The sequence below is a fragment of the Bos grunniens genome, chromosome 15, assembly GCF_055505025.1.
Source record: "Bos grunniens cultivar Pamir isolate PY7600 chromosome 15, Bosgru_T2T1.0, whole genome shotgun sequence".
NCBI classification, from domain to species: domain Eukaryota; kingdom Metazoa; phylum Chordata; class Mammalia; order Artiodactyla; family Bovidae; genus Bos; species Bos grunniens.
Genome location: NC_141179.1, coordinates 65,923,762 through 66,042,782, shown reverse-complemented (window position 1 = coordinate 66,042,782; position 119,021 = coordinate 65,923,762). Strand labels below are relative to the sequence as shown.

General features: G+C 39.1%; 2 protein-coding genes across 19 annotated transcripts; one reads left to right on the top strand and one right to left on the bottom strand.

Annotated features, from left to right (window-relative positions):
- Positions 1 to 10,442: 10,442 nt before the first annotated feature.
- On the bottom strand, positions 10,443 to 86,194 carry PDHX (pyruvate dehydrogenase complex component X). 13 transcript variants are annotated; one of them, XR_015141634.1, is made up of 13 exons: positions 85,923 to 86,190; positions 62,923 to 63,003; positions 47,637 to 47,737; positions 36,748 to 36,947; positions 35,099 to 35,197; positions 26,968 to 27,142; positions 25,254 to 25,401; positions 20,763 to 20,821; positions 19,268 to 19,426; positions 18,117 to 18,165; positions 16,172 to 16,266; positions 14,321 to 14,385; positions 10,443 to 11,508 (listed from the first exon to the last, which is right to left on the bottom strand). XR_015141634.1 is itself a non-coding variant. In XM_086338628.1 (12 exons), the coding sequence occupies exons 3-12, from the start codon at positions 62,981 to 62,983 to the stop codon at positions 11,250 to 11,252; spliced, it is 1,326 nt and encodes a 441-aa protein (XP_086194754.1). In that variant the 5' UTR covers positions 62,984 to 63,003; positions 70,243 to 70,343; positions 85,620 to 85,807; the 3' UTR covers positions 10,443 to 11,249. The 13 variants fall into 13 exon arrangements, 3 of the variants coding, with proteins under 3 accessions (XP_086194754.1, XP_086194755.1, XP_086194753.1); XR_015141630.1 differs by lacking the exon at positions 85,923 to 86,190 and adding an exon at positions 85,620 to 85,807; XR_015141626.1 differs by lacking the exon at positions 85,923 to 86,190 and adding an exon at positions 85,620 to 85,807 and having other exon boundaries at positions 10,711 to 11,508; positions 16,172 to 16,343; positions 18,117 to 18,407.
- APIP (APAF1 interacting protein) lies at positions 86,049 to 111,713 on the top strand. 6 transcript variants are annotated; one of them, XM_086338635.1, is made up of 7 exons: positions 86,049 to 86,188; positions 97,942 to 98,042; positions 101,764 to 103,671; positions 106,089 to 106,206; positions 107,871 to 108,003; positions 110,689 to 110,856; positions 111,410 to 111,713. In XM_086338635.1, exons 4-7 carry the CDS (start codon positions 106,098 to 106,100, stop codon positions 111,507 to 111,509), a joined length of 510 nt encoding a protein of 169 aa, XP_086194761.1. In that variant the 5' UTR covers positions 86,049 to 86,188; positions 97,942 to 98,042; positions 101,764 to 103,671; positions 106,089 to 106,097; the 3' UTR covers positions 111,510 to 111,713. The 6 variants fall into 6 exon arrangements, with proteins under 6 accessions (XP_086194761.1, XP_086194759.1, XP_086194762.1 ...); XM_086338633.1 differs by having other exon boundaries at positions 107,868 to 108,003; XM_086338632.1 differs by having other exon boundaries at positions 86,055 to 86,188; positions 103,623 to 103,671.
- The last annotated feature ends 7,308 nt before the right edge of the window (positions 111,714 to 119,021 follow it).

Sequence of the window (119,021 nt, the reverse complement as noted above, 5' to 3'; positions counted from 1 at the left end):
TCCTGCATTGGCAGGTGGACTTTTTTTTTTAACACCAAGCCACTAGTAAATTATATCAAAACCATAGCTAATATGCAAAGTTCATTATGCCCTAATCACTTACTACATTTAACTGTTCCCTATGTTCTTGAGGTTTTTACATCGGTTGTCTATACACTGGTGGGAAATGCAATAAAATGGCACAGAGCCATGCATTTCTTCCCAACTCCACTGTCAGTGACAACACATTGGTAGCTTGAGATTAGAACATTTTATTGTGGAGATCAGCAAATGCTAAAAAACTGGAAATTGATATATTGCTATCTCTAGACTTAAGAAAGTGATGGAAAAATGCAAATAATGCAGATTAAACTTAAAAATATGTCATGCTTGTAGCTGGTACATTGTGAATAGCACAAAATTTGACGAAATGCTAATAAGTATTTAAAAATTATCTGATTTTGGAAAACATGTTACTCTCTTTATTGACAAATTCCAAAATATGACATCTTTGTTGTTTTAACTATCACCTTAACTCGTTTGTTTTTTTTTGGCCATGCCACGCAGCGTGTGAGATCACACATACCCCCTGCAGTGGAAGCATGGACTTTTAACCACTGGACCAGAAGGGAAGTCCTTCACCTTACTCTTTCATGCTAAGAAAAACATCAACCAACATTCATGTTGGGAACCACTTATTCATCAACTGCATTCAACCAAAGCATTCACTGAGAATCACTGAGCTATATGAAATTCACAATAAAGAGTACTGTATGTTCTGTATGTCAACTGTATACTTTTATTGAATTCTTACTGTATTTATACATGTACTGTATTTGAAGCACAAGCTGGAATCAAGATTGCCAGGAGATATATCAACAACCTCAGATATGCAGATGACACCACCCTTATGGCAGAAAGCAAAGAAGAACTAAAGAGCCTCTTGATGAAAGCGAAAGAGGAGAGTGAAAAAGCTGTCTTAAAGCTCAACATTCAAAAAATGAAGATCATAGCATCCGGTCCCATCACTTCATGGCAAATAGATGGGGAAACAATGCAAACAGCGACAGACTTCATTTTCGTGAGCTCCAAAATCACTACAGATGGTGACTGCAGCCATGAAATTAAAGACACTTGCTCCTTGGAATAAAAGCTATGACCCACCTAGACAGCACATTAAAAAGCAAAGACATTACTTTGCCAACAAAGGTCCATTTAGTCAAAGCTATGGTTTTTCCAGTAGTCATGTATGGATGTGAGAGCTGGACCATAAAGAAAGCTGAGCAATGAAGAATTGATGCTTTTGAACTGTGGTGTTGGAGAAGACTCTTGAGATTCTCTTGGACTGCAAGGAGATCAAACCAGTCAATCCTAAAGGAAATCAGTCCTGAATGTTCATTGGAAGGACTGATGCTGAAACTCCAATACTTTGGCCACCTGATGTGAAAAACTGACTCATTAGAAAAGACCCTTATGCTGGGAAAGATTGAAGGCAGGAGAAAATAACAGAGAATGAGATGGTTGGATAGCATCACTACTCGATGGGCATGAATTTGAGCAAGCTCCAGGAGTTGGTGATGGATAGGGAGGCCTGGCATGCTGCATTCCATGCTGCATTTGCAAAGAGTCAGACACGACTGAGCAACTTAACTGAACTGCATTTGTATTTAATGACATTGTATATTCTATTAAATCTGCAAATTGTTTATATTGTCTTTTATGTATCAGTAAAATTTTTAATAGACTCACTTTTGATTATATATGTATATACATATTTTCCATAGAGCTGGCTGTTCAAACATTCACCAGCGCACTGTGGCCTAAGCCAAGAACAAAAACAGGTTGAACGGCTTCTGCGCCTTCTATCCTATAGGTCCACGCCCATATCTCAGCCCTTCAGTTTACCATTCCCCAGTCAAGAAGTACACAGTGAACTGGACAAGAACATAAGTCAAAAGGAAAAGAGATTTTCCCGAAGATGCGAAGCAAGTAAGTGAATCTGCCTAATTCGGCCCCTCCTAAGGAGGCTGTCTTCCAAGTAGGGACAGCTTTAGGCTGACCTGACCACACCTGCCATGTGGAAAAATAAGGGAGAATTCTAACTGATGGCAGGCAGTCTGGACACCATGGCCTAACGAATGTTCTTCCCTTTGAATCCACATTAATGTCTCCTTGGGAGCAGAGGACAGGTGGGTAGAGGTGTCGAAGTAGTAAACCAGGAGTTTGATCTTTTTGTCAAATTTGGAACATATTTGGTACACAAGGGTCAGTGAGCATCTCCAGCTTTCACCAAGCAAAGTGTACACAAACATCATGACTTCTTATACATTTTGTCACTGCTTCATGGGAAATAGATGGGGAAACAGTGGAAACAGTGTCAGACTTTATTTTTCTGGGCTCCAAAATCACTGCAGATGGTGACTGCTGCCATGAAATTAAAAGATGCTTACTCCTTGGAAGGAAAGTTATGACCAACCTAGACAGCATATTCAAAAGCAGAGACATTACTTTGCCAACAAAGGTCCGTCTAGTCAAGGCTATGGTTTTTCCTGTGGTCATGTATGGATGTGAGAGTTGGACTGTGAAGAAGGCTGAGTGCTGAAGAATTGATGCTTTTGAACTGTGGTGTTGGAGAAGCCTCTTGAGAGTCCCTTGGACTGCAAGGAGATCCAACCAGTCCATTCTGAAGGAGATCAGCCCTGGGATTTCTTTAGAAGGAATGATGCTGAAGCTGAAACTCCAGTACTTTGGCCACCTCATGCAGAGAGTTGACTCATTGGAAAAGACTCTGATGCTGGGAGGGTTTGGGGGCAGGAGGAGAAGGGGATGACAGAGGATGAGATGGCTGGATGGCATCACTGACTCGATGGACGTGGGTCTCAGTGAACTCCGGGAGTTGGTGTTGGACAGGGAGGCCTGGCGTGCTGCGATTCACGGGGTCGCGAAGAGTCAGACACGACTGAGCGAGTGATCTGATCTGATCTGATCTGATGGTTTAAACATATCTTTCTAAAGGTGAAATAAAATGCAATTATCAAACCAAGCTGGTGCTAGTGGTAAAGAACCCGCCTGCTAATGCAGGAGACGTAAGAGATGTGGGGTTCCATCCCTGGGTCGGGAAGATCCCCTGGAGTAGGGAGTGCCAAGATCCGGTATTCTTGCTTGGAGAATCCCCATGAACAGAGGATTGTAACTGGAGGGTTACAGTCCATGGGGTCACAAAGAGTCGTACACGACTAAAGCGACTTAGCATGCAGCACTCATGCATCAAAAATATGTATAGAAATTTTAAAAATTCTGTTGCTTGGTAATCTTGTTTTGAAACTTCAGGCCAATGCCAATAGCTAACACTCACCACTAAGGAGTTTCCTTCAGTGCTGGGGGAAACTGCAATGAAATTTAAAGTTTTAACAAAATGTGTCCCTAATCAAATCAGATTTCTGACTGTCCATGCTGCTTGTGTGTCCTAGTCCATGAATCTATTCAATACACGAGTACTTTTCCATTTGTCACAATCTTATTCCCCCCTCTAATTTGTTAATTTTTCTTTAAATACAAAGAAGCAAAAGTCCACCAAATATCTATTCTTTTTATCTGAGTTCCAGGTGGCAGAAACTTCTGCTCAAGAGTCATCCAATTAAAGTGTAATTTTTCAATTATGAAAAAAACACAACTGATGCAGATAAGGGGTCTTCAGGTAAACTGCTTTTGAATGTCTTGCAATATTGAAAATATAAAAAGCACAACAAGATCTTTCTGACCTCCTAATAAAAGATGAGTCAATGCTACCATCACAAAAATGTTCACATATTTACCCACCATAAAAGGGAAACTGGCCTCAGAATATCTTAGAGAAAACACAATATTATAGGCTAGTCCTGACAAATGGTAATGCTTTTACTTAATCGGTATGTTCTTGAAACCTAGGTACAGAACTGCTCCAACAATATTCCCCAGGTCCTTAAAATAGGAATGTGTTTGGTAGGTAAAGGTCAGACTGACACAGAGGGATGGCAAGGGATGACGAGTGGGAGAAACTCAATCAGCCTGACACCCTACAAGATACGAGCCTTGTGTTATATTTTACAAATTAATAACTGCATTGGTGATGGTAAAGATGAAGGTGGAGAGGCAATACACTTCAAGGAAAAACACATTCAAGATACGCTTGCAAAACAAGCTGGGGAAAATCAAGGAGCTATTTCTATGTACCAAGCTCTCCACAGAAAGAAGAGCTTGTCCTTTCAACCACAAAGACATTTATTAAGTTAAAAAAATTATTAGACATTTCTTTTCCCATAGCTTGCTATCTCATAGCAAAACTAAAGAACTTTTTGGTCCTCAGCTAATGACTTGCCCCCTAATTAAGAACCCGAGCTGTTTTTCTGGTGGACCCTTAATTATTAATCCATCTACCACCTACCACCACTCCTGACTCAGAAGGTTAAAGGAATATATCATTCATTACTGTTAAAATCCAGAGGACAGTAAGATTGCTGTGGCTTTAGCTACAGATTTATTTTTGTAATATTCTTATTTCTATAGTCCTGTGGCAGGTGGTACCGCGAAGTCCGTTTTCACTACGCTAACAGGCATTTTCCCGACTCGTAAGTCTTTATAATGTGCTAACCTCCAGGATTTACTGCTAAATTGATATTTTTTGACAGAGGAATCTCTTATGAGGCTCTAAGACCAAGCTGCCTGTCTTGAATCCGGTCACTGAAGTTACTCAACATGTCTTTAGTGAAATGCTGATAATATGAATACTGACTTTACGAGACTGTGATGAAACTTGAGTTAACAGTATTTACATTTAAAAACTGAGAACAATGACTGAAACACAATAAGCTAGCTATTACAATAGCTCAGGGTGAGCATATGTATAGTTTGAAGAAAAGGTCTGTATCTTAATGGGAATGAAATTAAGTAGGTTAATTAGAAAATTATATTGACGTATCTACCTAGAAAATGGGCTTCCCCTGTGGCTCCGCTGGTAAAGAATCTGCCTGCAATGCGGGAGAGCTGGGTTCGATCCCTGAGTTGGGAAGATCCCCTGGAGAAGGGAACGGCTACGCGCTCCAGTATTCTGGCCTGGAGAATCCCATGGACTGCATTGTCCATGGAGTCACAGAGAGTCGGACACTACTGAGAGACTTTCAGTTCACTTCACTTCGCCTAGAAAATAAGAGTCCTGTAGAGAATTTCTTAAATGATATTTTTAAAACATTTATTTTTACCAGTTTTTCCATTTTTAAGGCTTTTTAGGAAGCCATTCCTCCTAATACTTTCCAAAGTTGTGATGACTCACGCCGGAAACAAGAAAATACACAAAAGACCTGTACACACTGAATACTAAGTTTCCAGTTTTGCCCCATTCATAGGCTCATATACTCTCAGCTGAAAGGAATAATGACTCCAAGTTTTCTCTAAAAAAATGACTAAAATTGAAAAATTTTTTAAGAGCTTGCTCTCAAAAGCAGCTACATTTATAAATCTTAGCATCCATTTCCATTCCAAAGTTGCACGAAAGCATAGTATAAAGAGAATACCTTGGAACTCTTATTTTGATTAGTATTTAATTAACAGTTGAGATAAAGTATATTCTTGCTAATTCATCAATAATAGATAATAATTTAATTTTGGTGTCAAAATGAAATACCCACAAATAGTATGTTATTTATTAAGTAATGAAACCTAGTTAACTGTGAGAGCTGTGTAACATGGGAAGAGCTACATGGTGCTGGAAGATGAAGAGAGTTGGCCTCAACTTTGCTAACATTCATTTTGAATTAATACATTGAAAGAACAAACTCACTTGATATTTACCATTAGAAATACCAAACTGTAAAACTTGATTTTTACCTGCTCCTATAGTTTTGCTGTCTGCTGGAGAACAACTATTGCAAATGTCAAGTGGAATCTGAACACGGAACTATCCCGGCTGCAGTAGCACGACCCGGAAGGTTACACACTGCAGCGTGGGCAGCGTGAGCTTGGGCACTGCAAAGACCTAGGTTCAGATCCCAGCCGTGGCACTTCTGAGCTGAGTGCCACTCATGTAATCCCTGAGTTTGTTTCCCTAGTCTGCCTTGTAATGATGGTCGTAAAGTAGCATATACCAACCTCATAAAACTGAGAAGATTAAAGAAGATAAATAACCATAAATGTGATTCATTTTCCCTCTTATCTCTTCACTTTACAGGTAAAAGGATACTGAGGCACAGAAATGAGGTTTTTTTACCAACAGCACAGTAATTTACAGATAAAGTTGAAACGAGGCTTAAAATATTCTTGATTTAAAGATGCAAATGTGGGAAAAGATATACTAAAGACCAGTAGCTCTGCCGAGAAGGATGGTAATTTATTAAGTACCACCTTCCCTGGTGTCTCAAACGGTAAAGAATCCGCCTGCAATGCGGGAGACCTGGGTTGGATCCCTGGGTTGGGAAGATCCCTTGGAGAAGGAAATGGCACCCCACTGCAGTATTCTTGCCTGGAGAATCCCCATGGACAGAGGAGCCTGGCGGGCTGCAGTCCATGGGGTCAGAGAGAGTCCAAAACGACTGAGTGACTAAGCATACACACACACCTTATAGCTAAAATGCCAGTAGAAGTGTAGAACAAGTGTAATTCATGTGATTAAAAATTTAACATATTTATATAATACTTCATGCTTTATAAAGTGCTATGACTAATACAACTTAATCTGACCACAATAGCCTTGTCTTTTAAAGACCCATTTTTTTTTATTTATAGGAGTAATAATTTCATAAACTAAGAAATCTCAGAAAAAATAAATTACTCTAAGTGTGAATAAAGAAAAATCAGGAATAAGCAATGATTTTGCTAATAGTTTCTCAACTTTTAATAAAAGCCCAAGTTTCTCTTAACTGTATATACCACACACATGTTAAATTAGAGGTTTAAAAAGTAGCTGTTAACACTTTGCTAGGAAGGAAAAGGCTGCTTGGATTGGTTGCAAAAAATATAGGTAAGGAACTTCCCTGGTTTCCAGTGGCTAAAACTCCAAGCTCCCAGTTCAGGGTTCAAACCCTGGCCAGGGAACTAGATCCCACCTGCCGCAATTCAGAGTTTGCGTGCTGCGACTACAGATACTGCCTGCTGCAGTGAAGATCGAAGATCCCATGGCCGCACCTAACACTGACACTGACAAATAAATTAAAAAAAAACCAACTGGTAAGTGATAAAATGTCAAAGTAAATTGTATGTGATCAAAGAAGTAAAAGACTGCTACTAACAGAAGCTAATGGTTTTTCAAAATACATCTTTATACCTTAAATTTCAATTAAACAGTATCTTCAATATTACAAGTAGCCAAACCCCACTTTCCTTAAAACCCAGCAGTCCCCTTCTCTTGAAATCAATACAGATGCTAGAAAACAAATTTTAAAAATCCATCAAAGTATTTTAAATGATTTTAATAGAAGATTGTTGCATTTCCCATTTATAAAGTCAAAATGTCTCCTGATATATAGCATTTGCTGTAAGTAACTTACCAGAATCTTAACCATTTGTACACTGGTGATGAGGGCCATGAAAGATTCTGTTTTGGACTGGGAAACTGCATCATTGTTACTGCATTACCTGATAGCACACACCTACCCCACATATTCATAATGCTGTTATTGTTTAGTCACTAAATCATGTCCAACTTTGTGACCCCATGGACTGCAGCACATAGGCTTCCCTGTCTCCTAGAGCTTGCTCAAACTTATGTCCATTGAGTCAGTGATGCCATCCAACTATCTCATCCTCTGTCAACCCCTTCTCCTCTTGCCCTCAATTCTTCCTAGCATCAGGGTCTTTTCCAATGAGTTGGCTCTTGCATCAGGTAGCGAAAGTATTGGAGCTTTAGCATCAGCTCTTAAAATGAATATTCAGGGTTGATTTCCTTTAGGAAATATTCATAACATCCCACCGCAAATGAACATGTCAAATATTCTTAAGTTTTCCGTTCGTTAAAGCCCCTGACCTGGCAGAGACTCTTATCAATGGATCTTATATATTGTGGCCAAATTAACTTGAAAGCGACTATACACTGTTATTTCCTTTTCCAAAAGTCAACAAGTCAACAAGTTTCCACGTCACATTTAAAATAATGGTTAATTCTTACCTGCAACACACTTCATTCTTTTATTTCATCACTTCACTTGACCATGATGCAATGTGTAATGAGGATAAATTTTCCTTGAAAACTAAGAATTGTTATTTTTATTTTTCTCCCATACTCTCAGTACAATATATTAACTCACAGCACCACCTATCTTTGAATAAAGGTTAGGAAACTAGGTTTACTTTTAGCATAATGCCCAAATATCTAGCCTTTACAATTTAGTGTGAAATTAAGTCCAAAATGCCAAAAGGAAAAAAAAAAAAAAAAAATCTGAAAGCAGAAGTTCCATTTGACATGTACACTCAAACCAGTACATATCAATTTCTTAGCAATGTTTCAAGAGTCTGGCCAGCAGCATACTAAAGCTTTTAATCTGCCAGAAAATAGTCAGTGAGCAAACCATGCCTGAAAATGTTAAGTACAAGTTGCAGTCAGGGAGAAGCAGGGCCATTTTGACTTATCAATTCTAATATTCACTGATATTTTCATGCCCAAGTGTTACCTGGAATATGTGTTGCCTTTCCTTTAGCAGTCTTCTCAACATTTTGGTCATTTCCCTTATTTAAATTAGAAAGGATAAAAAAAAATAGGTATAAAGTTTCATTTTCATATCCTGTCAGTACTATAAATAAATATAAATTTAAAATGTGGAAGATAGCCTGCTCATATAGCACATAGTTCATTCTCTGTAACCATCCCAATCAAAGACACCATGCTGCTGCTGCTGCTAAGTTGCTTCAGTCGTGTTCGACTCTGTGTGACCCCATAGACGGCAGCCCACCAGGCTCCCCTGTCCCTGGGATTCTCCAGGCAAGAACACTGGAGTGGGTTGCCATTTCCTTCTCCAATGCATGAAAGTGAAAAATGAAAGTGAAGTCACTCAGTCGTGTCCAACTCTTAGCGACCCTATGGACTGCAGCCTACCAGGCTCCTCTGTCCATGGGATTTTCCAGGCAAGAGTACTGGAGTCGGGTGCCATCGCCTTCTCTGCAAGGACACCATACCTCTTTCTCAAATCAGTGTTACTTCTCTGACCCTTCCATACACCTAGGCAGTATAGATATATTAGGGAAACACTGTTAGTCAGAATGAATGAGCATCTATATCAACGGCTGAGAACTCAAGCCATGAGAAGCAACTGATTATAGGAAAAGCTTGGCTGTGATGTCCATGAAGAATTAAAATGTCTTGAATTAATGGAGCATCTCTCCTGTGGAAGGCAGGACAGCTCTGAAAGGCAGGCGGGGCCAAGTCTCATCACCCACTTCACCTACCAGGAAACAGATGTGACTGCAGATCAGTGTAGTGACTACCGATCAGACGTGCCTACAGAAGAGTGTTAGTCCACTGCAAAGCAAAAACTCCAGGCCAAGGGTGACTTACGGCTGCTTTGTGCTCTATTCCTTAGATATAAAAATTAGAAGAAAAAAATGTTTTTTCAGTTAAAATGAACTGAAAATAATGTGACTTATGAAAGTTATTTTGAAAATGGCATTTGGTTACAATTTTTAGTATAACTGTTAACATGACAAAAGTTTTGAAGACTATTTTTAAAGAACGGCTGAGTAACTGGATTAAGCATCTTAGCAATTGATACACTGGGGCTCTAATTATTTTAGAAAGCTCTTTTGTTATAGCGTAAGTAGTTCATCACGTCATAGTATACAACTTATACCACAAGTAACTGGTAGTCACTGGTAAATTAAATCCATCCAATTCCAGTTATAGTTAGTCTGTCAACTGTAGCAGAGTTGTTAAAATAAGTTCTTCTAACCTTTACAAGAAGTAGTCAAACTTTCATATTACCAATGGAATAAAAAAGATAGTTCTCACCTGCTTGATAGGTCTTCTCTTCTACTCTTTCTGAAGTTTTACATTCCACATCCATTATTTTCCTAATGTCATATTACAGGTGACCCCGGAACAACATGAGTTTGAACTGTGCACGTCCACTTAACACATGGAATTTTTTCATTAAGTACCTACTATAACCCAAGCCCCATTTGGTTGAATTCCCGGATGCAGAACCAGGGATACGAGGATTGACTGTAAACTTAAACACAGATTTTCAACTACATGGGCCACCACTACCTACCTTGAGTTGTTCAAGGGTTAACTGTAATTTTAAATTCCTTCTCTCCTTCTGTAGGATCTCATTGAAGCTGTTCCAGGGAAATTACTAATCTATTTCAAGGTACTAAACTTCTGTGCCCTAATGTTTAAAATACAATAGAAATGTTTATATTTTCTTATAGCTTATTGCACAATATAAACTTGATTAAAATGTATTAACAACACATTGTGTTCAAATCAACACTAAATTAAGATGTTTGGCAGGAAATTGCATGATTTATTTTAATATATTCCAACTCAGTATGAAGGTAAGCGAGCAGTTTATTTCTGAAGTTTTAGATATTTTAACTATAATTCATTATCAAAACAAATATTTTGGTCTCTTTTTCCTTCTTTAATTTTTTAAAAAATTCTTCTTTAAGTTCACAGTGTCATGGAAGTGTAAAATAAGACTGATAAAAACCGCTTTAAAACATATGGCTTTATATACATAAAAAATTCAATAATGTTGCCACAACCCCTAATGCAGTGTGATTCTTATTTATTTACTAGTATCCAGAATAAACTTCTGTACATATTAAATTGTTCAAGTATATCTAGAGCAGTGCTTGTAAAAGTGAGGTCCCACTGCTACAATAACGGGTATCTCTTTGAAGACCACTTCTAATTCCAATACAATTAAGGGAGAGTTCTAAAATTTTTTGATTTTACAGTTTATCATACATCCTCGAATATCCTAAAATGCTCCACTGAGCCAAACATCTAATTTAATTTACATCTAGTTTAACATCCCTTTAGTACAGCACCAGTGGTTAAACTAAAAATGCATCTGACTAACCAAATGTTTTCATTCTTCTATTAGTTACAGTTTATTATTTACTTCCACAAGATCAAACCCAAATGAAAATGAAGACAACTCAGGTCAAACTCTTTCACCTTAAATAAAGGTGAAACATTTCACCCACTTCATACTTAAATACCTAATTGTTCTCCTATAGTGTATGTTTCTCAGTAACAGCAATACAATTAACTAAGCCAAAGACCAACTTCTTATCTTTGAGGATCAGGCAAGTCGGAGAGGATTCTCCAGGTTTGCTTTAAAACTTTCCAGAAACCTGGTGGCCAGTTCATCGTCTACCACCCGGCTGTCACTGGACATGGTGACCGTTATGAGCTGACGTTGCTGCAGCTGGGCATTCCCCTCTTCATCCTGAGTGAGCTTCAGCACAGGTCGGAATCTCCCTACCGCCAAAATGCAGGCCTGAGGAGGGTTGATCACGGCAGTAAATTCATCGATGCCAAACATCCCCAAGTTGGAAATACTAGGGGAAAATAAAAAGCTCTGTAGGTGGTATGTCTTTAACCAAAGAACCCTTTCCCTGAGTCATACATTTTTACTTTACTGAAAAACTGTGCCCAGTTACTCAAAGACCAAAGACAAAGAATACCATTTACTATAGAATCAAAAAGAAACCAAGTAACAACACACAAATACTCTATCTAATATATAAACATATATTCAGCATTGAACTGTAAACCCCAGGCAGAGAAATATAGCAAGAAAAAGAAACAGAAAAAAAAAAGAACTAGAAGAGTATAAGGGTTAGAAAAAAGAAATAAAACTTTGTTTGAACATGAACTGACTGTGTACAAAGAAAATTTAAGCATCTACAGATAAACAAGTAACATAAGCGAATTTAGCTAAACTACTAGATAAGTCAATGTAAAAATTTGTATCTATATACAAGTTGCTTTCATTAGAAAAAATTAAAATAATACCATTTATAATAGTATAAAAAAATCTAAATCTAATAAAACATATTATCTGATCCCTAAACAAAAAATTACAAAATACAGCTGAAAGAAATCAAAGAACTAAGTAAACACTGGTTTATACCATGTTCATTCACTAGAAGACTCAATGCTATAAGGATGTCAATTCTCCTTAACCTTAAATCGATCAAACAATTCAATGCAATCCCAACAAAAATCCCAGCAAGATCACTGCATGTGTGTATGCAAAAAGACAAGCTGATTTAAAATTTTATTTGGAAATCCAAAGCCAGGAAAGACAAGCTTGATGGTGAACAAAACTGGAAGACTCTCACTGTCACAGATCAGAAATTACGGTTAGCTTGTATTAGCAAGCAAAGGACAAACAGACCAACTGAAAAGGAGAGAGAGATCAGAAAAGAACCAAACATGGTTACCTTCTCAATGCTACGGAGTAGTAATGGTTTCAATAACTGACATTTAGTCAATTAATTATCCACATGGGGAAAAAAGAGAACTTTGACCTTTACCTCCATATCACAGACAAAATCTGATTTCAGACAGATAGTAATCTATACGTGAGAAATTATAAAGCTCACATAGAAAAATGAAACTTCATGACTCTGGGCTAGACAATAATTCCTAGCAGGAAAAAAAAAAAAAAAAGAATACTAACAACAAAGAAAAATACTGATAAATAGGATTTTATTAACTCAGAACTTCTGTTCATTAAAAAACACCATCAGGAAAGTTTCAAAGGCAAGGTACAAAGTGGGAAAAGTATTTGAAATAATATATATCCTAAAAAGTCTGTGTATCAGGAAAAAGAAACTCCTATAAAACATTTTAAAAAACGGACACAAACTTTAGCAGGCATTTTACCTGATAAGGGACTTCCCTGGTGGCTCAGACGGTAAAGCGTCTGTCTACAATGTGGGAGACCCGGGTTCGATCCCGGGGTCAGGAAGATCCCCTGGAGAAGGAAATGGCAATCCACTCCAGTACTATGGCCTGGAAAATCCCATGGACAGAGGAGCCTGATAGGCTACAGTCCATGGGGTCGCAAAGAGTCGGACACGACTGAGCGACTTCACTTTCACTTACCTGATAAGTAACCAGATACCCAAATGGCTGACAGATAAATGAAGACAGTATTCAACATCATTAATTTTCATTTCCCTTGGGCTTCCCAGGTAGTATCAGTGGTAAAGAACTTGCCTGCCAAAGCAGGAGATGTATGAGACACAGGTTTGATCCCTGGGTCGGGAAGATCCCCTGGAGGAGGGCATGGCAACCCACTCCAGTTTTCTTGCCTGGAGAATGCCTTGGACAGAGGAGCCTGGTGAGCTACAACCCCAAGACTCACTAAAACCTAATAATACCAAGACTTAACAGACTATGAAGCAACAGAAATTCTCAGACACTGTTGATGGAAGCAAAAAATGGTGGAACCATTTTGAAAAGCTATCTGGCAGAATCTATTAAAGATATAAACCCAGCAATTCTACTTTCAGGTTTATACAAAAAAAAAATACATACATATAGTCACCATAAGGCACTGACAAGAATGTTCATGGCATCAGCATTTGTAAGAGCACTAATTGTGAACAACACAAATGCCCACCAATAGTGAAATGGACACTAGCATATTTATACAGAATACTACAAAATGCTACAGTGCAATAGTAAATGACTCTCACACAACATAGCTCATCTCACAGACACTAATGCTGAATGAAAGAAGTCAGACACTGAAGAGTATGTATTTATATAAAGATCAAAGTTGGCAAAACAAAAACGTTGGTAATAACTTTCAGAACTGTGGTTACCCTCTAGGGGGTCAGAATTAGGAGGGATAAAGGGAGGCTTATGACATGGAGGTAATGTTCATAATCTTGCTTTGGTCGGTTACACAGATTTCTTCACTTTGTAAAACATTCCAGCTACATTCAGTATACTTTACTGTATGTAAGTTACACTTAAACAAGAATAGAGCTGATGATAACTCAAGAGTCAGTGTTAATATTTTACCCCAAGGGACCTAACCCCAAGGAACCTTAAAATAAATCACAAGTAGAAAAAAAATAGTTGAGGTTTATAAACCTACTTACTATATGTCAGAACCCAAATGTCATTCTATGAACATCTGAATGGGCTAACCAGCTAACCCTAATGGCTTTCTACTAGCTTTGATATGAAAGCCTAACTAGTCTGAAGAACATTTGCACATATTCTCATGTCTAAAGTAAGATATTTAGCTTAAATTTTAAAAAAAATTTCAGAAAATAAAACAGGTTGACAAGTACGTTATGAATCTTATGTCTGTTTCATGCTACCAATAATTAAGAGTTTAAATTTTACCTAAAAGATCCTCCTTGATATTCTTCAGGTAACAATTTTCCATCTCTGGCTTTCTTTGATAGAGCCTGAGAAAAATATAAACAGAGTGTGATAACCAACACTACATTATATAGCTGATTTTGTCACTTTAAATATTTTTATAGGGTACACTCTCATCTTTGATAGGCCTTGACTTTATAAGAGAGTATACATACATGTACATATACATTTTAAAATTATATATATAATTTTCTCTAACACACTTAAAAATGAGTAAGTTAGAGCACAGTTAATCCAAGCTATAAATCTGTGAATCAAAACTCTAGAAAAACCATTTCCCTTTAAAAACTGTTCAAATATTGGAAATTATCTTATATACTATGCAGAATGTTTCAGTGTTCTTTATATATACAATGCAATTTTCTGCTTTGCCTATAAACTTTTTTTCTTGCAAGACAAAGTATGAGAAGAGCCCTTTTTGTTAATCGAGTACCTTTTAAATAAATTATTCAATGGCAACAATCTCACAACCAGCACATCAATTTTCATCTTTCAGCATTTGCTTCTCTTACCCATAACAGATTAATTTCAAATAGTTGTTAAAAAAACCAAAATTTTATATTTACTTCACAATATTATGAGCAGCTTCAGTGTTGTCACTCTTTATAACTGATTTTTTTAATGTCTGTTTAACATTCTAAAGATTGCATCTGCCACAATTCAGTCATTTTCCTAGTGGTGTACTTTGGTTAATTTGTTTCTTTTGAATTATTTCACATGATTTCTCAGAAGTGGAATTACAAAGCCCTAGAAAATGGACTTTTTGTTGTTGTTTTTGATCCTATAGCTAACGCATTTCCTGAATGAGCTAGTCTACGCTGCTACAAGGGATGTAAAAATGTAGTCATTTCATATCACGCTAAAGCTAATGTCTAAAAACTTAAAGAGGGAAAGACAGATAATACTCTGAAAGCGAAAAGCAGTTGAATTTTTCTCTACTTGTACTTGCAATTAACCATACTTCTCTTAATTTTTATTTTTCAATGTTTCAAAAGCAAGGGGACAGAGATTGAATCATTACATATGAATAATAAAGAATTATTTTAGAGAGTAGGGATAAATGAAGCTATTGTCATTGGGTAGATGATACAAATCTAGGACTTATTCAATATGATGTATTATATAGATAATAAAGATACATTTACAATTACCACTGGTAGCTATTTAATTTTAAATCATAGATAATTCAATTTTTGAAAAATAAAACATTCTTTAAAAATCTAAAAATGATCTCAACACATCATTGTGACTTACTGCCAAATGCGTCAATTACAGATTTATATTATTAGTATACAGTTACTTAAAAAACTATATAGATCCGGAATGAAAAATTAAGAGATGAATTTAGACCTGTACTTGGAATATCACAAACAGAACAATCAACAAATGCATTTTTTTCCTGCCTTAAACAATATAACTTCACATGATCTGAACAACAAGCACATATCATATGAACTTTAAAAGCTTTTCTCTAAAGGCAGATGATCACAACACATCCTGCTAAGTTACCAGGCTAAAAGAAATAAAAAACATTTATTATTAAAAAAAAAAACCAACAGACTGCAAGCATACATAATACACTTTTAAAAAATCTCTATAAACCCAAAACATATCAGTAGGATATTCACGTCAATGAACTCAAGAGAGCATAGAGTAAGGATAGATTTTGATAAGTATCACTGCTTCTAAAAGTAACTAATCCTCATTGGTATCTCCTGGTAACGTGAACTTAAAAATCAAAGCACGTGTTCCTTGAACCATCCAGTTGACAGGACGTAGTACAAGCTAACTAGCAACTATTTCTAAAATTACCTCGTGCGTGCATGCTAATTCGCTTCAGTCATGTCCGATTCTTTGTGACCCTATGGATCGTAGACCACCAGGCTCCTCTGTCCATGCGGATTCTCCTGGCAAGAATACTGGAGTGGGTTGCCATGCCCTCCTTCAGGGGATCTTCCCAACTCAGGGACTGAGCCCGTGTCTCCTGCATTGCAGGTGGATTCTTTACTGCTAAGCCACCAGGGAAGCCCAAAATATATCACATGCCTTACTAATTCATTCAAAAAATTTACTGGCTACTAATGAGGTAAACTTTGCTTCAGTCTCTTAAAACTACTGTAATTAACGAAGAATAGCATAGAATTTGAAGCTTGTTACTGTATTACTTTATTTAGGAAATATAAACCTGAACTTTGCTGAGGCATGCCTTTAGTCCCACACACTGACAACCTTGTGATTCTTAAGCGTCAAGAAGTACTCAGAGCAGGCGTTCTTAACTTGGAGCCCATGGATAGATAGTCACAATCTAACAAATTCCTTGAAAAACTATTTCTAACCTTCCTTTAAATAAATTCAACTATTTGAATATAGTTTAATTTAAATAAATTCAACTAGTTGAATATATAAATTCAACTATTCAACTGAGCAACTATTATCTTCTAAGCACCATCCAGAATTAGATATATGGTAATGAACAAGACAGTCAACATCAGAGTGTCAGGAACATAGAGGGGTCGACAAATAAATAAACAAGGTGAATTCAAAGACTTATAAACCATATGAAGACAATAAATAGGGTAATTGTTTATTCAGGAACTACTTTAGCTATGGAAGCCACAGAAGGCCTAAGAAAGTGGCATTTGAACTGAGAAACGCCTGGGTTTAAACAAACAACTTCTAGTGCTTTCTAGATGCAACACTGTGGCAAATTTCTTAAAAGTGCTAAATCTCAGTTTCTTCAATTTGAAGTTAAGGTTCCAACTATGATATAAAGCTATTAAGATTGAGTGAAGTGCTTAGCCTACTGTCTGGTACATTATAAGATAAGATAAAGAAGTGAAAGTCGCTCAGTCGTGTCCAACTCTTAGAGACCCCACAGACTATACAGTCCATGGAATTCTCCAGGCCAGAATACTGGAGTGGGTAGCCTATCCCTTCTCCAGGGGATATTCCCAACCCAGGAATCAAACCAGGGTCTCCTGCACTGCAGGTGGATTCTTTACCAACAGAGCTATGAGGGAAGCCCTGCTGCTGCTGCTGTTAAGTCGCTTCAGTCGTGTCCGACTCTGCGCGACCCCACAGACGGCAGCCCTAAGTGGAATGTTAATCACCAATCTTGAAGCGGGAGAGAGGCAGGCAGAATGGGAAGCTTAGACAAGTAGCCAGAGCGAACAGACCCAGGAGCTGCTGGGAGTTACAGGAAATGCTCAAAGACCACCAGAGGCCCTGGGACATTCCCAAGGGCTGGGAGGGCCCTTCCCACTGCTGGCAGGTGGGTGACACTGCTTCCTCACCACCTCAACTTAGTTTCTTTTAGGATGCAAGGAACAGTGAATGCTAACATAGCTGCTTTAAGAATCATATTATAGGACTAAAATGGATAAACTGGTTAGAATCAAAGAAATCTCCCTGCAACAGTTAATTTTTAACTCTATAGTTAAAGGAAATTCTAACGCTACTGTTTAATCTAATCACATATCAATGTCATAAAAACACTAAAATTACATGCATTTTTCACTGCTGCTGAAAACTGTTCATGAAAAAAAGGTGTGCAGTATCTAAGTAATCCAACCTTTATTACTTTAACTTTTGAATACCACCCTTCAATTTTAAAAAAGTTCCTTTTTTATATATAAAAACACTCTGCAAACCTTTCCAAAGAGGAGGGAAGAAAGATCTACGTATACAAATTTCACTAAGGTCACTTTAATTATATTTAACTCTAAGATCCAAGACTATGCATTTTAAATTAAATTACCTTCCATTCACTGGAGCTTCACTGGTAGCTCAACTGGTCAAGAATCCACCTGCAATGCAGGAGACCCTCGTTCAAGTTCTGGGTTGGGAAGATCTTCTAGAGAAGGGATAGGCTACCCACTTCAGTATTCTTGGGCTTCCCTGGTGGCTCAGCTGGTAAAGAATCTGTCTGCAGTGCAGGAGAACTGGGTTCCATCCTTGGGTTGGGAAGATCCTCTGGATAAGGGAAAGGCTACCCACTCTGGCCTGTATTCTGGCCTGGAGAATTCCACGGACTGTATAGTCCATGGGGCTGCAAAGAGTTGGACATGACTGAGCAACTTACACTTTCCATTCATTTATTTATCTGGGGTAAGTAGGTCTACATATTTATACAGCTCCATAAAGAAGTCTTATATTCTACTTTTTAATCCCCCTTATAACTTGTTTTACACACACACACAGACACACACACACACACATATATACGTATCTCAGGTCATTGATAAATGGAAAAAGAATCACTTATCTAAATGAATCTGAAATTTTCAAAGGTAATACTTCAAGACCTGGGATACTTCTGCCAAAAATTACCCTTGGATATTAATTGAGGCTGTCAAAGCTGACCTATTGTGTATGTTCCTTGCCTATTCAATGCAGTAATTTTGGTGAGAGCTGATTCTTCCGTATTAGAGCCCAGGGGAAAACACAAAAATTTTGCTTCTGGAATACTAAGTACTTTCAGTGGTCTCAACCCTAGAGAAGAAATGAATAAACTTTTAACAATAACGTCCTATGAAAAGTGAGCACTTTAATAAAAATATAGTTTCAGCTTTAACTTTAAAATCTATCTAAAATATTATATTTAGGGTCAAATTATGGACTCTGGGAAATAAAGCAGTCATCTGTAGCTTGAATGCAGCTAGCCCTAAATATGCATGTTATTTCTGAAAGTTTGAATGCAAAATAATCTTAGAATGGGTTGTATCTGGATCAAAACTTAAAAATATGTATACATAATTGATAATCATTTCAAAATACCAAAAATCTCTCTCTTTCTCTCTCTCTCTCTCTCACACACACATCTATCTCACAGTGTGACTGGATCATGTCAAGTCTTTCCCAGAAAGTAAATTCTAACATTTTGCAAGTATAGTATTGCTTAAGACCTACCTTTACAGAATCAGCAATCTCCTGTAGACCCTTAGCAGCAGCATCTTTTATGACTGGTGTAATTAGACCTCTATCTGTTGCCACAGCCACTGAAATGTCAATAGAGGGCAGTTGCTTTGCACCCTCTCCGTCCCAGCTTGCATTAACATTAGGCATTTGCTAGAAAGTACAAGTAGAAAAAAACATGTTATTAAAGAAGGAGCTTTAGACTAAGGTTATTAGAGAAAAATAATTAATGTCATGCATTTTTGAAAGTGAATATAGCTAGAATAAAGGAAAGAAAAATTTGATTTGAAAAAAGTGGTTTGTACCTCTATATTAAATAACTTTTATGTTTGGGAAGAATAAACACACTATCTTTTTTGAAGCAAGCTTAAGGAAATTCTGATGATACATACATGTTTTGATCTCTTTATATCATGGTTAAGAAAAAGGTTTTTTTTCTTAAATCTAATTGCTAGGGAATATTTAATGTTTGTGAGCCTTCCTGCCTCATATGATGACTGACATGACTTTGAGGAGAAGAGAAGAGAAGAGGGTAGAGTGGTATTGACATTCAACCACATTATTCCTGTGCCATAAGGGAACCTGACTTCTTAGGGTAGCCCTGGGAGATATTAGCAGACCCTTAATAAATGACTTCCCTATTTAAGAGAGATTTCCTAGGTTTCATTAACATATGCTATATACTATATATGGGGCTTCGCTGGTGGCTCAGTGGTAAAGAATCTGCTTGCTAATGCAGGAGACATGGGTTTGATCCCTGGGTTGGGAAGATGCCCTGGAGAAGGAAATGGTAATGTGGCAACCCACTCCAGAATTCTTGCCTGGGAAATCCCATGGACAGAGGAGTCTGACAGGCTACAGTCCATTGGGTCGCAAAGAGCCAGACATGACTTAACAACTAAAACAGCAACATATACTACATATGAGCATGTATATATTTAATATACATACAACTACACTGAGAATGAAAAAAACGGAAGAAATTACCAAATGCCTGGAAACAGTGTGTATTGATAATGTTGTCAACTATCACAAGAGGAAATGATGCTGAAAAATGGAAATCAACAACTAATTTCTTTTCAAAAAATTCATTGCTTTCTGCCAAGTTAGATCCAGGCCTCCTAAGCATGTCATTTAAGCACAGCAATCCACAATTTGATTCCACCCAATCTCTCTAATTTTACTCCTGACCACTCTCTTAAGATGAATTTTCACTTAGGTTTCTCACAGTTATGCTACACTGATTTCCATTTCATCACTGTTCAACTACTCATTTCACTTCTCCGTCTTTCAAGGCTCAACTCTTTTATTCAATGATGCCACTATGTCCAAATAATAAAGCCCCAACCTCCAGAGGATTTTAAATTCTTCATAGATAATAATGAAATGAAAGAAGAAAATAAAACAAACCCTCACAAATGAAGAATATCTGGCCCCCAAAATTAGAGACTACTTTAGAAGCCAAAATTACCTGGGCTTTACTACTTACTTTAAGTGTAACAGCTGCTGCCTTGATGATAAAATCGTTTACTGATACTTTAATGTCATCTGAAAGAAAAATAAGCATATGATGGTTAATATTCAAAATAAAACTTTAAAATGAACAATTATGATTTCAAACTTAAACTATGAACTTTACTGACAAACAATGGTAAAAAAATATATACAGGTCTTTGTTTGCTTAGTCATAAGATTTCCTTGAGTAGAAAAATTTGCGTTATATGAGGTCTTAGATAAATAATATCAACCATGAATGTAAATGTTTACTCCTAGTCCTGATTACAATTCTTTTAAATTGCTCAGATATCATACACAAGTACTTGAAAGATACATGACAACCATAATCAGAAAAAAAAAGAATCAAGTCCTGTGTCTCTAAAAAGACAAACGGTCTGTCCACAGCATGTACAGTCAGGAAGTTTACAAGACGATTCATTTTCTTCCAAATCCTTTTCAAGTCCGTATCCTGTGTACTCGTTATAATACACTGATTATATTAGAACAATCACCTAAAAAACCAAGCATATATATACATACACATATATACACACACAAACATGTGGGCGGGGGGCGGGATTTTCAGAAATTTCTTTTTACTAACAAGGCATGCAATGAAAAAATTTTAAATTACTACATTAAATAAGAGCTGGTTTTTAACTTAACCAAACAGGATATAGTAAATGCCAAAGATGAAGCAATGTTGCCATGGATCCTAATGCAATGAATGATACAAGGTCTCTCACTAGTTTTATGGAGAATTCAATTAAATCAATGTTCTTCCCGTATACATAATGGTTAAAGCTGGGGTCCCCTCCCTTCCCAAAGGGCTGATCATAACAAAAGCATTGGGTTTATACCTCTGCTTTACCAGTGCATGTGAAAGTGCTGGAAAATGGAAACTATATTTGATTCTTTATTGCATGGGCTTCTAGAAAAAAGACTTTAAGATCAATATCTAGTCATGGTATGTGGAGGATACACAAATTCAGTTACTATAGTCTGATGGAATTTTACAGGAACAACAGTTCATTCCAAAGGCATGCTAAGATTGCAGAAAGGGATTAAATGTATTACCATAAACCGAAACACTGCCAAACGGTCACAGTAACTGTCAGCTGCTTTTCTAATACACAGCTCTCATAATTCAGATTTCCAGAAATACAGACATCTTTGTTTAAAACTCCTTTAGGAGCAGAAAAGTAAATGGATTTCCAGTGCCGAGAGACGTTTATCAACTCATTGTGCTTACCTCTCATGTATCTCAGCATCCTTCTCACTTTACCTACTATTTATAGGTGTCCCCGGAGAAGGCAATGGCACCCCACTCCAGTACTCTGGCCTGGAAAATCCCATGGACGGAGGAGCCTGGTAGGCTGCAGTCCATGGGGTCATGAAGAGTCGGACACAACTGAGTGACTTCACTTTCACTTTTCCCTTTCATGCATTGGAGAAGGAAATGGCAATCCACTCCAGTATTCTTGCCTGGAGAATCCCAGGGACAGGGGAGCCTAGTGGGCTACTGTCTATGGGGTCGCAGAGTGGGACACAACTGAAGCGACTTAGCAGCAGCAGCAGCAGCATAGGTGTCCCGAGTGAAGACTTCCCAAATCACCTACCAGCTGATGATTTCCAAATCGAGGGCCCTAGTGGGCAGTCCTCACCTGATTTCCCACCCTCATCATACTACTATATTTGACTACTTTCTTCATCTTGAAACACATTCTCTTTCTGCTATCTGTGTTACAGACTCTCCTGGTTTTATTACACAATCTGCTCACTCTTTCAGTCAGATACCATTTATATGACAATGATTCCTTCAAATTCTATCTTAAATTCTTCTGTATCTGGAGTTTCAGTCTCAAACACACACTTTCTCACATGACATTTTCACTTATATTTCTGATAGGCATCCCAAATCTATGTGGAAAGAAGATGTTTTCCCCAAATTCCTTTCAAACATATAGAAAGGATACCATTGCTAACATTTTATTAAGAACAGAGTAGGCCCTAACTGTGGAAAATTCTTAAAGAGATGGGTATACCACACCACCTGACCTGCCTCTTGAGAAATCTGTATGCAGGTCAAGAAACAACAGTTAGAACTGGACATAGAACAACAGACTGGTTCCAAATTGGGAAAGGAGTATGTCAACGCTGTACACTGTCACCCAGCTTATTTAACTTATTTGCTGAGTACATCATGTGAAACGCCGGATGTTTGAAACAAAATGGAATCAAGATTGCCAGGAGAAATATCAATAACCTCAGATATGCAGATGACACCACCCTTAGGGCAGAAAGTGAAGAACTAAGAGCCTCTTGATGAAAGTGCAAGAGGAGAGTGAAAAAGTTGGCTTAAAACTCAACATTCAGAAAACGAAGATCATGGAATCTGGTCCCATCACTTCATGGCAAATAGATGGGGAAAAAATGGAAACAGTGAGAGACTTCATTTTTGGGGGGCTCCAAAATCACTGCAGATGGTGACTGCAGCCATGAAATTAAGACACTTGCTTCTTGGAAGAAAAGCTATGACCAACCTAAACAGTATATTAAAAAGCAGAGATATTACTTTGCCAATAAACGTCTGTCTAGTCAAAGCTATGGTTTTTCCAGTAATCATGTATGGATGTGAGAGTTGGACTATAAAGAAAGCTGAGCACCAAAGAATTGATGCTTTTGAACCGAGGTATTGGAGAAGACTCTTGAGAGTCCCTTGGACTGCAAGGAGATCGAACCAGTCCATTCTAAAAGAAATCAGTCCTGAATATTCATTGGAAGGACTGATGCTGAAGCTGAAACTCCAATACTCTGGCCACCTGATGTGAAGAACTGATGCATTGGAAAAGACCCTGATGCTGGGAAAGACTGAAGGCAGGAGAAGGGGAAGACAGAGGATGAGATGGTTGGATGGCATCACCGACTCAATGAACATGAGTTTGAGTAAACTCCAGGAGGTGGTGACGGACAGGGAAGCCTGACGTGTTGTGGTTCATGGGGTCCCAAAGAGTCGGATCCTACTGAGCAACTGAACTGAACTGAACTGAGTAGGACATACACTGTGAGGGAATATCAAATACTCTCATTTGCATACTGTTACAAAACAAAGTGTGAAACTTGCTTACAGAATGTTTTAGATTATAACCTCATATAAGAAAGAGGAGTAGAGATGCATGGATAATGTGGGCTCTTTGAAGACTCAACAGAAAATCCCTAATTAAAAGGACAAGCCAAATCTGGGCAATGCAGATGCTATATGAATCCATACCTCCACTGAAACAGTACAGCTTCCTGTCTCATGAGAGGAAGGAACTAGGAAAATTATTTCCACAATAACCTCTACGTCATACAAAACTAAGCAAGTTTGATTTGAGACTAAGGGGAGCTTCCAGGATTAACTTTCTGACTATTGATCACTCTGTCTAAAATAGCTTTCCATTTGGTTCCGTGGACTGTTAGAATCTGTCAGGTTTGAAAGTCTATACCTAAACTTATTTACCAGGCCTGCCTTCATTTAGGATGTAGAAAGCCATAAGAGAAAGCTGTGCCCATCTGAATAGGGTGAGAGGAAGAGCAAGATAAACTATAAAATCGCAACTTTCTTGAGCCCATTAGGGAACTGAGGTTATATCTAAGCTTTAGAATTATGTCTAATATTTATAATTAGAGCTCAAAGGAGAAAAAAATACGAAGCAGAAGATATAGTTATAAATAAGTGTATCTAGAAGTTTTCAAAATTAATTCAAGACACAAATCACAAAACAGATAAGCTAAGAGAAACCCAGACAGGATAAATGCAATAGGTCAAAAAACAAAAAGGGAAATAAAAAGCTTTAAGCACATAACAGTCATACTGCTAAAACATCATAGGAGAACAAAGATGGCAGCCAATATTCTGTAAGTCAGAAGATAATGGAATGATACCTTTAAAATTACTGAAAAAACAAAATAAAAAAAAAACATACCTGTTTACTTAAAATTCTACATCAAGCAAAAATATCTTTCAAAAAGAAGGAGATACACCCATGAGAATGACTGCTATCAAAAACACAGAAAATCACACCAGTTTATACTAACAAGTTTATGTCTTTCAGCAACCTGAGTTTTAGTTGAATGGGGAGAGGAACAATACAAATTTAATACAATGAAAGTACATTTTAAATATGAACTAATAATTAAAATGTATAAAGAAGAGTGATATCTTAAGATATCTTTAAAATATTCTTAAATCAGTTTTGGATATTTTTATGTTCTAAAATGTTAAGAACTGCTTCTTCAGATATCGTTCCAAAAAGTATGATGTATTCAATACTATGGAATCAATTTATTTCTTATAGGAAAAGAGAATTCTTTTCTAATACTAAAATATGCGCAGATGATGAAAATGAACTAAGAAGATACACAATGTACATTTTATAAACAAAGGATATGGTAACCGTTTAGCATGTGTATGACATTAAATAAACTCAGTTTTACTCACCTCTGACCAGATTCTGTCTAGCTGTTAGGACAGCTCCAAGGTCACAGTCAGTAGTAGCGTACGCATGAGGTATGGTGCTTTTAGATTCAGTTAATCTCTTGGCAATAACTCTTCTAATATTGCTAGCTGGGATTTCAGTGAATGTGCCCTGCAAAGAATGATAACGTGTCCATTAAATCATAAACAGAACTGAAAAAAACAAGCAAATAAACTGTATAACTGAAATCCGGTCTCAATGACCTAATTTAAGAAAATAAAGTTTAATACAGGAAAGCCTGTGCACCACAACAGAGAGCCCTTGAGCTGCAGTGAAGTCCCAGCATAGCCAAAAGTGGCTGTCAGGAATAAAGACCACACTTTCTTACAAAAAAAAAAAAGGAAACATACCAAATCATAAATAATCCCCTAATGGGTGTGTTTACTGAGATATTACCTATAAGTCTGTAAGTAGCTTTTGTTACAAACGTCACTTCTTAAAACTCAAAGCAATCAACAAACATATCAACACAACTACAGGGAATTCTTACTTATTAAAATGGCATACATGAGAAAAAGATAATCCAAAATACTAGATAATCTCCCAAATTATTTCTATTTTGGTTTGTAATTAAGAATAAAACAAATCACATGAGATCTTATTTTCATAAACTCGTAAAGTATGAATGATAAGAAGGTCTTCCTATAACTTTACTGTTACTTTTCAATTCTGTTCCTTGAACCTCTAACGAAAACATGATGGACCTTAAATTATGGCTAATTCCTTTTTTGTCCTTCATTCAGGGGCAGGATTACAATCACTTAGGATAAAAAAAAAAAAAAGTCAAAAGTACAGCTGACTTTTTTTTACAAATGCTTTCTAAGAGAATCAAACATTTTATGCTAGCAAAACACTTGACCAAATAAAATAAATGATGTTTATATAATGAAATAATTTTAAAGTTTATCTGCCAAATTTGAATAACTTATTTTTTAAAGAAATAAGATCTGATTACTCATAAACTGTTGTGTATGTAGACATGAATCATTAACATACATTTCAAAAATCTGTTTCTCATGAAACTTGTACTGTTTTTAATTTTTTCACAATATGTTGTGAAATCTATTTCTCTTTGAATATGTTTCTCCATCAGAAAAGGCAGTGTAGCTTTATTTTTTTCAGTGCCCATTCAACTTTAAACAAACATGATTATCCTGCACTTCTGATGGAAAGCAAATGACATAAAAAGTACTAAGAGAGGGAGACAGGTAAACGGAGTAACTTGAAAACAAAAAAGGGCATGTATCCAAGAGGGAGAGAATGATTAGCTATAATCTCTACAGGTTTTTCACTGAAAGACTATCAACACTGTTAGTCAAAAATAAAACATATCCACAGAAGGGAGCTGGTGTCTGCTATTAATAACCAGTAGCACACTCAAGGAGAAAAGACATGGAAAGTATCATTATTACAGGGCAGATACATGGCACGTACACTGTGGAACTTGTGGCAAATTTAAATTGAATCATAATTCTATTTGGAAGTTAGCACTATATAAACAAATTCTGTTTACCGAAATGTGCAAAACAGAGTATTTCTGTCTTTATCACTTTGAGCTACTACTAGTAGCTCATAAGGGACTAGTAAAAGAACCCATAAAACATAAGAGTAATGGTTCTTATTTTTTCTCTCAGTTAAATCTGAAAAATAAAAATCTGTTCAGATGACAGGCATTACCTCTACATTAGGTTGTCCGGGAGTGGATACAGGAGGGGTCATCGGCCGGGGGTAAGATGCTGTGGCTGCAGCCTGTGGGGGCAAAGGCGCTGCGGGAGTGGTTGGCAGGGCTGCGGCGGGTCTGGGTTCAGTGATCTTGCCCGTCTGTTTCAACTGGACCAGTTTGAGAGCATCCCTGGAGATAAGGGAGTTAGATAACCATGATTAGCAACCAGGAATCCAAGAAAGTTCAGAAAATGGAGGCTACATGTGAAGGGAAGATAAAGGAAATGAGTATTTTTTTCGGGAGGGAGGTGTCTTTTGGCAGAGAAGCAATTCATAAAGTAAGCCATACCCTCGTTCTTAGTACTTGTGAAATAATTTTCACATAGCATTCACAGAGTGTTAAGCTTACTGTACACATGACTTTCATTAGGATATTTACTAAAGCACTGGAGCAAATTTGACTGTTTACGGCCAGGAAATCATACCACTTAAAATTATGCCCAAATGTTATCAGCACAATCTAATGTAATAAACCTAACCCATAAAAGCATTTAGAATGAAAAATAACTAAACAAGTAACAGACTTGCTTTTGTATTATTCTGCAAAACAAAGGTGTCTTTGTTTATTAAAAGGATATATAATTAGACTACCATGTCAAGCTCTCAATCCATTCTAAATTATAGTGGCATAAAGTCATGTATTTCCTTATACAAAACAGCTTTTTTGAAAATTTTAATCTGACAATTCAATAGTACTCAAAAATGTCTTACATTAAAAATGTTTTAAACCTAATTTTTTTAAATAAAAAAGATTTTACATAATCTAAAAATGACTTCAGGGTGACACAAATCCAAAGGCAAATTGTATTTCTGAAATTTCTTAAATGCAGTTAGTGATCTGGTATTATCACATGGTAGGAAGAGTGTTAACTCTGAGACAGCCCGATATTGCTATTCCTGGTGTATACACCCCACATCATCTCTGAGTGTAGCTGGGCCTGTGAACATGATGGATGTCACTCCCATGATTAGCCTGCCTTTGAGGACAAAGTGATGGATTTTGTAGACATATCCATTAAGGCCCTAAATCAGTGACACTGAGTTAATCAAAGGGCAACCTATCCACGGTTCAGACATTATCAGGTAAATTCTTTAGAAGGAAGAGAAAATTCCTAAAAGAAGCAATCTGAATGGAGAAAAATTCTTTTACTTGCCTTGGAGAAACAAATAGGCATTTTAGGAACTGTCTATGGAGATGACCACATGGAAAAGATCTGAAGGAGGCCTCCAGGAGGTGAGAGCAATCTCTGGATGAGAGCTAGCAAATAAACAAGGGTAAGAGTTCTACTACTCAAGGACCTGAATCCTGCTAACCATGTGAGCCTGGAAGAGGGCTCCAACCTGCAGATGAGACCCTACTCCTGGCTGACACCTTGATTTCAGTCTTGTGAGACCATGGGTCGGAACCCCAGCCATGCTGGGCCAGGATTTCTGATCCACAGCACCGTCAGACAGTAAGTGGGTGTTGTTTTAAACAGCTACTAAGTTTGTTGCAATCTGTCATGCAGCAATAGAAAAGTGACACAGACAGGAATGCTCCAGCCTGGGGGACATCATGGGAGGGATCTCCCAAAGTGTACACGCACATTTTTAAGGAAGGAGAATCCATGCTTTTTATATCAGGTCCAGAAAGGGGTACATGAACTTAATATTAAGTGCAAGTAACTTACTTGCTTCAAAGTTAAAGAGTTGACATTTAAGATAAGAGGTCAGACTGATAAAGAAGTTTCAAATCATCCTCGACCTTTAGGTTAGGAAAGAGGGAATCAAAGTGGAAAAATCAGACTCCTGTGTACATATTGTGGTTATGTTAATTATGTAATCTTACACCACCCATGTGAGAGGATATTACTCCCTCCCTTATTTATAAATAAGTAAGTAGGTTCAAAGAGAACAGGGAACTCTACTGTAATGGACTATGTGGGAGAGGAGTCTAAAAAAGATTAGATATGTATATATGTCTAACTGATTCACCCTGCTGTACACCCGAAACTAACACAGTGTTGTAAATCCACTATATTCCAATAAAAGCTAAAACAAAAAAACAAACAGGTTCCATTCCGTTTCTAAGTTAGTACTTGTCAAGCACCTACTATTATCCTAGGTGTTGAAAATACATGGACACGTCCCATCAAGGAGTGTTATTCTATAGGAGAGTCAGCACATTAATCAAGTAAACAAATGAACAGATAGCAAGTGAAGAAAATAAAGCAGAGTAATGAGGTTGAAAGTCATGGGTGAAGAGATGTTATTTTAAAACAGGGTGGTCAGGGAAGGCCTGAAGACATATTATTTCTGTGAAGGACATGAAGGAAGTCTCAAGAATAGCTGGGAAAAGCATGTTACGAGGCAGAGAACAGCCAAGTGCAAAGGCAGGGAAATTAGGGCTTCTAAGAACAGATGAAGCCCAGTGTAGAAGGAGTGCAATGGACACAGCGGAGAGGCTTTACAGATGAAGCTGAAGAGGCAGGCAGCTAGAAGCTGCCAGGGCTGGGACCAAACCTTGGTTTGACCAACTCCAAAGCCTCCGTATTTTCTACGACTTTTCTAATACCTATGCAGAGTATGTCAACTAAACTAAGGCAAAGTCAGAACAAATTCTTCTCATAAGAAAAGACTAGAATAAAATAATAAGCCTACCTCAGACTGACAGCAATTCTGGAACTGAGGAGCCTGTGGGCTACAGGCCATAGGGTTGTAAACAGTCAGACACGACTGAGTGAGCATGCATGTGTGCTGGGACTGAATGAAGAAATGTTTTATCTACCTCATCTATATATGGAGCTAAAAGTAGGACCTCCTGACAAAGGCCCTCATCCGTCACACAAAATTAACAGGAACATAACTGGAGGCAATGCTGGTGCTCCGAGGTTGAGCCACACCATGGTGGTGATGACAGAACGATTGAGTGTCCCAGGGAATGAGCTTATGTTATGTACTCTTAGGGCTTTTGACCACAAGCTTACTCCTGTTTAGAAGTCAACTGTTAATTTACCCGGATAGTTCAGTTGGTAAAGAATCCGCCTGCAATGCAGGAGACCCCGGTTCAATTCCTAGGTCAGGAAGATCCACTGGAGAAGGGATAGGCTACCCACTCTAGTATTCTTGGGCTGCCCTCATGGCTCAGCTGGTAAAGAATCTGCCTGCAATGTGGGAGACCTGGGAACCTTCCCTGGGTTGGGAAGATCCCCTGGAGAAGGAAACAGCTACCCACTCCAGTATTCTGGCCTGGAAAATTCCACAGACTGTATAGTCCACGGGGTCGCAAAGAGTCGGACACGACTAAACGACTTTCACTCACTTTAACTTACTTATGGTATTTATAACCAGAAGTGCCATTTTTCCAGTTAATTGTGACAATTTATATATGAAATAAATGACTGCCCTATATTCGCTAGGGATATATATGTCATGAGTCAAAACTTTGGCCACATAGATAAAAGTGTGAGCACTGATATAAAATAAGACCTTTTATTGATTTAAAAAATGCCTTTAACAAAAGATATGTTGCTTTTAAGAGTTCTTACAAGTCACAGTCTAACATTACTAGTCCCCTTTCATCACCTAAGGTAATTAAATATGTCTAACAAAATCTATTAATCTGGGTATTAAACTAAAGTTCAGCATCAGAACAGCATATACAAAACACACTGATTTTCTCATTCAGGGATCACTAGTGCACCCTCAGTAATCGGTTAAAAACAAACAAAGCAACAACAACAACAAAAACAAAAATGAATACTCGAGGAAACGAAAAAAAATCTAAAATAATGCCTAAATACATCTACTTAAAAAAAAAAGGTTGGTCAGACTAAACAGACATACTTTTATTTCACTATTGGCGTAATTATTACTATTTTCATCAAGAAAAGGCAGTTTAGGTTCATCTCTAAGAGTCATCAATCATAAACAAGTAGCAGAAAATCAATTCTGGCCACAGGCTCACAGTAAACTTTTGTTGCTAAGTTTATACTTATATACCTCATAAAGTATGAACGTTAATCATTGGTTAATAACAGCCAATAATTCAGTTTCTGCCATGCAGAGAATTACTTTAATGCTTTCTGTCCATTAAATAATCAGTCTAAGCTTGAAGAATTAGGTGGACATTAAAAAAATTAAGAGAAAAACTGATACATCACCCACTTCTGCAGAAAGGCAGAGGAAGCTTTGGGCATTCACTTAGGGTAGAACCTTCTCTACCAGATCCCTTCATTCATCTGGGTGTGCTAAGAATTAGTTCTAAAAAGAAATATTACTGAAAACATACAACATGACTGTCATGCCTCCTATACTGTATGTGTGACACTGTGACATGAATACAAGCATTAGCTACAACTATGATTTAAGACACAGATACACCAAAGAAGCTAGGCTGCAGGCCAAGAATGTACGTGTGTTCTGCCTCCAACAGCGTCCTTGGCACTTGTTTTCTTAAGATGATGGTACGTGAACAGGCAAAGTCAAGTCTATGTGCTTGTGCACAATATATATTCCGAGCAATATGTCTGCTTAATGCAACATTAAAATAGCAACCATGACACTTTTATTTTCTTCATAAACACAATGGATCAGAAGTATCTCCCTCTTTTCTCTTCTACTTGAATTTTTAGTTGACAATGTAAGGAGAAAGGATGCGCCTCACTATTTCAACAATGTGTACTACAGTATTTGGGGGCAGCTTATGCCAAAGCCTGCAATTTCTCAGTCTTACCAGAAGTAAACCTTTCTGTAGATGACATGAAGACAAAATTTTTTCCAAAGCTCACCTCAGTGTTTAACTCAAAACACAGGCATCGTTAGTGGTATACAAGCATGCTTTAAGGATCCATTTTTCTCATAAAATCTTTTGTAATATGTCGCAGTTTGAAGACTGAAGGTTTTGACTCTCTTATGGTAGAGATTTAAAGAATAAGGGCAGGGAAAGGATCAGGTAACAAGAAGACAAAGATGGCAAAAATATCAAAAACATAACTCTTTAATAGTGCTTCCTCTAGGGTACCCAATAAGATAACACCATTCTGTCCTCCTTAGGAAATGTCAGACCTACTATGATGACTTTCAACTTAGGTTTAAAAAAGATCTTTATTCATCATTTATGTATTAAGCACATATGGAGAGAAGGGAAAGAGGAAGAAAATTCGACTTCTTTATCCCATTGCTCTCACACCACTGATCTGCCCTCTAAAAGGTCACTAATCACCAACTTCAAGAGCCTTTTTTCAGATCCCTTCCTCCTTGACTCACATACATCTCCTAGATACCCTCCAACACAGAAATTTGTGCCTTTTAAAATGTTTCCCTATTTATCATCTCAGTCATAACTTTATCACTTTATTATCAAACTTACATCTCTAGTTCTGAACTGTCTCCCGAGACACATCCTCACCTCAATGACCCTGATATCTGCAATCTGGCTTGTCGGCACTGACAACAAGCATCAAACCAAACACATTATTCATCAGTTACTCCATCAAGACAAGTGGTTCCGCCAATCCCTTATTTCTATTTATGGGGCCAAGACATCACCTGGCCCAGGATCCTAAGCACACACCTTGAGTCGCTGCTCTCCTGCTCCATTCTCAACAGATTTCTGGCTTTTCTCCTTATAATGCTGTCTCCATCATTTACATTCTCATCTGTGTTCAGGTACTCATACCTGGACTACTTTATGATCCTCTTAACTTATCTCCTTACCTCTAATCTCCTTCTGCTCCAATGTATCTTTTACAAACTTGCAAAATCGATTTTTCTATGCTATACTTATTATTATTTGGCATTTCATCAAGTCTTCAACAATTAATGAATTACATATAGACTCTATCTTCTTCAGATATACAAGTAAGTGTATCATGTTATAAAGAAAGCTGTTCTGACACATTTTTACAGAGACTTTTTACTAAGGTACAGGTTGGTAGAAGATTAACAAAATTAACATACAAGTAGTAGATATTAAATAAGGATTGATGTGGGCAAAAACCTAGGTTTAACTACCTATCAGGATTCTTTATTTTAGTTTTTAATGGTTAAGTGAAACTTGTAAGTTAACTACTGACTGACTGTTGCCTTTCAGCCAGGGGTCAGAATAGCTGATTTCCAACTCATGTGAGTATGGCACAAACTTCACATTATGTGCTTAAGAAACAAGTCAGTAATCCTGAAGTACAGATAACAGGATATCTGAAAATTAAAGCTATACTGCTTTCATTAAAAGAAATATTCATCAATAAACCAACACTTTAATGAAGAGTAAAATAATCCAATGAAAAGAAAGAAAAGTCACCTGGTCAGGCATTGCCACTTAATAATGTAATACCTTTGCTCTATCTCAACTTGTAAAAATTTTAGCCAACATTACTGATCACTTCTTAACAACATTAGATAAACTGGGAAGAGTTTATTGCTTTAAAATGCTAACTCAATTTGAAAATTTAATATTACTCTAATAGGAATGTGCATACACTACTACAGCAATTTCATATTAGTTCATATGCCTATTTGATTAATTTTTGTCTGCCTCACTAGACTAAATTTTGATAGAGCAGGTACCATCTATTTTAATATGTTCTTGAAAGACACAAAACTTAAAATTAATTTAAAATATGATATAGTCCCAATAAAAATATCATAGTCTTCCTGCCTAACCCCACCTGTGGGGCTAGATAAATTATTTAAAAACCATTCGGAAGAATATTAAAAAAAAAAAAAACCAAGAAAACTGTTTATTGAAAAATAAGAGAAAAGATAGCGCTATCAGATTTTATTTAACTTATATGCAGAGTACATCATGTAAAATGCTGGGCTGGATGAAGCACAAGCTGGAATTAAGACTGCCGGGAGAAATATTAATAATCTCAGATATGCAGATGACACCACCCTTATGGCACAAAGCGAAGAAGAACTAAAGAGCCTCTTGATGAAAGTGAAAGAGAGTGAAAAAGTTGGCTTAAAACTTAACATTCAGAAAATGAAGATCATGGCATCCGGTCCCATCACTTCATGGCAAAGAGAATGGGGAAACAATGGAAACAGTAAGAGACTTTATTTTGGGGGGCTCCAAAATCACTGCATACATATGGTGACTGCAGCCATGAAATTAAAAGACACTTGCTCCTTGGGAAAAAAGCTATGACCAACCTAGATAGCATATTAAAAAGCAGAGACATGACATTACCAACAAAGGCCTGTCTAGTCAAAGCTATGGTTTTTTTAGTAGTCATGTATGGATGTGAGAGTTGGACTATAAAGAAAGCTGGATGCCAAAGAATTGATGCTTTTGAACCATGGTGCTGGAGTAGACTCTTGAGAGTCCCTTGGACAGCAAGGAGATCCAACCAGTCCATCCCAAAGGAAATCAGTCCTGAATATTCATCGGAAGGACTGATGCTGAAGCTCAAACTCCAATACTTTGGCCACCTGATGCAAAGAACTGACTCCTTGGAAAAGATTTCGAAGCTGGGAAAGATTGAAGGCAGGAGGAGAAGGGGACAACAGAGGCTGGATGGCATCACTGACTCAATGGACCTGAGTTTGAGCAAGCAAGGAGTTGGTAATGGACAGGGAAGCCTGGTGTGCTGCAGTCCTTGGGGTCACAAAGAGTCAGAGACAACTGAACTGATCAGATTTTAAAGCTTACTGTAAAATATTTCTAATTAGGAGTGTGATTAAAAAAAAATATATGAGGTACTAATTCATGGATAGACTGATTGATGGAATAGAAAAGAAAACCTAAAATGAGATGGAAATTGCTTTGATCATACACATGCGATTGCATCATTAGCTCATACGAACTTAAAACAATGCAAAGATTCACCACTCTGCACACTAATTTTCTCCATTTATCATCATTTCTAAGGTTCTGGCGTAGTTATCAAATTAGAACTGTTCTTCAGTAATGCTGCAATTATTCAAAAAAACAACCCTTGCATAAAATACAATTTTATGCTGACAAAAGCAATTAAAAGTACAAAAGAGCAGTGAATTTCCTTTTAAATCTTACACTGAATAAGTCCTTCTTTAAACACTTTCAGAAATAGATGGTCATGATAAACACTGGACCTGGGTATTACAAAAAGCACACACATACTCTTTAGTGAATATCCCCCGAGGGCCAGTGGCTGTGCCCTGGTTAGCATCCAGTGAGTGCTTTTCCAGAATATTGCGGGCAGCTGGACTTAAACGGAACCTAAGAAGAAAATATAAAATTAAAGAAACTAATTAACACTTACATTTGATTCTAAATGTCAACAGTTTTGCTGATAATTAGAAAAATAAAAATGTATAATGAAGCTAAAACAACTCCTATAGATAGTGACAGTCAAATAAGTTAATCTGTACTAATCTGGTTTATTTTACTAAGACATTTTCATACAAATTTAATTACTATTCTAAAATATTATAAGAAACTATATTGTTCCTTCATGTAGTTTTTATTATAGTAAGATAAGTGTAAAATTTACCATTTGAAGCATTTTTAGGCATTTTTATTGAGTGGATTAAGTACAGTAACGACGCTCTGCAGCCATCACCACCATCCATCTCCAGAACTTTATCATCCTCCCAATATGAAACTCCACACCCATTAATAACTCTCCATTCCTTCCTCCCATCAGCCCCTGGCAACCATCACGTTACTCTCTGTCTTTACTAATTTGACTACTCTAGGTAACTTGTAAGTGAAATTATTCATTATTTGTCTTTTTGTGATTGGTTTATTTTACCTACATATCTTCAAGATTCATCCATATTATGTGTCAGCATTTCTTCCCTTGTTAAGACTAACATTCCATTGTGTATATATATGTGTGTGTACTATATATATATACATATATATTGTATATCAAGCTCTAATATTTGTCAGAAACTCAAATGCAGGGTAATTAGAAATGTGTGTTAAAATTCTAATTCCATATTATATCAATTATATCAGTTATACATTTGAAATTGGAATTCACATTACAGTTATTAGGATTCCATAAATAGGAACACAATATGAAGTTTGGTACACTGAATTCCATTCTGGAATCTTAAAACCTAACAGGAATTCAATGCAGACACTAAATATTTGCTTTGCTCTCCACAGGATGTATAGGGTCTTCACAGTACTTGGAATATTTAGGTATTCAATACTATTTGTCTGTGGAGTAAACGATGATGGTAAAATAATCATTCCTAGACTTCAGTTTCCTAAGAGAAGAAAGGGAAGGTCAGCAACTTCTTACTTAATCTATAAAGATGTTTTAAATAGGATAATGATTAAAATATTTCAAAAGTTGCATAGTCTTTAAAAGGAAAAAACAAACACAAACATTATTCAAATAAGTGTCCCTTGTGGCTCAGATGGTAAAGAATCTACCTGCAATGTAGGAGACCTGGGTTCAGTCCCTGAGTCAGGAAGATTCCGTGGAGAAGGAAATGGCTACTCACTCCAGTATTCTTACCTGGAGAATTCCATAGATAGAGTAGCCTGGTGGGCTACAGTCCAGGTGTCACAGAGTCAAACATGACTGAGCAACTAATACTTGCCATGTTCACATTTGGATCCGAAAATAGATTTAAGAATGTGCCATTTTGGAGAAGGGCATGGCAACCCACTCCAGTATTCTTGCCTGGAGAATTCCATGGACAGAGGAGCATGGCAGGCTACAGTCCACGGGGTCTCAAAGAGACCCAGTTCACTCAGTTGGACATGACTGAGTGAATTTCACTGTCATTTATTCAAATAAACATACTCACTGCACTTTTCCTGGTGGGTGTTCCTTCTTGACAGGGGTAGCAATCTGTGGTTCTGCTGAGGGGGGAGGCACTGATGGTTTTGCAGCTGGTGGTGGAGGACCAGTATCTTTAGGAATTTCAACATGTTTCCAATCTTCTCCTTCTTCAACTAGCAAACCAATCAGTGAACCCAACCGTATATTTTTAGATCCTTCTGCCACCTATATTTAAAACAGAAAATAATTGCAGAGAAAGATTCATGATTTTGTGAAGTAGTTTATTCTTTGGATAATTCTGTACCTGTTAGAAATCTCTCTTAAAATGAGCTAAAACCTACATCTGAGCTAGCCTACCTCCTCCCTTCCACTCACCATGTTCCTTGCCTAAGTTCCCTCACTTACCCCTTCCTTCACCACTCTCCTCCTTCGTTACTAATGCTAACTCCTGAAATTAAAAAAAAGAGAATCTCTCCTCTTTCTGAAAGGCTTCAAATACGTAAGAGCTACCATTCCCATCTTCCTTTGGATGTCACTCAGTACATATCTAAACTAAGAGTTGTAGTACGTATCTTAACTATTTGTCCTTCCCAGATAGTTCCCACAATGGCTTAGGAATTCCAACACCTCATAAGGGATTAACTCCTTCAAGTAAGTCATATGCACTAAAATTAAAGTCAAATCTTTTCAGTAAACTTAGTTTCTGGAAAAAAATGTCCCATTGCATGGATGGAATTGGTTAATTACTTTGGTTAACAATAAGTGTGTGTGTGTGTGTGTGCACGTGTGCGCTCAGTCTCTCAGTTGAGCCCAAGTCTCTGCGACCCCATGAACTGTAGCCTGTCAGGCTTCTCTGTCTACGGGATTCTCCAGGCCAGAATACTGGAGTGGGTAGCCATTCCCTTCTCCAGCGGATCTTCCCAACCCAGGGATCGAACCCAGGTCTCCTGCATTGCAGGCAGGTTCTTTATCATCTGAGCCACCAGGGAAGTCCATAGTAAGTGTCCTTTCCACATTTCTTTTTCCCTTGTATGTATAACTACAAAATCTAAGACATAAAGTAAAACATCATGAATTTTCTGTCGGTATATGAGAAACATGGTAGTGTCTTAGCTAACCATTCTTTCATAGTTAATGTCAATTAAATGCATAAAGGCAAGATGATTTTTTAATGCAAATATATTTTAAGCATTTTGGCAGGGTTAATTTACAAAGAAAAGGTTGATTCTTATTTAATTATTAAAAGAAGTCCCTGGAGAACCTTCAGATGATATTATAAGTTCAGTACTGGAAGAAAATGTCATTCCTTTAAAATTTTCTATTATTCTCTTTCAATTACTTTAAATAAGGTTCATTAGAGACATACTTTAATGAATAATATACTGTAGGATGTTCACTAATACAGTAATTATAAGTAAAACTGTGAGAGAATGGGGTTGACATTTCTAAGTAACACTAATTTTCATGCTTATTAGTATGTGCACTATTAAAATAATAAGTTTTGAGAGTTAGGAAGCTTCCTAAATTTACTAATTACTGATGGAGCAAAATACATATAAAAAACTGGTATATAAAACTAAATAAAGATGTTTAATGAATAGCAGCTGAGGAAAAATGACAAACAATCCAAGAACAATTGGTCTGTTTGTCACTTACTAAAAAGTTTTACTTCTTTGGACTGCTCATTTTTTTTTAACTATGTCAAAAAGATGAGTTAAGATTATTAATAGGTTAACATTTTTTTCTTCTTTTAAAATGTCTATTTGCTTGTATAAACTGCTAACTCAAAATCACAAAGTAAAATGACCAATTTTCTTTAAAAATTGATAGATGAAAGTATTAAGTGATATGAAGTCCATTTGACGTTAATTCCTATCAAAACTGAACCAGAAACAGGATCAATATCCAAGTTCAAAGAACACCACTCAAATAAAAAGCATGTTTAAAAAAAGGGAAGGTTTATCCTAGAGATATCAACAGGTTTCTGAAATCAGATATTATACTGAATCTGAAACTGACACCTCACCTTCTGTTTCATTCATTGCAACAAATCATATAAATGATTCCGTATATACCCTACCTATTGATATATTCAGAAGTAGGCAATAATGAGCATTTAGTATCATTTTCCTTTTCACCATACCTAAGTATTAAGTAAATTTTGTTTTTAACTATTCATATTTTTCCATTAAAAAAATGACATGATGGAACATGAAACCCAAATGCAATGAACAATGGTATACTACCACACAACTTGAATATATTAATACAAAGTAAAATAAAACAATGTCCATTATAGTTCCATTTAAAGCCACACTAAAGTCACTATACAAACTTAAAGATCACTTCTCTTTTTCTATTCCCTTAGTGCCACAAGAGATCTTTTAAGGTGTGCTAGTTTCCTGTAGATATTTGCTTATGTTTTAGTCAGCAAATATTTAACACTGATGAAGACTTAGTAACAAAAGAATAAATTATGCTCTTTTCAAAGCTGTGTTCAGAAACCAGACGGGCCTCTGTTACTGCTCCGAGTTAGGACTGTGGATGTGCTCTGCTCTGTGACAGTATCTGGAGCTTAATGATGCCTCAGAGGCCCAGGTCTCTCCCAGGCACTTGACTTACTTGATCAAAACTCTCTCCTTCTCTTGTGTTACTGATTTCTTAATACTAAAAGAAAGAGTTTTACACTTAGTTCTGCTAAAACAGCTCAATAATGCTCAAATATTGGATCTAGACTCTGTCATTTAAATTAATAGGCTCCCCTCCCGATTTTTTACAGGGTCTTTGGGTTTCAATGCTGGCTCTGCTACTGACTAGTTATGTGACCTTGGTGAGGTTTATCTCACCCTGACTGCTTCTTCATCTGTAAAATGGAAATAATAATAGTAACTACTTCATGGAGTTATTATATGAAATAAATGAGTTATATATAAGACACTTAGAATAGTACCAGACATCTAGGAAATGCTACATAGATGGGAAAGATGCTATTATTATGATTACAGTGGTGTCTTTCTCCAAGTTATTATTTTTTTTGTATGACATATATATACATATGTATTTATGTATTTATGTATATATATATGCATATATGTATATATACACATATGTATTATGTATTTATATATACATATATACACATATGTATTATGTATTTATGTATTAAATTCATACCTTATGTACATATAGATGGACGTATTTATTTATTTCTCTCCTTCACTTTTTTTTCAACTTTTTGCCCTCAAGGTCTATCTGTGTTGTTACAAATGGCAAGATTTCATTCTTAGTATTCCACTGTGTATTTTTACTCCAGTTTCTTTATCCATTCACTCACTGATGGACACTTGGGTAGTTTCTGTATCTTGGCTGTTGTAAATAACCCTGGAGTAAACATGGGAGTGCAGATATCTTTTTGAGTTAGTGTTTTCTTTTTCTTTGGGTAAATATCAGAAGTGGAATTGCTGGATCATATGGGAACCTCCATACTGCTTTCCACAGTGGCTGCACCACCAACAGCTTACATTCCCACCAAGAGTATACATCTTTTCTCCACATCCTCACCAACACTTGCTTCTTATCTTTTTGGTAACAGCTATTCTAACAGTTGTGAGGTAATACCTCATTGTGGTTAGGTTTGCATTTCTCTGATGATTAATGATCTTGAGCATCTTTTCATGTAACTGTTGGCCATCTGCATGTCTTCTCTGGAAAAATGTCTATTCAGATCTTCTGCCCATTTTTAAATTGGATTGCTTTTTTTTTTTTCTATTGAGTTGTATGACTTCTTTATGTATTTTGGATATCAGCCCCTTATCAGATATATGACTTACATATATTTTCTCCCATTCTGTAGGGTGCCTTTGCGTTTTGCTGTTGGTTCCCTTTGCTGTAGAGAGCTTTTCTGTTTGATGAAGTCCCACTTGTTTATTTTTGTGTCAAAAAATCATAGCTGAGACTTATATTAAGGACCTTACCAAGTTAGGGTTAGGATTAGGGTTATTTTTAAAACAAAAAATATACTCAACATGGATCAAGCAGGAACTACAGGGAAGTGCCCCTCATTGCTAAAGGTTGACAATTCATACAAAAAGGCCCAGCCACGAGGCTGGCAGCACTAGAATGTAAATAGCAGCATGTGAGACACTGAGGTGGTGCAGCCTATGACGAACTATTTCTCGATATACATATACACACAGAGTCTGAATTCTATCCGTAGGCCCAGACCCCTAGTATTAGTTCTCTTTACCAGAGACATCCCCACAAGCTGAAATATATTATCTGCAAAAGTGCTAAAAGACAGCCCCTCTAATAAGCTCACCAGTCTACCCAGGGATATGAGATACTGAAGACACGAAATATCTACAGCAGTACTTCCTAGGAGAGAAACTGTTTGAGGGGGTTCATTCCATTAAAGGTGCTCATAAATACTGTCTGTTTTGATTCTGACATTAAAAAATAATCAGTAAGTTAAGAAATTATTTAAATAGTTTTCTTCTTTAAAACAGAACAGCTTGAGAGTTGCTAAGTGAGGCAGTCACTTAGCACACACAATGGTTAGTGGCAATGAGCTGAGTCACACGACTGACTTAAAAGCTGGTTCAAAACAAGTCCAGATTTTCCCATCATAGTTTGAAATTTTTGTTCTTTAATGTATATATATATTTAACTTATATGCACAATGAAAAGTGGTTTAAAAGGAAGATACGTAAGAAACAATGAAGCAGAAAACAAATCAAGGACAAGCTAAAATGCAAAGGGGAGAAGAAACACTTAGGTCCTTGAATACTGGTTTGCGTGCCACTCAAGTGCTGGGCACTGTTCCTGCACAGTATTAACTCATTTAATTCTCTTAAAAACCTTTTGAAGTGCTATTATTATTCCCACATATAGATAAGGAAAATGAGGCTGAGAAGGAAAGGCTAAATAACCTGCTCAAGATCACAGGGCTAGTAAGTCAGGAGTCAAACACAGTGTGATACTAGAGACAACATTGAATATGATCAGTACCGTGTCCATAAATTATATTGACGTGATCAAAACGATCACATAGCACCTCAAGACACTGCTATTTTTACAACAAAGCTTAAAAAGGAAGAGCAGATGATAAATGATTTAGTTTTTAATTCATGGGAAACACAGACTCATTTACTACTTTAATGTCATTTATCTATTTCAGTATTAAAAAATTTAGAACTGAGACTATTTCCCATTTAGTAGAATTTGCTCTGAGCTTTGAGAGGTTATTTTCTCAATTAAAAATACCGTCTATGAAGAAGAATCAACTGCGAGGTTTCACAACTTCAAATTTCAACTGATAATTTTCAAACTAAAAAAGGTAATTTTGAAGAAGACTGCAAGCAATTTAATAAAAAATAAGGGAGGGTAAGAGGGAACCTAACAATAAAATAAAACCACAGTGAAAAAATCCATTCTTTAGAAAACACCAGTGACACAGTGCTGGAGTGAGATATAGTGAAGAAATTGACTGAATCAGAGGAACAGTACCAAAAATAATTATGATCTGTTGCTTTTGTAATAGGTTTCTTGGGTGGTTCGAGTGTAAAGAATCCACCTGCCAATGCAGGAGATGCAAGAGACACAGGTTCAATCTCTGGGTCGGGAAGATCCCCTGCAGTAGGAAATGGCAACCTGCTCCAGTACTCTTGCCTGGGAAATGCCATGGACAAGAGAAGCCTGGCAGGCCACACAGTCCATGGGGCCACAGAGAGTTGGACACGACTGAGCACTACTTTTTGCAATATTTGGATGATCAATAAAGGAATTTTTAAAATCTGTTTTAATATATATAGATGTTAAAATTTAGAAAAACTTCTATTTTTGAAAATTGTTTTGAAGAGTAACAGCCTACCCCAAAATAAAAATCAATGACTATATTGCCAGTCAATAAACTAAAATTTTAAAAAATTATGTTTAAATATATCCTAACAGCTTACATTTTCTTCACCCTGAAAAGCATCCTGACTTGTATGACAAATTATATAGTAACCCTAAATATATTTGAAGCCAATCTTAAACTCTTCAGAAAAAGTCATCTTAATATTCTATTTTATTGTTATTTAATCACTAAGTTATGTTCAACTCTTCGCAACCCCATAGACTGTAGCCCTCCAGGCTCCTCTGTCCGTGGGATTTCCTAGGCAAGAATACTGGAGTGGGTTGCCATTTCCTTCTCCAGGGAAACTTTCCAACCCAGGGATCGAACCTGTGTCTCCTGCATTAGCAGGCAGATTCTTTACCAATGAGCCACCAGGGAATCCCCTCCATTTTATTACCTTATCACTTAAAACATCCTGGAGAAGGAAATAGCAACCCACTCCAGTATTCCATTTCCTTCTCCAGGATGTTTTAAGTGGTAAGGTAATAAAATGGAGGGGATTCCCTGGTGGCTCATTGGTCTTGCTTGGAAAATCCCATGGACGGAGGAGCCTGGTGGGCTACAGTCCATGGGATCGCAAAGAGTCAGACACAACTGAGCGACTTCACTTCACTTAAAACATCTGCTATCTAATTTGCTGAATAATAAATTTAAGACTAAACTTATGAACTGATATATGTGTAACAGTTTAATGTTTTTACATGACAATTTACTAGTGTGATTAAATGAGACTTTAACAACTCTCCCATTAACTTAATTGGAAATAAATCATAAAATTATCTACACTGGCAGCAGTTATTCTTTATTAATAAGAATGTCTAAGCTTTTTTTCTGGCTCTAAATGAGCCACCAGGACTTCCCTGGTGTCTCAGACAGTAAAGCATCTGCTTACAATGCAGGAGACCTGGGTGCAATCCCTGGGTTGGGAAGATCTCCTGGAGAAGGAAATGGCAAGCCATTTCCCATCAAGAATAAGAATCCAGTATTCTTGCCTGGAAAATCCCATGGACGAAGGAGCCTAGTAGGCTACAGTCCATGGGATCGCAAAGAGTTGGACATAACTGAGCAACTTCACTTTTCTTTTCAAGTTTTTTTCCTGCCTCTAAATGAAATACAATAATTAATATTTTATATTTAAAATGGAACTCAGATGTAAAAATTATGATTACTAAGAAAATACAATAATTAATATTTTATATTTAAAATGGAACTCAGATGTAAAAATTATGATTACTATTACTAAGAATAAAATCGGGGTGGGGAGAAAATAAAAAACTCTATAAGACTATGGAAATAAATCCCTATGAAGAGCAAAACAGGTTACAATTCTTAATCTTTCAAACATGGGCAAACTAAAAACTGGAGTTTTATATCATCACCTACCTTTTAATAAGCTCAATTAACCAACTCCTTGATTCTGAGAGTAAGATTCTCTTACATGCATTCCTATAAAAATCATTTTATTATGGGTGCTAATATGAGAATTATTCCAGAATGAAAGACAAAGGTGTAACTTGCGAATGGGAAGGTTAAGAATGGAGGAGGGGTAAAAGGCTTTAAAAATATCAGTGAGTGAGTGAGTGAAGTAGCTCAGTCGTGTCCGACTCTTTGCGACCCCATGGACTGTAACCTACAAGGCTCCTCTGTCCATGGAATTTTCCAGGCAAGAGTGCTGGAGTGGGTTGCCATTTCCTTCTCCAGGGAATCTTCCAGACCTAGGGATCGAACCCAAGTCTCCCACATTGCAGGCAGACGCTCCTTAATCTCCCCTCCATTTTCCCCCCTATAAAATTGCACACACTGTGATATGAATATACTCCCATTCCTATTATCCAAAATGCATATGGAATAATAATAAAACCACAGGGCTCTAAAGCACATACATACAGCCTTTGGCAAGGAAATAGCTATTTGTACAACTAAAGCTGTTATCAATCATACCGCCTCACACCACCTTTTCAGAGCTTTGGGGCCCAGATGAATAGCTACTCCTGACCTAAGACATCATTATTAATTTGAAATGTATTACTAAGCACCTGAGTGAAAAATGCTATCAATTCTGGAAGACGTTCATAGCCAAACAATCCAGAACTGAGGCCAAAGACACAGCTTGCCAAAAGCACACAAAGCTGGGCTTATTACATGTGCTACTTCAAACAATGTTTTTCCTTTTCAAAATGCTGCATAAATTAGTAAAAGAAACTATTTTTGGTAAGAACAATTGCTTTTTTCTAGTTATAAAGGTACAGAACTTTTAGTCTTCCATTCATATTTCCTCCTAGGAAGTATTTTCAACAATGTGTTTTAACATGGCTATCAATAGGGAAGATGACAATTGAAAGGAATTTTGACAAATTAGAATGCAAAAAATAAAATATTAAGTATGACATTCCAAAGTACAGTCTCTGGATAGAATGTACAAAAGAAGGCATTATACCCATGGTCAAAGTGGAGGTGAGCTGGTGGCTCAGGAGTGAGACCACATCAAGTGACTACTAAGAGATGTGCAGCGTGTCTGTACAAATCACGCTACAGAGGCATGAATGGACACTTAATGTCTAGTCACAAAAACTAACACAAATTATGAGATAAATATGCAGGCTGAAATAGGGGTATGGTCACCAAGACTGAATGAGTAAGTGTAATAATAATGGGAACAGTGATGTTTACCAACACTTGGTGGGTGACAGGCCTTGTAATGAGCATATATGCATTATCTCAATCTCTACTATTACCCCATAACCTAGGGCATTACAGCTACCTCCACTTTACTAGGAACGCTAAAGAATTTGCCAATCATGGCATAACTAACAACTGGCAGAATTGATCATCTATATGAATCAGGTAACAGTGTGATTCCAGAGCCTACAATCTTAGCTGCTATATATACCACATTATCCAACAACTGTCCTAGAAGGTAAGAAACAAACACACTCTATCAGTGAGTATACCATGTAACGGCAGACAGGCTTCATGCATTTTATGTCACTTACTTTTCATATAAACTCTAATATTCCATTATAAAAAAATGCCTATTATAGAAAATTAAGAATATAGAGAAAAACAGAAAAAAAGAGCAGAATCATTTAGTTCTACTACCCAAAGACAAACCTCAAATTTTTATAACACTTCATTCCAATCTTGTCTATATTTATATTTTTATTTAAAGTTCTGTAAGATTGTAATCTGGAGAAGGCGATGGCACCCCACTCCAGTACTCTTGCCTGGAAAATCCCATGGACGGAAGAGCCTGGTGGGCTGCAGTCCATGGGGTCGCTAGAGTCGGACACGACTGAGCGACTTCATTTTCACTTTTCACTTTCATGCATTGGAGAAGGAAATGGCAACCCACTCCAGTGTTCTTGCCTGGAGAATGCCAGGGACGGGGGAGCCTGGTGGGCTGCCGTCTATGGGGTCGGACACGACTGGAGCTACTTAGCAAGACTGTAATCACCATCTATATATAATTATAAAAGCGTTCTCCCAAATTTTTTGAATTTTTGTTAACTTAATGAAATCACATTTTTTCCTAGGAATTACTTTTTATTGGCTACATTATATCTCCTTCTGTTAATTAAGTAACCTCTCTTGTATTGCTACACATTTTTGTTGAAGGGTTACACTAACTTCAGCATGTAATAATACAACTAAAGTTTTCCAAGTAACAGCTTCATATTTTTAATTAGTTATAAAGCAAAGACTGTTGAGAGAAGTTTTCAAAACTACTACAGTATATTAAAACTTAGATCTAAAAGGAAATGACTTTGGTTTTACTAGACCTACAGCATATTTTCTTTTGTTCATGTAACAGAAAATATGCTATCAAAAGATATGACTGTCAACAGCATGCAAGAATGTGAAATATTCCATATACATATCTTTTTAGGGCTTCCCAGGTAGCGCAGTGGTAAAGAATCTACCTGCCCATGCAGGAGAGACAAGGGTTTGATCCCTAGGTCAGGGAAATCCCCTGGAAGAGGAAATGCCAACCCACTCCAGTATTCTTGCCTGGGAAATCCCATGGACAGAGGAGCCTGGCGGATTATAGTCCATGGGGTCACAAAGAGTCAGACACGACTGAGCACATAATCACAGATACATTTTTATGCAATTATATTTTAAATAATTGTAAAAATATAAAGGATGCATAAAACTGTAAGGATGAGGAAGTATCAGGAAACTTAGTGTAGCTATGAAAGCCACATGCAAGACTGCACAGGACAACTTCAAATAATCTTGTCCAGTGAAAGGAGATGAGCTGACTTTGCACACCTTTCAGGCCCGGGAGTCCTGAGGATAGATGAAGGTAAGATTTCTCATTTTCATGAGATTACAGTGAAACATTTCTTTAAAAAAAAAATTTACCAACTACAAACTTGGAAACTGCAAGCTCAAGCTTTAACTATTATTCTCTGTGTCTTTAAATTTCACCTTGAATACTTTTCTCCTCCCTCAATTCAGAATGCTTCTCATTGTCCACTGCTGCTGCTGCTGCTACCTCGCTTCAGTCGTGTCTGACTCTGTGCGACCCCATAGACGGCAGCCCACCAGGCTCCCCCGTCCCTGGGATTCTCCAGGCAAGAACACTGGAGTGGGTTGCCATTTCCTTCTCCAATGCATGAAAGCAAAAAGTGAAAGGGAAGTCGCTCAGTCGTGTCCGACTCTTAGTGACCCCATGGACTGCAGCCCACCAGGCTCCTCCATCCATGGGATTTTCCAGGCAAGAGTACTGGAGTGGGTTGCCACTGCCTTCTCTGCATTTTCCACTAGAGAACCCAAAATACTGAGCATCTTTATCATAGTCGAAATAGTTCTATGTTGTCTGATCATCACTGATTATTATTAGACCTAACACTGAAATATTTTAAACATCTGAATTTAAAATGTATTATGTAGATATAATACAATACAAAACCACAACAACACAAAGAGGTACAAATAAACACTAACTCAATTTTAAAGAACTTGACAGTTAAGAAACCTTCATCCTGTTGAAGACAATCAAAATAAAAACTTACCACTATTTTGGCCAAGATGCCATCATCACTCGCATCTAAGGTAACCACAGCTTTGTCAGTCTCTATTTCACATAAGGCATCTCCAGCACTCACAGCTTCACCTACAAAACAAGACTGGGTTTGTTTTGTTTTTTAAATATGAATATTATGTGAGTTGGTGGGTGTAAGTGTTTAAACATGATATTAAGTATCAAAATACTCAACAGCTGTTTCTGGGCTGTGGAATGACAAGTAATTCTCATACCGTGTGTATGCTTCTGTGTGTTTATGTGTATATGTATGCTTTGTCACATTTTCCAAAAGCCCAATAATGACATAAGTTATATCTCTTATAATAAAGAAGTGATTACAGAGATTGTTGAGCAAATATTAAATCACATTTTATGGAGAATAGAAGGGGATGCATATCCTCCTCTGAACAAATCAATTCCAGACCCCACAGTCCTTTCTTTTGAATATATTTTGACTATTATTCCTTAAGAAAACAGTTTTACAATAAATACCACCTCTTTAACATCTTAAGCGAGTTCAGAAACCCTGCCGGCACAGAGCAAAAATGAATAAAAACATATGAAGCATGATGAGAGAAAATCAAAGACACAGCTAAGGTCAAATAAGAAATGTTTCTGTGCAACAGAAATGGTATGGATATTCAAAAATGGAGAGCAGAACCTGACCTGCTGGCTTCTGGATCTAAAAGCAGGTACACAGTAAGGGTGATGTATAGTGGTTTTCTTTGGCGCAAAGGGAACTAAAAGCAGGGAACTACTCACATCGATTCTCTCCTTAAGGCTAGGGCTGGATCATGGCTCTACTTGTAACAGGAGACTGATAAAATAAGGAACCCAAACCTCTGACTAGAACTATGACTTTATATCAGAAGTGTGGGTCTAATAAGGTACTAAGAAGGGAACAAAAACTACCTGAAGACCAGGAACAGAGCCAAGCCACCCTCTGGCTCCATTAGTGCACCTGCCAGTGTACCAAGTATCAACAGGGTCGGGCAACATCCCTAGACTGAGGGGTGGGGAAGGGGAGACCCAGGAACAGGTGGGAAGACATTGAAACTAAAACAAAAACATTCCCCTCAAAAGTAAATGGTAAAACAAAGTTCCAAAACATGAAGAAATTTAATGCCAAGAAAGAAAACCACAGAAATCAGGAATCGACTCAGAAATTCATTTCAGATGCAACTTGTTTAATGCAACCCACCAAAGATTTTAAAATAAGTATCTTAAGGATGTTCAGAAACAAACAAAGATAAAAGATCCATCACAAGAACAAGAGATTAAAAAAGAAAAATAATGTACAGAAACAAAACATTATCAGGTTGAAAGGGGAAAAAAAACTAAACTGGAAATTTTAGAAATGAAAAATACAATGAATGAAATTTTATTTAAAAAAAAAAAAAAAAACAGTCAATGGATATGTTCTACAGGTGAGGTAGTGAAAGAATGATTTAGTAAATTAAAGATAGCTTCAGTGAACTACCTGGAACTTAATATGAGCAGACAAAGTTAAGTAGAAAAGAGCAGCTAGGACATAAATTGAGGCTGCAACATTTGTCCAAAGGAGTTCCAAGGGAAGAGATGGGAGAGAATAGTGGAGAAACGGTAACTGAAGAGATAATTGCTGAGAATTTCTAGAGCTGAAAAGAGATATGTATCTTCAAAATGAAAGCGTACTAAATGAGTTTACAGTGTGGTGATCTATGATGTATCGACTAGGAGGGGATATAGGGAGTCTTGGAACTTGCTGGAAATATTCTGCATTGTGACTAGGTGTTGGTAACCTGGATACATGTGCATATAAAAATTAACTGAGTTTACACTTTGTGCAGGTAATACCTTGATAAAAAGAATTACTGCATACACGTGACTCCACATTGTAGATACACCGTATAGAAGTTGCATACAGTCAACAACAGAAACACAATCTTAAACGCTATCAGAGGGAAAAAAAAGAGATTACCTCAATGGAATGACAGACTGAGAGCACACTTCTCAGCAGCTGCAATAGAGTCAGAAGACAATGCAGTAGTATCTTCAAAAAGCTGGGGAAAAATAACTGTCTAGAATTTTATATGCAGCCAAACCACCATTCAGGAATGAAGGAAAAGTATTCTTTAAATACATAAAAGCTAAGAAAATGTACCACTTATTGATGAGCTACTACAAAATGCAGTTTATCAAACAGAAAAGCAGACAGAGGGGCCGCATGGCCTATGCAACACAAGCCAGCACAGGAAACGAGGACGTGCTAACTAGCGGTCATTTACAAGGGAATGTCCGAGGGGCTACAAAAGTTTACAACCAAACACTAAAAAATAGCAAGATGGGCAAAGTTAGTTTTGGCTTGATAAAACATACAGAATTTTGATATAGACAAGAGAAAAAAAAATACTGGATAATTCTACATTCCACTGGCAACATATACATAAATATGTATCCTAAAAACAATGGTATATGCCAAAAAATATAAAAATGGAAATACAATCTACAGCATTCATAAAAGCAGGAAATATAGAAAATAACAAGATGTATTATCTAATTAAAGGCAGATGCATGAAAAGAAAAAAGCAAAGAATAAAAACAGAAAACACAAAAATGGCAGAAGTTCAAACATACCAGTAACTGCAATTAATATAAATGGATTAAAACCACCTACTATAAGAGATTATCAAAACAAATAAAAAAAATAAAATCTGGGTAAATGTTGCTTATAAGAAACAGACCTAAAACAAAAATAGAATAAAAGGAGAAAGAAAAATACAAAACACAGAAACACACCCCCTTGCATACCCACCAAAAACAGCTGGCATAGCAACATGAATAGACATACTCAATAAAAGAACATGAAGGAAAATCTAAAACGCAGAAATAACGAATATGCTCTAGAAGTTCACTGTACTAAAACTCCTTCACTGAATACCAAGATTTTCACATAGATGGCTATAATATACCTCAGTTAAAATAGTTCAGAACAACCAATACGAACTATTTTAATGAAATAAACTATCTGTTAGATATTTACTGAACACCTAATAGGCTCTCTCTGTCTAACCCCAGAGAAATTTTCCTACTTAACCAATATTTATTGAAAATATATTATGGTACTGAGGATTCAACAGTGAGGGGAAAACAAAAAACAAAACGGTTAAGATTTCTGACCTTATGAAGCTTCCTTACTATCTTGTGACAAATTAAGTGGAAATTACAGTGGGATTAGGTGAAATCAGGATGCTATGGCAACATTCAAGAGGGGCATCTAATTCAGTTTTTGGTAGATGAGAGAAGGCTTTCTTAAAAAAAAAGAAAAATCTGAGCCTGAAAAAATGAGGAGGAGGCAATCTAGCAAAGGGGCAAGTGATCCAGGCAGAAAGCACAGCATACCCAAAGCCCCCCCGAGGCAAAAGAGGAACAGGGGCCTTCAAAGGATCTGGCCAATAGTACCTGAGAGAAGCCATGAGAGATTAGGCTGGTGAAGCAAGCAGGAATCAGACCCAAAAAGGAATCCTGTCTGTCACTCAGAGAAAGCTGCTGTGCCAGAGTACACAATTTCACGTTACTTCTTTATTTGACACATTTCAGGGTAGTCAGGACAGGCTACATTGCAAACGGAAAGGAATCACATCCTAATACGTTTCTGTTGTAACCGTGGAAAAAACAACTGAAAGAGGCAACCTGGCACTTAAATCCTTCTTTTAGACACCCAGGAAAGAAATTCTGCCCAAAGGAAAACTGTAAAATAGTGTTTTGTCATTTGTGCTTGCCTGTTTCAAATTCCAAACACCCTTTGAAAATCGTTCGCAAATCGTATCTCAGCCATAGATCAACCTAGATCATTTTGCTCCTATTCCTGAATCCCTAGAGTAGTTGTAATTAATCACAAGTTGCACTATGAAATTTTACGCTCCTGCTATTATTTTTTAAAAATGGGTTTTCCTCTATTTACCAAACTATGAACTTCACAATAGGAATAGGAGGCACCTCAGGTGTTTCATACTCTGCCTCATTCCCCAGGACTCCAGGCAGTGCCTCATACATAATGAGTGTGAGATGAAAACATTTCAGGGAAAAACTGAAGTAATATCACAACTCCTCATTTCCTTATAAGGTATACACCAAACTGTCCTTGAAACAAAGCTGAACCGTTTCTTTCAGTTCTACATTTGATTTGTAGCATGTTTCTGACATTTAAAAACTCATGTATCCTGTCTCCTTTTTATTTTAATTAAATGTACACCCATTCACAAAAAACAGACATATATATCAGCTATATGAGAGTCCTGAGAGGGAGATAAAATGTAAATAAACAGAGAGAAGCATCTAATTATGTGGTGAACTTTCCCCAGGAACCACAGCAAGGTGTAAAACATTGTATTATTATGTAAGGCACATTACCCCTAATATCACACAACTAAGGTTCTACATACACATCAATAATCAAAGATAAAGTGAACGCCAAAGAAGAATTTTGAGCCATGAGGATTCCAAATATACTCAGTTTCAGCCTTGGTCTACAATTTAGTGCTATAACTTGGAGAGCCTGCAAGGCACAGGAGTTACAAAGAGCTCTTCCAACACAGACACAGGTTTATTCCAAGCCCTGACACTTACTGGTTGGTAATTTTGACCAAGTTACTTATTAATCTCTCTCTGACTCTAAGGAAGATTTTGAATGTACAGCCATTAGGAAAAAAAAAAGTCATGAAACTGCCAATGTTAACTCTTCACATACCTCTTCAAAAAGCACAACATCTTTAGATTAAGAAGTTAGATATGTTATGAATGACCATTGAGAACCAAGATTCATTCTAGTTCCCTACTGCGTGCGTACTCATCATTTCAGACAGATCATTCAACACTCGTTTAGTACATAAGGCATTCATCAGTAAGCACGGGTGTAGACACAACAGTAAAATGTGGCTCTGTCCACAACGAGTTCAGTCTAGAGGAGAAGCCCGAGAGGCTGGTACAGAGCACCAGGGCCGGCGCGAGGCGACAGACGGCTCCTCAGCGGCCGCGAGGAGGAGGGCTGACTGGCTGTAGAAGGAGCCGGCGGCCTCGCCGTGTTCCTGCGCCATCGCCTGGCGGTGCGGGTCAGCAGCCGAGGTGGAGCGGGCCCGGAGCGAGAGTGCGGGCCCCAGGAGGGGCCAGAGCAGAGGCCCGCCCGGGGGCCGCTCCCCAGCACCGAAGCCAGCATCGTCATCATGCTGAGCCTTTGTCCCGGCGGGCGGCTGAGGACTGGAGTACGCGCAGGCAGGCGTCCCTTTCTCTTTCAGATTCTGGGTGTGTCCAGACCAGACAGTTAGTGATAATCTGTATCAACTAAGCACATTCCATGACTTTCGCAGAATAATTCTGTTCTGCCGAATGTGAAGAATCCAAGTCTTTACTTAAAAGGTGTGTGTGGTGGTAGCGGCGGGAGACCAAGTAAGTCACGTCTACATGAACATTAAAGAAAACACCTCATCTTAGTGTTAAATTGAACCATGATGACAACTATGATGAGAGACAAAAATAACTGTTTATCAACACAAATATTTACTAGCTGCCCCTATGTGAATGACACTGCGCAAGGCCCGATGGTAAATAATAATAAAATAGACCTGCTTCAAGAAGTTTCTAGTCTGACTGAGGAAGAAGACTAACAAGCAGGCCAAGAAGTCCCATCCAGTCAGTGCCCAGGCAGCGAAGGAGGATAGAGAAGGGGCCCCTAGTCAGGATTTGCCAACTCTTTCCACCACACATGAAAAGATACCATTTGTATGCCCCACGGCCCAGGCAACTCAGCTCCTAGGCCATCTGAAGTCCTACTCTGAGGGCTGAAGGCATGAGTAGTTGTTTGAGAAGGAAACTGCTAGGCAAAGTTAACCTCCCTACATCCCTCTGCTCTTACATTGTACTGCAATGCCCATCACACATGTGGCTAACGCCTATTACACTGGACATTGCAGACACAGAACACTTCCATCACCACAGAAAGCTCTGCTGAATAACATAACCTGTAATTCCACTCACCAACTCTAGAATTCTGCCATAATAGAAATATTAACAATAAATGGGAAATGCTATTCATAATGATGAAATGTGATTCAGCAATAAAAGGAATGAATTGCTGATACATGCTACAACATGGATGAACTGCAGGATCACGCTAAATCAAAGAAGCCAGTCACAAAAGGCTTCATAAAACATGATTCTAATTTACATTAAATGCCCAGAGAAGGCAAATTTTTAGAGACAAAAGCAGATCAAGATAGTGGTAAGAGAAAGAAGTGACTGTAATCAAGCATTAGGGATTTTTTGGAGGGTGATAGAAATGTTCTAAAACTGGATTTTGATGACGGTTTCAGAACTCTATATATTCACTAAAAAATCACTGAATTGTGCATTTAAAATAGGTGAAGACTACAGTGTGTATATTATACCTCAAAAGCTGTTAAAATAGTAGTATACTGAAACAACATTGAAGTTATGTGTGAAACACACATTTAAAAATTTTTCCATTTTAGCATCCAAACATGTATACAAATCCCCAGAAAAAAACAGTAACCAAAGCCATCTACAATAAAAGCCAGAGACCCATTTAACTTTGCAGTAGCACCTGGTTATAACAATTCAGTGATCAACTCATCCAAGACAGTTTTATTTCTGAATTCTATACACTATATTAGTTAGATATAATCTAAGGTTTGCTTAAAAATTGTTTGAAATATTCAAGATTCCCAGTCACATGACAGAAGCAAAGCCCACATGAAGTGACAGTTTCTGACAGATAAAAACACCAAGCGCAGCAGCAGTAACACGGCTGTAAAGCAAGTTCTACGTGGGTTCCAGATGTGGCCAAGTATCGCACAAAACTGTTAGTATCTCAGCCTAGTTTTGTTCCAGTGTTTCAGGATATGCTCTTAAATATCTCAAGAAAGAAAACAATGTTTTTCATATTCTTAAATATGCTCTCACAATAGGAGGGAACAAGAATATTTTCTTCCTTTTTGTTGTTTTAACAGATTTGACCTTCCAGTTTAGTTCCGTTCAGTCACTCAGTCATGTCCAACTCTTTGCGACCCCATGATTTGACCTTTAAATTGATGAAAAAATAATCTATATACACTTTAAATAAAAATATCTGATGCACACTTCCCCCATCAAATAACAAACTTGAAATAAAAATGTGGAATTGCAGTACAATTCACCTTTCAACAGATTTTGAAATTGTACATGTTACCTAGCATTTTTGAACTGTTTTCTCTACTAACTTAATGATGCATATTCTTTACTTAATCCTCAGACTGAAATTAAGTATCGTAATATTCATTATGAAACTACTTTTCTAACACTCATTAGATCAACAAAGATGGGAATAATTTATATGCGGTATCATTACATGTTTCCGTGTGATGATAGTGGTTATCAGGAGGCTGTGACCACTTGGCTGTACAAGAGCGAATGGAAGTCCCTCACCCACTCCCTGTCTGTGAAATGTGCACTCTGCTTGCCTTCCCAGCCCTAGAAGCTGTCCATGAACATAGCCATGAGATAGAATTCTGGTGCTGAGATCACCTGGACAGTGTATGTGACTGAGCCCAGTGTAGGCCTCTGTATACTTTTAAGATTCTTGCTGGTGGTGTGCGGTTCAACCCAGCCTGTGGCCTCTCATGAAAGTCCCCTTGCTTATTAAACTTGGCACATTATCAAACTGGAGCCTCTTTCTTCCATTTCTCCCTACCCTCCATGTATGAGGCAGATTTCATATGACACTCATGAGACTCCTGAGGAGGTTATGAAACACTATGACTTCAAAAAAGAGAAGGAAACTGAGTTATCACAGAATTCTGAAGTCAACGATTTATCTTATATATCATCTAGTTAAACTCACTTCCAGATATTTCATGGCAGAGTGGGAACCCCAAAGGACAAATCCAGGCCAGAGTTTTTTACACAGCACTCTTATTGCCTTGGCTTACCACACACACACACACACACGTAACAGTTGTGAATTACAGTCTCCCATTTTCAAGAAATGTTAGTTTTAAGACCCAACTGCCATCCACCATCAGATCATTAGCCTTAGCTTAAAAATAAATTAGATTCAAAATTAGACACATTATTCTTTTTCATGAAAAAAATTTCAATCCTCTTAAATGCCTGAAAGTTTAAACTCAGTGTTTTAAATAGTAACCATACAATAAAGATCTCAAGATAAAAATGTTTTTTAAATGTAGCTAGTGAGATAAAAAGTATATAAATGTTTTCTTACAGAATATAAATGTTTTTAACACATAATGATAGAACCAAGTTGTGTATCAAGCACTAAACACACTAAGCCATATATAATCCTACCCATGTATACAATACATAAAGAACTAAATTATGCTCACACACACCAAAAAAAATTCATAAAGGTGATGAACTTAAAAAAGAAGCCAGTGAATTATAGAGAATCAAGGATTTAGACTTCTCTCTATTACTTATGTGTACTGGTAAACATTTCTCCTCAGCTGGTAGAACACAGAATTTTAAAAGCAACCATCAAGGAAACAGCCTCCAAGGGCTTCAAGTACATCCTGGCTTGTCCTATATGAAAACAGCACGTGTAATCAAAATTAAAAAAGAACAGAATAATGAAACCATTTGTCTCCTGGCTCTTCATCATACTCACCATATTCTAATGGCTGTGAATAACTTATCAGACTGCCAGTGAGCTGAAAGACCAAGAGATAAATGTGGTCCAAAGAACCCTCTTATCTATTAATACTTGCCCCTCAGGTCTCAAAGTGTGAAGAAATTTAATCTTTTTATAATAATCTTAAAAGGCTGGTCTGTGTCTGAATCATTATTTAATGACACCAACACTCTGTCATGCTGAATATGGAAACAGCCAAAGCTCTGTAATTCATCAGGAAAAAAGAAACTTAAAAATAGATTCCAACTGACTGCATTATTAATAAAGGTGGAACTTTCTTAGATACTGATAATTACTTTAAAAGGTGGCAGCAACCCTGCAGAGCCAATGGCTCAAAATGCTTCCTAATGAAGCACTGTTTCTTTCATTTACATGACATTTGTCTTTCTCAAATTCTAGAAAAGTCTCTGTCAGGTTTTTTTTTTCGGTTATTACCTCTTCCTCATTCTCTCTTTTTGTCCTTGTGGAATTCTTCCTATTGGGTTAGTAGAGGATTCTCATTCTATTCTCCATGTCTCAGCTTCTCTTTTATATTTTCTACTGCTTTATCTCACTGCTGCATGCAGACTAACCTCAGGTTGGACTTCACGAAACCTTTGTCAGTCACGTCTACACTTTAACCCAAACCTGAGTTTTACATTTTCTAATTTTGGAGACAATATTTTTCATTCCTAGAAGTTCTACTTGTCTTTTTCAAATCTGTCTGGATTGTGTTTGTCTTTTTTCATAGTTTCAATTCCTTCTCTTACAAGTTTTATCATTTCAAACATATGTTTTGATATATGCAGTAATTCCAATTAACTGAAGTTCTTGGAGGTCTAATTCTGCTGCTTGTTATGTCTAATGACTTTTGCTCCTAAAAGGGAGCTTCTATGTCAATTACTAAATTTGGAATTGTGAATTTGTGGTTAAAGTGGGACTTTATCTGGGAATCTTGTGTGAACTGGCTTAGAGACTATGTTTTCCAGAATAATGGCATCTGCCAAGTAATCCAGGAAGATTATCAGCCCAAGACTGCTTCACCTCTACTTGTGCGTTTCCAGAAAAGGCAACTACTACAAATCTGAACCCCCAAAGCCTCATGAGAAGAGGCCTATGAGAGAACATTTTCAACAGAGCAGGCATTTTAAATTCCAAGTCAAACAAGTATATTTGTCTGTTAGCATATGGCTTTAGAGAGCTCCCCAGGTGGCTCGGTGGTAAGGATTTTGCCTGCAATGCAGGAGACCTGGGTTCTACTGCTGGGCTGGGAAGATGTCCTCGAGAAGGAACTGGCAATCCACTCCAGTAGGCTTGCATGGGAAATCTCACAGACAGTGGAGCCTAGCAGGCTACAGTCCACGGGGTCACAAAAGAGCCTCCTTGTGTCATACCTCTCATCTCTTGTACTGGCCCAGCCCACAGATCCAAACTCTGGCTGCAAGGCCCATTCTATCATTTGTCTCAGTGCCTTTCGAGCACCCCAGTCCTGCCCCTTACCCACAAGAACCGGGCACTTTTCTCTCATACTTCCAAGCTTGTACTTCCTTCCACTTGCAGCCTGCTTCCCAGCCCCAACACTGCCATGAATGGCTCATTTCCTAGAATCACAGCACAGCCCTGTCATACTCTGAACTCCTGCCCACTGCCTAAACCCTCTCTATACCACTTCATAAGCACTAGAGTGGACCATTCAATACCAGCATTTGTCTGGATGACATCTGTGCCCACTGAATTTCAGAGACCCCAGAAGTCCTTTCAGGGCTACCCGCTGGGGTCAGTCCTCCCGGACCATGTCCTTCATTCTCAGCTCACTCATTCCTCTTCCCTTTACATGTTTAATGCCTGGTTTATCATTTATCAATCTGAGGCATAATAATGGCTATGGGGAACTCATATGGTCAATATTGCTAAACATCTGTTCAACAAACCCTAATGGAAATTCAACTCTCCAAAAGTTTAATATGTTGCAGGAGGAGTAAAGCACACGGAGATGGCTAAAGAAGCCATCCCACAGCTAATACCTGGTACATGGCAATGACAACAGAAACAAAAGAGGAAAAGAAACCAGCTGCCAGAAAAATAAAACGTCTCCTTCTCCAGCTTCCTCCACAGTAATTTTTCCTCTGTTCTTTTGTACCACGAGCACTGTAGCATCCTCATCTCTTTGGCCTCCATATACTTAGTCATATTTTTTTAAGCACCATACTAAGTATTTAAAATCTGGCAAAATAATTATTTACAAGAATTACTATAATACTTAAGTTGTATAAAAACAACTTACGTGATCATCAACAGATAAATGGATAATGATGTGAGATATATACATAAATACATTATTTAATGGAATACTACTCAGTCATAAAAAAGATGAAAATTTTGCTATTTGCAACAGCATGGATGGACCTTGAGGGTATTATGCTAAATGAAATAATGCAAAGAAAGATAAATATGATTTCACTCATACAAAGAATATAACAAACAAAACAAATAAATCAAACAAACACAGAGCCACAGACAACAGAAGAGTGGTTACCTAGTAATCAGGGGAAGGGGAGGGGAAGGCAGAGAGCACAAAATGGGTAAAGGGGATCAGCCACATGGTGACAGATGGAGACTTAAGGTTTTAGTGGTGAGCATACCGCAGCACAGGGAGAAGAAATATGAGTCTGTACACACGAAATACACAGTGCTAGAAACCAATGTTACTTCAGTAAACACATTCTAAAAAATCTGGTAAAATGGTTTCTATATAAGGAAGAGATTAATACAGCTTAGGTACTATTATAACAAATATTCTTTTACTAACAAGATTCAAAATTCACATTGAGCTTATAAAAAGCTGAGGAAAGAGTAGTTTCTCACTCCAAGTTATATCCCAAAGGCTACAGACTGTACAACTTTAGAAAAGATTAGCAGAAACATCTCAGAAGTGATGAAGAGAGTTAATAAACCAACTTAGAAACTTTTACAACTGTCAGTTGACTCATGAACAACTTTGCTCATCCTCCCACCAGAGGTATTTTGAAGTTTATGCCAGACATACTGTCATTTCATACGTAAGTATTTCAACTCATATCTCTTAGAGATAAAATTTTTAAAATGATTATCACAGTACCATTAAACCTCTAAAATGATTAATGCCTTAATCTCATTAAACATGTAATTTTCCAATGTGCCCAAATGTTTTAGTTACTTGAATCATAAACAAAATAAGGTCCCTACACTGGAACTGGATTATGCTGCTATACTCCTCATGGTGTCACTGAATGCATCCTCTATATCTCCTGGAAATTGGTGTTAGAACTATAAGCTTGACCACATTTGGCTCAAGTTTCTGGCAAGACAATCTTATAGCTGGTGGGGTGTACTAGCTGGTTTTCTCTCTTTTTGTGATAATAGCACGCCATTGATGATCACTGGCAATATCCCTTAAATTCATCAGAGTCTGCAAAATTGTGACACAGTGACATTCTATCATTCCTCCATCTTTTAAGAATTTGGAAATATGCCACTAATTAGAAATTTTTTTGCACTTGGTTATTCTGAGCTACAATTCGTAGAAGAAAGGCAAGGACAATACTTGAGTCTTTCCACTTATCGTCAGTTTTCAAAATGAGTTACTTTACTGGCATTCCCTAAAGGAGAATTTTTGAAAGCTCTGAATTCAAATATATTTAATGTGTTTCAAAATACACCATAGATACCACTCTTACTGATCCACAAATTGGCCCATTTTTGAGTCCTGAGTCCATTAAGATGCCCTCAGGAGTTTTGGGGGAACTTAGCTTGAAAGGTTTTTCCAGTGGCTCCGACAGTAAAGAGTCTGTCTGCAGTGTAGGAGAACCAGGTTGGATCCCTGGGTCGGGAAGATCCTCTGAAGAAGGAAATGGCAACCCACTCCAGTATTCTTCCCTGGAAAATCCCATGGACAGAGGAGCCTGGTAGGTTACAGTCCATGGGGTCGCAAAGAGTCAGAGATGACTGAGTGACTTCACTTTCAGGAGTTTTTGATAACTGCTTTGCTTTCTAAATTGACAATATGTTCAAGCAGGAAACCCCAGTTCGATTCCTGGGTAGGGAAGATTCACTGGAGAAGGGATAGGCTACCCACTCCAGCATTCCTGGGCTTTCCTGGTGGCTCAGCGGTAAAGAATCTGTCTGCCACGCGGGAGACCTGGGTTCAGTTCCTGGGTTGGGAAGATCCCCTGGAGAAGAGAACTCTAGTATTCTGGCCTGGAGAATTCCATGGACTGTACAGTCCATGGGGGTCACAAGAGTCAGACATGACTGAGCGACTTTCACGTTCCATCTTGTACACTGCCTGCCACAGACCTGGAAGCAGCTATTTTCCAAGAAGCTCTGGTTAACTTCAGCAGGAAATGGCATTTAGCGACTATAGTCTCATTGTTAGGGGTGCTCATCGCTAGCAGGCTTGGCGTTTTTCCAGGCCCTGCCACGGAAAAGAGCTAGAAAATTAATCAGCACAGGATCTTTCCTTAACCATAGCCATCTTTCATATGTTTTCCTTTAAAACACACCCAAAGGCTGGGTTCCCAATAATATCAGCTTAATCACTCATCTGCCTTATCCCATAAAACACATTTTAAAAAACCTTAGAGTAACAAAGACAACCAACATAACCACTATAATACAATTACTCTAAACAGTTTATATTTTTAGAGATGTCATTGTCTTTCAGTTACAATTTAGCAGTTCACTGACATTTGAAATAGCCCCTCTCTGCATGGTTGTTGTATCAGTTAGTCAGCATATAATTAGGCCCTTCTGCTTCATCTGGTTTCCACGGTTAGGAGTCTTTTAAAATTAAATTGTGTTAAAATTATGCAAAATATGTATATGTTCTAAAGTTAAGGAGACAAACAAGATACATTCAGAGAAATCTAGCGTCTACTCTCTCCACTCACCACACTGTTTCCTCAACTGCACTATAGATAACCACTTTTTTTTGTTAATTTTTTTTGTTTTAAAATTTCCAAATATTAGTACTCCTATCTCTTTTTTTCGTGAATGATACATACTGTATCTACCAGTTTCCACCTTGGTTTTCTGCCCTGAAGGTCTCGCTACAATAGTATACAGAGATACTCTTCATTCCTTTTATAGCTGTGGGTATAGTCTATGTTATTCATCAAACTCTGCTGACCACAGCTGGACTGTTTCTACCTTTTGCTATTACAAACACTGCTGTAATAAATAGCCTCACATGTGTATCTTTTCTTATTTTTGCCTTGAGATAGGATCCCTAGAAATAGAACTGCCTGGCCAAAGGGTAAATATAAATGTAATTTTTCTAGGTATTGACAAATTTTCTTCCCTAGCATCATCGACTTAATGGACATGAGTTTGAGCAAACTCCAGGAGACACAGAAGGACAGGAAAGCCTGGTGTGCTGCAGTCCATGGGGGTTGCAAAGAGTCAGATATGACTGAGCAACTGAACAAGGGATTATACCATTTTGCATTTCCCCCAGCAGTGTTTGAGAGTGCCTGTTTCCTCCCATTCCCTCTAGTCTCATCAACAGGATAACTTATCAAACTTTTAAATTTCTATTAAAGTGATTGGTAAGAAATAATAAATCAGTGTAGTATTAGTTTGTGTATTTATTAGTACAAAATATTACTTTTCATGTGTTTAAAGGCAATTTGTAGTTCTTTTCTGCAAATCTTCTACTCCTATATCTTGCCCAGCTGATAGTTTTCTTATTCTGTACTTTTTAGAAATATTAACCCTCTGTGGTTAAAAACTGCAACACCCTTCTCCAATTTGTCACTTTTTTACTCTATTTATTATGTTTTCAGCTATACTAAAGTTATTATTTTTACTATCAAATTATCTGTAGTTCCTTTATTGCATCTGGAGCTTGAGTTGTAGTTAGGGTAATTATCTACTTCCAGAGGAATTCACTAGCTTTTTTTCCCTAGTACTTGTCCAGTTTCATTTTTGTACATTAAGTGACTGAGTCATTTGTAATTTATCCCTGGCACAACACAAGGACTAAATCTAGTATCATCTTCCTTCACTATTTAAACTATAACTAATGGTGTGCATCTGTGTCTATTTCCTCATTTTCTACTCAGTTCTAGTAGTATGTCTTTCTACGCACCAATACCACAGTTTTAATTACAAAGGCTTAATAACATGTTTCAACATCTTAGTAACATGTTTCTACAACTCTCCTTTGCTGCTCTTCTGTAAGTTTTTTTTAGTATTTTTTTATGTGTTCTTTCCAGTGAAGTTTATAATCAGATTGCCTAGTTACAGGAAAACACACATACACAGAGTCATTATAAAGTAACAAACTAACTTTAGGGAATTGACAACTTTATGATGCTGAAACTAAAGGAAGTGTTAAGAACTAAAACTTGCAAAAAAGCCTTAAAATAGCTGATCATTCTCTGCTTGTGAAAGCAGAGATACAGGCTAACCCCATAAAACCTTTGCTACGTTACCACAAGAAATTTTTATTTAAACAATAAAGGTTAACAAGCATAAGAACCGATCATTTCATGTATATCATGTATTGTGTAAACCAGCAGATTAGGAAAAAACAAAAATGCTCAAATAACACAGGTGCTAGTAATGCACTACTCACCCTCCTTTTTCAGCCATTTCACAATGTTCCCTTCTTCCATCGTAGGAGACAGTGATGGCATTAGTATCTTAATAGGATCAGCTGAAATTGGAAAAAGGAAAGATTAAACACAATAAGTAATACACCTCACGAGGCATCAACAAAAAGTTCAAGGAAATTAATATGAAATTCAATCTGAGGAAAAAAATATTCCAGTCTGAAAGACAGCCAACTGGTCAAACTAAGTGTTCAGTAATCTTTTCCAGAATATTTTCAATTCCTTTTTCATCGTTCCCCCAAGTCCTCTATGCGTATTTTCAAGCCAGGCGCTTACAAGATTAAAAAAAAAAAAAAGTTGACTTATGTTTCATCTTTTTCTCCTTCCCCTTTTGTCACTAGAAAAAAAATATTTACAGGTAAAACCACCAAAGGAAAAGGCAAATAAAAAGAAAATAAACTGGTTTCTGATAACCTACAACACAATAATTAAGATTAGATTTACAACAGAATAATCAAGATTAAACTTCAAAAAACTGGTTATGTTTTTACTTTCACCTAACATTACATACTATTCAAGAATCATGGGTTCTTGCTGCTAAGTGTGAAAAGGAGAGGTCTGCCTTGTTGCGGATGATCTGGCAAGAGAACTTCTGTAATTAAATTAATCTGAGATTGTGTTCCATACCAGAATTCGATTAAGGATCCAAAAAGACAGACTCAAGCCAGCGTGACCTCTCAATAAAGCAGGGCTACTTTTCCGTCAAGTATCAAAAAAGAAGATATTTCATATATTTGCCAGATGTGCTTCCAAGAGTTCCACCTTCCAGGACCAGAGCACACAGTTGTTACATTACAATTTACAGGAAGGTTATACTAATAAACAGTTACCCACTCCGGTGCTTCTTTAGCAGCAGCCACAGTAACAAACTACATTCCCTGAAATCCTCTACAAAACTTATTCTCTTCTTAGATTATTCACCTCTCTGACATAAAAAAGCAAAACATATCACATCTAGCATATTTCAAATGTGGAAAAGAGTAGAACAGGACTTTTTCTCCCCATTGATGTTTTGGGGTTGGAAATAAGGAAATTTAATACTAATGTTAAATAAAGTTAAACATTTCCTTTGGGAAACAAATAATTTTTATGTAATTTCAAATGGGGAGTTCCCATGGCTTCATGGTAAAGAAGTTCCATCTCTGAAATACCTGGAAGGAAGCTTCTGTCCTCCCTGCACTTTTCATTCACTCCCCTCTAAAGGACTGGGAAAAGGACCCGAACAAATACACCTGCCTGTCTTCTCATTATAAGACCTGCCTGCCTATAGGGAGCCTGCATTTTCCCTTCCCTTCTTCTATGCAGTAGGCATAAACGGACCCGCCTTCACAGCAGACAGCAAGTCCAACTCCCTCTGTTCCTGCCAGCAGGCCCAGTGGGTGCTGGGAAGTTACTCAGGATGTGTAGTTTATACACACAAACTCTCTCTCAAACAAAAGGCCAAAGTCTACATAGGGGTTGTACTCAGGAGTCCAACTGTAGAAGGCCACAGACTTAAGTCACATTTTCCAACTGAACAAAATCATCAGCGTTAAAACTGTTACTCTGATTTCCACCCGACTGACTTTTGGCCTCTTTCTCAACTGGTACTAAACTATAAGGATACAAATGTAGAATCATCACTCTCAATAATACCCCAACAGTGATAGAGCCCAAGCCAAATTCTAGGTCAACACACCCATTTCATATATGAGCAAAATATAGCCCCTGATCGAGGGATCTGAATTCTGCCTAACTCCCAAGGCTGTACTCTCCTACACTCTATTACCACTCATCAATAATTGATGATCCTTACCAATATGGACCATCAATTAATTAGTCATCGGTTATTTATAGCCTATTCACTCAGAAATTCAAATGTGAGTATTCTTCATGTGTCTAATCAAATAGCCTAACAATCCCTCTCTATTAAAAGTTCAAGCCTGACATTATGAGATGGAATACTTCACAACCACGTACATAGTTTCACTACAAGGAGGCAAACTAAATGAGCTGCAATGATTCTATGTCCAGATTCTGATGTATGACAAACACAAATTCGATTTTCTCAAAACAAAGTCTCTCTTCAATATTTTTATACCTTGGTTCTAGGTGCCATGATACAACTAATATTTATTTTACGATTCTCTCCTATTATAATCTCTCACCTATGAGACTATCACATTTTCCGTTATTTCTGACATTAAGTACTTTACTATGAAAATTTCACATTATTTTATGAATTCCCACATCAAGAACCACAACAATTTTCATATTTTAAAAATAAAAACGTCATTCCTCATATAGCCACCCTTCATGGGTGAACTGGAATTGCTTCTCTGAATAATGACAATAAAACATAAAAATTCTGTAATAGATCATTATCCTTCTCTGAAATGAACGTGACAAAAAAACAAAGACATTCTGGACATTTCCATTATTCAGTACTATCTCCTGATTGATTATACTGACTTATGGAGACTAAAATGTGGAATGTGTTTTCTGATTAATCTGACCAATCTATCCTCAGACTCTCATGCTAGAAAATCATTTTTAAAAGGAAGTATTAATTTATTAATGAAAATGAATATTTCATTTTAGTATATCCTCGTTCTCCCTGAAGACTATACACATCTTTTCCAAATATATTTTTTTCAGTGGGAAGGTAATTACATAATCATAATACCAGTTTTGAATGAAGGGCTGCACATAAGTAATATCTGATGGCTGCCGTCAATTCTTTTGAAGATAGTATGGGCTTTTCTAGACTCCTTGAATTTTAACCTGTACATAACATTGCTTAATTCCATTAGAAGTTATATATCACTTCCCTTCTCATTTCAATAAGCAGTACATTCTATCTTTCTCCTAGCAAACTGAGGAGGCCTTGAAATGGGCACCAACTATAGTTCCTATTCATATTCATATTACTATAATAAAGGAAATGTGGCTTTTTATTTCCCTGATCATACAGGTTATTTCACTTAGTACTCAAAAAATACCCCATACTGTGTTAAGACTTTAACCCTCTTGTAGTCATTTTAGTGTTTCTTTTTATCAAGCTAAAAAGTGTATCTATTGGCTGATAAGTCTGCCCTGTTGTAGCAGTTAAAGACAATATTTAAAATATTTTAAGGTAACTAAAGTAATGTACATTTCCAGTTTACATTTAAATATACTGATTTTAGAGTCTCATCAATCCATCACAACTGTTTTAATCTCATATTCTGCCTCAACAGAATGGCACTGTCATTTTTTAGCATATATTTTATATTTTTAGAACACGTTTTTCCTTAGTATATTGCTGTTTTACCTTCTTCATCAGGCATTTGAGCATATGAGCAATCACTCACTCACTGAATCTATAGCAGTTTTTCTAAACAATTCCTAATTTCTTCACATCTGATGTTCTGATCTTTCTAAAGCATAATTCAGTTTTCAACTGCAAATATAGTGCATTAATTTAATTTCTTATTCTCTAAAGCATGTCTTTAATTTTAAAACACTCATAGATCAGCAAAACCTATTTAAAAAGTTTTAAATTGAAGATCTACACAACAATTCTAAAAGGTCTCTAGATTAAAAAAAAAAAAGATTAATATAAGCAAACTCTTAAAATACAAAGGCAGAACAAATAGCTTGGTGGCTAATATGAAGCAGATCTAAGCTCCATTACTCTAACAATTAAGGACATTCCACAATTTACATAGGGTCATGCTCTGTTCCATAATGCGACTATAATCCAAACACAGAAATCATGAAGTGAGGATAGACAAATCGAAGAAATAAATTACCCAGAACTTTATTAGCACAGCTCTCTGTTCTTTAATTTGCTTATTTCCTAATAGAGAGAAAGCTTTTCATTTAATCACTTCTCTTTCTAACACAAGAACTCATTAAATAAAATTGACCTTTAAATTTTCTGCTTAGATAAAGCAATTCTGCCACCTGCAGGCTGGATGAAAAAAGGCCATATGAAGTACAAGGAATTTCAAAATCAGTACCAGGGCACAAAGTAATATTAACACTGCAGTACTGAATAAAGAAAGGTAAAGATGTCACACCGGTCTTTGTTCAAATACCTATTTTGATATAAGAATAGATTGAAAATGTCAATGAGCAACAACAGAAAACATATGCATAATAGTTTGTCTGAATATAGTATTTAAAGTAACATACATCATGAAAGATGTCCCTCAAACAGTATACATGGCCTAAGTAAAGGACAGGGAAGCAGAGCGGCAGCCCATGGGGTTGCAAAGACTCGGATACAACTTAGCTACTGCACACACCCACACACCCACACACCCACACACCCACACGGCATAATCCAATTTCTACCTACTTAGTTTGTATGTACACAAAGACCGAAAGGATTTACTCCAAAATGACAACAGTACCTGTCTCTAGTTGATGGCTTTATTATATATGCTTTTTGTTTCTTTGTTTCTTGTTACTTTTAGACATAAACTCACAAGAACAGGGAGAAAAGAAATAACAGTAGAACAACACTTCTGGAAGCAGAAAAGTGAATAACGTAGATAGTAAGACAAATGATTGACTAAGAAAGTCTAAGAAAGCTGAATGCTAAACCAGAAGTGGAAAAACCTGAGATAATCAACCTGGTTTATATGAGAATTTCCCAAAGGTCCAAGAACTGGCAGTACTGAGACCTTTGGAAATACTGGCCCTTTGAAGACTTGGGTGAATGCTATTTAAGTGCTGAGTAACACCACCATCCTTCAACAGAAGACTGGAGGTTGTCTCCTCTGTAGAGGTAAAAGACAAGACCTTTGGGAGACAGGTTGAACCTACACACCTAGAGAAATACAGAAACTACAAAAGTACATTAACTGAGAAATCGGCTGATGTGACTGACAATACCAGAAACTGTGCTAAGTACGTATTAGATGGTGTGGGACAAATAGGCAAGTTAAACACAAAAACTAAAGAAAAAAGTTTAAAGGGAAAGATATTTTAAAAAAGCAGAAAAGGTCAGTTGAGTTCAGTAGCTCAGTAGTGCCCAACTCTTTGCGACCCCATGGAATGCAGCACGCCAGGCCTCCCTGTCCATCACCAACTCCCAGAGCGCACGCAAACTCATATCCATTGAGTTAGTGATGCCATCTAACCATCTCATCCTCATCCTTCTCTTCCTGCCTTCAATCTTTCCCAGCATCAAGGTCTTTTCAAATGAGTCAGTTCTTCACATCAGGTGGCCAAAGTATTGGAGTTTCAGCTTCAGCATCAATCCTTCCAATGAATATTCAGGACTGACTTCCTTTAGGATTGACTGGTTGGATCTCCTTGCAGTCCAAGGGACTCTCAAGAGTCTTCTCCAACACCACAGTTCAAAAGCATCAATTCTTTGGTGTTCAGCTTTCTTTATAGTCCAATTCTCACATCCGCACATGACTACTGGAAAAACCACACCTTTGACTAGACAGACCTTTGTTGGCAAAGTAATGTCTCTGCTTTTTAATATGCTGTCTAGGTTAGTCATAGCTTTTCTTCCAAGGAACAAGCATCTTTAAGTTTCAGGGCTGCAGTCACCATCTGCAGTGATTTTGGAACACAAGAAAGTAAAATCTCTCACTATTTCCACTATTTCCCCATCTATTTCCCATGAAGTGATGGGATTGGATGCCATGATCTTAGTTTTCTGAATGTTGAGTTTTAAGCCAACTTTTTCACTCTCCTTTTTCACGTTCATCAAGAGGTTCTTTAGTTCCTCTTCACTTTCTGCTGTAAGGGTGGTGTCATCTACATATCTGAGGTTATTGATATTTCTCCCAGCAACCTTGATTCCAGCTTATGCTTTATCCGGCCCAGCATTGTGCATGATGTACTCTGCATATAAGTTATATAAGCAGGGTGACAATATACAACCTTTATGTACTCCTTCCCTGATTTGGAACCAGTCTGTTCTTCCATGTCCAGTTCTAGCTGTTGTTTCTGGACCTGCATACAGATTTCTCAGGAGGCAGGTCAGGTGGTCTAGTATTCCCATCTCTTTAAGAATTTTCCAGTTTGTTGTGATCCACTCAGCCAAAGGCTTTGGCATAGTCAATAAACCAGAAGTAGATGTTTTTCTGGAACTCTTGCTTTTTCGATGACCCAATGGATGTTGGGAATTTGATCTCTGGTTCCCCTGCTTTTTCTAAATCCAGCTTGAACATCTGGAAGTTCACAGTTCATGTACTGTTGAAGCCTGGCTTGGAGAATTTTGAGCATTACTTTGCTAGCACTGAAACAGGTCAATAGCTATTGAATAGCCCCACTGAAATAGCTCAATAGCTATTGAATAGCATTGCAATAACTCCAACCAGGAATGCAAGAAGCTGAACAGTTCTATGAAGACCTACAAGACCTTCTAGAACTAACACCCAAAAAAGATGCCCTTTTCATTATAGAGGAGTCAATGCAAAAGTAGGAGGTCAAGAGATACCTGGAGTAACAGGTAAATTTGGCCTTGGAGTACAAAACGAAGCAGCTCGAAGGCTAACAGTTTTGCCAAGAGAACGCACTGGTCACAGCAAACACCTTCTTCCAACAACACAAGAGAAGTCTCTATACATGGACATCACCAGATGGTCAATACTGAAATCAGATTGATTATATTCTTTGCAGCCAAAGATGGTGAAGCTCTATATAGTCAGCGAAAACAAGACTGGGAGCTGACTGTGGCTCAGATCATGAACTCCGTATTGCCAAATTCAGACTCATGTTGAACAAAGTAGGGAAAACCACTAGACCATTCAGGTATGACCTAAATCAAATCCCTATGATTATACACTGGAAATGACAAATAGATTCAAGGGATTAGATCTGATAGACAGAGTGCCTGAAGAACTATGGAAGGAGGAGTTTCATGACATTGTATAAGAGGCAGTGATCAAGAACAACCCCAACAAAAAGAAATGCAAAAAGGCAAACTGGTCTGAGGAAACCTTACCAATAGCTGAGAAAAGAAGAGAAGCTAAAGGCAAAGAAGAAAAGGAAAGACACACCCATTTGAAAGGAGAGTTCCAAAGAATAGCAAGGAGAGATAAGAAAGCCTTCCTCAGAGATCAATGCAAAGAAATAGAGGAAAACCAATAGAATGGGAAAGACTAGAGATCTCTTCAAGAAAATTAGAGATACCAAGGGAACATTTCATGCACAGAGGGGCACAATAAAGGACAGAAATGGTATGGACCTAACAAAAGGCAGAAGGTATTAAGAAGAGGTGGCAAGAATACACAGAAGAACTATACAAAAAAGATCTTCATGACCCAGATAACCACAATGATGTGATCACTCACCTTGAGCCAGACATCCTGGAATGCGAAGTCAAGTGGGCCTTAGGAAGCATCACTACAAAGTTAGTGGAGGTGATGGAATTCCAGATGAGCTATTTCAAATCCTAAAAGATGATGCTGTGAAAGTGCTGTACTCAATATGGAAGCAAATTTGGAAAACTCAGCAGTGATCACAGGGCTGGAAAAGGTTAGTTTTGTTTTTTGTGTGTGTGTGTAATAAAGTTTTATTAAAGTATAAAGGAGATAGAGAAAGCTTCTGACATAGCCATCAGAAGGGGGCAGAAAGAGTACCTGGAAAAGGTTAGTTTTCATTCCAATCCCAAAGAAAAGCAATGCCAAAGAATGCTCCAACTACCGCACAATTGCACTTGTCTCACATGCTAGCCAAGTAAGAAAGGTTACAGTCGTAATACGGGATGATACATGACAATTCTCAGTTAAGCATACTTGGTTGGTGTCAACACTAAATATAGATTTAATTAAGAATTGAAAAATAACTACATTGGGAGAACGGGAGAGAGAAAACAGGGGGATGACTGATCAGAAGTCATCCATAGATAATACATAACATAGATGAGCAAATGCCACAGGACAGTTAGCAGACAAAACTTGTTGCTTCTAAGGAGGAAGATGGCTGGGAGAGTAGGAAAAGATGGGTCAGAGATCCACTGTGTTGGCATAAGCCTTTTAGTACCATTTGCCTATTTAAACTATACACATGCACTACTGTGTTAAAAGAAGCTATTATTTAATAAAATAGGTCTAAATGAGGTTACACATGTCAAGTCACTACAGTGCGGCCTGGCAAAAAGTTAAGTCTCAAAAAATGTTAGCAGTTAACAGGCAGCACAGAGATGGTTAAGAGGATGAACTCTGAAGGCATGTAGTTGGCTAGATATATGATGATCTCCTGGGCTTCATAGTTGGTTAGTGGTAAAGAATCTGCCTGCCAATGCAGAGACACAAGAGCCATGGGTTTGATCTCTGGGTTGGGAAGATCCCCTGCAGGAGGGCATGGCAACCCACTCCATTATTCTTGCCTGGAGAGTCCCATGGACAGAGGAGCCTGGTGGTCTACAGTCCATAGGGTCGTAAAGAGTTGGACATTGACTGAAGTGACCCCCGCCCACCCACACACACATGACAATATCTTACTTCACAATTCAGTTAGGGAGACAGATTCACAGGTTCCTCTCACCTTCCCAACCTAAACTTGAAGGTTCCCTTTCTACTCTTTACTTTATCCAGCCTTGTCCTCATTGCTGAAGTACACTAACTCGAACTCTTTAACTGTACTGCACATTTGAAAACCTAATTCTCATTAATGCTATTGGCAAATGTGCCTCCTGTGGTGCTGTCATAATGCTGCTGCTGTTAAGTCATTTCAGTTGTGTCCGACTCTGTGCTACCCCATAGACGGCGGCCCACCAGGCTCCCCTGTCCCTGGGATTCTCCAGGCAAGAACACTGGAGTGGGTTACCATTTCCTTCTCCAATGTATGAAAGTGAAAAGTCAAAGTGAAGTTGCTCAGTCGTGCCCGACTCTTAGTGACCTCATGGACTGCAGCCTACCAGGCTCCTCTGTCCATGGGATTTTCCAGGCAAGAGTACTGGAGTGGGGTGCCATTGCCTTCTCCCGTAGTAGGTTGTCATAATACTGCCTACTAAAGCGAAAGGACAAACGAGGCACTCAACAAATGCTTACAGAGCTCCTGCTGTCCTAGTCCTCAACCCACAGACCAGAATCCTGACCTCAAAGGATTTTAGTTTAAATGGGACGTCAAGACAAACATGCAAGCGCCAGAGGGTAGTAGATAACCGTGCTGTCAGAATGCCAAAGGGCTGAGACGAGACTCTAGCTGATCAGGAAAGGAAACCTTGATTTGTGTGCTGGTCCCGCTTCATCTTCATTAGAATGGCTATTATCAAAAACGCAGAAAACAAGTGTTGGCAAGATGTGGAGAAATTAAGAGCCCTTGCGCACTACCGGAGGGAAAGCAAAACAAGTAAAACAATGCAGTTTCTGTGTAAAAACCACCCAATGGTTCCTCAAAGCATTAAACACTGAATGATCATTTATTTGATGAGGCAATCTCACTTCTGGCGATATACCCAAAAGAAATGAAAGCAGGACCCAGAACAGGCGTTTGCACAAGCATGTTCATAGCAGCACTGTTCACAGTGGCCAGAAAGTGCAAACCACCCGAGTGTCCATTGACACGTGAATGGATAAACAAAATGTGGTATATACAGCCAATAAAATGTGATTAGGCCTCCAAAACGGATGAAACTCAGATACCTGCAATAACATGGATGAAACTGGGAGACATTATACTAAGTGAAATAAGCCAGACACAAAAAGACAAATATTTTATGACTCCATTTTTAATGAGGTACCTACCTAGAACAGGCAAATTCAGAGAGGAGGTAGAACAGTGGTTGCCAAGGGCTGGGTGGAGAGGGAGTGGGGAGTTACTGTTTAGTGGATACAGAGTTTCAGTTTGGGATGATGAAAAGGTTTGGAGACCACAGTAATGGCCATGCAACAGTGTGAATGCTCTCAATGTCCTGGAACTATACATTTAAAAATAGTTAAAATAGTAAATTTTATATATATTTTTACAATTAAAAAATAACATTTAATTTAAAAAAATCTGCCAGGCAAATAAAACATGGTGAGGGACCAACAGAGATATTCCAGGATAGGGAAACATCATATGCAAATGAAGAGGAAGGAAACAGCTTAGTTTGGCTAAAGAGTAGGACATAATGAAAACGCAAAGTCAGTCAAGGAAGTTCAAAAAAGTACGCTGGGACTACTACCTAATAGTGCGTAGCTGCAGTGCCTCCCGGTACACTTTACTACGTGGCTAATTCGGTTGACATTCCCCAGTACTCCCAGTACACTTTACTACGTGGCTAATGCGGTTGACATTCCCCAGTACCTCCCAGTACACTTTACTACGTGGCTAATGCGGTTGACATTCCCCAGAACCTCCCAGTAAACTTTACTACGTGGCTAATGCGGTTGACATTCCCCAGTACCTCCCAGTACACTATACTACGTGGCTAATGCGGTTGACATTCCACAGTGCCTCCCAGTACACTTTACTACGTGGCTAATGCGGTTGACATTCCATAAACAGCAATGAAAAGGCATGAAAATATTTTGAGTAAAAGAAATAAACACAATAAAAATATTGAACTTGCTTGCAGTGCCATAGGCATAGCTATGTCCACAAGGATATAAGTGACAAAAAAGAAAAGAAAAACTGCACGTGCTTTGAGATGGTCACAACTGTGGGGAGCGAGCTCCGCCCGTGGCAAAGGTCATGAGGAAGGAGGCTTGACATACGCAAAGGCGGGATCAAGCCTCAGGAGTCTTCCTGGAAATTCTTGAGCAATCTACCCCCCAAACCAGAGTCTGCCTACTTTCTGCTTTGTGCTGTCACCTACACCTCTGACTTTACGGGGGGCTGTCCCCCACTACCTCTCTCTGAAAAAAGAGTTAGCTTACAGCTCCAGTTAATAATTCTTGGGTGTGACAGTGTTTCAACCTACAAACTCCTTTGGAAGTCCTCTAGCCTGCCTGAATAGGTTTTTTCCGGCAACATGTGATTGTTCAGAGCCTCCCAACTGTGAGAGGCAGGAGATGTTCTTAACTGTCTAAACACAGATTCCTTTGAGTAGTTAAAAGATTGATTAGAAATTGTATTGGTGAAGGGTTTTTCACTTATTGGGCCAAAGTTTGCTGCTAAGTCTCCATATCCCGTACCTACTGTGTCCTTGGCGGTGTATTGATTGATATAATGGGTGTATAGAAATGTAAGCAGTTGCCTCAATGTTTGTAATCTTGGACCCTTGAGTTAATTCTTTTCTTGATTGAGCCCACCTCACCTTTGCCCTATAGGAATGCAACTTTCTCCAATGCTTTTTGGAGGCTGGCGCCTGACTTTAGAATAATCACCTTTAGAGAAAAATAAGTTTCTTAAAATGTTAACAGGCTTCCTGGCCAGAAGATGATGTAAATCACCTAAACTTTTGCATATGATAAGTTTGAAAGCCTGACTTCGATAAGGATCAGGAACTGCTGTCTTTGCATGCCTCTACCCCTTCCCCCATTATCCTCTATGCACAACTTAAGGTATAAAACTGCTTTGGAAAATAAAGGATGTCCTTTTGTTCACCGGAATTTGGTCTCCCCGTGTCGTTCTTTCTTTCACCTTCTAGCTGAACTTTTCCTCTGAGGCAGGGAAGCTCGTCAAGCCTACTAATTTTGCCTGGGCTTCTAAGATCTGACCGGGGAGGCCTTAGTGTCTCCTCTCCTTCGGGAGAACGGGAGGACGCCTGCGGCCTTCGTAGGTGACGTAAATTCCCTGCTTTGGAATTTTATTCAGCCTCTTTTCTTCACTGAATTTCTTCGCTGAGCTATCCTTATTTCACCACTCTTTATATCCTTAATAAACGTTTAATTAAGCAGTTGTTTCCTGATCCTCGCCAACGCCGTCCCCGCTTCGAATTCCCTGGATCAGCCGGGGCTGGTCCCCGGCACACAACTATAAAGCGAAAATAACGGGATTTTAAATACAAAGTGAAGATATCCATGAGCGTGTTACCTGTTCTCCTTTACTGACTTAGAATACTTGTCCTGAGACTGAAAAGGCATGTAAAGGACCAGATCCTTTTAAGAAAAGGAAGGAAGGCAAGGGGACCCAGTTGCAGGGGAGGACTATTTTCCTGGTTCATCAGAGAAGCCTTCCTCTGACAAAGTGAGCAGAACTAAACGGAGGAAGCCATGCAAATCTCTGACGGAAGGGCCTTCTGGAAAGCGCAAGCACGAGAATGAGCTGACAGCATACTTGGTATGTTCAGAGTTCACCAAGGGACCGGGGTGCTAGAGCGGACTCAGTGTGAGGAGAGGCACGGTCAGAGCTCAAGTCATAGAGGTGGAGGGTTTGTATCATACTGGGCCTTGTAAGCCACAGTCAGGACTTCAGATTTTCTTCTGAGATTAATGAGAAGCTCTTGGAGGGTTTTCAGCAGAAGAGTAACATGATCTGGTTTCTAATTTAAAAGTGACACTCTGAAAGCTGCAGGGAGAACAGTCTGTACCGAGCCAAGGGTGTGGCGGGGACATCTACTGGGACACCCCTGCAATAAACCGGAATAGAGGTGGTGGTAGCCTGGCCAGGCTAGTTGGTGGAACAAGTGGTGAGGAGTGGGCAGATTACATGTAAAAGGTGGAGCCAATGAGAATTTCTGGTAGTTGAGATGTGGCATGGGAAAGTCAGGAATCAAGGATGACTTGATTTAGGAGTATCAGTTAAAAAAAAAAAAAAAAAACAAACAGAAATCCAAATTAAATGCCTCTGCTCCAAAAACAACATTCTTCTTCTATAAAAAGTACCCTAAAAGCCTACATAGCCTTGATTCCTATTTAGCTATTCAAATGTAGACAGAAAAATCCTATTAAAAATCAGGTCAGTTATGAAGAGCCTGTGCTTGCTTTTGGCAAAGCATTGGCCCAGGGAAACAGGTCCAAGGAAACCTCGTTTGGTTCTTCCAAGTGTAAAATCTACACTCACTCTCTTCCCCTCTTAGCATGAGACCTGCCATACACATACACATGAGCCAGTACTTGATGGCATCAGTGTTAAACCTGAGGTGTAAAGTGTAATGACTAATGGGTGTAAGTCAGGTGGGCCTGCAAGGTGTCCCCCATCTGCCCTTACAGATCTACTCGTCAACCCTCCCCAACACTACTAAACAGGCTACACTAATAGGCCTCCAGTTGGGTTCCACCAACAGGCAGCATAAAGAGACTGAAAAGGAGAGAGGAGAGTGAGGTCAGCTTATTTCCTCAGCTCCCTCCTTGTGGGGTCGCCTGACCTGGCTGGATCCTTTAACTGAAGGGCACAGCTCCATCAGAGATCACCAAGGCTCCCCACGTCCCAGTTCAGGAAGTGCTCCTTGTCCATGCCTCTTCAAGCCAAGGGTGATCTCAGCACCTCACTCAAAAAGCCCTTTAGTACGTGCCATCTCTATACCCTGAGTTCACAAAAATGGCCACTTATTAAACTCCACTCAAATTACCCATTTTTGGAGTGTCATCCACTCCCTGACAGGCCCGTATAAGAAGCTTTAGGAGGGCGGCATTAAGCAGCAAGAAAAATTTCAAACCACAGTCAGGTCACTCCATTTGAACCAACAGTATGAGCAGAGAGGGGCTTTCCTGGTAGCTGAGCTGGTAAAGAATCTGCCTGCAATGCAGGAGACCGTGGTTTGATTCCTGGATTGGGAAGATGCCTTGGAGAAGGGATAGGCTACCCACTCCAATGTTCTTGGGTTTCCGTGGGGGCTCAGTCAGTAAATAATCAGCCTGCAATATGGGGCACCTGGGTTCCATCACTGGGTCATGAAGATGCCCAGGAGGAGGGCATGGCAACTAACTCCAATATTCGTGCCTGCCACCTTTCTTGTTCTTAGATATGGCAAATACCCTTGCAAAGCAGCACAATTATTTTCTATAGGAAATAACCAAAATGTTCATGGTAACAGGTTGGAGACCAGGTGGCATTATAGATAAATTACAGGGAGATCTACAAGTTCCCTGGAATCACATACAAAATTTTGCATTTTTCTGAAGAAGTGATAAGAGTTTTTCAGTTTTCAAATAGATTTATGCCCCTCTAAAAAAGTCAATGCCAACAGATTCCCAAAGAAATGCTCCTGAATTATAAATTCACCAACCTTAATTCTTCCCTAGAAATGTTTTGCTAATACAAGAAAGACCGTGATTGCAGGAAAATATCTAATAGACCACCAGCTACAGTAAATGGACTGCTTACCAAGTACAAAAAATAAAGAGGCATGATACATTCCACTTTGTTTACAGAACCTGTTGATTCCTTCATACAGTTAGTACCCACCCAACGATTTGAAGGTATGTCAGCATGGCCGAAGAACCATTTCCTGAGTGAAATAAACCAAACACTTCAGAAGAGGTTTCAGCTTGCAGCACTGGTCTTCCTGGTATTAAACTAGAAAATGTAAATTCTACATGAATCCCAGTTGCAATCTTGGAACAAAGGCAAAAAGAAATCACCACTCCAGAATGTAGTGGAAGAATGAACATATGACTAATAATTTGGGGATTTACACATTTTGTCATAAAAGCAAATTGATGCTCAAGACAACAATAAGGTATATATTCAACAGTGGGTCATCTTCGAAACTTACAGAGGACACTGACATATACTTTTTAACTCTTGAATGGTCCTAATATCCTTTATACACAGTCTAGAATGTTAGTATCTTAAGTTATTTAAAATAACTTAAGCCATCACAACTGTTGCTGACATAACATTTCACAATGTAGATATTACTCAAATGCCTCACTTATAAAAAAAAAAAAGCAGGTGTTCGCTAAAACGTAAAAGTGAACAAAACTTCAGCATGTTGACACTGTTCTGCTGATGTCTACAGTCATTACTTGGCACTGAAGAAGGCTGTGGTTAGGCAAAGAACCAGCTTTGGTGTCAGGCAGCCTGTGTTGAAACTAGATTTCTATCACCAGAGCACAGCATTAGCTGTCATAAGTACTGAGTGAATTCACATAAAGGACTGAGAAAGGGGAATGGTACATGGTAAGAACAACAGACTGGTTCCAAATAGGAAAAGGAGTACGTCAAGGCTGTATACTGTCACCCTGCTTATTTAACTTAGATGCAGAGTACATCATGAGAAACGCTGGGCTGGAAGAAGCACAAGCTGGAATCAAGATTGCCAGGAGAAATATCAAGAACCTCAGATATGCAGATGACACCACCCTTATGGCAGAAAGTGCTGTTGCTGCTGCTGCTGCTGCTAAGTCACTTCAGTCGTGTATGACTCTGTGCCACCCCATAGATGGCAGCCCACCAGGCTTCCCCGTCCCTGGGATTCTCCAGGCAAGAACACTGGATTGGGTTGCCATTTCCTTCTCCAATGCGTGAACGTGAAAAGTGAAAGTGAAGCTGCTCAGCCCATGGACTGTAGCCCACCAGGCTCCTCCATCCATGGGATTTTCCAGGCAAGAGTACTAGAGTGGGGTGCCATTGCCTTCTCCGATGGCAGGAAGAGGAGAGTGAAAAAGTTGGCTTCAAACTCAACATTCATAAAACGAAGATCATGGCATCTGGTCCCATCACTTCATAGGAAATAGATGGGGAAACAGTGGAAACAGGTCAGACTTTAATTTTTTGGGCTCCAAAATCACTGCAGATGGTGACTGCAGCCATGAAATTAAAAGATGCTTACTCCTTGGAAGGAAAGTTATGACCAACTTAGATAGCATATTCAAAAGCAGAGACATTACTTTGCCAACAAAGGTCCGTCTAGTCAAGGCTATAGTTTTTCCAGTAGTCATGTATGGATGTGAGAGTTGGACTGTAAAGAAAGCTGAGCGCCGAAGAATTGATGCTTTTGAACTGTGGTGTTGGAGGAGACGCTTGAGAGTCCCTTGGACTGCAAGGAGAGCCAACCAGTCCATTCTAAAAGAGATCAGTCCTGGGTGTTCTTTGGAAGGAATGATGCTGAAGCTGAAACTCCAGTACTTTGGCCACCTCATGTGAAGTTGAATCATTGGAAAAGACTCTGATGCTGGGAGGGGTTGGGGGCAGGAGGAGAAGGGGACAACAGAGGATGAGATGGCTGGATGGCATCACCGTGAGTTTGAGTGAACTCCGGGAGTTAGCGATGGACAGGGAGGCCTGGCGTGCTGCAATTTATGGGGTCGCAAACAGTCGGACACAACTGAGCGACTGAACTGAACTGAATTGAAGCTCTCAATAAATGCTACGTATTATTCCCAAACCCACTTTCCCAACTCTTTTCTGGCTGGCAGAGACCCGATTCTGTTCAACTGTAACCCTTTCTTGTGCACACGTGCCCTGAGTTGATGAGCCCACTGCCCCGTGCCCTAGTCCATTCGGACTGCTATGAGAAAATATCTGAGGCTGGTGGCTTATAAACAACATTTATTTCTCATGATTCTGGAGAGTCCAAGATCATGATGCTGGCCAATTTGGTATGGTGGCTGATGAGGACCCACTTTCTGGTTCACAAAGAGCATCTTCTTGTGGTGTCTTCACATGGTGGAAGGGTTGAGGCAGCTCTTTGGAATCTCTTTGATAAGGGCACTAAATCCCATTCATGAGGGCTCCTCTCCCTTTGACCCAGGCCCTGCCAAAGGCCCCCACCTCCTAATACCCTCTTATTGCCCATTAGGTTACAATGTATGAATTTGGGGAGGACACAAATATTCAGTTCCCAACTTCATGATTAGTCAAAGGCAGTCTACTCCAAGATATCCAAAAGCAAGGACCTCTTTTCTTCCTCTGTATATTATCACGTACATAGTTCCAAAGCAGTCATTCACTTACTAACCTTGGACAAACCACTAAACCTCACAGACTATCTCTTCACCCATAAAACACAACTAACCTTTGCATGGGTCTTATGATTAGAAGTGACAGAGGTAAAGAATCTTTTTTTTTTTCAGGCCGCACTGTGTGGCCTGTAGGATCCTAGTTCTCCAACCAGGGATTGAACCTGTGCTCCCTGCATTGGTGTGCAGAGCGTTAACCACCAAACCACCAGGGAAGTTCGAAAGAGTCTAAAATGAAGCCCGGTTCAGTATGTAATGGCTCCTTGGAATATCCCACTTTAATATCGTGAATTTAAAGTTTTAAAGCAATGCGTACTAAGTACTTTCTGATAATCCAAATCTTACCAGATTCTCCTGCTGCTGCTTCTACTAAGATCTCATTCATCCCTTCTATTTCCATTAGATGACCACAGATCTCAACTACTGAGTAGCCTATTCTGCCTTGTTTAATTGACCATCCATTTTCTCTAGTCAATACTTAACCCCAAAACAATTAAAATGAAGGACTTCACTACTCTACTCTAATCAAGTGGTCAGAATAACAGACATCATTGATTCCCAACTCACACTTCCCTTTTAAAGGAAATGTCCAAACTGCAGTCTTTGAAGGAATCAACCCTGTGTTCTATACAACTGACCTACATTGGGTCATCAGCTTCTCTGCCCAGGGAATCTGGAATTAGATCACAAAAATGGTGGTGTGTGCTTGAACTAAACTGAAAGAGCAACAGATGTAAGGACCTGCATCAGCATTAAGGCAAGGCAAGCTGACATGATAGAAAAAGAAAAACCACGAGTAAGTAGATTGGGAAGTCTGAGGAGAAAACCAACGTAAATCAGAGAAAGAGAGCAGACAATGGGAGCCCCACAAGAAACGGATATGGCCCAGCCACTCTGGTGGTGTACCCTTCTAAGAAATCCTACTTTTATCCTATCTTTATTTCAGCAAGTTTGTATGTTTCTGTTTCCATGCTTAAAGAACTCAAAAAACAGTTAACAGTCTCATCAATATCAGTGTAGAAAGATTTAATTAGAGCCAGGCCTAAAACAGTATTTATGCTTTGGCAAAAATAACTGTAAAAATTAATAAACAGAAACTTCAGTGAAATAGAGCTGAGAGACCAGAAGGGGGACGTCAACCCTGTGATAACTGCAAAGCCCAAAAGGAAGAAGACTGATTCCTCTTCTTTCCTGGCGAGGACTCAGCCAATGAAAAGCCGTGGACTCTCTGCTTACTGTAGCCTCCCACTTTCCTCTGCCCCTCTGTATTAAGTGTTCTCCTTCCTGAGCTTGTGGGGATTAGTATGTGGCTCCCCATGGTTGCAGACTCCAAACTGCTCTTCTCCGCAGATCCCGAATAAACCCATCTTTGCTCAAGAAATGTCTGGTAGTCTATTATAGGTCAACATGCCACACCACTGACTCTTAACAAAGAAGTCCTCTCCTTGTTATAGAATCACCATCAAAAACTCAGATGCTTAGAGGAAACAGAAGAAAGAAGTGGGTTATCAGTACCTTGGGCTTCCCTCAGCTCAGTTGGTAAACAATCTGCCTGCAACGCAGGAGACCCGGGTTCGATTCCTGGGTTGGGAAGATCCCCTAGAGAAGGAAATGGCAACCCATTCCAGTATGCATGCCTGGAGAATCCCACAGACAGAGGAGCCTGGCAGGCTACAGTCCAAGGGGTCGCAAGAGTCAGACACGACTTAGCGACTATACTACTAACTACTACTAGTTTCTTCAGCTCCAATCATGCTTCACTTTCATATTAAATCTATAAATTTCCTCCTTTATACACACACACACACACTGCTCTCTCCCATTTTTCATAACCTATCTCTCGTTTTCTGCTTTCCATAGAGATAAGAGTACAAGAAAAGAACAACACCTGGAGGTGATGACAAATTTCAAAGGACATTCAGTCTTGCTGGCTGAGAGGTAACAGAGAAGAGAAAATGGTCAACTACAAAGTATGTAATTTCCTACCTGAAGAGAACAGTCATTACTCAGTCTCAATCGTCTGTCACCATATAGGTCCTAACTTAAAATTTTCAAAGGAAGACAAAAATTTAGAATGTTTATCTGAAGTTCCTAGTTTTTAAATGTTGTCAACAAATTTAATTTTCTCCTAAAATGACACAGACTGGTTCACTAGCTGCAAATGTGCAATACGGTAGAGCTGTTTTTTTTTTTAATATAACTTCCGAGATTTTTAGCTTCCCCAGATATGTTTATTTAACATCTATATATACAAGGCCCATAGTCAGATATTGGGCAAAGCACTACAAAGACTGAAGCTCATTTATTTTCCTCCTCTCATGTTATTTTACATTCAACGTGTTATTCCTCAGAGACAACTTAAAACCAACAACATTAACATCTTATTAATTATTAATTAATTCCAAACTAAGCCATTTTCTCTGAAAGGGCAGCAATGGAAACTCTTCAAAGTTAAATGCCTAGGGTGTGATGAAAAATGGTTTACAAATGCTTTGCCACTTCTGTAAATATCACAGCTAGCCTCTGGGCCTTTATGTCTGCTACTCTTTCAGCCTGGAAGGGCTGCCACCTCCAGGAAGCCTTCTTATGTTCTCCCTTATCATCCTGAACTTAGCCCCTCTGGGCTCACTACACACACTACTGAAACCATGCCACTGTTGTTTACCTCCCCATACTTTAAGGATAAAGCCTATACAGAACACAGGACTCCATCTCCAGAAGCATGACTAGATGGGCCATGTGCCTGAATACACAGAACCTGTTCCTTCAGCAGGGCAACTACTTTCTTAGCAGCTACCTTGCAACTAGGGCTCATTTCTTCACTCAATAATAGTATGGTGAGTAAGTCTCTGCCCTCTCAGTACACACTGCAGTTCAGAGAATGAAACAGTTAAGGATTTGTTAAACAGAGTAAAAAAATACATGGCTCCTTTTCAGGTCATCACCAGTACAGGTGCGTGGCTTTGGGAGTGCCACTGAATTTCTCTGAGCCTTAGTCTCTTCTGCCCAATAAAAATGCAGATAATGCCAACTTTACTAGGTGGTTGTGAGAAGTGAATAAGGAATTCTAAGAAGGGCTAAGCACACTGCATCTGCTATAGTTCATAAATACACTACCAACAAACACCTTTTAAAGAAACCAAAACTCCAACTGACTTCGCAACCGACTGATTTTTAAATCCTTGACAGTTAAGTGAAAGAGGAAATAATTCAATAATTGTGTCAAATTCATACTCTATATAGACTACCAAATAGTTGTTTAGTTTTACAAAACTATAATTTCTACCAAGCTCGAGAAAAACCAACAAACACCTCATAATCCATGCTCTGTAAAGCAAATAGTTCAAGGATTGTCATGTATATTTATCGTGGCAAAACAAAAACCTGTATGTGAAAAGTCAGGAGACAAATTCTGACTTAGCATTAGGAAAAAAATCTAAGATTTCCAAATAACCTACAGCTATCCAATAACATACAGTAATCAGCTTTCGTGCAGACAGACTAATGCCTGTGCCTCACCACCCCCAAGATGTCCAAACCCCAGAACCTGTGAATGTGTTATGTTACATGATAAGTGGGAATTAAGGTTGAAAAAGAGATTAGAATTGCTAAACAGCTGACCTTTTTTCAAAAAAATTTAAATGACTTTGGCATTTTTTTAATTCATTTTTTGGCCACAATGCACAGCATGTGGGATCTTAGTTCCCTGACCAGGGATCGAACCCACACCCAGTGCAGTGGAAGCATGGTCTAAACCACTGGTGAGTGTGCGTGTGTGGATGCTAAGTCGCTTCAGTCGGGTCCAACTCTTTGTGACCCTATGGACTGTAGCCCACTAGGCTCCTCTATCCATGGGATTCTCCAGGCAAGAATACTGGAATGGGTTGCCATGACCTCCTCCAGAGGATCTTCCAGACCCAGGGATCAAATCTGTCTTTTGCAGCTCCTGCACTGCAGGTGGATTCTTTACTGCTGAGCCATGGGGAAGTCCTTTAACCACTGGCTCACCAGGTAAACACCTGAGGACCACCACTGAACAGCTGATCTTGAAATAGGAAAAGAATCCTAGATCACTGAGGTGGGCCCTGTATACATCAAAGAGGGAGGCACCCGGAAGCTAACACAGCTTTCCTAGGATTCTTTACAGATGAAGTTCAAGTAGATAGACAAGTTGTTCGCAGTGTGTTGGGGGGTAGGTAAAATGTCATGATGCCTCAGATAAGGACTGTCAAGTTGGGTCTAAGCAAAATCCCTGAAACGGCATGCACATTTTTGAGTATGCAACACTTGCCCCCTTTCTCAGTAGAGTTTAAAATGTTCAAAGATTCTCAAAAGGATCTGTTTAATAAGAACATTCTTTCTCAGTTATTTCCTAACAGTGAGCTTTTAACGTTCCATGATTTTCTAAGAGAGTAAATCTCAAAGTGCAGCCCATCAAACACCAAACGTTGATGTTTTGTACATGAAAATTCACCAAAGGTTGTTTGTAAAATGTAGATTGCTGAGTTCCACCCCAGAAAGAATCTCTGGCAGCTGTAGGAAAGTTCATTATTTAACAAACTGGGGGAAGAGAAGACAGGGAATGCTAAAACACAGTTTAAAAAAGCCACTGCTACAAGAGGGATTTTATGAAACACTAAGCTAAAGAAGTTTAATTGTTCCCTTAAATCTTCAAGTCTCAGTACACTCACCATGCCATTAACTTCATGTAACATTTTTTTTTTCCCCTGGGCCGCAAGTAGCTCAGAATATGTAGGCAAATGCCTACACCAAATTTTTTATATTACAATTCATGGTATGGAGGGACTGAATGATCGGCAGGTAATAATTATACATCAGGCTCAGTATGCACTAGCCCCTTTTGTAAAGAAAAATAATGCCTGGCACACTACATTGCAAACTATTAAATACCAAGAGAATTGTGTTTTGTTTAATGACAACTTTCTATAATAAATTTAAGGAATTTCAACGACTACCCAGTTCCACAAGGGTTAATTCACAACTCACTGCAGTTGCCCAGCAACAGTGAGACCTGAGAGGAATTCAAGATGAAGCACTCTGCTTTGGATAAACAGGCTCTAGGATAGTTCAAAGCACATCTCAGGAAGAATTTAAATAACCCTAGATTCTTACATCTCCCCATCCATAGAAAAACACTAAGATAATAAATATTAAAATCATTAACATGACATATCTGTTATGATCGGCAGTAATCTTTGCTAAGCTATACGCTTGACTGCATGCATTTCCTAGCCAAAAAAATTCATATGCAATCTGGCTTACCCACCTCCCCACCCCCACCTCTGCAGAGTAGTTCCTCAGAGCTGAGTGGCTGTCTCTCGGGCTATAAAACTCAGTTAAGACCTCGAATAAAACTTAAACTCACAACTCTTACGTTCTGTCTTTAAGTCGACACCTTCGTAAGATCCCCCTCCTAAATTTTCACTCTTTCTAGCTCATGTTTTGCTTAAAACATTCTTCCGGACCTATGTGTGATGATGTCTAGACATTTACAAATAGGGTCCTTCACCAGTGCTGGCGTAGAGCAATCCCAGGGGCCTCGAAGGTCTCCTAACTGAGACGGGTCAGGAGAATGAATAAAAGCAGCTAACGATGACGTCTGAATGTCAGCAAACTTGGGCAATTAGCCAACTCTAAAGACACCTGAAATATGACTGGGAAGGGGCCTGAGACAGGCCTCAGAACCCAAATTCCAAGGCAAGGTCACGAAGAAGCCAGGCGGCCAAGGGATGGAGTCAAGTTCTCCTAGCTTCCAAAAAAGCCCTTTGCGGCATGCACTAGACCACGTCAGGAGACCCTCTCCCAGAAAAAAGGATTAGGGAACGGTGAGCTCCGGGCGCCTCCACACCCAGATGCAGGCCCTCGATCAAAAAGCCACTGCCCCAGGCCCATTGCTCAGGTACAGAGAAGCTCAGCAAGCCCCGGCCACTCACCCCGCAGCCACTGCGTACTGTGAAACCATCTCCAACTAGCTCCACGGCCGACAGACCACCTAGCAGCCCCCTTAACCAGCTCTGGGCTTCTGCGACTGCCAAAGCCCAGAAGGCAACGCAGCAGCCGCGGGTCACAGCCTAGCCTCCAGGAGGCCGCCATCTTCCCGGCCTTCTCCTGGGCTGCCCTCAGCGCAGCCTGATCGCCCAGTCATCAAGGCCCGCCCATGCCCCGCCTCCCACCCGGGGACACGCCCCCCTGGAGGCCAGCGCGCCTCGGAGTCGAGTTCCAGCCCCGCCTCCAACCTGGTTGGCCCCCGCCTCCCGGCCAAGGCGGCTGCGCGGTTGGGTCAGAGAGGCCCTCTCAGACCCGCCTTTCATCTTGTCCGCCCCGCCCCCAGGCTGCCCTCAGAGCCGCCTGAGTTTAGTTCGGGCCTCGTTGCGTTGGCCCAGGCGAAGCGCCAGGAGCAGAGCCGTGCGAAGGTGGCAAGGCGCGGGTACTGCTAGTCCCGGCCATGTCTGGCTCTCACGCTCAAGAGGGAGACTGTTGCTTACGGCAGTGCCGCGCGCAGGTAGGGGCGGGGCCGTCGGTGCCCTCTATTCCCAGGAGGCGAGGCGGCGGCGGAAGCGAGGCGCCGGCCGGGTGGGGCTTTGCGCCGGGCCGGACGCGACCACCGTGTGCCGCCGCCTGCTCCCCGCGTGTGGACTTGAGGCCCCGGCCTACGCGGCGAGCTTTGCTTTCAGCGCTGGGAGTTTTCGGCCGCGAGGGCTGGGCACCAAACGTTGAAAAGGGAAAAATAACTGAGGGGGAGCATTGGGCGTCTTTAATGTGTGTCTCAAACCCATTTAACATAAAGACAGACCTTCGGGGAAACTCGAAGCTCTGGAGTGGAATGGGAGCTAAGACTGTGCTCTGCAGCTGTTTTCCTGCGCCCTTCGTTTGCCGCTCAGCAGGCAGTGGGAAAACGTACGCAGAGCCATCTCTTCGGACTGTTGCCCGCACTTTTACTCTGCGCAGTTGCTCTTTGACTACCTCGGTTAGATTGATTATGGAATGATCTTAAAAAGGATTTTTCCTTAAGCAGAAGAGGAAAATCCACCCTTAGGCTGCGCATACCTTTTCATTCTGGAACACCCACGTACTCAGGGTGATGATTAAGGGCTAGGCCTTGGGTATGGAGGAAATCTAGAGGAATAAACAATTAAAACGTGAGAAGCCTTGCTTAGTTAAGAGGCAGGGAGGGAAAGCACCGCCCCCCCCCCTCGAAACTCGCTCCTTTATTTCTCCTGTTATTATCTCTTGGGGCTGAAGGTTCCAATTAAAAAGTAGTAACGTGGGTCACAGCCTAGCAGGTTTTATTGGTAAATTCTTGGCAACCACTATTCTTGTGTGAATAAGTAACTAACACAGATAAGTTTTCTTCTTCCCACGTACTACAGTTTGTTTATTCTTCATTTCACTGCCATTTAAAAAGTCGTCCACTGTCTGCTTCTACAAGGGTTAGGTCAGTACCTGCTGGAGTTAGACTTTCAACACACCCTGAAAGGAGTAGAGAGAGGAGATCAGGAATGAGATACTCTAGGAAAACCTGGCAGACCAGGCTGTCAGACAGTTGTTTTCAAGAGAGCATTTTATAAGTATTAATTTCTTGCATTTTTCTCCTATCTAGAAAAGCACTAAAATAATTGAGACATCTGTTCCTCCTGACTAGCGTCAACCTTCTGGTGATTAACATCAACCCTTGGCCAAAATGTGGGCTTGATTCCATGTAACTCCCCTTCACTAAAATAATCTATCAACTGACCTCCCTTCTCACCACTTTGGATCAGTTCCTCAGAACTGAAAGGCTGTCTCCCTGCCTATAGTCCTCATTTTACCCCCAATTAAACTTAACTTTATGCTAAGCTGGGAAGGATTGAGGGCAGGAGGAGAAGGGGACGACAGAGGATGAGATGGTTGGTGGATGGCATCACTGACTCAATGGACATGGGTTTGGGTAGACTCCGGCAGTTGATGATGGATAGGGAGGTCTGGCGTGCTGCGGTTCATGGGGTGGCAAACAGGACTGAGCGGCTGAACTGAACTGAAACTTAACTTTGAGGTTGTGCCTTTTTTTTTTTTTCAGCCAACATAGCTTTTTAAAAACTATCCCCTGGAGTATAAATTCCATTAATGCAGTGACTCTGTTTTGTTCAGGGCTGAATTCCCAGAAGTGCTACATGTGTGGTAGACAGGCAAGGAATGCTTAAAACTGGTATCACTATCCACTTAGCAACTCAGCCAACTGAAAACTCAGACCTCCTTGAAGCCTTTTTTTTCAGGTTTTCTTACCCAAAGCCTATCCGTTTTAACTTCTTTATCTTCCAAATCCATCTCCACCATCACACGTTAAAATTTCTTTTTGAAACTATTTCGCACAGCCTTCTGGTCTGGTCTGGTCTTTTGCTTCCTTGGTCATCCTTCAGCCTTTCTTCTGTACTACCCCTATAGAAATGTTCCAAAAACAAGATGTGATCCAATCATCTTCTACTTAAAATGACTCAGCAGCTATCAACCATCTGTAACATAAAGTCCAAACCCCAGTGCATGGCATGAAAGATCCTTACAGTCTTTATCCCTACCTGCCTCCATCCCACAGAACGTAATTCTGGTTGCAGGTGCTTAAGAGTTCTCTGACTGAAATGCTCTTTCTCCTCTTCACATACCTGCGTACACCGCCACATCCTTTATTAAAACTTAGTTCAGCATCCCTTCCTTGCTGGTCTTTCCCAACTCCTGCTTCCTCCCAGAAGTAGCTTCTACTCTGATAATGCCCTGGACCATCTTGTTTTATATGTTGTTTTGTGATTTTACAACTTTTACTAGAGTTTGAGCGCTCAAGGGTAAGGATTTCATCTTACTCATATTTATTTCTTCGGGGCCTTCAGTAAAGTTTTGTTAAGTAAATGAATGAGAGGGCTATTCAATAGGTACACAAAAAAGGTACAAAGGGCAATTGCCGTGACACAGAGTTTGAGGAAGGATCACTTCTGCCTGAGAAGATGAGAGAAGGAATCATAGGGGAAGTGGGTATGAAGGCTGATAAGAATTTGACAGCTAGAGTTGGGATAATTGGAGATCTAGCATGAGCAATAACAGTGCAAAGAGAAAATGATGTATTCTTGGCTGTCAAGATAATGTGTCTTAAGTCATCTATTGCTGCATAGCAAGTATCCCAAAACTTAGGCGTAACACACAATCATTGTCTCACACAGTTTCTGACAATTAAAGTTTCTCATGAGATGGCAGTCAAGCTGTCAACTAGAGCTGCAGGCATTCAAACCTTGACTGCAGCCGGGATGTGTTTCCAGGCTCACAAAGTTACTGGCAGGCCTCTGTTCCTCCCATTTTATTGGCCCAAGCGTCAGTTCTTCCCTGTATGGTCTTCTGCATAGGTAGTACCCTATAACATGGCAGCTGCTGATCCAAAGGAGAGCACAGAAGACAGAAGCTGTAGTCTTCAGTAACCTGATATCAGAAGTGACAGACTATCACTTCTCAGTCGGTCTTCACACAGACCAGCCTCATACAATTTGGGATGGAACTCTTCACCAGGAAGTGGAAACCAGAGAACTGGGATCATCGTTAAGGGCCACCCTGGAGGTTGATTACTACATAGGTGGACTAGAACTGAGAGATTTATGTAAAAAAAAAAGTGAAAACATTTGAAAGTTAAATTGGAGCAAGAAAGCAGAAGGACTTAACAGACCCAAGACATGGTATCTGATCATTAAATGATTTGAGGAAGGGAGTTTAAGTGATCAAAGTAGTGTATTATATTAGTACTAAAAATAGAGTGAAGGGTAAGCTGGAGGGAAATGGAGAAGTTGTAGGCAAATAGGCCAAATAAGAAAAAATAACCTTCATCCTGGCCAAATAGGAGTACGTGAGAGCTTTACACTCTAGTATTTTAAAGTAAGAAAAGCTAGGATGATGGGAAAGTGAATTCCACAAAATTAACTGCATTCAATTTAAAGGACTAGCTTTTATTCTGACATCCTTCCTACTCTTTTTATGTTAAACATGCACTTTCTTTTTTGAAGAATGTGATAATGATTAAATATAACTAACGTTGTAACTTGGCAATCTTATGTCAGTCCCTAAAATTTAAAGAACAACAGCAACGAAAGCTATTGGTCTTGAAATTCAGAAGTCTAGGAATCACTCATCCAGATTATTAATATAAGGAACTCGATACCCAGAAAGAGTCACTGACTTACATAGGGCACTCAGCTAGTGGATATCAGAGTTAAAGCCGGGCTCCTTGTGTTACCGTGTTCAAGCTCACTCTGTTCGCTGCACGATAGGCCATTGAATTGAGAGACAAGATGTTGAGGCAAGGAAGAGACTTTAATTCGGGAGGCGGCAGCCTGAGAAGATAGCATGCTAGCATCTCAAAATAACCATCTTATTGGGGTCTGGATGCCAGGTTCTTTTATAGTTTAGAGAGAAGCAAGGAAACTAAGGTCCTAAAGTCAAAAGGCAGAATGGAGAGGGAGATGCAGTGGGGAAGTAAAGTGAACGGGTCTTCAGTCTTGGAAAAATCTCCAAGGGAATGTCCAGCCTTCAGAAGGAGTGTGTTAATCTCTTCAATGAGACGCTTCAACAGTAAGCGAACTGATAACTTCTGGATGTTCAAGCTGGATTTAGAAAAGGCAGAGGAAAGCGAGATCAAATTGCCAACATCTGTTGGATGGTGAAAAAGGCAAGAGAGTTCCAGAAAAGCATCTACTTCTTTATTGACTATGTCATAGCATTTGATTGTGTGGATCACAACAAACTGCAGAAGATTCTTCAAGAGATGGGAATACCAGACAGCCTTACGTGCCTCCTGAGAAATCTGTATGCAAGTCAAGAAGCAACAGTTAGAACCAGACATGAAACAGTGGACTGGCTTCAAATTGGAAAAGGAGTAGGTCAAGGCTATATATTGTCACCTTGCTTATTTAACTTATATTTAGAGTACATCATGCAAAATGCCAGGCTGGATGAAGCACAAGCTGGAATCAAGATTGCCAGGAGAAATATCAATAACCTCAGATATGCATATGATACCACCCGTATGGCAGAAAGTGAAGAGGAACTGAAGAACCTCTTGATGAAAGTGAAAGTGAAAAAGTTGGCTTAAAACTCAGTATTCAGAAAACTAAGATCATGGCATCCAGTCCCATCACTTCATGGGAAATAGATGGGGAAACAGTGTCAGACTTTATTTTTTGGGGCTCCAAAATCACTGCAGATGGTGGCTGCAGCCATGAAATTAAAAGACGCTTGCTCCTTGAAAGAAAAGTCATGACCAACCTAGACAGCATATTAAAAAGCAGAGACATTACTTTGCTGACAAAGATCCATCTGGTCAGAGCTATGGTTTTTCCAGTAGTCATGTATGGATGTGAGAGTTGGACCATAAAGAAGGCTGACCACTGAAGAATTGATACTTTTGAACTGTGGTGTTGGAGAAGACTCTTGAGAGTCCCTTGGACTGCAAGGAGATCCCACCAGTTCATCCTGAAGGAAATCAGTCATGAATATTCATTGGAAGGACTGACGCTGAAGCTGAAACTCCAATACTTTGGCCACGATGTGAAGAACTGACTCATTCGAAAAGACCCTGATGCTGGGAAAGATTGAAGGCGGGAGAAGGGGATGATAGAGGATGAGATGGTTGGATGGCATCACCAACTCAATGGACATGAGTTTGAGTAAGCTCTAGGAGTTGGTGATGGACAGGGAGGCCTGGCATGCTGCAGTCCATGGGGTTGCAAAGAGTAGGACACAACTGAGCGACTGAACTGAACTGATAGAGATTCAGGTTATTGCTGTAGTGGATATTGTCCAGTTTCTCTTTATTATTTATTTGTAAATCCAGGATTCCTGTTTATTTTCAGGTGTATGTGTTTTGAATTCTCTTTGGTACACACAGTTGTACCATCTTTTTGATTCCCTCATTAGTTGATGGGCTAAAATGCCTTTGACAGGTGTTCATTTTATGATTGTAGGAGAGTCCCTCCCAGGAAAACCTCTGAGAAATACATGCCTCTGTTATGCTTAAATTGAAAGAAAAGGTGGAGGAGAGTAGAGCCATGGCTGGCTGTGAGCAGGTACCTCAGTGACATTCAAGGCTGAATCCTTAAAGTAACTGTCATGGTCCGAGCTCGGGTTGGAAAAGAATTTCCAGAAATGAGACAGCATGAGAGCTAAATAAAGTTTATTAGAGTGGGAGACACTCTTAGAACAGCGGGCCAGCTCAAGGGAGAACCAATGTTGAACAAGGTCCTTAGTCCACTTTTATACCCAGGGTAAAGGAGTGGGATAGGGGGCTTGCGGGTCATTTGCTGATTGGATGAGGCACTTATACTGGGTGGGGTGAAAAGTAAGGCAAATACCTTCTTCCTGTGGGGTCGGGGGTGGGGGGGGGAGGTGGACAGGTTATACTACTCAGGAGGACCTGAAATCCATTAATAGTTAAAACACCGGGGAGGGAAGGATGATAAGGATCTGGCTTTTCTGTTCCTGCATTCCAAGACCCTCCATGGTTTTATCTGCTCTTTAGTCCTTGGGTCACAACAATAACTAGATTGAAAAATTGGGGATATGAAATATTGATTCAAAAACTGTTTAGGCCTTAGTTTTTAATATGTATAAAACAACCCAGATGGATGGGGTGGGGAGGGAGGTGAGAGGGGAGTTTAGGACTGGGGGACACATGTATGCCCATGGCTGATTCATACAATATGACAAAAACCACCACAATATTGTAAAATAATTAGCCTCCAATTAAATAATTTAAAACATATATATATATATATATATATATATACACACACGAAATACTGTTAAATGTTGCCCCGTAACTGTATGGAACCTCTACTATAAGAAGTTGATTGCAATCTATCTTTAGATATATCTTTCAAAACCTTTATTCTAAGTAAAAAATCAGACTTAATAACAAACAAGATAACTATTGACATTCAGGGGAAAGCTAAATACTAACTAAATCTTTTCTTTCTTATCAATTCTTATTAAAATATGTATTCTGATTTTTACTTTTCTCACCATTTTGGGCAACTTAAATGACTGCATTTTTAGTAAATATACCTCTCTTGGTTCCTGCTGCTAAGTAATTATTTTTTTGAAATTGTAATTTTGTGGATTTGCATGAAACCTTACTAACAACAGCTGCTGTATCATTGTTAAACTCCTGTAGCAGGAAGCTGGCTAATGGTTCTAATACCTCAGTACTGGAAAGACAAACAAAAGGGAAATGGCGAGGGGGGGGGTGGGTGGGGGTGGGGGGGTAGCGGGTGAGGGTGGGGGAAGCGAGGCTTAAGAATAGTCTATTTCCTATAACTTTTGCAACTTGCTGTGCAAATTGATGGTTTTAAGGATCGAAAACTGCAGGAGTCTTCTCATTGGCTGCATTTTAATATGTAATGAAAATATCATTTATATTCCTAAAAAAGGAAATAGCAAATTATACAAGGCATCAGTAATTTTGGCTAGATTTAAAAAGGAAAAAATAAGAAAAACCAACATAGCTTTATTATTCATTTTAATTCAGAAATTTTTCATTGATTAAAGTGGAAAGGAAATGAACGTTGTGACACACATTGTGCTACCTGCTTTACGTCCATTATCAGTTCAGTTCGGTCGCTCAGTCGTGTCCGACACTTTGCGACCCCATGGACTGCAGCACTCCAGGCCTCCTCGTCCATCACCAACTCCCGGAGTTCACTCAAACTCATGTCCATAGACTCGGTGATGCCATCCAGCCATCTCATCCTCTGTCGTCCCCTTCTCCTCCTGCCCCCAACCCCTCCCAGCATCAGAGTCTTTTCCAATGAGTCAACTCTTCGCACGAGGTGGCCAAAGTATTAGTGTTTCAGCTACAACATCAGTCCTTCCAAAGAATACCCAGGACTGATCTCCTTTAGGATGGACTGGTTGGATCTCCTTGCAGTCCAAGGGACTCTCAAGAGTCTTCTCCAACACCACAGTTCAAAAGCATCAATTTTCAGTGCTCAGCTTTCTTCACAGTCCAACTCTCACATCCATACATGACTACTGGAAAAATCATAGCTTTGATAGCTTATGGTGAATGATGTCGCATTCGTGATCTCTGAAGAAGATTTAGCTATGAGACTAGGGACCAGGCTTGATCACTCAAGAGCTTTTGTGTAGCAGAGTTTTATTAAAGTAAGAAAAGGGTCTGAGAAAGCTTCTGACATAGACATCAGAAGGGGGATGGAGAGTGCCCCCCTCGCTAGTGTTAGTGAGAGAATTATATACTTTGATGAGTTGTTACAGTATATCAAAAGAATGTCTCAAGGTTGTAAAGATCTTACTAGACCCACTTCCATAATTTGCATTTTAAGGTAACAGGATTAGCCAGAAGGTTTTCAGGAAGGAGAAACTGTCCTCAAGCAGGATACACTGTGGTTATATAATCCCTAATACAGAGTTTAAACTGAGTTGTGTAATCATCAGTTCCGGGCTTAAAGAAAAAAAAATTTTTTTTTATGTGACTAAGACTAAGGAATGTAGAGAGGGAAAAAAAAAAACCCACAAAGTTTGTCCTTTCCTCCTCCTTGAGAATTCCAGACCCCTCTCTCTTCGGGGACCCCTGGATCTTATCAATCTGCCTAGGAATTGACTCTCTCAGTTTTGACCAGACGGACCTTTGTTGGCAAAGCAATGTCTCTGCTTTTTAATATGCTGTCTAGGTTGGTCATAACTTTTCTTCCAAGGACGAAGTGTCTGTTAATTTCATGGCTGCAGTCACCATCTGCGTGATTTTGGAGCCCAAGAAAATAAAGTCTCTCACTGTTGCCATTGTTTCCCCATCTGTTTGCCATGAAGTGATCGGACTGGATGCCATGATCTTTGTTTTTTGAATGTTGAGTTTTAAGCCAACTTTTTCACTCTCCTCTTTCACCTTCATCAAGAGGCTTTTAGTTCCTCTTCACTTTCTGCCATAAGGGTGGTGTCATCTGCATATCTGAGGTTATTGATATTTCTCCTGGCAATCTTGAATCCAGCTTGTGCTTACCCAGCCCAACATTTTGCACGATATAGTCTGCATATAAGTTAAATAAGCAGGATGACAGTATACAGCCTTGATGTACTCCTTTCCCTTTTTGGAACCAGTCTGTTCTTCCATGTCCAGTTCTAGCTGTTGTTTCTTGACCTGCATACAGATTTCTCAAGAGGAGGTCAGGTGGTCGGGTATTCCCACCTCTTTAAGAATTTTCCATAGTTTGTTGTGATCTACTCAGGACTTCCCTGGTGGCTCAGAGGTTAAAGCGTCTGCCTGGAATGCGGGAGACCCGGGTTCAATCCCTGGGTTGGGAAGATCCCCTGGAGAAGGAGATGGCAACCCACTCCAGTACTCTTGCCTGGAGAATCCCATGGAGGGAGGAGCCTGGTAGGCTACAGTCCATGGTGTCGCAAAGAGTCGGACACGACTGAGCGACTTCACTCACTCACTCACTCAGTCAAAGGCTTTGGCGTAGTCAATAAAGCAGAAGTAGATGTTTTTCTGAAACTCTCTTGCTTTTTCTGTGATCCAACGGATGTTGGCAATTTGATCTTGTGTTCCTCTGGCTTTTCTAAATCCAGCTTGAACATCTGGAAGTTCACAGGTCACATACTGTTGAAGCCTGGTTTGGAGAATTTTGAGCATTACTTTGCTAGTGTGTGAGATGAGTACAATTGTGTGGTAGTTTGAACATTCTTTGTCATTGTCTTTCTTTGGGATTGGATATATCCATTATGTCATTTTAATCCTCAGCATGTTTTCGTTTAATGGATGAGTAAACTGAGGCCTGGGCTTCCCTGGTGGCTCAGTGGTAAAGAATCCATCTGCCAGTGCAGGAGACACCAGTTCGATCTCTGGGTAGGGAAGATCCCTGGAGAAGGAAATGGCAACCTACTCCAGTATTCTTGCCTGGAGAATCCCATGGACAGAGGAGCCTGGGGGGCTACAATGCATGGGGTCACCAAAGAGCCAGACATGACTGAGCAACTAAACAACAACAAAACTGAGGCCCCAGGTAATGTAAGCAATTAACCCTGAAGCCTGTGCTGAGTCAGAACTTTAAAAAATTTCAGCTTTTCCATATCCTTAATTTTATATTCTTAAGTCTGTTCCATCAAATTATCACAAGCAATACTTATCTAAAATAAAATAGTATGTATAATATTAACAGTGAATATGGGAAAATACCATAATTTCAAATACCCATATAAGTAGCTAAAAATGTAGTCTGTTCTATAATAACCCCTCTTTGGACTCAAAGCTGTTTTTTCTCCTTTACCCAGTGCTGATTTTCTACAGGCAGATTTGCTAACTGTGCTTTGCTGCACAGTGCGTCTATTTCTTGTTCACTTTAATCTGGAGAGTATAGTGCCTTATGTAGGGATTTTCTATTGGATGCCCCGTTTGGAGCATACCTTAGGTTTTATCTTGTGCTTCTAGTGACTTGCACAGCTATCAAAATTGAAGCACTAGGTCACCAGAGTTTTTCACATGCCGTCAAGGAAGTTATAGGACCTCATTTCCCTCCCAGGTAGACTCACTCTTTTCTGTAATGGCCCCCGTGAAACCTTATTTTCCAGCCAGCTAAGCAATATATTTTGAAATGTTTTTTAAAATAACTCAGCTGTTTTAGTTGTTTTCAAGGTAAGGGTTATAAATCATTACTGCCAAAATGGAATTCATGGTATTTCTTTATTGTTGTTTTTGTTTTCATTCATTTTAGCTTTACCAAAAGGGGGAAATGCTTTATTTTCTTTTCTAAACAAATAATCACCAGACATATATAAAAGTGGAGCTTTTATTTCAGCTAGATTTATTGTACTGATAATTTCACCATCTATATAAATGTGGAATCATCATGTTGTACATCTGAAACATAATGTTATATGTCAATTATATCTCATATATTACTTATATAACATCTTAAACAGTAAGATGTTATCCCAACATATATCTTCATAGAATGGGGCCTGCTGCTGCTGCTGCTAAGTCACTTCAGTTGTGTCCGACTCTGTGCGACCCCATAGATGGCAGCCCACCAAGCTCCCCCATCCCTGGGATTCTCCAGGCAGGAACACTGGAGTGGGTTGCCATTTTCTTCTCCAGTGCATGAAAGTGAAAAGTGAAAGGGAAGTCGCTCAGTCGTGTCCGACCCTCAGCGACCCCATGGACTCCAGCCTTCCCGGCTCCTCCATCCATGGGATTTTCCAGGCAAAAGTACTGGAGTGGGGTGCCATTGCCTTCTCTGAGAATGGGGCCTAGAAAATATTAATTATGATTCCTTCTGAGTGCTTTTTATGTCATTTTCTTGACTTATATTCCATAATGAGTATACATTGATTTTGTAATAATAGAAAACAGTATAATTACTATGGAAAAAGGACTTTTTTTAGAAAAAAAAATTGAACCAACACAGAGAAGATGAAAAAATAACTATCATAGTATATATCATGTACTTCATGCCTTAATGAGGTGTTTTGAAAAAGTTGTTTTGTTTAAAGAAATCTTCTGGGTAGACTGAAGTGTGTCTCTTTCAGCACTAGATTCTATTTTATTTCAACCATTTCAGTAAGACACTTTGCAATATAATCTGGCATTTCCCCACCTCATTGTTATAACTTGTTCCATAGTATTGGACTGTGTGGCCCTTAACTGAATGATTCTAGGTTGCCAAACAATATGGCAGATCCACTTTCCAAACATTAAAAACAAAGTATATTTTGTAATAATTTTCTCTCTCACAGTATCCTCTCTATGGTAGATTTTCTTAAACTTCCTTAAATTGGTTTTTTACTAGAGATATCTATTATATATTATCAGAGGAGGCAATGGCACCCCACTCCAGTACTCTTGCCTGGAAAATCCCATGGATGGAGGAGCCTGGTAGGCTGCAGTCCATGGGGTCACTAAGAGTCAGACACGACTGAGTGACTTCACTTTGACTTTTCACTTTCATGCATTGGAGAAGGCAATGGCAACCCACTCCAGTGTTCTTGCCTGGAGAATCCCAGGGACGGGGGAGCCTGGTGGGCTGCCGTCTATGGGGTCACACAGAGTCGGACACGACTGAAGTGACTTTAGCAGTAGCAGCAGCAGTATATATTATAGTAAGTATATATTATATAGTATGTATTATAGTAAGTATGTAAGTATATATTATATATATTTTAGTAAGATATCAAGTCACTTCCTATAATAGTTACTGGATAAAATAATGTCTATTTAGAAATCATTATCTTCTTTTTAAGGACAAGGAACATCCAAGATACCTGATCCCAGAGCTGTGCAAGCAGTTCTACCATCTGGGCTGGGTCACTGGGACTGGAGGAGGAATTAGCTTGAAGCATGGGTAAGTTTCTGGCTGATTCTCCGTATAAGTAGACCACCAAGAGCGTAACATGTATTATGTCAAAGAACAGCTGATGATCGGTTTCTTATGGTTCTCAAGGTAGTTAGTTTCTAAATAGAGAAATAGGTATTTGCATAACCCAATGGAGTAAGTGTGCTCTAGATGTTGCATATATAATAAATACCTGTGGACTTAAGAACCACAATTTGAAATCCAAATAATTTGGTCCCAGTCTTTGGAGTACCAAAGTTAACTAACATGCTGCTGGATATATTTGTGTCTGGAACTGTAAAGGATCCCCTCTGGGTAGACAGGATTTGTTTCAAAGGTTCAGATACATATTTCAGAGTCACTTAGATACAGATTGTTAACCATCCAAAAATCCTAAAAATTACATTTTGAGTAAAAAAAGGCAATATGCGTTTCTAACTACATGTATCGTTATTAATGAACTTAATACCTGCGGGTCCATGTTGCTCACAGGACAAAACAAGAGATATTTGACTTGAAGTAGAAGGAATAAATAGTATTTAATTGTTCATGAGATTTATTCAGTGTCATTCCTTTAAGAGGATGAAAAAATAAGTAACCTACTTACAATGAAAATAAAGGTTGTAGAATCTCATTCCCTTAAGTGTTTCTGGAACAGGATTAATATTTTTCCTCCTGAAATGTTTTAGGAATATTAATTGTCTGGAGGCTGAATATTAAATTGAGTAACTTGATTTATTTCTTTATCCTAATTCACTTTCTTTAACAAAATTGGACTACTGCAATATTTATGTGATATTGAATATATAGAGTAACACCTCCAAGGAGGCTGCATTGTTTAAAAAAGAATAGAATGTAAAATGTAATCAGTAAACTTTTTTTTTTTTTTTTGGCCTCGCAACATGCAGTTATCTTAGTTCCCCAACTAGGAATTGAACTCTTGCGCCTTGCTTTGGAATCATGGCTTCTTAATCACTGAACCACCAGGGGAGTTTCTATAATCAGAACATTTTAGACTAAAGGGACTTTGTGGCATACCACAAGATGATGCCATTGAAACTTAATCTGCTTCAAATTACCAAGAAACTCATGAAATATAATTAAACTGTGGGAAACGTCAGGAGAGGCCTTATTCAACAGCTGTCAGAGTTCATATGTAGGGAGGCTCTTGGTCTGCAAAGGTCCTGTTCCTCGTAGTACATGGTACCTCCGTTACGTGGGTCCTCTTACCATCAACCCAGTGCTACTGTGTCAATCAGTATTTCACAGGTTTTCAGAGTATTTTGCCAAAACTTTCAAGTTGACCTGTTCACAACAAAGTCCTATAACACTTGTTGTTATTATAGTTGTTTCATTTTTTCATTTAGGAGTTGAGTCCTAGTAATTTTGTTTTTGAGCTGTATTATTTATAATAAATCATGTTCTAAACCTTGCCTTTAGTAACCTGCTTTTTAATTGCATTGTCAGAAATACTAGTTTGTACGTATACGAATAAGGGCTTCCCAGGTGGCACAGTGGTGAAGAATCCACTTGCCAGTGCATGAGACTCAGGTTCGATCCCTGGGTCGAGAAGATCCCCTGGAGTAGGAAATGGCAACCCACTCCAGTATTTCTTGCCTGAAGATTCCATAGACAGAAGAGCCTGGCAGATTGCAGTCCACAAATTCCATGGACAGAGGAGCCTGGCAGCCTGCAGTCCATGGGGCCACAAAGAGCTGGACACGACTGAGCGCACGCGCACACACACACACACACACACACAGGCAGTGCAGTGGTAAAAAAAATCCGCCTGCCAATTCAGGAGACACAGTAGATATGGGTTAGATCCCTGGGTCAGGAAGATCCCCGCTAATAGGAAATGGCAACCCACTCCAGTATTCTTTCCTGGAAAATTTCATGGACAGAGGAGCTTGGTGGGCTACAGTCCATGGGGTCACAAAGAGTCGGACACAACACACACACACACACACACACGTACATATGTAAGAAACAGAGCTTTCTACCAAGCTGAATTAAAATAACTTTTTCCAATTGGCTCTTTAAAAAAAAATAGCAAAATTAAAAACAGAATGTAAGCAAGGAGCCATTGCAGATCTCAAGAAGAAATTTTTTTTTTAAATAAAGATATAAAAGACTGTAATTAAAATGTAGAACCATTCACTAAAATTGTGTGTGGTTATGCTAAAGCCCTGAGGGGCGCATTTTAAAATTAATTGACTTTGTAGCATTACAGTCAATTTGTAGGGAAGTTGCCTTGTATTTGTAAAATGCCTGTTATTAGATTCTTAATTGGTGAGGAGCGCCGCCTGGAGGTCACAGGTGAAAACAGCCACGATTGTATGTCACTGCATTTGGGATCTTACTAAATTTGTGCTTCATAGAGTAAAATGGGTAATTTGTAGTAAAATGTTGAATTTTCTCCCTAATATTTAAATGACTTTGTAGACCCATATCAATAATTTCATCAATGATATTAACATTCTCATGTTAATGAAAGTTTTTTCTGATGCTTCAGAGCAGATATATTTGGAATGAAGCACAAACCCAATAGATTATGTTTCCATAGTAAGTGTGGCAGTAAGCCCTTTGGAGAAAATGAAACTATTTACATTTCCAGGGTTTGGCTGCTATCAGTCCAGTTTATATGCTCCTGATGTGTGGTGCCAAACAAGAAAAGACAGCTTAGGACACAGATGAGTGTTAAATCAAAGGAAGAAATGGAGGATCAAGAAAATAACCATAGTCAAGGCTATTCCAGGATACTTAGTAGCCATTGTGTTTAGGTTGGGCTCCTACCTTTCACATTTAACATTTCCTATTTTCACAGCATAATGTTTTTATGTGTCAGAAACACTAATCCTGTTGTATGCTACTAAAATTAAAATTAATAAACCCATATTGTAGACAAGATAATTGAAGCATAGTAAGATTTAAAGGATTTTTTTAAGTAAATAAGAGTGGAAGCAGTACATGTACATGTATTATGAACTCCTGCGGTTTGTCCCTCTGCTCACCAGAGTGAAAGAGCAGGGAGTGTGGAGAAAACAAATTCCCAAACGTAATACCTTGAAACTCAGCATGCTTTCTTTTGTGGCTTACAGTCCCAAGAAATGCTTTACTTTTAGTCTTTAGCATTTGTCCTTCCCAAAATAAAAGCTCTATCATCTCTGTATTTTTATCCGGATATCTCCTTCCTTGTAGGTGTAAATATATTTTTTTCTAAAATCTATTTAGCTAATTGTTTAATCAAAATTGACCAAAATCTAAACTGATTTCTATTTTACAAAAGTAGTAATAAAACCCGATTTAGCATACTAGGGAATTCCCTGGTGGTCCAGTGGTTAGGATTCCATGCTTTCTCTACTGAGGGCTTATTTACAGCAGACTGTTGTGAACTTTATCTGGGTCTTTTTCCGGGGCTGCATAAATATCTTCCCGCGTGAGAAGACCTACAAGTCCACTTCCCAGCAGGGGTGATTGGATTACGTACCACACATGATTCCAGAGTCTCTTTCATGTTCTTCATGTTACATGAGGACAAAAGATTTGGATCTCTGGTATTTATAAGGGGTCCTTTTTGACAGTATGATCCCTATGCATTGCCACTGGTTCCGGAGGAATGCCACTCTATGATTTTCTTAGGCAACAAAGTTCTAAAGTAGTAACTACATTGTGAAAATGAGTGCTTGAACAAAGCTTCCTGTACTTTGTATTTCACTCTCTTTATCAGGCATTTGGGCTTCCCTGGTGACTCAGATAGTGAAGAGTTAGCCTGCAGTGCTGAAGACCTGGGTTTGATCCCTGGGTCGAGAAGATTCCCCTGGAGAAGGGAATGGCTACCCACTCCAGTATTCTTGTCTGGAGAATTACATGGACAGAGGAGCCTGGTGGACTACAGTTTCGTGGGATCACAAAGAGTCGGACACGACTGATCGACTAACACTTTCACTTTCATACCCGGCATTTATTTTCTAGACTTTAATTTATGAGTATACCTTAAAGGAACTTCCTTACATTTTGTCAGTTCTAAGTCTATAGGTTTATTTGTAACCCCAGCTTTGGCAGCTTGATGCAGTATAGCTAGTCATCCTCATTTTCTGTGGGAAACAGTTGATATTTTTTTAACTCTTTATTTTATTTTGGAGTATAGCCAATTGACAATGTTGTAATAGTTTCAGGTGGGCAGCAGATAGACTCATCCATACATGTACATGTATCCATTCTCCTTCAAACACCCCTCCCATCCAGGCTGCCACATAGTGTTGAGCAGAATTCCATGTGCTATACAGTAGGTTCTTGTTGGTTATCCATTTCAAATACAGTAGTGTGTACATGTCCAAACTCCCTAAATATCCTTTCCCCCATCCTTACCCCCAGCAACCATAAGTTCGTTCTCTAAGTCTGTGAGTCTCTTTTGTGTGTTCATGCTCAGTTGCTTCAGTCCTGTCCGATCCTTTGCAACCCTGTGGGCTGTAGCCCACCAGGCTCCTCTATCCATGGGATTCTGTAGGTAAGAATACTGGAGTGGGTTGCCATGCCCTCCTCCAGGGGATCTTCCCTACCCAGGGGTTGAACCCATGTCTCATATATCTCTTACATTGGCAGGCGGGGTCTTTACCACTAGCATCCCCTAGGAAGCCCTGGGAGTCTCCTTCAGAAACAGTTAATATTGATTTAGTGTCCCTAGTCCATGCCTCAGTGGCAGAAGCTGGAGCATGCAGCTGCTGGTATTTCCTTCATTTGCATTATGTGGCAGCTCTTTAACACCCTCTGGCAGCAACTGAAAGTGATACATGAGCCAGAGGATCTTTGTTGAGGGTGGAGAGAATTTAGAGATTTTGAAATTAATTTCCAAATCAAATTTGAAAGCACCTTGTGGTAATGCTGTAGCATCCTCCCTTAGCACAAGTGCTGTATAACAGAGATCTCCAGATGTAACCATGCCTTTTACATTTTTAACTTTCTGCAATTGTTTTAGCTTTGTTACCATGTAGTTTCACAAGATAGAAGTGTTTTTCAACTAGGAAGCATACTGTTCCACCCAAAAAAGTAGCCCAGGGTTAAAGCTGTAATTTAACCAGCCATCCAGCAGAGGTCTCTGAACTTCATGTTTTGTAATAAGAGCATTTCAAACAACAAAATGAAACCCGATTCCTTGTAAGACTTTGAGTAGCATATTTTCCTGATTAGATTTTAGAATTACTGGGTTTCATGTCTAGCAAGATCAGCTCTGCTTATTGATGCTTAAAGATGCTAAAGACTTGTGTTTTCAGATGTATTTATCCTAACTAGATGAAAGCCTGGTTACCATTAATTTTGCACCATAAAAAGAAATAAAGAACTTTATATGAAAATGTAGAAGACAGAAGCAACTATCAACATTTTATTGTGTCACCAGCGTTATAAAGACATTAAAGTAGCTTGCTGTTCTTTCTATACAGCCTATTCTATTAATTGAATAAAGCTGCTATTTGTATGGCTTGATTTATAAAGACGAGTAATGATTGGACTGCAAGGATACACTTCTTTTTTGCAAAAGCAGGACAATAGAGTTAAATAAATACCAATTTCTATATTTTGTATCACCAGCAATGAAATCTACATTGCTCCTTCAGGAGTGCAAAAGGAACGGATTCAGGTATGATAAAGGGATCCTTCTTAAACCTAAATGTCTCATCTTCTCTACCTGATTATTGTTTTGTGAAATGGAATTAATGTTAAAAAAAATGTTAGTTTTGAAGGGAAATTATATTGTGATAATTTAAATAACTAATCAGCAAACATTTGTTAAGTAACTACTAAATTTTTTTAAGGTGGTAATGGTCCTGCATGTCACCAGGAGTTCTAAATCTTCTCTCAGCCTCTACAGGGCAAAAGTGAATAGTGCAGTCTTAAATCATAATAAAAGATGATTGTAACTGCAGCATTGTAACACCATCTTTATCTGCTACTGCTGCTGCTAAGTCGCTTCAGTCGTGTCCGACTCTGTGCGACCCCATGGACTGCAGCCTACCAGGCTTCTCCGTCCATGGGATTCTCCAGGCAAGAACACTGGAGTGGGTTGCCATTTCCTTCTCCAATGCATGAAAGTGGAAAGTGAAAGTGAAGTCGCTCAGTCATGTCTGACTCTTAGCAACCCCATGGACTGCAGCCTACCAAGCTCCTCCATCCATGGGATTTTCCGGGCAACAGTACTGGAGTGGGGTGCCATTGCCTTCTCCCCATTTTTATCAGGCTAATAGGTTAATCAGATTGGACCAAATGGACCAAATCAACTCATATTTAATAATGGCAAAGCTCTTCCAAAGTTATAAAACTTTGTTTCAAAATTTTGAGAGGACCCCTTCTGTATTAATGCTAGAATAATACCCAGAATAGAGTTAAAACAAGTACATAATACTTAATTCTCTCGAAGACATAATGCTTCATTAATAAAGAATTTATATGGTAGTTTATAATAAACCCTGGCAAATGAGAGTTACAAGTCAGAGATATGCATGTTACTAGGAAAAACCTAATTCTTTAGAACTTAAAAAATAACATGCCTCATCGAGATTAGCATTTCTGAGTACCAGGTAAGATTCTCAAGGAATAAGAAAATTTTATTCTCTATTTTTCCTCTTATATTATGAAATATTGAAAAAAAATTATGATACCCATCCTAAAATAGTGATCATATAGTCTCTCTGAAATATAGTTGTGAAATTACATGGCAAAACTGAGAAATTAAATCAATGAAATGATAATCTCATACTTGCATATTAAATTTTCCATAACAATTTTTTTCTTCAAATTCTAAAGATGGATTTTTTTTTAACTCTTTTGAGATTATTTTGGTTAGTAGAAAACATTTTTATTTCTCAAAATGGCTACATATTTTTGAGTGAGACTATAATTATATAAATATTTAAATCCAAAATTTTGAAAGAGATGAGAATACCAGACCATCTGACCTGCCTCTTGAGAAACCTGTATGCAGGTCAGGAAGCAACAGTTAGAACTGGACATGGAACAACAGACTGGTTCCAAATAGGAAAAGGAGTACGTCAAGGCTGTATATTGTCACCCTGCTTATTTAACTTAGATGCAGAGTACATCATGAGAAACTCTGGGCTGGAAGAAGCACAAGCTGGAATCAAGATTGCCGGGAGAAATATCAATAACCTCAGATATGCAGATGACCACCCTTATGGCAGAAAATGAAGAGGAACCAAAAAGCCTCTTGATGAAAGTGAAAGAGGAGAGTGAAAAAGTTGGCTTAAAACTCAACATTCAGAAAATGAAGATCATGGCATCTGGTCCCATCACTTCATGGCAAATAAATGGGGAAACACTGGAAACAATGTCAGACTTTATTTTTTGGGGCTCCAAAATCACTGCAGATGGTGATTACAGCCATGAAATTAAAAGACGCTTACTCCTTGGAAGGAAAGTTATGACCAACATAGATAGCATATTCAAAAGCAGAGACATTACTTTGCCAACAAAGGTCTGTCTAGTCAAGGCTATGATTTTTCCAGTGGTCACATATGGATGTGAGAATTGGACTGTGAAGAAAGCTGAGCACCGAAGAATTGATGCTTTTGAACTGTGGTATTGGAGAAGACTCTTGAGAGTCCCTTGGACTGCAAGGAGATCCAACCAGTCCATTCTAAAGGAGATCAGTCCTGGGTGTTCATTGGAAGGACTGATGCTAAAGCTGAAACTCCAGTACTTTGGCCACCTCATGCAAAGAGTTGACTCATTGGAAAAGACCCTGATGCTGGGAGGGATTGGGGGCAGGAGGAGAAGGGGATGACAGAGGATGAGATGGCTGGATGGCGTCACCGACTCAGTGGACATGAGTTTGAGTGAACTCCGGGAGTTGGTGATGGACAGGGAGGCCTGGCGTGCTGCAATTCATGGGGTCGAAAAGAGTCGGACACGACTGAGCGACTGAAGTGAGCTGAACACATATATTCACACTATGTATATACACTATAGACAAACAAGAAAGAAGACATTTCTCATTGATATTTTATGAACCTTTGCTTTTCTTTTTCCTTCTCTAAATAGCCTGAAGACATGTTTGTTTGTGACATCAATGAAAAGGACATAAGTGGACCTCCGCCATCTAAGAATCTTAAAAAAAGCCAGTGCACTCCTCTTTTTATGAATGCTTACACAATGAGAGGTTGGTAGAAAATGTACTCAACATAACGAATATTTGCAGAGTAGGCTCCCCTAAATGGGCTCTCCTGTTTGGCACAGTAATAAAGAATCCTCCTGCTTATGCAGGAGATACAAGTTCAATCTGTGGGTCGGGAAGATCCCCTGGAGAGGGAAATGGCAACCCACTCCAGTATTCTTCCCTGGAAAATCCCATGGACTATAGTCTTGGCAGGCTATACTCCATGGGACTGTAAAGGAGTCAGACATGACTTAGCAACTAAACAATAGAACTCCCCCCTAAATAATGGCAATTATTGTTGTAATTCAAATTTCTTAAATACCTGCTATGTGCAATTCTAAACGTGTTAACTGATTCAGTCCTCACATCAGCCCTGTGGAAGGTCCATTAGTATTTCATTTTATACATGAGAGGACAGAGGCTGTGGGAGGATTTTCCCAAAATAAACAGCTAGTGAGTACTGGGGCCAGAATTCCAATCTAGATGAGTATGACTCCACTAGATTGTCAAATTAACCAACTATTATATATACAATCCAGTTCCTACTCTTAGTTTAGAGTTATACCTCTGCGAACTTGTAGTAGAAATTAAACTACAAAGGAGGGAAAATCATGGTCTTTTCTTCACTTCAGTGGGAGTGGTCCTCTCTTTTTTGAAAAATTTACTGTATAACAAAAGTATGACTAATTTTATTAGTAATTCCCAGAAATTGTGGTAGAAAACTAACCTAGAAAGGTTGAACCTAAAGGACAATGTAAAAATAAGAAAGTATAACTGAAGTACTGACTTACCATTGCAATGAAGTCATAAAGACCATGCTTTAGTATAGCCCCTGAATGAAATCAGTATACAGGGAATAATCGTGCTATGTTCTGTTCCCAGACATTACCGGCTACTATTGACAGGATGAAACTTCAGCAGCAGATTCTGCCAGCCTGAAGAATCTTTCTTAGCGAAAACGCTAAATAAACTTCCATTTGCAAAAATAGCCATTACCGAGTTTTATAGTGTACAAATTCTTTTTTAGGTAAACCCATTGCATCTATATCTTAAAATCCCAATCATCCCTCATGTCACCAAGATGTGGCCTACACTATAAAGCCTATCTTGGTCAAGGGTCAGGCTGACCTGGGTTCAAATCCCAAGTTTTCAACTACTGTCTAAAGTTGGACAGTGTAGTTAAATAACCATGGATAAGTTATTTAACAATCTCTGAGCCTTGACCATTAAATGGGAGAGATGGTTGTTGTGATAATACAAAGAGAAAACATCTTTAAAGGAGATGTAGGAATCCCTAATTGAGTGGTCATAGCATTATGATAATGATCTCCATTATTATAATAGCTGTACTTCAGACCATCTGAAAAATGTTTTTGAACGTGTATAAAGTATTGCGCGCATTGTCCGCTTGCTGGATAAAGTTTACTGTTTCTTTTCACTTTCTGACTCTTCTCTTTCCTACCTCCCTTCCTCCTCTCCTACCCACTGCCAACTTATTATTCCATGCCAAAAAAAACAAGTCCATAACCGTATATAAATATGTGTGTGTATGTGTGTATGTGTGTGTGTGTGTGTGTATATATATATATATAAACTCCTTAAAAAGGGTAATTTGCTTTTCACTGAACATGTGACTATATTCTTCCCCCCCACCCCCACCCCAGAAGCAGGTGCTGTGATCCATACCCATTCTAAAGCTGCTGTCATGGCCACCCTTGTCTTCCCAGGAAAGGAGTTTAAAATTACACATCAAGAGATGATCAAAGGAATAAAGAAATGTACCTCAGGAGGGTATTACAGGTATTTCCACCGCCACCCCCCCCCCGCCACTTTTTTTTGTGCTTAAATAATTTGAACAGTATTTCTCCTTCTTGTGATAAACGGGATCCTGATATTTTTATGTATTTAATGCGACGTTATGTATCTGTGTTAGTTAATACTCCACTTAATATTATAGTTCCAGATCTATTCTCAGTGATACAAATCGTATGCCTCCCTTCCTTCTCCCCATTCCCAACTCAGCCTTGGTAAATTATTGCCAACATGAGTAATGAAATGTTTGTTGGAGTAAAAAGAAAAGGACTGGACTGAGATTTCTGTAGAGATGGAAAGACTGTGTTCCTCTGCTGAAACAACCCGAGAATAAGCGCTCCTCACCTTCACTTTGTCTTCAGGAAGTTTCAGCTCTGACTAAAGTTTATGCTTCGTTTGGATTTCATGTAGTATTTCTAAAAAATTTTCATTAAAAAATTTATAATTATTTTAATTTAGATCTCTATATGCTTATAATTTTCAGTGTGGAAAGGGGCATAGATAATATAGAACAGAGGCCCTTTAGACAAAATCAGCTAAGTCTACCAGCCCACAAAAATGTGGCCATTATTCATCAATCTACAATGTAGTGACACGAAGAAACGTGTTCCTGGGACTCAGGGACAGGCTCAGCATTTCATCTAAATGTTTGGGCATTCTTGTTCCTGAACTTTCACCCTTCTTAATTTCCTAAAGGGGCTGAATCCACTTTGGCTTGTTGAGAGGAAAAGGGTGTCGGTTTCACTGAAGTGTTCTTAGGGCAGTGTGTTACTGTTAACTGCACGTAACAGTGCGTGTTTAAACTAGTGTGCTGAGAAGCTCAGTTGACTTGAGTTTAGTTAATATTTATTGTGTGCCTACAGCATTCCTCAGCAGTGGGAAACACCTACTTACAGAAGTTAAATATTTAAATTTTGAAAGCGTACATACTAAAGCATAGCCACATACTACCTTTTCCACGTCTGGGTCTTGAAGGAGAGGCATTTGTGTGTTACCAATTTCATTGGCATTTGATTGCTTCAGTGAAGAAATAAAAATAGGTCAGAAGAACATGTGAAACGGTGGGTATAGGAGCAGAGCCCAGCAGAGAGTCTTTGGAATTTGTGGAAAAAAGAATGACGCGAATGCAAAGATGCCATTTGTTATGCATCATAGTGTATGTACTTTTTATATATTATGTTGAATGTTTCGGAACTTAAAGAGTACAAAGTTTTTTGAGATGTTTTTGCAATTCTGTTTGAGCCTGGCTGGGAAATCAGTAACAGGGTCATTTTCACAGCTCCTGGGCAGTGGTACTTAATCACGTTTTGGGTAGAATCCTAAGTATCCGGTCAAAAGAAGGGGCAAAAAAAGCTGGATGAAGTAGGGAAAAGGATGGAGTTTTTACATTTTGCACTCTACTTTTTAAAAATTTTAAGTGCATCTTAAAAATAATGGTAACTTTCAAATGCCTAATTCTTATTGGGGAGGTAACCGTGTTAAACGTAACTGTCCTCCCTTTTGAAGGCGAATGCCTATGGAAGGGTGAAAAGAACGCTGTTTAGTTGGAGGACTACCCCAGGCTCTGCTTCTGTAAAAGGAGTAGATCGGACTGGATTAGCTTTCAGGTCTTCTTTACTGTGGAATTATTTTGCACCTGGAGCTATTTCTGACTGTTTGGTGTATGGTAGAGGAAAATATAAGTTTGTGGTTTTTATGGCCAATACTAGGAAGGACTTGGGACTAGCAATTTTTCCCTCCATGTTTAAGGATATTTTATAATTACCTCTGTTTTACTTAAGTGAAATAATGGGCAACCTCATTCTGTTAATGATAATGATTGGCCAAGTTCTTTATCACATGACCGCTATTTATTCTATACCTTCCCTAAAGTAGTAATTTCTGATAGTTTATTGATAGAACTTATTTTAGTTAAATGTAGCCATTACAGAGGGGGTGAAAAAGCAGATGATACATTAACAAGGCAAGAGAAGTTCATGTTACAAGGAAAATATGTCTTGAGTTTTGATTGGTTGTATATGACCTCAGAAATAGTTGTAACTTTACCAGTGACAGATTATTTGCTTGAGTATTATTACAGAAACAAAAAATGAAAAATGCATATTTTGATTTCATCACATGTACTTACTAAAAATAAGGTAAAAACAAGTTCTAACATCATAGATTTGAGAACGTTCTAAAAATGTTATCATACCCTTAATGGTTCACTCAGAAGGTTTTTGCTATCCCAGGACCATAAACCACACATGTATTTATTGGCCTATCCAAGACACTTTCGGGTCCTGCAGAGATAGAATAAAATGATTTCATACTGTTGGGAAATTCCTGCTTTAAGTAGTTCAATTGTTAATCCTTCCTATGTTCAAAACACTATGATTCTCTATGCTTCATGGAAATACTGGTATGATCTTGATAATTTCTTTGTTAGCTTTTGGTGTCCTGTACAAATTTCTGCCACTTCTACTTAGGATTAGAACAATGCCTGCCAGATTCCCAAGGCGTCTTTTGATATAGTTGTTCATGCAGGATACACAGACTGACATGCAACATCTTGTTCATAATTTGGAGTGGCTTCTCGGATATAAAGAGAATGTCTAGTTTATTATTTGAAAAAGTGATCAGTTTTATATATGAATTCTTTTGTTTTAAAAAGGAGCATGTTTTGTCTTACAGATACGATGATATGTTAGTAGTGCCTATTATTGAGAACACACCTGAGGAGAAAGACCTCAAAGAGCGCATGGCTCGGGCAATGAATGATTACCCAGACTCCTGTGCAGTGCTAGTCAGACGGCATGGAGTCTACGTCTGGGGAGAGACGTGGGAGAAGGCTAAAACCATGTAAGTGTAAACCAAGGAATGTCAAGGCCAGTCACCACACTTTCAAAGAAGGATGACTTTTTTTGGTGTGTCACTGGTCAAATTGGTTTAATCTGAATTTAAACCAATTTCATAGTTCATTATTTCTAGATATTTTATTTGTATTATATATTCTTTTGTTAAGAAATAATTTTCAGGTCAGCTGTTGTTTGGCAAGTTACTGTGCTCTTTGATATAAAGGAGCAACAGCTCTTGTTCTCTCAGTTGAGGGCTAGGATGATTTGCTACATTTATTTACAAAAATGGCACATAATAAAAAATTTAAATTTAGGTAAGTAGTCTACTTTAAACTCTTTTATTTCCTGAGAAGTATATAGTATGTGGCATGATATGGTATGATTCCTTTTTTAAATAATGTTAGAGACAAAATAAGAAACCCTTTGCATAGAATTGAGGGGGAAGAAAATTACTCGGAACAGGGTTCACTCGATGCAGAGGGAAAATGTAATTGTTAGAAGTGGAGAACTCTGACCAAACACTTCTAATGCTTTTTGCTTTTTATTTTTTTAAACAGGTGTGAGTGTTATGACTATTTGTTTGATGTTGCCGTATCAATGAAGCAAGTAGGGCTGGACCCAGCACAGCTTCCCGCTGGAGAAAATGGGATTGTATAAGTCAGTGGAAGTTTACTATATAGAGAGATAAAGCTTATCTTAATTATTACATAAATGACATGACCTTTTTTAAATGAATTGAAAATGTCTATGAAACTATTGATTTGTCACTAAACAAGGCAGATCTTCTGACACTGGGTGATATTTGCTTACATTCTTATAATTTTAAATGACAATACAATGGAATAAAAATTTTATAATGAATGTGTTTTGGGTTTTTTGGCTGCGTTGTCCTGCATGTGGGGTTCACCAATCAGGGATCGAATCCATGCCCCCTAGAGTGAAAGCGAGAAATCTGAACCACACAAGAAGTCCCATGAATGTGTTTTATGTTTATTTCTAAACCCCTTAATGGCAAAATATTTCCCTTTGAATTAATCTTTTTTTGTATATACTTCCAGAGAATTCCTATTACTCTTCAAAATTGTTGGTGATAATAGAACCCATTGGAAAATTTCCACTAAGTTACAGAATGAGCATTTTCTTATTTTAATATTGGTAACATAAATTTACATGAAAAGTTAAGACCAGATGTGCCACTCAATGCTAATGTCAAATCAATTTTATAGATTTCCTCTTTGTGCTGTACAGATGTCCCTATATTGTGACGTAGAGCAGTCATGTTTTAGTGGGATCAGCTGTAAAGTTCAAATCAAGTGATATTCACTCAAACTCTCCTGATGAAGTAAACCGTGACCAGCCCAGTGATGTAATCAGAAAATGCTTTTTTTAATGTAGCCAAAAGCAGCAGCATCTTGATCATAAGGTTTTATTTGGTTAATACTATTGTTTAATTGGGAGAGAAAATAATGCACCATCTCCAAAACCATCATCTCATCCACTAGCCCCCTCAGTTGATGATCTTCAAGCCATTCGAATTCATTTACCCCAGTTCTTTCTCTCCAGCAAGTCTTTAGCCTCATCTAGACTTCCAGCCCCTTGATCCTACCATTTATCATTGTCCATGACTCCGTTCATATCCTTGCTTCCTTCCTTATGAAGCATGGATGATGGCATTTGCACCACACTATTGGAAACATCCTAACCCGTGTATCTTGTCCCCTCCATCATACCTGTCAAAACCCTCAGTCTTTGAGAGCCACTTTCTTGGCACCTGTACCCAAGCAGCAAGGCCTGATGGGAAGAAGTGCACAAGTATGTTGACTGATCTCACTTCAGATTTTTGACCACACCTCTCAGGTGGTCACTTGTTGCTGCCAAACAAACCTTTAATTCCCTGGTGGTAGCTGAGTTGTATTCAACTGTTTTGCGACCCCATAGACGGTAGCCTGTCAGACTCCTCTTTCCATGGGATTTCCCAGGCATGACTACTGGAGCCGGTTGCCATTTCCTACTCCAGGGATTGAACCCTCGTCTCCTTTGTCTCCTGCATTGCAGGCAGATACTTTTACTGCTAAACCACCTGGGATGCCCTGTAATTCCCTAGTAAGTTCACTTTCTCTCTCTGGTGACTATTTCTCACAGTGTTACTTATCTGACATCAAATACCCAACCTTCCCACATTACCTCTCAGATGATAACCTCCTCAGACTTTTAGAGATAAATAGATTCAAAGAACTAACTAATCTCCCCATTTCACATTTCTGCCAGCCTTCCTGCCTCCAGCCTTCTTTGTCACTTTCCTTCTACAGAATTCTAAAGTCAGTTCTTCCACTTACGCCTTGGATCCCAGCACCTGCTGACCTCAAGGGCTTTGCCACCGCAAAGATCCCCACATTTTACTCCATTTCTTTCTTGCATTGTCAATTTTTACCCTCTTTCATTGGTATAAAAGTGCGCTGTGATACCTTTCATCTCAAACAAACTTTGCCTTCAATCATTTGGCTAACTCCAGCACCTTTACTGGTAGCTCAGCTGGTAAAGAATCCGCCTGCAGTGCATGAGACTCCAGTTCAATTCCTGGGTCGGGAAGATCCCCTGGAGAATGGATAGGCTACCTACTGCAGTATTCTTGCCTGGAGAATCCTTAAGGACAAAGGAGCCTGGTGGGCTGCAGTGCATGGGGTCGCAAAGAGTTGGGACATGACTGAGCAACTAAGCACATGCACGGCACCTTTCCAACAGAGCTTTTTGAGAGCGTTATCCAGTTTGCTGTCAACTTCTGTTTTCTCACTTGCTCCTTGACCCACTTACTCCAATCCAGTTGCACCACAGCCACTGAAACAGCTTTATTTAGTAAGAGTAAGAAATCCCCCCAATACTCATCCTTTCGAAAGCTTCGTTTGCTTGTTTTGCTCTAAGTGAAACCTGTCTCTCCCCTGGGGACACAGTTTCCCCTGACGCTCTCAGTGACTGTTTTCACTTCCGCTCTTACCCCAGCGTTGCAGGGAGTGAATTCCTTGAATGCTCAATGCCCTTCCCCTCCTCCTGTTCCACTGTACTCTGCAATCCATCAATCACAGTTCATTCCAGCTCTCTTCTGACTCCAGACTCATACTTGAGTGCCTTAATGTGGCTGAAGAAAACTATGCCAAGGTCAAGTGGGCCCTTAATACTGCCCATGAGTTTTAATTTATTACAATGGTCTGTCTCTTCATTCCCCGCCTCCCCTTGACAACTGTTTCTCTCTTCACACTTGAAACACCTCCCTGCATATTGATTCTTGGTTGATGACCTTGATTGCTATTTCACCGGAAGAAAAAAAAATTAGAAACTACCAGGAGAGAACTTGCTTCCCCCTGCCCACAGGTACTTGCGATGAACTATGTGTGCCTCCACTAAGGCCAGCCTCTTCCTCTAAGCAGTAGATCTCCCAGTTCTAAAACCAAAATTTCCTGGTGTCTCCCCAACTCAATGGTAACTCCATCCTTCCAGTAACTCGGGCAGATAATTGCGGCATCCTGCTTGAGTCTATTTGCAGGCTTACATCCAGCTAATCAGCAAATCCCATCAGCTTTACCTTGAGAACAGTCTCTACACTTCTCACTGCATTCAGTTATTGATATCTCCTGTCCCAAGCCCCACTATTTCTCACTTGTGTGCTTAGTCTCTCAGTTACGTCTGACTCTTTGCGACCCTATGAACTGTAACCTACCAGGCTCCTCCGTCCATGGAATCTTCCAGGCAAGAATACCGGAGTGCATTGCCATTTTCTTCTCCAGGGGATCTTCCCTACCCGGGGGTCAAACCCATGTCTCCTGTGTCTCCTGCACTGCAGGCAGATTCTTTACCCACTGCTAAATTACAGCAATCGCCTCCTAACTAATTTCCTTGCTTTGGACTTTGCTCCCCACCTCTTCCTGGCCCCCATAGCGTCTGCTCAATATGGGAGCACCTGTGAGGTGCTCCTCAGCCCAAAACCCGGGCTTCCTGTCTCACAATGAAGGCTCCACTCCCCTCTTGCCCCATTCAGTCACCCTCTTCCTCACTTACTCTGCTGCAGCCGGTCTGGCCTCCTTCCGAGTCTTTAACGTTGCCAGGCACTTTCACACGTGTTCTTCCCTCTTTAAATGCTCTTCCTCCAGCCGCCTGCATCCCTCATTCCCTCTGCTCATTCAAGGTTTCACCAGTCACCCCAGCGCTGTTACTTTACTTTATTTTTCTTTCTCTCTTTAATCCCTGCCAGCTCTAGCCTCAGAGCCGCTGTCCTTCCTGCACCCTCTTCCTGGGATGCCCTTCCATGTGCTATTCCCGTAGCTTCCCCGGCTATCTTCTGAAGGTCTTCCTTGTGTGCACTCCTCCTCTGACCGCCAGCAATGGACAACTAGTTGGGCTAGTTCTCCCAACACTATAGGGAAGATTCTATTTGCTAAGGCTGAATCTTCGAGAAGGGCTTCAGCAAGGTCTTTCGTCGCAGTGTCCTTCATATCAGTTGAACAAGACTGAGTCGGGTTCAGAAGCAAAGGAAAGCTTCATTATTAATGGAATAATGGACAGGCTCCAGGTCTAGAGCCTGATTACTCTTAAATTGCAACCCTGCCCTCCACACCTGGAGCTCTCTCTCCTGCTATTCTTTGCTGTTGCTCAGTCACTAAGTCATGCCCAACTCTTTGAGACTGAAAAAGCCCTGCTTGGGCTTCCCTGGTAGCTCAGCTGGTAAGGAATCCACCTGCAATGCAGGAGACCCCAATTCAATTCTTAGGTGGGGAAGTTCCGATGGAGAAAGGATAGACTGCTTACTCCAGCATTCTTGGGCTTCTGTGGTGGCTCAGATGATAAAGAATCCACTTGCAATGTGGGAGACCTGGGTTCAATCCCTGGGTTGGAAAGACCCTCTGGAGGAGGGCATGGCAACCCATTCCAGTATTCTTGCCTGGAGAATCCCCATGGACAGAGGAGCCTGGTGGGCTATAGTCCACGGGGTCACAAAAAGACATGACTGAGCGACTAAGCACAGCTTATTTAGTTTTCTTATAAGTGCTCAGAATCAGCTAGCATACTATAATTTATCTTTTTCCCCCTCATAGATTGGGGATCCCATGAGGACAAGGATTTTCCCCTGTTTTGTTCACAGGTGTAGCCCTAGTCCCTTGAACAGTATCTAGTGTGGAGTTGGTACTCAATATGTATCTGCTCAATGAAAGACCACTTTTGTGCCAAAGCTGGTGGTCAGTTCTCTAAATTTTATTTGAATTTACAGTAACTTCACTGGTGATGACTCCCTCCTTGAAACATTTTTCTCTAGGCTTCCATGACCCCGGACACATGTGATTGTCTACTTACCTCATTGGTCACTTCTGCGGTTCTTGAATATTTCTCTTCCGTCAGATGTCTAAATGCTGGAGGGCCTCGGGGTTCTCTGCCCTTAACAGTCTTCTCCACCTATCCTTTTTTCTCAGGAAATCTCATTCAGCACCGTAGCTTTGAAATATTACCTATAGGCTGATGACACAGTATTTTATCTCTAGCCCAGATGTCTGCCTTACATTCCAGACATATCTCTCCACTTCCTACACTGCACACCTTGGATGTCTAATAGGCCTCTTAAACCTTCCATGGCCCGAAGCGGTGCCATTGAATTTTCTTCTCTGTGAGCCATTGTCCCACCCCCACCTCCAAACAGTTTCTGGATAGTTACACCAAAAGCTCTTTGAGACGGACCTGTCTTGTTCACTGCAACCAAGAAAAATGCCTGACCATTGTAAGCACTCCATATCTATTTGTACTCTTGGTTCTTGGTGAAGATTCTTCCACTGAGGAGAAATAGTTTGGGTCACTTCTGTTTAACCTCATTTTCCTCATTCTTAAAATGGAGCTGAAGAGCAAGATGAAGTATGTGAAGGAACAAACCGCAGGGCTCAACCCATGGGAAAGGGTTGGCCAAAAAGTTCATTCAGGGTTTTCTGTAACATTGTATGAAAAATCTCAAATGAACTTTTTGGCCAATATCTATCACCCTCATTTAAAAAAACATTTATTTAATTGACTGCACTTGGTCTTAGTTGTGGCACGAGGCGTCTTTAGCTGTGGCATGTGGGGTCTAGTTTCCTGACCAGTGATCAAACCCAGATCCCTGCATTGGGAACACAGAGTTTTAGCCACTAGACCACCAGGGAAGTCCCAAATTACCCTCCTTTCTATAAGACGCTTCATCCTTGGAAGGAAAGCTATGACAAACCTAGATAGCGTGTTAAAAAGCGGAGACGTCACTTTGTCAACAAATGCCCTATAGATGTCCATGTGCAGATGTGACAGTTGGACCATATAGAAGGCTGAGCGCCAAAGAATTGATGCTATTGAACTGTGGTACCGGAGAAGACGCTGGAGAGTCCCTTGGACAGAAAGGAAATCAAACCAGTCAATCCTAAAGGAAATCAACCCTGAATATTCATTGGAAGGACTGATGCTGAAGCTGAAGCTCCAACACTGTGGCCACCTAATTCAAAGAGCTGACTCATTGGGAAAGACTCTGTGAAAGATTGAGGGCAGGAGAAAAGGGCAAGAGGATGAGGCAGTTGCATGGCATCACCAACTCAATGGACATGAGTTTGAGCAAACTCGGAAATAGTGAAGGACAGGGAAGTCTGGCATGCTGCAGTCCATGGAATCTCAAAGAACCAGATGTTAGCCACTTACAACAACCATAGGTCTTATTTAATTCTCATGAGAAGATTTTGAAGTGTTACCCCATTTTTTTTAACTTGGCAAAACTGAGCTCAGATAGGAATGATAAATATGTAGAATTTAAGAGAAAAATATAAACTTCTTACGGCAATGCCCGTCATATACTAGGAATGCATTCAAACTATAAAGATGTTTTTCTAAACACCCCTCACTCGGTTACCCTCAAGGCAATGGTAATGAAGTAAGTCATTTAAACTGTACTGTAGTATGGCACATTTCTGATCATGTTTCCCCGCCACCTGGCCCCCCTCCACGCCAATATGCAGAAAAGATGCATAAAACTTCATTTGGAGGTCAGGGCATAGTGGGGCACAGGTAGCTGGTGGAAGTCTGTATCTCCTAGTTAGTTGTTTTTAGTCCTGTTTTTAAAGAAGAATATGATCCCTGCAAAGTGATTGCAGGGGCTGAGGTCCGAAGGTGATACACATACAGTAAAGGGAGAGCTGATTCTCAGCACCTGGCATGTGGGTAACTCAGTGACTATTTGTGGAGGGGAGCAACAGGCTTTTTTCACATGCCCTTGTGGCTGTTTTTCTCTCAATTATCCCCACTTCTTTAAATAAGGAGGGGAAAGTTGGGTTATGAATGAAAGATTAAACTGCTAAGAGATCTAGATCAAACACTTTTATTTCACTAAGTGCAGGACATTCCATTCACTCCCAGACTGAATAAGGGATTAACATTTTAGTCAAGAGTATATTATTTGTTTCTCAAATGATGTTAGAGCCTTATGGTTCCACCCAGCTCTCTTTTGTAAGAAGCAACTCAAAATACTATAGTTCCCCAGAGAATGCCCCAAACAATCATAATGGTAAAGTCATAACCTTAGGAAGAGTTTCACCTTATATTTCAACTGGCTCAAATGCTTCCCTTTTGATGAAGAAAACTGCCATGTTTCATCAGGAATTCCAATCAGGGTAGTCAGATATGGGACTTACAACACTGACATCACTTTCAAGAAGCAGTAAGAATTCTCCCACCAAAGTTCTTCAAAACAGGACTATAAGAGAAAGAGAATTTGGTTTTCATCTCACTGACCTGTAACCACTGAGTCATCATGCTTCTGATGATTATTGCTGAAATAAGTATCCTTTTGTGGTTATAAGTTATAAGCAGTGTTCAACTCTTTATCTGTCAGAGTTGTTTCTAATCATGTAATTTTATTATTTGAAACTATATTTTCTGAAAATTACATAAAACTGACTAAAGAAAAATCAGGGGGCTTCCCAGATGGCGCTAGTGGTAAAGAACCTGCCTGCTGATGTAGGAGACATAAGAGATGCAGGTTCCATCCCTGGGTTGGGAAGATCAGCCTGGAAGAGAGCAGGACAACCCACTCCAGTATTCTTGCCTGGAGAATGCCATGGACAGAGGAGCCTGGCAAGCTACGTACAGTTCACAGGGTCGCAAAGAGTTGAACATGACGGA

Coding starts and splice junctions, on each gene's coding strand:
- PDHX (XM_086338627.1), bottom strand. CDS start 85,779: ATGGCGGCCTCCTGGAGGCTAGGCTGTGACCCGCGGCTGCTGCGTTGC. Junction 36,948..47,636: donor GCATCTTGGCCAAAATAGTG/GTAAGTTTTTAT, acceptor TTTTAAATATAG/GTGGCAGAAGGATCTAAAAA. Junction 14,386..19,267: donor AGATTGCTGATTCTGTAAAG/GTAGGTCTTAAG, acceptor TATTTTTCTCAG/GCTCTATCAAAGAAAGCCAG.
- APIP (XM_086338631.1), top strand. CDS start 86,132: ATGTCTGGCTCTCACGCTCAAGAGGGAGACTGTTGCTTACGGCAGTGC. Junction 98,043..103,622: donor GGAATTAGCTTGAAGCATGG/GTAAGTTTCTGG, acceptor TTGTATCACCAG/CAATGAAATCTACATTGCTC. Junction 108,004..110,688: donor ACCTCAGGAGGGTATTACAG/GTATTTCCACCG, acceptor TTTGTCTTACAG/ATACGATGATATGTTAGTAG.